The sequence below is a fragment of the Arachis stenosperma genome, chromosome 10 (genome assembly GCF_014773155.1).
Source record: "Arachis stenosperma cultivar V10309 chromosome 10, arast.V10309.gnm1.PFL2, whole genome shotgun sequence".
In the NCBI taxonomy this organism is placed as follows: domain Eukaryota; kingdom Viridiplantae; phylum Streptophyta; class Magnoliopsida; order Fabales; family Fabaceae; genus Arachis; species Arachis stenosperma.
Window position 1 is genome coordinate 23,666,825 of NC_080386.1, and position 144,179 is coordinate 23,811,003.

Here is a 144,179-nt window from a genome sequence, read left to right on the forward strand (position 1 = left end):
ACTTTTTCAAAAATCTTCATAAAATATTTTCAAATTCTTATTACTTTTTTTTATTTTAATTTTCTTATTTTATCTTATTTTTATTTTGGTTTTTATTTTATTTCGAGTTTTTTTTATTTATAAACTAAAAATTTAAATCCACATTACCCCTTTACTCCAACATGCACAACAACGGGAATGAACAGTCCAGGAGGACTCTGAGGTCATATGCTAACCCCACTACTGCTTCATATGGGAGTAGTATCTGTATACCCTCCATTGGAGTTAGTAGCTTTGATTGAATTCTCAGCTCATTATCATGGTGCAGCAAAACTGCCAGTATTCCGGTCATCCACAGGAAGAACCTACAGAGTTTCTGACACAATTTTTACAAATTGCTGACACAGTACATGATAAGGAAGTAGATCAGGATGTCTACAGATTATTACTGTTTCCGTTTGCTGTAAAAGATCAAGCTAAGAGATGGTTAAATAACCAGCCTAAGAACAGCATAAAAACATAGAAACAGCTGTCAGAAAAATTCCTGAATCACTATTTCCCTCCAAAACGGATGACACAGCTAAGGCTAAGCATCCAAGGCTTCAAACAAGGAGATAATGAATCCCTTTATGATGCCTGGGAGAGATACAGAGAGATGCTAAGAAAATGCCCCTCTGAAATGTTTTCAGAGTGGGTGCAATTAGACATCTTCTACTATGGGCTTACAGAAAAAGCTCAGATTTCTCTAGACCACTCAGCTGGTGGATCTATACATATGAGAAAAACAATTGAAGAAGCTCAAGTGCTTATTGATACAGTTGCCAGAAATCAGCATCTGTACCTAAGCAGTGAATCTTCCATGAAAGAAGAAGCTAAAACAGTAACTGCTGAACTCAGTCCTGTAGATCAGGCTAATGAATTCAATCAGCAATTAGACTTTCTAACTCAGCAGCTAGCCGAATTCAAGGAAATACTACAGGAAACAAGAATGGCTAACAGGAATATGGAAGTACAGTTAAAGCAAATAGAAAAGCAACTGTCAAAACAAATAACAGAAGAATGCCAAGCAGTTTAATTAAGAAGTGGGAAAACATTAAATACCTCACTTCAAAGCAGCAGGAAGCCAAGAAATGAACAAATGGCTACTCAAAATCCCTCTGCGGACAATCAGAGCCCAGAGAGGAATAGTGCTGGCGCTGAACGCCCAGCCCATGCTCATTCCTGGCGTTCAACGCCATAAACAAGCATGAATCCGGCATTGAACGCCCAAAAGGAGCACAGTTCTGGCGTTCAGACGCCAGTAACAAATAAGGAGTTGGCGTTTAATGCCACTCCAGCTTCCACCCCTGGCATTCAATTGCCAGTGGGGGATCAGTCATATACAAGTGCTGATAACAACCCTTCTAAAAAGGCTTCCCAACCCACTTCTGTAGGTAATAAACCTGCAGCAACTAAGGTTGAGGAATATAAAGCCAAAATGCCTTATCCTCAAAAACTCTGCCAAGCGGAACAGGATAAGCAATTTGCCCGCTTTGCAGACTATCTCAGGACTCTTGAAATAAAGATTTCGTTTGCAGAAGCACTTGAGCAAATACCTTCCTATGCCAAGTTCATGAAAGAGATCTTAAGTCATAAGAAGGATTGAAGGGAGATTGAAAAAGTTTACCTCACTGAAGAATGCAGTGCAGTCATTTTGAAAAGCTTACCTGAGAAGCTTAAAGATCCCGGGAGCTTTATGATACCATGCACATTAGAGGGTACTTGTACCAAGCAAGCTTTATGTGATCTTGGGGCAAGTATCAACCTAATACCTGCATCTACTATCAGAAAGCTTGGTTTGACTGAAGAAATCAAACCAACCAGGATATGTCTTCAACTTGCTGATGGCTCCATTAAATACCCATCTGGCGTGATTGAAGACATGATTGTCAAGGTTGGGCCATTTGCCTTTCCTACTGACTTTGTGGTGCTGGAAATGGAGGAGCACAAGAGTGCAACTCTCATTCTAGGAAGACCTTTCCTAGCAACTGGCCGAACCCTCATTGACGTCCAAAAAGGGGAAGTAACCTTGAGAGTCAATGAGGAGGAGTTCAAGTTGAATGTTGTCAAAGCCATGCAACATCCAGACACCCCAAATGACTGCATGAGTGTTGATATTATTGACTCTCTGTTAAGAGAGGTCAATATGGTTGAGAGTCTCGAATCAGAGCTAGAGGACATCTTTAAAGATGTTCAGCCTGACCTGGAGGAATCAGAGAGAATAGTAGAACCTCTGAAAATCCCTCAGGAAGAGGAGAAACCTCCTAAACCCGAGCTCAAACCATTACCACCATCCCTGAAATATGCATTTCTGGGAGAAGGTGATACCTTTCCTGTAATTATAAGCTCTACCTTAGAGCCACAGGAAGAGGAAGCACTAATTCAAGTGCTAAGGACACACAAGACAGCTCTTGGGTGGTCCATCAGTGATCTTAAGGGCATTAGTCCAGCCAGATGCATGCACAAGATCCTATTGGAGGGTGACGCCAAGCCTGTGGTCCAACCACAAAGGCGGCTGAATCCAGCCATGAAGGAAGTGGTGCAGAAGGAGGTTAGTAAATTACTAGAGGCTGGGATTATTTATCCTATTTCTGACAGCCCCTGGGTAAGCCCTGTCCAAGTCGTCCCTAAGAAGGGAGGCATGACAGTGGTTCACAATGAAAAAATGAACGGGTTCCTATAAGAACAGTTACAGGGTGGCGTATGTGTATTGATTATAGAAGGCTCAATACAGCCACTAGAAAGGATCATTTTCCTTTACCATTCATAGACCAAATGCTAGAAAGACTAGCAGGTCATGAATACTACTGCTTCCTAGATGGATATTCAGGTTATAATCAAATTGCAGTAGATCCCCAGGATCAGGAGAAAACGGCATTCACATGTCCATCTGGAGTATTTGCATACAGAAGGATGCCATTTGGCCTGTGCAATGCACCTGCAACCTTTCAGAGGTGCATGCTCTCAATTTTCTCTGATATGGTGGAAAAATTCCTGGAAGTCTTCATGGATGACTTTTCAGTATTTAGAGACTCATTCAGCTCCTGCCTTAACCATTTAGCACTTGTTCTGAAAAGATGCCAAGAGACTAACCTGGTTTTAAACTGGGAAAAATGTCACTTTATGGTGACTGAAGGAATTGTCCTTGGGCACAAAATCTCGAACAAGGGGATAGAGGTGGATCAAGCTAAGGTAGAGGTAATTGAAAAATTACCACCACCTGCCAATGTTAAGGCAATCAGAAGCTTTCTGGGGCATGCAGGATTCTATAGGAGGTTTATAAAGGATTTTTCAAAAATCGCCAAACCTCTGAGCAACCTACTAGCTGCTGACACGCCATTTATCTTTGATAAAGAGTGTCTGCAGGCATTTGAGACTCTGAAAGCTAAATTAGTTACAGCACCAATCATCTCTGCACCAGACTGGACATTACCATTTGAATTGATGTGTGATGCCAGTGACCATGCCATTGGTGCAGTGTTGGGACAAAGGCATGACAAGCTTCTGCACGTCATTTACTATGCCAGCCGTGTTCTAAATGACGCACAGAAGAATTACACAACCACAGAAAAAGAGCTACTTGCAGTGGTTTACGCCATTGACAAATTTAGATCTTATTTAGTAGGATCAAAAGTGATTGTGTATACTGATCATGCTGCTCTTAAATATCTACTCACAAAGCAGGATTCAAAACCCAGACTTATAAGATGGGTGTTGCTTCTGCAAGAGTTTGATATAGAAATAAGAGACAGAAAAGGGACAGAGAATCAAGTGGCAGATCACCTGTCCCGAATAGAACCAGTAGAAGGGGCGTCCCTCCCTCTCACTGAGATCTCCGAAACCTTTCCGGATGAGCAACTCTTTGCCATCCAGGAAGTGCCATGGTTTGCAGATATCGCAAACTACAAGGCAGTGAGATTCATACCCAAAGAGTACAGTAGGCTGCAATCAAAGAAATTGATCACAGATGCAAAGTACTATCTTTGGGATGAACCATATCTCTTCAAGAGATGTGCAGACGGAGTAATCCGTAGATGTGTGCCTAAGGAAGAAGCACAGAAGATTCTATGGCACTGCCATGGATCACAGTATGGAGGACATTTTGGAGGTGAGCGAACAGCCACAAGAGTCCTCTAATGTGGCTTCTACTGGCCTACTCTCTATAAAGATTCCCGAGCATTTGTACTTAATTGTGACAGTTGCCAAAGATCTGGCAATCTGCCTCACAGTTATGCCATGCCTCAACAAGGGATCTTGGAGATTGAGTTGTTTGATGTATGGGGTATTGACTTTATGGGACCCTTCCCACCATCATACTCAAACACTTATATTCTGGTGGCAGTGGATTATGTATCCAAATGGGTGGAAGCTATTGCAACACCCACCAATGGCACTAAAACAGTGTTAAAATTCCTCCAGAAACACATCTTCAGCAGATTTGGTACCCCTAGAGTATTAATCAGTGATGGGGGCAGTCATTTCTACAATAAACAGCTTTACTCTGCTTTGGTTTGTTATGGAGTTAGCCACAGGGTAGCTACTCCATATTACCCACAGACTAATGGGCAAGCTGAAGTCTCAAATAGAGAACTCAAAAGAATCCTGGAACGGACTGTAATTAACCGTAGAAGGGATTGGGCAAGGAGCTTGGATGATGCTCTGTGGGCATACAGAACATCATTCAAGACCCCTATAGGGACCTCTCCATACCAGCTTGTGTATGGAAAGGCATGTCACTTGCCAGTGGAACTGGATCACAAGGCCTACTGGGCAACCAGATTCCTAAACCTTGATGCCAAGTTAGCTGGAGAAAAACGATTGCTCCAGTTAAATGAGCTAGAGGAATTTAGACTCAATGCTTTCGAGAATGCAAAAATTTACAAAGAGAAAGCAAAAAGATGGCATGATAAGAAATTGTCATCCAGAGTCTTTGAGCCGGGGCAGAAAGTTCTGATATTTAATTCTAGGCTCAAATTATTCCCCGGGAAATTAAAATCCCGGTGGAGAGGTCCATATGTAATTACAAGCGTATCACCATATGGATACATAGAGCTTCAGGATAATGACTCTAACAAAAAGTTCATTGTTAATGGACAAAGAGTTAAACATTATCTTGAAGGCAATTTTGAGCAAGAATGCTCAAAACTGAGACTTAATTAAAGCTCAATAATAGTCTAGCTAACGACATTAAAGAAGTGTTTGCTGGGAGGCAACCCAGCCAATCACAAAATTTAATTTTATTTGTTTCTGTTGATTTTTACAGGTATAGGTCAAAATATCTTCAAGGTAAAAAAGCAATTGATTGAATTCACAGAGCTACAGGGGAATTTGGAAGTTCACTGGCGAAAAAAAACCAGTAAGAAACATTTTGGGCGTTGAACGCCCAAAAGAAGCACCCACTGGGCGTTCAACGCCAGTAAGGGTAGCCATCTGGGCGTTAAACGCTAGAAAGAAGCACCTTCTGGGCGTTTAACGCCAGATTGACAGCATCCTGGGCATTCAGAAAAACGCCCAGTGACAAAGGACTTCCTGGCGTTCAACGCCAGAAAGATGCATCAGCTGGGCGTTGAACGCCCAGGAGAAGCAACATTTAGGCGTTAAACGCCCAAAACATGCAGCGTTTGGGCGTTTAACGCCAGGATGGTGGGGAGGAGGTAAAATTCATTTTTCTTCAAAAATTTTCTGATTTTTATGTTTCAATTCATGATTTCTTGCATAAACATGTTTCAAATTATCATCCCTCAAATCAAATTAGTTTTCTAAAAACCCTAATTTCTAAAATCCCTTTTTCAAAAATATCAAATGTATCTTAATTCATAAACACAAATCTTTTTTCAATCCAATTCTTTTTCAAATCTTTTTAATTTCTTCTCATATCTTTTTCAACTCATCTTATCTTTTTTTTTCGAAACTGCCTCTCCTTCTATTCCCCTCCTTTCCTTTCTTTTGCTTGAGGACAAGCAAACCTCTAAGTTTGGTGTGATTTGCCATGATCACTGAGCTAAAACTCATTAAGATCATGGCACCTAAGGGAACAGGAAGAGCAAGGATGTGAACTTAAGGGAGCTGAAGCGTCAGAAATTAATTCTTGAAGGCACCCCACAGACTAGAGGAACATCTACTTCCCAAAATACAGGTTGTTAAGTTCTAATTCTAGCTTTAACTCTGTGATAGTATTATTATAGGATTTTACCTTAGAAGTTATATAAGAGTAGTAGTAATTAGCATATCTATTTTGATTTTATTTTCAATTAAGTTATAATTTATTTTTCTCATCATCATCAAACATGAATAAAATAGTAGATTTTTTAGAATAAAGAGGCAATTTAATTTTTTTCGAGTTCCTAATAAGGAAAATTCTAATTATTTATATGTGGTGGCAATACTTTTTGTCTTCTGAATGAATGCTTGAACAGTGCATATTTTTTATATTGAATTTTATGAATGTTAAAATTGTTGACTCCTGAAAGAATGATAAACAAGAGAAATGTTATTGATGATCTGAAAAATCATGAAATTGATTCTTGAAGCAAGAAAAAGCAGAAAAAAAAATTCTTGCGAAAAAAAAAATGCCAAAAAGAGAGAAAGAAAAAGCAAGCAGAAAAAGCCAATAGCCCTTAAAACCAAAAGGCAAGGGTAAAAAGGATCCAAGGCTTTGAGCATTAATGGATAAGAGGGCCCAAGGAAATAAATCCAGGCCTAAGCGGCTAAATCAAGCTGTCCCTAACCATGTGCTTGTGGCATGCAGGTCCAAGTGAAAAGCTTGAGACTGAGTGGTTAAAGTCGTGATCCAAAGCAAAAGAGTGTGCTTAAGAACTCTGGACACCTCTAATTGGGGACTCTAGCAAAGTTGAGTCACAATCTGAAAAGGTTCACCCAATTATGTGTCTGTGGCATTTATGTATCCGGTGGTAATACTGGAAAACAAAGTGCTTAGGGCCACGGCCAAGACTCATAAAGTAGCTGTGTTCAAGAATCAACATACTAAACTAGGAGAATCAATAATACTATCTGAATTCTGAGTTCCTATGGATGCCAACCATTCTGAATTTCAAAGGATAAAGTGAGATGCCAAAACTGTTCAGAAGCAAAAAGCTACTAGTCCCGCTCATCTAATTAGAATCTGAGCTTCACTTGAAACTCTGAGATATTATTGTTTCTTAATTTCTTTTCATCCTATTTTATTTATCTAGTTGCTTGAGGACAAGCAACAGTTTAAGTTTGGTGTTGTGATGAGCGGATATTTTATACGCTTTTGGGGGTAATTTCATGTAGATTTTAGCATGTTTTAATTAGTTTTTAGTTAAATATTATTAGTTTTTAGGCAAAAATTATATTTCTAGACTTTACAATGAGTTTGTGTGTTTTTCTATGATTTCGGGTATTTTCTGGCTGAAATTGAGGGAGCTGAGCAAAAATCTGAGTTAGGCTGAAAAAGGACTGCTGATGCTGTTGGATCCTGACCTCCCTGCACTCGAAATGGATTTTCTGGAGCTACAGGAGTCCAATTGGCGAGCTCTCAACGGCGTTGGAAAGTAGACATCCAGGGCTTTCCAGCAATATATAATAGTCCATACTTTGCGCGAAGATAGACGACGTAACTTGGCGTTGAACGCCAAGTACATGCTGCTGTCTGGAGTTAAACGCCAGAAACACGTCATGATCCGGAGTTGAACGCCCAAAATACGTTATAACTTGGAGTTCAACTCCAAGAAAAGCCTCAGCTCGTGGATAGCTTTAGTCTTAGCCCCAGCACACACCAAGTGGGCCCCAGAAGTGGATTTCTGCACCAATTATCTTAGTTTACTCATATTCTGTAAACCTAGGTTACTACTTTACTATTTAAACAACTTTTAGAGAATTATTTTGTACCTCATGACATTTTCAGATCTGAATTTTATACACTTTGACGGCATGAGTCTCTAAACTCCATTGTTGGGGGTGAGGAGCTCTGCAGCGTCTCGATGAATTAATGCAATTGTTTCTATTTCACTCAAACGTGTGTATGGTCCGATCTAAGATGTTTATTCGCGCTTAATCTTGAAGGAGGTGATGATTCGTGACATTCATCACCTCCCTCAATCCATGAACGTGTGCCTGACAAACACCTCCGTTCTACATCAGACTGAATGAGCTTCTCTTAGATTCTTTAATCAGAATCTCCGCGGTATAAGCTAGAATTGATGGCGGCCACTCTTGAGAATCCGGAAGGTCTAAACCTTGTCTGTGGTATTCCGAGTAGGATTCAAGGATTGAATGGCTGTGACGAGCTTCAAACTCGCGATTGCTGGGCGTGATGACAAACGCAAAAGGATCAATGGATCCTATTCCAACATGATCGAGAACCAACAGCTGATTAGCCGTGCTGTGACAGAGCATAGGAACGTTTTCACTGAGAGGATGGGAGGTAGCCACTGACAATGGTGACACCCTACATACAGCTTGCCGTAGACGTGCTTTACAAACAATTGAGTTGAATATTACATTGCAGAAATTCAGAGGACAAAGCATCTCCAAAACTCTAACATATTCTCCATTACTGCACAACAAGTAACGATTTTATTCTCTTTTATTTTTTCCAATCTAATAATTCCAACTGATAATTTTAATTAATATCCTGACTAAGAATAATAAAATAAACATAGCTTGCTTCAAACCAATAATCTCCGTGGGATCGACCCTTACTCACGTAAGGTATTACTTGGACGACCCAGTGCACTTGCTGGTTAGTTGTGCGGATTGCAAAAAGTGTGATTGCAATTTCGTGCACCAGTCTTATTGTAGAGAATTCAGATGAAGACGTAGACTGGCTACAAGTATTGGGCAACAAAAAAAACAACCAAGAATCTTATGATGCATATGATCCAATTCACGATGATTCTGATGGAAACGACTCTTGGAAATCTGAAGAATTAAAAATTCTCCCCAAACTCAGATGAGAAGTGGAGTGATGATGATGCTGATGATGTATTTTCAATCTTTTCTGAGGGTGGCCGATTTGGTGAACTAAAGCTTCAAGTTGGAATGAAATTCAATAACAAGAATGAATTTATGGATTTTGTGAGGGATTTCATTATTCAGAAGGTTATAGAGATTAAATTTAGAAGGAATAAGAGCTACAGAGTCAGAGCTATATGCTAGTGGACAACTAAAGAAGATGAGGATATGGTTAGATGTCCATGGGTTGCTTATGCATCCAGATATTCTAAGGAGACATACTGGCCTTTAATAATGAACACATATGATCTAGGATAAGCAAAAATAGAGCTGCCAACAGGAGATGGCTTACTGGCAAGTTGGTTAAGAAATTGAGGAGGTATCCGAGCTTAAACCACAGTGAGGCTAACAGATGCAAGAAATATTATTTATAGTGATGCAGCTACTCAGTATGGTTTGGTTAGAGACTATGCAGAGACTTTACTTAAGAGTAACCCAGATTCAACAGTAAAGATTGGTACATATCTTCAAGGGGAGGATCCTATCTTTGAAAAAATGTATGTATGCCTGGATGGATGTAAGAAGGGTTTCAAGACTGGCTGCCGCTCATTGATCGGACTCGATGGAGCCTTCTTGAAGATCAATTTGGGGGAAAAATACCTCCAGCAGTGGTTTAAGATGGTAACAAACATATAAATCCAATTGCGTGGGCAATTGTTGATGTCAAGACTAAAGACAACTGGAAGTGATTTTTTGACCTGCTGCTTGATGACTTGGGTGACTACATGGCTAACAAATGAGCTTTTATGTCAGACATGTAAAAGATAAATGAATAAATGTATTTATATATTTTATTGATGTTTGTTGCAATGACTGTTATTAGTATAGTTAAAATATTTGGGTGGTCGATTTGAGTTCAATTAAGTTAATTGTAGGGTCTGATTGAAGTCATTTAATATACTTGGGGAGTGTGTTTGAGGCACGATAATAGAATTTGCATGTGCTACTAGTTTAGGGTTTGGCTTCAGTAGTAAAGGAGCTCATGTCCAATGTACACCATAAATTCCGTGTCTGACATCTGTTCATACCCTGGGTCGAGTTGTTCGACCCGGGATGTTCGACAGACAAAGCAACCGACCTCTTCAGGTCAAGACAATCCGACCTCTCCTCAAAGAGCTCGGCCAAGTCAAAGAAAAACCCAAAGAAGGGCCCAAATAGAGGAGCACGCCCCAAATCCTAAGGCAGCCCAAGCCTACGGGGAGAAGGGCGGTTCCCTTGAAGATAAGCTGACCTCACCCAAAAGATAAGATAAGATAGGATAAGATAACTAACTTATCTTATCTAAGAAGGTCACTCTACACCATTATAAATACACTAGAGCACCCAGGTATAACTCATACTCTGATTCTACTCAAGACCTGCTTAATACCCTTGGTAACTTAAGCATCGGAGTCCCTTGCAGGTACCCCCCCACCCTTCGGTGATAAAGGATCAGCAGCACTCTCAGTTCCACAAGTCGAACACACCAGCTCCGGCTACTATACACCTGCCGGACACGTCGGCTTCGACCAACACAGAAGATCTCGACCGAGATCGACCTACAGTTTCAGGTAACCCTCGGAACAACATCTATAGAAGAATTTTAACAAACAGTGAAAAGAGTAGGAGTATAGAGGACTATTATAGGAGTGTTCTAGGAAAACAACTCGCTATGATTTTGATCAGAAGAAGGATAAGTTAACGAGATTTAACGAGCAAGCTTGGGCATACTTGGATAAGTAGCCTAGAGAAGCATGAACAATGGCATATTTCCGACATGTTAAAAAAATTGACAACATTTGTAACAATGCTTATGAGGTTTTTAACTGGAGGATCAAGGAATACAGAGCTAAGCAAATAATCACCCTGTTAGAGGAGGTTTAGATATTTACGATGCGGTCGATTGTAAAAAACAAGGTCAAGTTATCCCACCAAGTTAGTAAACTCCCACCAATACAACACAATAGATTGCAGAAAATTCGAAAAAAATCTCAAAAATAGACACCGGTTTGGAGTGGAGATGAAGAGTATCAAAGATTCAGGATTGGCCTACCAATATGGCCGTTGACTTAGGAAAGAGCATTTTCACTTGCAGGTTTTGGCAAATAATAGATAATAAAGTTGTTATTAACTAGTGGTTCCTATTTTTTTTATCATTTAATTAAACAGATTTTGAAATAGATAGTGACTGATTTGTATTTAATTAAGTCTTGTTATTTGTTTAACTAGTAATTGGTCTCTAGTTATTTATACCATTTGATTAAATAGATTTTTGAGTACTGTTTCATAATATTTGTTTTTGTAGGCATGTCGTGTGTCCATACATGTGCAGCCATCTCCAGAATTAATCAAAATCCTGAGATACCTACAGGCACTCTCTCAATCCAATACCATGGCGGGATCATTGGGAGAGAAGTCAGCACAACAGGCCTCATGCACCCAAAATGAGAAAAAAGCCAGGCCAATAACCAAAAAAAAAAAAGAAGGAAGGATGCCGATGAAGAGCCCTCTGGTGTTAAGAAGTCAAAAACTTCAATTAAGTTGAAAAGGCAATACAAGAAATTCACATATATTTATTGTAGTACGAGAGGGCACACAAAGAAGAGTTGTACTCACAAGAAGGCTAATGACCTTGCTAATGTCCTTGCTACTACAGCAGTAGCTATTGTTGTAATATCAAAAGGTTCTAAGGCTAAAAAGACTACAGACCCAGCAAATGCTGCTACTGCTGACACACAAGCTGGTGAGATTACTGTAAATGCTCTATTAGCACCACTTCAAGTTGTTGATGATACATTAGCTTTAGAGATTGAACTCACCTAACCAACTTACTCACAGCTAGAAAATCAAGAATAGGTAATGATTGGTTTCTAATATTTGATTAACTGTTAATTGGTTTATGTTAGTTTATAATGCACGATTAAATGTTAGTTAGATCCAATTGGTTGATACTATTTGATTATATATTGATTTTTTTTTATTGGGTTATGTTAATTTTCAATTACATTAAAAATTTTACTAGGTCCCTCCATCAGACCCATCTCCACCTCCACAACAGGTGACAAGGCTTGAAAAGCTACAATCTAAGAGAAAAACAACTTCCAAGGTGGACTCAATGCAATGAGCAAGTTTTGAGACAGCTGCATGCTTGGCAGAGAGTTTATGAAATTCGTCCCCACCCGCTCCACACCACCAACAACAAAATAGAATATTATTTACAATGTTGACTGGAAGAAATTGTGTAGGACATATTTTGTAGAGAGCCATTTTAAACTATGCTCTTTTGATATTTTGAGACTCTGTTATGTAGGATATTCTGTTTTGACTAGGATATTTTGAAACTGTGTTATGTGTGATATTGTGGTATGTTACAGATACTGCTAGTGCTAAGATTGCTTATCACTGATAACAATGATTAATCACTATGAATTACTATCTTTTGTTTTTTTATAACTTCTTTTGTAAAATTTTATACATCTTTCATATAATCTCAGTTTTAAACAACTTTCACTAGATATATCATTACCCAAGAGAACATAAAATCCCATTTCTATTTTGTCATCAACTTTCAGCTCTATAAAAAAAATCAAATACGTAACAATATTTCATTCACATAATTGATATCACATTTACATATATTTCATCCCATTTAATCCATATGCTACAATCACAAATCCAAAAAAAGACAAACACAGACAACATAATATTTCACATCCTTAAGATTCTAATTTCAGCTTCAACTGCACTAATTTTTTATCCCAAAGATATTTTTCAATGATATTCATTAATTGGAGTTTTATTTCTCCCAATTATGCCTTCTTCCTCTTCAACATCTTCCCATTTAAAAAAGTCGCATAATCTCTTATCGGTAGTCTACAATACCAAAATCCAAAAATAATTAAAAAGAAGAACAACTACAAAATCAAGAAGAATTTTAGAAATGAGACACAGAATCAAGTTACAACAATTCAACCAACTCACATTATAGTTAGGGCATCCATAAAATGGTCTCTCTAGATTTGAATCCGTCTCAGACCATTGAAAAATAGGTTGCAACCCACAACCGCACCAATGCGAAACCTTCCCACCTCTGTCATGGTGTGCGTTCTTTATCCAGCCACCATGCGAACGAGCTCTACTAGAACTACCTGAGTCTTGGCTGCTACTCCCCAACATCATTTCCAACTCTGGAAAAAACTACTACGATTTTAGAAAATTGGGACGGCTAGATTTTATGTTCAAATTGTGAGGGATTAAATTGATGTCTTGAAGAATTTGGTCATGTCATCTAACCATTACAGTGTCAGGTGTCAATTAAAATTGTCAGGTCAGATTTTCGGTAACGAAAAATGACTGAAGGGCCAAATTGAGGCACGTGTCAAAATTTTATGGTACAATTAGAGCCAATTGAAAATTCGATGACTAAATTGAGTCGGGGTCAAATTTCAGGGGCCATTTTGAGTATTAACTCAGATACTATTTATATGGGTATTATATCATTTTATGATATATTATTTCAGTAGAAGTATACATTTGAATGCTCACATTTAGATAAATTTATGAATATAGATATTTCTACAGAAATAAAGTATTCAATTTTGTTTTCACTTTGACTCATGATCTCATAAAATTGATTAAAGTAAACCAGTTGAAAATAGACATGCATGAGATCATTTTGCATGTAATTTCTAAATTTTTTCATCCAAATTTGATATATGTTATTAAGTATATTAGTATAGTGATCATTGTGGTTTTGTCGCGACACTAATGTGATAAGAGCTGCGATAATTTCATAATTGATATATAAGACGTACTAAATTATTAAAGTAATAAGAAAAATAGCATTCAGATGTACACATAAATTTTATAACATGTGATTATCTCAGGAAAACATATATGTATAGTTCAAGTGAGAGATTGTTAAAAATATATATAATAACAAATTAGTTTTTTTTTTCAAAAGTTAGGAGTGAGACTCGAACGCGAGATTTCTAGGTAAGGATGGAGAGACTATATATATCATTTGAGTTATAGTTCGTTGGCCACAAATTAGTTATTTTACATTATATGACTTATATAATAGTAATCTCGATTATTGTGATTAATTAAGTTATTATTATTTTTTATTTGAAATTAAATGAAAATAAAGTTAGAGATACTATTTTATTTGGATTTTAAATTTTAATAGATATTATATTCAAATATAAATAGCGACTTTAAGATTTTAATTTTTAACAGATAAAAGTCATTTCAGCAACATTTTTTCCATCAAAAGAATTACGATTCAACTTTGTCAAAGATATAAAAAGTTTTAGTTAAAAAAAATTAAATAATTAAATTCTCTTAATTATACTCATAAATTTAAGTATGTTTTTATGTTTTTAATTCTTTTTTTAATAATTTAATATAGATAGTTTTAGAATTGAGGAAACAAAAAATTTGTAACAAGTATACACAATGTAATTGTATATTTAAGCTTCTCGATATCGGATATAAACACTCTTTAAATTTAATTGTTCTACTATTAGCTTTTTTCACATGCTTAATGCTCTCCAAATAATCTTATCCAATGCATTATGGGCTACTTTGATTCTATCTTAAACAATAAGATTAAAATATGAACAAAATAACGTACATAAAAAAAGTTATTGTGACATATAGTAAATAAATCATGCACATCCAAAATATTTTTCAAATGATCAAAACAAGTGTCATTAGATGATACACGTGTTTAAAGTAACAAAAAATATCTTTTTATCAATTTTTTACTCATATAAAAGTACAAAAATTTTATAAGACAACTCAAATCTATTATAAAAAATATATATATATAACAAAAATTAAGAATTTTACTATGTAGCTTACAATTCTCATCAATAAAAATGTGTAATCAAGTATATATTTCTCATTGTTGATAAATGTCAAAAGATTATATGTTAAACAAACTAAATAAAAGTTAAAATTTTTCTTATCTCAATCTTTTTTCACTTAATATTATTTATAGATGGGAGAACTAAATATGGACTTATATATCTTATTAAATTCTTAGTTTTTTTTTATTATCAACCATATTAATAAAATATCATATTAATTATGTGAGCAGTCACAAAAAAAAATTAATTATGTAAGCAACAAACATTTATCGTGCAACCTTTAAATCTATTTTAATATAATAAAATATAGTATTTTTGCCTTATAATATATATATATATATATATATATATATATATATATATATATAATACTTTTAGTAAATCATGAAAACATATTTTAATTATTTATATTTAAACAAAAATTTATCTACAATTATTTTTATGTAAAATTGATAAGTAAAAATTATTTAATTATTTAATTATTTTTAATTATCAACTTCACATAAAAATAATTTTTTATATTTATATTTTTTTACTTTATGCGTATATTTATTATTTCTTATAAATATTATTTTATCACAATTTAATTATTTTAATTGAATTTTGATTAAATGATTAAACTTTCAAATCCATGGCTTAAACAATTTTATGTCCAATTTAAGTTTCACAACCTTACAAAAAAAAATCAGATAAAATTCCCAAAATCTTCTCGCACAAAAAATGCAGCAATCTCTACTGCGAAACGTGAACAAGCAAAGCAAGCAAAAATGAAGGATAAAATAAAATAACTTCATATTGTAGTGATATTTTAATAACGACGAAATGTCATCCTTCCTTTAATGACATAATTATTCCAAATATTACCTCCCATACACTTCTTTTTAATCCCCTCTGTCTTTTTCATTACATCACTAATCACACTCTACAGTACCCACTCCGTACGGCTCTCTCTCTCTCTCTCTTCAGTCACTATCACTAACAAACCTGAAAGCACCATGACCATATGGCCAACCACATGGCTGAAATCACACCGTAAAACCCGACCCGCAGATCTTATCCGATCCAAGTCCTCAGGCTTTTCTTGCTCTTCCCTCAAAGACATTGAAACCCTTCTCCAATCCGAACCCATACCCGAACCTGATTCTCCCAAATCACCCAAATCAATCTTCCGCCGCCTCCGCATAACCACCTCCCTCCTCCGCTCCTTCTCCTCACGCTCCACCGTCACCACCGTCCGCCGCACCTCTCCGCCACTCCCGCCGGACTCAGACGCCGGCTCCGTGGTCGTTTACTACACTAGCCTCCGCATCGTCCGCCGCACCTTCGATGACTGCCGTGCCGTCCGCTCCATCCTCCGCGGTTTCCGCGTCGCAGTCGACGAGCGCGACGTCTCAATCGACGATAGATTCCGCGACGAGCTCCATGCGCTCCTCGGCGGCGGCCGCCGGAGCAACATGCTCCTTCCGTGCGTGTTCGTCGGCGGCGTGTACGTTGGCGGCGCCGAGGACGTGCGGCGGTTATACGAGAGCGGAGAACTTCAGCGAATGATCGAACGGCTGCCGAGGTCGCAGCCGTACGCGTGCGAATTCTGTGGAGGGATGAGATTCGTGGTTTGCGACGAGTGTTTTGGGAGCCACAAGGTTTATTCAATGGAGAGTGGGATTAGAAACTGCAACTCTTGCAACATCAACGGCTTGATTAGGTGCCCTGCATGTTACTTCGTGCTCCCGCGACCCACCAAGTAAATTACCCCTTCCCACAATTACCAATTTAGACAAATATTTACATTAATTTCTAAAGATTTTAACAAGACAGTTTAATCTTCGATAATTTTAATCACTAAATCAATTTATACTCGCTTATTTTGTTATAACAATCTCACATCAAATTTTGATTAAAAAAATTAAACAAATTAATTTATGTCATTACTTAATAAAAGTATAATGCTTCTTAAAAAATTTTAACATTCTTTAATTAGCATATCTATATACTCGATAATTTGATATGAAAATTAATTTGTTTAATAAAATAAAAGTTTGAGACTGATTTAATAATTAAAATTTGTTAAGAACTAAAATGTTTCACTAAAAATTTTTTACAGACTAATTTAATGTATTACTTATCAATTTATGATATACATTAAAAATAAGTTTAAAATATGAATATATGAGTTATTGATAAAAAAAATTTACAGACTAATTTAATATATGACTTATCAATTTATGATATACATTAAAAATAAGTTTAAAATATGAATATGAGTGATTGATGAATTGATTTTTACAGATCGGAAATTCTATGCAATATGATCAGTTTGTTAAATATGGATTATAACAAATAACAAATTAGGAGACTGTTTAAGACTAAAATTACTTTTTGTCACCTATAATTTCGCACACTGATTTTCTTTTTCCCCACTATGAAGCAATTTTCTTGAAGATTATGTTATTTGTTTTTGTTTTAATTGATTGTTTGATTGACAAATGGTTAGTCGTGGAAGTCTAGATCACCGCAAGATGAGTTAGTAAACAATGGAGTTCATTTTCAAGACACTTCTCAGTTTGGTCAATTGACGATGTCAATAAAATTCACACAGCGCTCCAATCATTTCAGCTAACTTCTGTTGAGCGTTTTCTTTTGTTTGGTATTGTGATTTCTAATGTATTATATAAACTTTATTTAAAATTAAGATGCAGATTAGATAACGTGGTTATGGATGAGGGACTATATTATTCCCTTAAATTAAGTATTGGGAATTTATTTTTCCTTGTTTTAAATTCTAAATCTACTGGCACATCCATTGGTATAAACCAGCAAAAGATTATTTATGATTTTCAATAGTAGATCCTATGGTCGTGAGACAAAAACAAAAAATGTATTAAGAAATAGAAGATAAAAAAATATTTTGTTTTAATTTAGGAGAGTCTTCTATTCTTCTTAGAAATCATAAATAGAGGTGATTTTAGTCACCCAAAAAAAAATAGAGGTGATTCTTTTAAAAAAAGTAATTACTATATGTTAAGATTGTAAGATGTTACCTGTATATTGTATCTTTAAAAAGAATATTGCATATATCTCTTTTTTAATACTAAAAAAAACGAGTACATTTCGTAAATAAATAAATTCTGGCACAAAGCCACAAATTATAAGAATTTTGAAAAGTAGAACAGTAAAAAAATCTCTAAATAAAAAATAAAATGTGACAAAATTACCAAACCATCAATTCTCTTTTATTTGTTTAATAAAAAATATTGGACACAATCACATAAATACCGATATAGTAAATAGAATTTGCAAATTGAGGTAATTACTAATTAGGACTAATTAACTCCTAGATATTTTATCAACTATGTTTGAGTTTTTTCCTTTCTTTTTCAATCTTTGAAACTATATCTTCTTTTCAACACCATAATTTAGTCATAAAAGAACTGTAAAAGGTTTTATCTCCTCCTGTACTTGAGATTAACGTTTTTATGTCACATGGAATGATATGCAAACAGTAGATAGTGAGGACACAACTCCCCATGATGATTTTGTCATCGGTTTTGTAAAGTGAGGTCAGGTGCCAAATTTGTCTTTTTGTTTCGGGTACTTCGTTAAGATTTTAAAAAGTAGTAATAATTTTTTATTTAATTTTAAAAAGGAATAATAAATAAAAAATATTTATAATTTAATCGTTGATCTTAATTATATATTTTTTTTATAATTAAGATCAATATTAAAAATCACTAAAATACTAATATATCAATATATTTAAAAATTTTTATTAAAAGTTAAATAAATATGTTCTTAAAATACTAGATACAAAATCTGTTTTTAAGAAAATCATTTCGATAAATCAGGATCACCAAATTTTAATAATATTAATTAATAATATTTTATCAAATGAAGGGAAAAAGTTAATAGTAGATTATATATTTTACTCCTCAAAAAGTTCAATAACCAATAATAAATTTGGTGAAGATGCCAAATATTTCCTTCCAATGATCAATTGTATTGATTTATATTGTAGTTACAAAGGCATTTTAGTTTTGGTTATTAATTTTTATAATAAAGAGAAAGAAAATTAACCCACATGACATAGTCTAATAGTTAATTTACTAGTTTGATTAAATAAATGTTGAAAATTTAAATTCTATCGTGTATATGCAGTAATCTAGTGACCACCAACAAACTCTTAAATAAAACTCTAATTTAAAAAAAATTAGTTATTGACTATCCGAATTAAAAAATACCCTAAAAAAATTAAAATATATAATTTAGTGCACAAAAATATCTTGACTATGTTTTCAAGAGATATAACCCCTCTCCTTTTTTTTTTCTTTCTCCTTTTGAGGTATAATACATCTTCATTTCATTTGCTTTACTTTTCAACCAAATAAACTTAAAAGGATTTAAAGATCTAGCATAAATCCAACTTTTACTATTTAATATTTAATAAAACATCTAATATTTGATAAACCAATTTCAAATGTTAACTTTTAATTAAATTTTATCATGGTAATAATTACGATTATTAAATAAGTCAATTCAACGCATTAAATCGTGATCATTTAGACAAATAAAATAGACGAAAATGTATTTATTTTATTGACTTTTAAATAGGAAATTGCCAACCCATTTCAGATCAGTAATTAGCTTTAAATTGGTTTAATATTAAAAAAGTGACGTCATTTCTAAATTTGATATTGTTATTCTCATTTTATGTATTTTTTTAATTTATATCTTTTATTTTTATTATTTTATTTTCTCTTATGATAGGAAAAAAAATTCGTTAAAGATAATTTAGTATTTAAAAAGTCATATGTCATTTTCTTTTCAATTTGATACTCAAAGTTTTGACTTTATTTAGTCTCCCAATTTAGCAGTTGTGACTCATGTTAGTTTTTTATTCTATTTTTGTTACAAAATCGTTAATGACTTCGGGAGATAAATTGATGACCGTCTCGTTAGACTTTTTAATGGCTGACTACCTAACGTGATATTTAAAATGTTTTACCCATGGTTCTGAAAACCGAATCGGATCGGCCGGTTCAACCGGAATAACCGAAAATCGGTCACCTATCCAGTCCGGATAACATCGAAAATCGACTGGCAAAGAATCGGTGAAAAAATCGGTCGAACCGGCGGTTAACCGACGAACCGGGAGAATCGTCCGATTTTTTGGGAGTTTTATGGTTTGCAACTTGAGATGCCAAACGACGTCATTTTGGCTTTTTTTTAAAAAAAAGAGAAAGGCGTAACGCGTAACCCACTAACCCTAATCAGTTTTCCCTTTCCCCTTTCCAAGTGCATTCAGCCATTCACCCACCATTGCCACCAAGCTCCAAATTTCAGAAACCACCGAGCCACCCACAGCCATCCACAGCAGCCACGACCACCACCGCGTTATTCTTCTTGCTGAGCCCGCCTCCTCGTCGCCGAGCTCGCCGAGCCCGCCTCCTCGTCGCCGAGCTCGCCGAGCCCGCCTCCTATTTGCCACCTAGGCCATCCACAGCAGCCGCGACCACTACCGCGTTCTGCTTCTCGCTGAGCCCGCCTCCTCGTCGCCGAGCTCGCCGAACCCGCCTCCTCATTCGCCACCCACAGCCATCCACAGCAGCCGCGACCACTGTAACACCCCACCATACAGAGTCTTATGCTTAAGTCATAATTCAGAGATGGCAAGGTATTACGACCTCTACAATAAAAATTTAGTACGTATAGTAGTATGAATGATTGATTATAACTAGGAGCCTTTGTAGAAAAAGGGGTAAACAAAAACCGCAACTCAAAAGCGCAACACTCTGATCGTTAACGAAACGAACAGGGATAACCCAACGCGAGATTATATATATACAAAAGAGTGTCAAAAACAGGAATATCGAGACTCAAGATCCGGCTGCGAAGATAACCGGTCCGAGCATAGCAATATATACATATGATAAAATAATGAAAACCCCAAAGAAAACCCAAAGGGACACAAATACATAAAACCTATTCTCCAAAATCTCCCATAAGAGGAGTCATCACAGTTTGTATTATTTAATGGAGATAAAAGTATCTAAGCAAAACATATAAACCGAAACATAGTCCCGAGAACAAAGGATCTTCGCAAATCTAGAAGTCTCCAGCATGCCTCAGCGGGAAACCTCACGTCCTGCATCTGAAAACCACAAAATCCGCATGGGTGAGAACCAGAGGTCCCCAGCATGGTAACAGCTTCCACATATATAATACATAATAATAGAGAAAAGCCAAAGGCAATCCTAGAACTTCCTCCAGATAATTTCAAAGCTTATAAACAAGCTAAACCATATGAGGGCATCTGACTAAGATTCTTCTGTCTAACTAATACTTCCCTTTCCAATTCCTTCAAACCTCCCAACCACCAGCAGGAGTATATTATAGCAAACACAGTTATATCAGACAAAGAATATACAAATAGGAGCAGTTAAGACATTTAGACAATTAGCAAGTAATATGCAGTCAAATAGGCAATCTCAAACAATTCACTTAGTATGCATATGATGAATGCCTGTCCCTAGTGGCTGATGATATCATCTTGTCGGTTATAGAGCCAACCCGACAAGTCCTGGTCACTAACCATTGGACTGTCCCTCTGTCGCGCATCCCCACTCGAGTTATACTCGTTATAAACTTGATCATACACATGATCCATATCCATCACCCTCACTGGTGAATATTTCGGGGGCGAGCTTATCCGGGTCTTTCACAGTGCCCGGCCACACTTACGACATAGGGTCAACAGAGTCTCGAGCCTCCACCTGGAGCACGTGGTGGCTAGCCACTGCTTCCTCCCAGGGATCTCGCGCCTCTGATAGTGGAAGTGCAAATCTCAATTATCAATAATTCAGCATAAACATGCATAAATTCTCATCCATGGATCAACATCCATATCAGCCATCCGGCTCACGGTTCAGTCCAGAACCAGCCAATATTCATATCATACACAGCCTTTCCGGCTCACGGTTAAATCCATAACCAGCCGTTTCATTAACAATTATAGCCTTTCGGCCCATGGCATAACAAGCACTTCCACCACCATCCTCCGCATCTCACAAAATCATCTTGATCCTCATTGATCATTCATCTTTCCCTTGCTTCACTCGCAAGTTACCTCATTCACTAGCCCCTTTTTAATAGCTAGGCATGTCATAATGATTTAAGACATAAATGGTGAGATCGGAGGCTTAGAAGTATGAGATTTGGCTTTTAAAACTCAAAAATCAACTTTGGGATGAAAACAGAGCCACGCGTACGCGCACTCCACGCGCACGCGTGGATGGCCTCAAAAACTCATCGACGCGCAAGCGTCATGCACGCTAACGCGTGGATTACAAATTTGCCAATCGACGCGCACGCGTCAACCACGCGTACGCGCGGGTGTTCTCGTGCCCCAGGCACAACACTGGCACAATTCTGGCATAACTCTCTGGAAAATGGCTGGGCATTGGGTGCAGCACCATCGGCGCGCCCGCGCACACCACGCGCACGCGTGGATGGCGTTTTCTGGAAGATCGGCGCGTACGCGCCAAGTGCGCCCACGCGCAAGGGGTCATTCTGCTAAAAATTTTCTAAGTTAAAAACTGCAGAATTCACAGATTTAAACCCCGATCTTCCAACGGACATAACTTCCTCATTTTAAATCGTTTTTCACCCGTTCTTCGAACGGCATGGACATCCCGGATCCAATTTCATTTCTAAACAGATTTGGTACAAAACGGAGATCCGTAGTCCAAGTTATGTCCCGCCAAAGTGTGCCCAAAAACCATATTTTCATACAAAACCACAAAGTGCCATTTTCAAAACAAGCCATTTCCAACTCTTTTCAAAACCAATCAAAACATGCCAAGTTCATCCCTTTTCTTTGAAATCAATCAAAATATATCAAATTCAACATCAAGCCTCCTCAACTCACACATTGACACATTACCACAACTTACCAAAATCACTATCTCATCATGTTACCCCACTTCACCCAAGTGGCTCAAACTCAAACACATTGACATATCATATACTATTCCTCATGCCAATTCTCAACAACACCAATTCCAATAAATCATTATTGTACACAATCAACATCATACTCACCATCAACATGGTTCAATCCACAATTCAACCATAACCAATCATCAAGCATATATCACAACATGCATATTTCTCATACATCATACCACCAAGGCATCAATAATCATCATCACATATATGACCACATCATATATCTCAATCATTCAACAACATCAACAATTCAATGCCTATCTTAGGGCCTCTAGCCTAAATATTTCCTACCACATTACATATTAGATACGGGAAACCGAAACCATACCTTAGCCGAATTTCCCAAGCTCCACCGGAGCACTTCCAAATCACTTATCCACAAGCTCTCAAGGCCTCAACACCTCCAAGAATAGATTTTTCACCACCAAATCCCTTTTTCAAGCTTTTCAAAATCATCAATCAAGCTCCAAAATCCACTCATACACAACCTAAGCCACAACCATCATACCCATACACAACATCTCAAAACCCAAACATCATAGAACAACAAAATACACTAGGGTTGAGAAACTTACCACACCCAAGGTCCAAGGAGACAAGATTAACCTTCTCCTTCAAGAGAGTTGGGTCCTATAACATCAAAGAACCCAAAATCTCAACATTTTACCCATGAAACTCGAAAATAAGGGCTGGAATTTCAAACAGAAACACGTGGCTTACCTCAAGATTAGTTGTATGGGTTTTGTAGAGCTCTCCGCGGTGAACGCGTGGCCGCAAACGGAGTGGCAATCGGAGCTCTAGATCGAAAGATATGGTGATTTGAAGATCAACCAAGGGAGAGAACTTGAGAGAGTGTTCTTCCTCCCTTTCTCTCTAAGTTCAGCGTGTTTTTGAGTGTTGTGAGGAGAGAGAGTGCTGGAAACTAGGGTTTTGGTTTAGTTATGTTGGGCCAAGGGCCCACTTTGGGTCCGGTTGGCCCGGTTTGGCCCGTTCGGTCCAATCTTGGTCCGAATTCTATAAAATTGGTACCAAAATTCTCGTCTCAGTCTCCTCTATCACATTTAGCCATAAAAATCACATTTTAGGCTTTCTAAAATAAATTCTCATTTATGGGTTAATTAGCCGTTAATTAACCGGGTTTTACATTCTACCCACCTAATTGGGAATTTTGCCCACAAAATTCAAATGCAATTACCTGAGAATAAATGCGGATAATCCGTTCGCATCTCCGACTCAAGTTCCCAAGTGTGTTCCTCAACACTGCCTCGACTCCATGCCACTTTGACTAAGGAAACATCTTTTCCACGCAACCGTTTAATACTAGTATCATCAATTCTGACCGGAGCCACTGGAAGCGTTAAATCTTCCCTTAACTGAACCGACTCAGGTTCTAACACATGGCTAGCATCAGGAGTGTACTTCCGAAGCTGCGACACGTGAAACACGTCGTGCAGGTTCGAAAGATGTGGTGGTAGAGCCATCTGATACGCCACCGGTCCAATCCTCTCTAGGATCTGAAATGGACCAATGTATCGAGGATTCAACTTCTTTGCCTTAATCGCCCTACCTACTCCCGTAGTCGGAGTAACCTTAAGGAAAACATGGTCTCCTTCCTCAAATTCTAAGGGCTTTCGCCTTTGATCGGCGTAACTCTTTTGACGACTCTGCGCCGTAAGCATCCTATCTCGGATTTTCTTGACTTGCTCAGTAGTCTCAGCTATCATTTCTGGCCCCAACAAGCTTTTCTCTCCAGCTTCATACCAACATAGCGGAGATTGACATTTTCTCCCATACAAGGCCTCATACGGAGCCATTCCGATGCTCGCATGATAACTATTATTGTATGCAAACTCCACTAATGGCATATACCGATCCCAACTCGCCGGTTGGTCCAAAACACAAGCTCTCAACATATCCTCTAGTGTTTGGATCGTCCTCTCAGATTGACCATCTATTTGAGGATGGTAAGCCGTGCTCAAGCTTAATCGGGTTCCAAAAGCCTTCTGAAATGCACCCCAAAACCTTGAAGTGAAACGAGGATCTCTATCAGAGATTATAGTAGCAGGTACACCATGAAGTCTCACAATCTCCTTTATGTATAACCGTGCTAGCTCTTCAAGGGTGTAAGTCATACGAATGGGCAAAAAGTGAGCTGACTTTGTCAGTCGATCCACAATCACCCAAATAGCATCAAAACCAGCCCTAGTCCTTGGCAATCCTGACACAAAGTCCATTGCAATACTTTCCCACTTCCATTGTGGAATCTCTAAAGGTTGCAACATACCGGCAGGCTTTTGATGTTCAATCTTTACCTTTTGACAAGTTAAGCACTTTGAAACATATTCCGCCACATCCTTCTTCATACCCGGCCACCAAAACATCGCCTTCAAATCATGGTACATCTTAGTACTTCCCGGGTGAATGGAGAATCTGCTTTTGTGTGCCTCCTTTAAGATATCTTGCCTTAAAGTGCCAACATCCGGCATAATGATTCTACCCTTGAATTTCCATAACCCATCTTTTTCTTCCGACACTCTCCACTGTTTTCCTTGTTCAATAGCCGGTAACACCTTCCATAAGGCTTCATCATTCTGATGAGCCTTTAGGAGTTCGGACTTAAAGTCACTTGAGATTTCTAATCTGCTCAAACACAAGGTTCCGGATACTCTTTGAGCACCAATTTTCAGACTCTCGAATCCCTTGAGCAACTTCTCCTCTTGAAGCATCATCCAAGCCGCATATAATGACTTCCGACTTAACGCATCCGCCACTACATTCGCCTTTCCCGGATGGTAATGCAACTCAAAGTCGTAGTCCTTCAGCAATTCCATCCACCTTCTCTGTCTCATATTAAGCTCTTTCTGATCGAAGAGGTACTTCAAGCTCTTATGATCAGAGAAAACTTGGAACTTAACCCCATAGAGATAATGCCTCCACACCTTCAAGGCAAATACAACCGCAGCGAGTTCCAAATCGTGCGTAGGGTAACTAACTTCATGAGGTCTCAACTGTCGTGAGGCATACGCCACCACATTATGATGCTGCATCAGCACGCACCCTAGACCTTTCAATGAGGCATCACAATACACCTCAAATGGCTCATTCGGCTCGGGTAACACTAACACAGGTGCGGTGGTCAACTTTTTCTTCAATGTCTGAAAGCTCTCCTCGCATTCAGGAGTCCAAACAAACGGAGTGTCTTTGCGGGTTAACTTTGTCATTGGCAAAGCTATCTGTGAAAAGCCCTTGATAAACCTTCGGTAATAGCCAGCTAAACCCAGAAAACTCCTTATCTCTGTTACGGTGGTTGGTTATTTCCAATCCATCACAGCCTCCACCTTAGTTGGGTCTACGGCTATTCCCTTCTTACTCACCACGTGACCCAAAAACTTCACCTCACTCTTCCAAAACTCACACTTAGACAGTTTTGCATAGAGTTTCTTCTCCTTTAGAATCTGCAACACGGTCCTCAAGTGTTCCGCATGCTCTTCCTCGGTCTTGGAATAAATCAGTATGTCATCGATGAAGACAACAACGAATTTATCCAGAAATGGACGAAAAACTCTATTCATGTAATCCATGAATACCGCAGGAGCGTTCGTCAACCCAAAGGACATCACAGTGTACTCATAATGACCATAACGAGTTCTGAAAGCGGTCTTAGGGATATCCTCACCCCTCACCCTTATCTGGTGATAACCGGATCGCAAATCAATCTTGGAGAAAACTCCAGCTCCTTGTAACTGATCCATGAGATCATCAATTCTTGGCAGTGGGTACTTATTCTTTATTGTAACCTTGTTCAACTGCCTGTAATCCACACAGAGCCGCATACTCCCATCTTTCTTCTTTACTAGTAGCACTGGAGCACCCCACGGAGAGACACTTGGCCGTATAAAATTCTTTCCCAACAAATCCTCTAACTGAGACTTTAGCTCGTTCATCTCTAACGGTGACATCCTATAAGGAGCACTTGAGATTGGTCCCACCCCGGGCACCAATTCAATAGCAAACTCAACCTCTCGGTTAGGTGGAAACTCATCAATATCATCGGGAAATACTTCCGGAAACTCACACACAACTGGAATCTGTTCCAACCTTTGATCATCACCCGAAACGCCCGCAGTTACCAACATGATACCCTGACATTCGGTTCCGGAACAGTTCACCATCATCGAATTCAAGTAATAATTATTCACCACGACCGGCCCTTCTGTATCTTCCGGCATAAAGTACACCGACTTTGTAGAACAATCAAGCAGGACATGGTTCTTAGATAACCAGTCCAATCCCAAGATAAGATCAAGACCAATCATCGGCAAGCAGACTAAATTATGAACAAAATCACGCTGCTTGAACTTAAAGGAAACTTCCGGGCATCCTAGCCTAGTTACCATGGCTTCATGGGTAGCATTGTACACTCTTAGATCATAACCTAAAGTTACAATCTTCAGTCCTAACTCATGGGCTTTCTCAAATGCAATGAATAAATGTGATGCTCCCGAATCAAATAAAGCATTTAAAGTTTAACCAGCCATTTCACAGTTACCTCGAATAAGTGTCTCGGATCCCTCAGCTCCTACAGCTGAAGTGGTGAACACCCGACCAGTCTGTTGTGCCTTCCCAGCACCTTGTTTCTGCCTCTCCAGACAACTGGCGGCTTTATTGCCTGCTTTTCCACAATTGTAGCACAAACCCCATCCGGCCTTGCATGGTGCTCCCGGATGGTGACTCCCACACCTAGCGCAAGCTTGATCATTCTGAGGCTGCTTCCCAAACTTCTTTCCTTGGGAGTTGTTGTTGTTGGGCCTCCTGAAAGAGCCTCCCCTCTTGAAAGACGGACCTCTAGGTGCAAAGCTCTTCCCTCGGTTCTGTGGGAATGAACCTTTGTGAATCCCTTTCTCGGCGGTTGCCCTCTTCACACACTCTTCAGCAACTCTACACTTGTTCACCAATTCGGAGAAAGTCCTAATCTCCATTGGTCCCACTGAACTGAAGATATCACTCCGGAGTCCTCCTTCATACTTAACACACTTCCATTCCTCATATTCCACCGGAGTCCCTTGGCACATACGAGAGAACCTGAACAGCTCCTCAAACTTGTCAGTATACTCTGATATGGACATAGTACCCTGCTTCAGCTGTAACAATTCAAGTTCCTTAGCCGTCCTAGCAGAAGTCGGAAAGGACTTCTTATAGAACTCTTCTTGAAAAACATTCCAGGTGATATAGTCATCACCCTGCTGCAGAAGACGTCGGATACCTTGCCACCAATGGGACGCTTCACCTGTGAGCATATAGGTAGCAAACTCGACACGCTGCCCTTCAGGTACCACTTGTGCTTGCAGTGCTCGCTCTATAGCCTGAAACCATGTATCAGCCTCAGTCGGGCTAGTAGTTCCCCTGAACTTAGGCGGATTAACCTTCAAAAAGTTTGCCAAGGTCATCGGGCCCTGAACTCCACCTCCATCATTACCATGGTTGTTCATCTGTTGGCCAAGAGCCTCAGCAGTGGCTTGCATAGCAGCAGCCATGTTCTCCAACGCAGCCATAAAGTTCACCGGGTCATTAGAGTTATTCTCCGGTGCACGATCATTCGCACGACCTCTCGCACTACCTCTACCGCGTCCAGGAGGCGCCATCTGGTCCCTATACACACCCAACAATCGATATTAAGTTGATCAGTCTCAATATCGAAAGTCTAGTGCTTCAAAGTCCCAAATGCATGCTCATGAACGTTTATGCCAATTATATCAAGCAGATATACTAATAGCACATAACACACACATAGAGAATGCACAGAAGCATAGTCAGTCCATCCCTCAGGCTCTATAGGAACGAACTGCTCTGATACCATAATGTAACACCCCACCATACAGAGTCTTATGCTTAAGTCATAATTCAGAGATGGCAAGGTATTACGACCTCTACAATAAAAATTTAGTACGTATAGTAGTATGAATGATTGATTATAACTAGGAGCCTTTGTAGAAAAAGGGGTAAACAAAAACCGCAACTCAAAAGCGCAACACTCCGATCGTTAACGAAACGAACAGGGATAACCCAACGCGAGATTATATATATACAAAAGAGTGTCAAAAACAGGAATATCGAGACTCAAGATCCGGCTGCGAAGATAACCGGTCCGAGCATAGCAATATATACATATGATAAAATAATGAAAACCCCAAAGGAAACCCAAAGGGACACAAATACATAAAACCTATTCTCCAAAATCTCCCATAAGAGGAGTCATCACAGTTTGTATTATTTAATGGAGATAAAAGTATCTAAGCAAAACATATAAACCGAAACATAGTCCCGAGAACAAAGGATCTTCGCAAATCTAGAAGTCTCCAGCATGCCACAGCGGGAAACCTCATGTCCTGCATCTGAAAATCACAAAATCCGCATGGGTGAGAACCAGAGGTCCCCAGCATGGTAACAGCTTCCACATATATAATACATAATAATAGAGGAAAGCCAAAGGCAATCCTAGAACTTCCTCCAGATAATTTCAAAGCTTATAAACAAGCTAAACCATATGAGGGCATCTGACTAAGATTCTTCTGTCTAACTAATACTTCCCTTTCCAATTCCTTCAAACCTCCCAACCACCAGCAGGAGTATATTATAGCAAACACAGTTATATCAGACAAAGAATATCCAAATAGGAGCAGTTAAGACATTTAGACAATTAGCAAGTAATATGCAGTCAAATAGGCAATCTCAAACAATTCACTTAGTATGCATATGATGAATGCCTGTCCCTAGTGGCTGATGATATCATCTTGTCGGTTATAGAGCCAACCCGACAAGTCCTGGTCGCTAACCATTGGACTGTCCCTCTGTCGCGCATCCCCACTCGAGTTATACTCGTTATAAACTTGATCATACACATGATCCATATCCATCACCCTCACTGGTGAATATTTCGGGGGCGAGCTCATCCGGGTCTTTCACAGTGCCCGGCCACACTTACGACATAGGGTCAACAGAGTCTCGAGCCTCCATTTGGAGCACGTGGTGGCTAGCCACTGCTTCCTCTCAGGGATCTCGTGCCTCTGATAGTGGAAGTGCAAATCTCAATTATCAATAATTCAGCATAAACATGCATGAATTCTCATCCATGGATCAACATCCATATCAGCCATCCGGCTCACGGTTCAGTCCAAAACTAGCCAATATTCATATTATACACAGCCTTTCCGGCTCACGGTTAAATCCATAACCAGCTATCCGGCTCACGGTTAAATCCATAACCAGCCGTTTCATTAACAATTATAGCCTTTCGGCCCATGGCATAACAAGCACTTCCACCACCATCCTCCGCATCTCACAAAATCATCTTGATCCTCATTGATCATTCATCTTTCCCTTGCTTCACTCGCAAGTTACCTCATTCACTAGCCCCTTTTTAATAGCTAGGCATGTCATAATGATTTAAGACATAAATGGTGAGATCGGAGGCTTAGAAGTATGAGATTTGGCTTTTAAAACTCAAAAATCAACTTTGGGATGAAAACAGGGCCACGCGTACGCGCACTCCACGCGCACGCGTGGATGGCCTCAAAAACTCATCGACGCGCAAGCGTCATGCACGCTAACGCGTGGATTACAAATTTGCCAATCGACGCGCACGCGTCAACCACGCGTACGCGCGGGTGTTCTCGTGCCCCAGGCACAACACTGGCACAATTCTGGCATAACTCTCTGGAAAATGGCTGGGCATTGGGTGCAGCACCATCGGCGCGCCCGCGCACACCACGCGCACGCGTGGATGGCGTTTTCTGGAAGATCGGCGCGTACGCGCCAAGTGCGCCCACGCGCAAGGGGTCATTCTGCTAAAAATTTTCTAAGTTAAAAACTGCAGAATTCACAGATTTAAACCCCAATCTTCCAACGGACATAACTTCCTCATTTTAAATCGTTTTTCACCCGTTCTTCGAACGGCATGGACATCCCGGATCCAATTTCATTTCTAAACAGATTTGGTACAAAACGAAGATCCGTAGTCCAAGTTATGTCCCGCCAAAGTGTGCCCAAAAACCATATTTTCATACAAAACCACAAAGTGCCATTTTCAAAACAAGCCATTTCCAACTCTTTTCAAAACCAATCAAAACATGCCAAGTTCATCCCTTTTCTTTGAAATCAATCAAAATATATCAAATTCAACATCAAGTCTCCTCAACTCACACATTGACACATTACCACAACTTACCAAAATCACTATCTCATCATGTTACCCCACTTCACCCAAGTGGCTCAAACTCAAACACATTGACATATCATATACTATTCCTCATGCCAATTCTCAACAACACCAATTCCAATAAATCATTATTGTACACAATCAACATCATACTCACCATCAACATGGTTCAATCCACAATTCAACCATAACCAATCATCAAGCATATATCACAACATGCATATTTCTCATACATCATACCACCAAGGCATCAATAATCATCATCACATATATGACCACATGATATATCTCAATCATTCAACAACATCAACAATTCAATGCCTATCTTAGGGCCTCTAGCCTAAGTATTTCCTACCACATTACATATTAGATACGGGAAACCGAAACCATACCTTAGCCGAATTTCCCAAGCTCCACCGGAGCACTTCCAAATCACTTATCCACAAGCTCTCAAGGCCTCAACACCTCCAAGAACAGATTTTTCACCACCAAATCTCTTTTTCAAGCTTTTCAAAATCACCAATCAAGCTCCAAAATCCACTCATACACAACCTAAGCCACAACCATCATACCCATACACAACATCTCAAAACTCAAACATCATAGAACAACAAAATACACTAGGGTTGAGAAACTTACCACACCCAAGATCCAAGGAGACAAGATTAACCTTCTCCTTCAAGAGAGTTGGGTCCTATAACATCACAGAACCCAAAATCTCAACATTTTACCCATGAAACTCGAAAATAAGGGCTGGAATTTCGAACAGAAACACGTGGCTTACCTCAAGATTAGTTGTATGGGTTTTGTAGAGCTCTCCGCGGTGAACGCGTGGCCGCAAACGGAGCGGCAATCGGAGCTCTAGATCGAAAGATATGGTGATTTGAAGATCAACCAAGGGAGAGAACTTGAGAGAGTGTTCTTCCTCCCTTTCTCTCTAAGTTCAGCGTGTTTTGAGTGTTGTGAGGAGAGAGAGTGCTGGAAACTAGGGTTTTGGTTTAGTTATGTTGGGCCAAGGGCCCACTTTGGGTCCGGTTGGCCCGGTTTGGCCCGTTCGGTCCAATCTTGGTCCGAATTCTATAAAATTGGTACCAAAATTCTCGTCTCAGTCTCCTCTATCACATTTAGCCATAAAAATCACATTTTAGGCTTTCTAGAATAAATTCTCATTTATGGGTTAATTAGCCGTTAATTAACCGGGTTTTACAACCACCACTGCGTTCTGCTTCTTGCTGAGCCCGCCTCCTTATCGCCGAACGTCGCCGAGCCTTGCCGAGCCCGCCTCCTCATTCGCCGGTAAGACTCTGTTCTTGTCTTCTTGATTTTTTTGCTGCCTTCTGGGCTTCTGGGTTCTGATTATGATTTATGATTTATTTGCTGCCTTCTCGCCTTCTGGGTTCTCTCTCCCCTCTCTCTGTCCGATTAGAGCGTCATTCGTCGAGCTCTCTCTCGCTCTCTCTTTACGAGAAGAACTTCCCTTCCTCCGTCACCGTCACTTCCTTCCCTCCCTCGCCGCCGATAAGTATTGCTGCCACAATTTATTTTTGCTTATGTGGTTAATAATGCCGATTCTAAGTTACTGGGTTTAGGGTTTGTCATTCTGAGTTATTGATTTGGTTAATTTTTGCTTGTTTTGTGAAATTTTCTAGAAAGAATTTGTTATTGCTGAGTTGCTGATGTTCATAAAACTGAGTTGCTGAGTTGATTGTTTTGCTTATTCTGGTAATCTGGTGTTGAAGAGTTGGAGATGTGGTGATGAATACTGAAATGTTCGAGAAGAATAATATCTCGAACAATGCTGCTAAGTGCTTAATGTACACTTTATTGGCTTGTTTAATTTAACATGCTTTTTATCTTCACCTTTCTTCCATAGAAAACGACTAACATAATTTTGGGGTGAACCTAAAGCACGGTCCCATTTATCTATGAAGTGCTCAATGAATCCGTTTTTACTTGTTTTGTTTATTTGTTATGCTTGTTCCTTTATTTCAATTTGAAACTTATGGTAGTATCCAGAAAAAGCTAACCATATAGGAAAAAAGATCATGCTTTAAATTCACACTGTATAATATACTTTGTCCAAAGTGCAACATGGAGGAATCCTTTGAAACTAGGTCTATTTATTTTGGAGAGTTTAGATTGATCAAGATTTTTTAATTATCAATTTTGATGATTGAAGTTATTTGTGAACTTCTAATATTAAATTATGGATAATTTATTATGTGAATTGTGAAATTTTGAATTTTATTTAGTTAGAAATGATTGAATTTATATATTTAAAATTATATATAGATTTTTTAATAATTTTATTTAATATTTAATGAAACCGGTTGAACTCCGATCGAACCAATAAACCTATGAACCAATGACTTTATCGGTTTATTAACCAATCTGGTTCTCGCAACTTTGGTTTTACCTCAATTTGCTCCACAAAAAACCCTTAAAACCTTTAAATAAGATTAAGATTAGGATTCTAAATACAAATATAGAGCAAACTAAAGTTAAAAGAAAAAAATTCAATTGCCACTTCAAATATAGAAAGTCTAGTGAGATAGCCGTTAATCCACCTCAACATGCCGTTAACAATTTTATGACAAAAATAGATTTAGAGAATAACGTGAGTCACCAAAGTTAAGTTAGATAACCAAATTAATTAAGTAAACCAAAACTTTAAATATTAGAATGAGATGTGAGTGTAATTTCAAGCACTAATTTAAGTATTAACTTTTTTTATTTGAAAATCTCAGTGAGTTTTTTTTTCTGGCTTGGACAAAGAGAACGAAGGAGATCAGGTTGGTTCACACTTGAAAATATGAGAACTTTAGTGGGTTACAATTACATTGTTGTAAAAGTAAATAATTTGGACATAATCAACTTACACATTTTTTTGCACTCTTTTTTATGGTATTTATTAATTTTACAAGTCAAAAAATAATTCATCATGAATCTAAACTCCATTAAAAAAATTTATCGTTAGCTAATGAATTATTATATACATAAAAAAATATTTAAATTCTTAATCCTTACTTAAATAAACAAGTGATTTTTTTCTGTACATTATTAGGAAAAAATACAAAGTGTCTTCAATAGCGAAAAAAGGATAAAATTTCGTAAGATATTATGCTGCGTTTGTTTGATGAGACACAGACACTAATACATAGACACGGTGGTACACGTCCATCGTTTGTTTGTTAAGACACAGATTTTCGAAGGACACGGTGACACACAAACATACATAAAATACATGTATTTGGTATCCTTCAAAAAAGATGAGACACGGAGACACAAATATTTACTCTTTTATCCTTAGTAATTTACTCTTATCCTTATTCCATTGGTGATAATATAAGGGTAAAATTGATATTTTGTTTATATTGTGTGTCTTGTCCAATATCACTAAATACAATAAAAAATTTGTGTATCTTTGTGTATATGTCTCTTTGTGTATTTGTGTCTGTGTCCATGTATTTGAAAGACAATAAACAAACGCAGCCTAATTTTAAGAAAACAATTTCAATGAACTAAAAGTTTTTCCTAAAATGAGGATGACCAAATTTTAATAATATTAATCGAGAACATTCTAGCAAACGAAGGAAAAAAAATAATATCTAATGTAATATCCTACGACTGAGAAAGTTCAACAACTAATAGTAAACTTGGTGTAAGATGCCAAATATTTTTTTTTCAATAATTAATTGCATTGATCTATATTGTAGTTGCAATTGTATTTTGGTTTTGGTTATTATAATTTATTTAAGTAAATGTCAAAAATTTAAATTACATTTTATACATCCAATAATCTATCAGCAATTAGTAAATTTTTAAATAAAATTCCGATTCACAAAAGATTAATCGTTGGTCTGTCAAATTAAAAAATAATCTAAAAAATAAAAAAAAAGAAAATTAGAATATATAATTTAGTGCACAAAAATACCTTGATTATATTTTTTAAGATATAACTCCTCTCTTTTTTTTTCTTTTCTCATTTTGAGGTGTAATACATTTTCACTTCCTTTGCTTTACCTTTCAACCAAATATACTTAAAAGGATTTAAGGATCTAATATAAATTCAACTTTTTTATTTAATATTTAATAAAATATCTAATATTTGATAAACCAATTTCAAAGGTGAAACTTTAATTGAAATTTCATCATGGAAATAATTACGATTATTATGTAAGTCAATTCGACGTATTAAACCGTGATTATTTAGACAAATAAAATAGACAGAAATGTTTTGATTATGTTAACTTTTAAATAGAAAGTCGCTAACCTATTTCAAGTCAATAATTGACTTTAAATTGGTTTAATATTAGAAAAGTGATATCATTTCTAAATTTTATATTGTCATTCTCATTTTATGTATTTTTTCAATTTATATCCTTCACTTTCATCATTTTATTTTCACAGATGATAGGAAAAAAAATTTCATTATGGATAATTTTGGAATTTAAAAAATGACATGTCATTTTTTTTAAATTTATATATAAATAATTTTTTGATATTGTTTTTAGTTAATATATTTTTTTAGAATTAATATACAAATTAGTCATAAAGTTACACTTTTACTTTAATTTGATCTTCAAAGTTTCAACTTACTTAATTTAATCTCCCAACTTATATAACATCTGTGACTAAGGTTAGTTCTTTTTTTTTTTTTTAACAGAATCATTAACTATGTGGTAGATAAACTGAAGATTGTCACATTGAATTTTTTAATAGCTAGTTATCTAACATGACATTTGAAACGTTTTACCTCAATTTTCTCCGTAAGAAACCATTAAAACCTTTAAGTAAAAATTACGATTAGGATTCTAAACGCAAATATCGAACAAACTAAAGTAAAAAATAAATTTTTAATTGCAACTTCAGATATAAAAAGTCTAGTAAAATAGTCGTTAGTCCATCTCAACATGCCGTTAAAGGTTCTATAACAAAAACAAACTTAAACATTAACGTGAGTCACGAATGTTAAGTTGGATGACCAAATTAAATAAATCGAAACTTTAAAAACTAGATTGAAATGTGAGTGTAATTTCAAGCACTAATTTAAGTATTAACTCTTCTTTTAATTTAAAAGTTTCTGTCAAATTTTTTCCGGCTTAGACAAAGAAACGGGAGAGATTGGATTGGTTCACACTTGAAATGTGAGAAATTTAGTGGGTTACAATTGCGTTGTTGCAAAAGTAAATAATTTGAACTTAATCAATTAACATATTTTTTTTTATTTTTCATGGTATCTTTTAATTTTACAAATTAAAAATTAATTCGACGTAAATCTGAATTATATATTAAAAGGTTTGTTGTTAATTAACGAATTATTACATCTATTAAAAAAATTCAAATTTTCAATTCTTACTTAAATAGATAAGTGATTTTTTTGTATGTTATTAAAACAAAATACAAAGTGTCTTTAATGGAGGAAAACAGGATTAAATTTCTTAAGATACTAGAAATGAAACCTGTTTTTATGGCAACAATTTCGGTGAAATAAAAACTTCCCCTAAAATCAGAATGACCAAATTTTAATAATATTAATCGAGAATATTCTAGCAAATGAAAGGAAAAAATTAATATCTAATTTAATATCCTACGACTCAGAAAGTTCAACAACCAACAGTAAACTTGGTGTAAGATGTGTAATATTTCAACTTTTTAAATCATATTCATTATTCAATAATTAATTAATTAAAATTGTAATAATTTAAAATTTAAATTTATAATAAAAAATAAAAAATAATATATTTAAAAAACTAACATATTTAATTTAAAATTTGAAAATATAAAAATATTAGTTCTAATAAATTTTTAACCGACAATAAATAATTTTTTAAAATATAGTCATAATTAATTCTATATTTATTAAATTTGAATGATCTTAAGTTATATAAAAATATAACAAAACTAGTTTTATTTTTTAAGTTCAGTATAAAATTAAATTCAAATTAAATTAGGTAGATAAACTTATTACAAGTTCACAGTAAAAAATTACGTTCTAACCAACCAACCTGATATACTAATAGTATTTCATAAATATCTCAATTTTTGGTTATCCGATTGACTTCGTTCAAAGCTTATTTTAAAGCTACAAAAGACTATTGAATAACATGATATAAATTCATATTAAGGATGAGGGATTTTAAAGCTAAAAAGACTACTGAATAACGTGGTACAAATTCATATTAAGGATGAGGGATGGGAGATTGTTTCATCAATAGTTATGCAAAATGAGAGAATTAGAATATCCTGTCTGTCTTATTTAATCTTTACTTAGTGATTACAACTGTGGTTATGATGTTTATTTTTATTTATTATATGATCATTTGATATGAGTAATGTCTGTCATTGTTTTTGTTTTTATAATTTAGTACGCCCACTTTCTATCTTAGTGTCACTAGGTCCACTTATACTTTTTAACTAGTAACGATTCTTGTGATCAAAGTTTTCACTATTTTCAAATAACTTTAAAAAATAAAAACTAGTTATTCACTATTTTTTATGATATATTTTATATTAATTTTTTTTAAATTTTGTAAAATTTGAGTATCAACAACCAATATAATCCAAATAAGGTTTAAGGCTAGTTTGAAAATATTAGAGTGTTACATTTTTGGTATTAGAATAATTTGATCCATTAAGACTATATTCTATGCTTGTAAGATTAATTCATTATCATTTAGTTATAATTAATGTCATGCAACAAAGGCTTTTTTTATATGATGAAATTGGATTATAAATATGTGATCATCTAATAGTAAAAGTTATTGTGCTCCTACATATTTTGTTTGAAGCTTATCATTATATTTATTTGGTCAAAATATGTATGTGTCAATGTCAAAACAAAGATCATTTAAAAGCACTCTACTCATACTTAAAGATATAGCCAAATGCACATGAGACATTCTCAAAAAAATAAAGAAAAAAAAGTTAGAAATATTATTCACATGTTCATATAGAATAATGAGTGACAAGTTATATAAAAATAATTTTGAAAATAGAAAACCAAACAACTCACAATTTGCATCATAAACTAATAAGATTAACTTGTCTGATTGCTGTTAGGTGATTGCATATGATTGATTTAGTGATATACGGCTAGTCGACTAATTATGCCTTTACACATGTGATTTGTATGAGATGTGTATTTGAGTTTGATGTGCTTAAACATTTTTTTATGTTGATAATCTTTATTGCTTGTTAGAGATTATGCTGTAGATTTGGATTCTTGCTTAGGGTAATCTAGAAATAGTAAGTTGTATAGCCAATTTCTCAGTTTACGTACCACTTTTCAAGTGGGATAAAATTTTGGTGAAAACCTAATAAATCTAGTTTGATGTCACCGAAATTTAGGACTATCCAAAATCTTTAGAGAGATTTATGATTTTTGAAAGTAAGATCGCCTAAAAGCTTTTAAAATAAGAAGATTTCAAAACAGAGCAGTAAATTTTAAAATCAAATAACTTAATTAACAAGTAGTACCAAAGTCGTCTATTTTATTTATTTAAAAGTTATATATATATATATATATATATATATATATATATATATATTGTTAAGAGAATAATTAGAATCGAATCAGATCAATGAGTATCATTTGTATTTATATAGCGTATCTGTATATTAATTGTAGGATTCTATACCTTTATTACTTTGATTCCTCTAGTAGCTATATATACCCCTTGTACATTGGATTTTTCTTCAAACTGAATAATACACAAAACACTTTCTTTAGTTTGGTCTCTTGTTTCTAACATGGTATCAAGAGCTTAGGTTTCTTTTTCCCATGAAAATTCATTCATAGCCCCGTTGTTTTCTTTTTCGGCAAGTGTTCTTTGGCCCTCATTTTTCGTTCACTTTTTGACTCTTTGGTTCGTCACATCTGTTACCACCATGTTCTTCTTGTCGCCGAGATTCCAACGTAACCAAAATCGCCGCCATCCGCCGCCGGATGCGCCTCCACGCGCCGCCTCAAGACGCTGCCGCCACCAGGTTCATCTCCTCTCCAGATTTATCTTGAGCCGTCAAATTGGGCCTTCAATCAAACAGCCCACAGCCATCCACGTGTCGACCTGCAGCCCTTCCACGCCAACCCGACGACCTACGCATAGACCCGACCCGGTCCGATTGGCTGACCCGTGAGCTTCCTTCCTCCATCCATATGCTGTCATGTGTCCATCTTGGCTGACGTGGCATCTGACATGGCCGCTGACATGACAAACAGTGGGACCCTTCCTAAGGTTCTTTTGTGAGCTCTTTCTGATTCTGCATTTTGATTTCTCATTTTCTGCTCCAAAATTGTCGTTTTTTCTCCTCTCTTTGATCTTTGTGACTACTATCATGAAAAAGCCAAATGTTTTTGCTGCCACAGACAGAAAAGGTAAATTCTGTCGAAATTGTAACCGTTCTGGGAACCTCTTCTCTGACTGTCCTTCTATTGAATGTCGCACATGCTACCATCAAGGTCCTATTAGCTACCATTGTTCACAGCTATTCTGCCGTTACTGCAAGCTCTCGGGACATTTAATTACTGCCTGTCCTACTCGCCCACCACATCCTGATCCACTCAAGTATCAGCCTCGTCCCACTTTTTCCACGATTGTGCCTGCTTCTGCTGTTGCTGCTACTACTGAATCTACCACCTCTACACCTTTCAGTTCGTCTCTTGTCTCTCTATCTGATATTGTGTCTCTTCTTCAGTATCTTCTCTCCCTTTTTTGTAATACCCCTGCTGCTTTTTTGACCCCTCCAAGTAATTCTAAATGGTATTTTGACTCGGGTTGCTTTAATCACATGTCTCTATTGCGTAATATTTTCTCGTCTCTGTCTACTACTACAAATGGACCTTCTATCAATACTGCAAATGACCCCCTCTTGCACGCAACACACAAGGGCTCTATATCTCAGTCAACTCTTAATCTTCCTAATACTTATTATATTCCTAAATTAAACTTTAATATTATTTCTGTTGGTCAACTTGTTGATTTGGGTTTTGATATCACTTTTTTCGCTTCTGGTTGTCGTGTACAGGATCCTCGAATGGCACAAATCATCGGGACTGGACTTAAGGTCGAAAGATTGTTTGAACTCGAGAATCTTCATATTCCTCATGTACCAAATCTCTGTGCTGCTTCTTCTCCTTCTACCCTTCACTTATGGCATCAACATCTTGCCCACACCTCCTTAGGAAAACTGCGTCCTCTTGTGTCTCAGGGTGTTTTGGGTCAGGTTCCAAATGAATCTTTTGATTGCATTTCTTGTCAAACTGCCAAACAACATGCTTTATCTTTTCACAATAATTCCTCTCTTGCTTGCTCTCCTTTTGATCTCATTCACTCTGATGTTTGGGGCCCCGCTCCCACTGCTTCTATGGGCGGAGCTCGATACTTTGTCATTTCATTTGGGTTTATTTGATGACTAATCACCATGAGTTATCTCAGATCTATATCAACTTTGCTACTATGATTAAAACTCAGTTTTCCAAGGTCATTAAGGTTTTTCGACGTGATAATGCTATGGAATACCGTGATTCCAAACTCTTAAGCTTTCTTGCAGAACAGGGTACTTTGTCTGAGTTTTCTTGTCCTGGTACGTCTCAACAAAATGGCAGAGCTGAATGCAAACACCGTCACATTCTTGACTCCGTCCGTGCAATGCTTCTTTCTTCTTTGTGTCCTGAGCGTACTTGGGGTGAAGCTGTTCTTACTGCTGTTTATGTTATCAATAGACTCCCTTCTTCTGTTCTTGGTAATGTTACTCCCTTTGAGCATCTTTACCATACCTCCCCAGATTATAGTTCTCTTTGGTAGCGTTTGTTTTCAGGTACTGAGACAGAGACTGAGAGACTGAGACTCAGTATTGTGTTTGTTAGTTCAGAGACTGGTACTAAAATTTCTGTCTCTGTCTCCAAAATTTCAGTATTTCAGTACCTCCAAAAAGTAGGGACACAGGGGACTGAAATTTTTAGAGATGGAGACTGAAACTTTAATAACATTTTATACCTAAAATACTTTCATTTCAATTAATTAATTCCAATTTTACCCTTTGTGCAAATTAAATTAGAGTTTCATTCTTATTTCAATTCCTGTCTCTCATTTTGCACCAAACAGAATACTGAGATTTGTTTCAATCCCTATCTCTTAGTCTCTGTCTCTCAGTCTCAGTCTTTCTGTCTCTGTCTCTCCACCAAACGCTACCTTCGAGTTTACGGTTGTGTATGTCTTGTTCTTCTTCAGCCTCATGAACATAGTAAACTTGAACCTCGGGCTCGTATGGGTTATTTTCTTGGTTATGGCACTGAACACAAGGGTTATTGTTGTTGGGATCCTCTCTCTAAACGTATTCGTATATCTTGTCATGTTGTCTTCTGGAATTATCATATGTTTTCTTGGTTTTCATGCTTTGAGTCCATTCCTCCTACTCAGTCACCTTTTTTCACTAACCCCAATGTTGATAATTTTCCTAGTGATGATTCTATAGGTTCTATCTCGAGTGACCCTCCACAGCCTTTTGTTCTTCCGCCTTCTCCATCTCTCGGTGATTCCAGACCGGATGATGATCTTGCTCCTACCGCCATGCGTCCTCCTCCCACTCATTCTTCTAGGGTAAGAAATGCACCTTATGATCTTCTTGATTATCACTATTTTTCTACTATCCTTCATCAACATGAACCTAAGTCATTCAGAGAAGCCTCCACAAACTCATATCGGCAACAAGCAATGCAGAAAGAAATACAGACACTTGAAAAAGCACACACTTGGGATTTGGTTGATCCTCCTTCTAATCAAGGAGTTGTGGGAAGCAAATAGGTATACAAGATCAAGACTCACTCTGATGGTTCTATTGACCGTTATAAGGTACGATTGGTTGCTCAGGGTTGTACACAAGAATATAGTATTGACTACGAAGAGACTTTTGCTCCTGTTGCTCGGCTCACATCTGTTCGAGCTCTTCTTGCTATTGCTGCAGTAAAAAAATGGTCTCTCAATTAGATAGACGTGAAGAATACATTTCTTAATGGAGATTTGAAAAAGACGGTCTATATGAAACCCCCTCCGGGTTATCCTTGTCCTTCTAACAAAGCTTTTCTCCTTCGCAAGACACTGTATGGACTTAAGCAAACTCCTCGTGAATGGTTTGACAAGTTCAGCACTACTATATGCAATCTTGGTTTTACTTGCAGCCCTCATGAGAATACTCCCTTCATTCATAAAAGCAAACGTGGAATTGTTCTTCTACTTCTTTATGTTGATGACATGATCATTACTGGAGATGATGTTGATGGTATCTCTGATCTCAAGAGATTCCTTCAGCGTACTTTTGAGATGAAAGATCTTGGTTCTCTTAGCTACTTTCTTGGTCTAGAAGTCATATCCACCGATGATGACATCTATCTCTCTCATGCTAAATATGCTTCAGATCTCCTTGCTCGAGCCGGAATTACAGATAGTCACACTGAATCTACTCCTCTTGAGCCTAATGTTCGATTTACTCATATGGATGGCGTTGTTCTGGATAATCCCACTTTTTATCGATAGCTAGTTGGCAGACTCGTCTACTTAACTGTCACCCGACCAGACATCGCTTATCCAGTTCATGTTCCTAGCCAGTTCTTGTCATCTCTTCGTACTACTCATTATGCGGCAGTTCTTTGCATTCTTCGATACATCAAAGGCACCCAATTCCATGGCCTTTATTTTTCTGCCCATTCCTCTTTATCCCTTTAGGCGTACTCAGATGCTGATTGGGCTGGTGATCCTACTGATCGTCGTTCCACCACTAGTTATTGTTTGTTTCTTGGTAACTCTCTCATTTTCTGGCGAGCTAAGAAGCAAACATTCACTGCTCGATCAAGCACCGAAGCTGAATACTGTGCCCTTGTTGACACCATTGCTAAAGTTATCTCGATTCGTCGACTTCTCGCAGACTTTGGTGTTTCTCAATCATCCCCAACTGATATTTTTTGTGACAACCGCAGTGCTATTCAGATTGCCCATAATGATGTGTTTCATGAACGCACCAAACACATTGAGATTGATTATCACTTTGTTTGGCAACGTATCCTTATTGATGCTGTTCGTCTCATCGTTGTTGGAATACTGGATCAGACTGCTGATATCTTCACAAAGGCTCATGATCTGACTCGTTTCCAGACTCTGTTATCCAAACTCAAGATGGTGGTATCCTTAACTCCCACTTGAGTTTGAGGGGGAATGTTAAGAGAATAATTATAATCGAATCAGATCAATATTAGTATCATTTGTATTTATATAGTGTATCTGTATATTAATTATAGGATTCTATGCCTTTATTACTTTGATTCCTCTAGAAGCTATATATACCCCTTGTACATTGTATTTTTCTTTAAACTGAATAATACACAAAACACTTTCTTTAGTTGGGTCTCTTGTTTCTAACACACACACACATACATATATATATATATATATATATATATATATATATATATATTATTATTATTATTATTAAGTAGAGAATGATATCTCATTTAGAATATTATTGCTATATCAGCTTTTTCTTCAAATTATAATTTTTTTTATAGATTTTTGAATTTTTTTTATTATCTTCGTATAATAATTTCTACTAACACCGTCTCCTGATTAATAATAAATTCAATATCATTATTAAGCTAAATTTTTAAAAAAATATTATTTATTTTTTATTAGCTCTATTTAATATCATTAGTTCTATATTATTCTATTATTAGATCAAATAATCTATATATCATATTTTGATAGATTTTAAAATTTTTGAGATAGAGTTATAAGTTGTGTAGTCAATTGATATTCCACGATATTAATATAAATTATTACGAAAAATATTTAAATTTATTCTTTATAAATTTATTCTCTTTAAATTATTTAAATAATTATAGAATTTTATTCGACAATAATAAATATTTTCAGAAAAGTAAGAATTATGAATCAATATTTGTTTGAATGTTAATAAATAATCACTCTTTTTATTTTCTTATCAATAATTAGTTTAAATATAACTAATTTAAAACAAAAAAATTGACTCTTTCTTTTATGCCTTTTCAAAAAAAAAAAAAAACAATTTACTTATTTAAATACTTTAATACACATAAAGATAAATTAACAAAATTAGTTTTATTATATTATACTATAGAAATTATTATGATAAAATTTCTTTTCTTAGTATTGTATAGATATTTTATAACAAATTATAAAACTAATTTTTTTTATTATTAATTATCTAAACGACTATATACCAAACATTTTCATGCATTATGCAGGTTTTAATCTGGTTAAACTTAATAAGAAAAAAAAATCATTAGTCTATAGTTTATTTTAAAAAATTTCAGCTCAATTATTAGGCCAATAGAATTTATATTTAATTTTTAAATGATTGAAAATGATCTTTTTAAAAATATTATAAACATGCGACTAACTTCTAAATTTATAATTAATTTTATAGTATTCAAAATGATATATGACAAAAATCAAAATGAAGTTAAGTGTCTCTAGAATATTTCTATCAAAGAAATAAGTTAGTGTAGAGTCGCAAAAAAAGAGGATGTGGGGTTGTTGTAAGAACAGTGCCCCTCGATTTTTCTTTATTTCGTGGAGTAGATATACTTAGAAAACTATGATTTACAAAAATCTCATTTTGAGACGGTAACCATGTGGGTACAAAGTTTACACGAATTTGAGGTTATTAAGAGAAAGAATTCAAAATATTTAAATTGTCTAGTGATAGATTTAGAAAGGTGGGTTGAAATGTAAACTAAAATTATTTTTAGACATAAAAAACAGGATCTAAAAGATATATTTGGATAAAATTAAGCTAATATTAAAATTTAATATTTGTAAACCACTACAAGAAAATAAGCTTTCTGCCACGCTTTTAAAGCGTGCCGAAAAGTGCTAAAAAGCGTGCCGATAGCTTTTTGGCACGCTTTTTGAGCTATCGGCACGCTTTTGAAAGGGTCACATCTGCCAGCGTGCCGGTTGCTCTATCGCCACGCTTTTGTAGATCTATCGGCACGCTTTCTTTTTGGCCACGCTTTCAACTCTTGCCACGCTTAAAAGCGTGGCCATAGGTGTTAATCTATTGGTACACTTAAAAAACGTACCGAAAAGTTTACATATCGCCACGCTTTTGAAGCGTGCCAAGAAAGTTGATTTTGGCTACACTTTGAAAGCGTGCCGATAGAGCACATACAGCCACGCTTTTAAAAGCGTGGCTTTCCCATTAAAGCCTTTTGCCACGCTTTCAAAGCGTGGCCTATTCCTTTGTCAAATTAAAAAAAAAGGAAAAAATTAGAATGCATAATAATAATTGAAAAATTACAATTCTATAATAATAATTAAAAAGAGAAAATTAAAAGGCATAAGAATTGATTTTTTATTGATTTACATGAATTATTTACATGCTATAATAATAATTTAAATTAAAACTATAATGTTCCCAAAGATATGAAGGATGGAAAACCAAAAAGTGATATACAGCAGAACTATGATTAACAAAAAGTTGATGTGGGAAGAACTCCTGCTACTATTTGCTTTAAAACTCCTCGTCTTTACTGGCCGCAGCTTCTTCCTTATCATATTTTTCATCAGCCCTCTTCATGCTCTCCTTCTCCTTCTCCATTTTCTCCTCCTATTTCAGCAGCATTATAACTTTCCATATCCTTCTCATATTCTGCTTTAAGCTTAGCAACTTTATCGGAATAAGGCTTCTTCTCCTGAACCACACATCAAGACACTTGAATCAACATCACATGACAAACACATCATAAGAGGTCCAATCACCATTGCTGGGTTAATTGTTTTTTTTTTTTTTGCAAATTTCCAAGCAGCATCTTCAGCCAATGTCTTTGAAAGCACATACCAGTACCATGACTGACAAAAAAAGGAAAATGGCAAACAGAATTGGTGGTACCAAAGTCTCAAATTTACAAGGGATTGAGCTTATTCATATGAATCAAAATTAAATCAGCAACATATAAAGCTAATTCCACTCCTACTAATTTGGCCTAATTAGGCGAATATGATAACAATTGTAGGGACATGGCACATGCCTTCGACTCCTTACAAAGTTCATGATCGAAAAACCAGGTGTCATCAACTACTGCTTTAGGAGTCAGAAGCCTTCCATTAAATGTAACAGCAGCAATTGAAGAAGTTAAAATAACATGCTTCACCGACTGCGATTTCACAAACACTACAAAAATGAATCAAATAGAACATGTTCACAAAACATAGCATCTTCGCTCGCCAACAAAAAAGCTGATTAAACAACTTTGCAACGCAATATCCAAAATTTGACCTTCCACTCATTAAGAAATTATATATACTTTGCATCTTAAAACTTAAGATTCCTACGGAAAACCAAATCCCCCCAAAAAATAATACTAATAAATCATTCATCATGCTGGCCACTCCCAGAAAGGAAATAATCAAGCCAACAAAGGCAAGAAAATCCCTAAAAGTCGGGCAAAAAATAGTTACTATTCAGAATCCCAAACCTAACATGCAAAAAACCAAACTGCAAAGCTCTGTCTCAAATAAAAAAGGTGCTATCTCCACTAATCAAACCAAGAGGAATGCTCCAATTAATCAAAAAGGAAAACAACAAGCAACTTTAGCTAAGCCTAACTCTCATGAAACAAAAACAGCAGCAGAATAGGTTCTTAATAAAAGCAGGGATAAATAGGGAAACCATCAGGAATATTGGAAAAGCTTTAGCTATATGCTGAATGATCATTATAAGGTGTACAAAGAGGGAGGTTATGTGCCCCTAGCAGGTGAGCATAAAAATCTTACCATTAGTGACATGATGAGTTCCCATGGGGATGCATCTTTGTTCAAAGGTGGTTCAGCAGCATCCTTCAAACACCTCATTTTTCATAAGTTAGATTATGCTTGCTACTTAGGTGGAGTAACAAATTGAATGAGAGATTAAAATAATGAAAGACTAGAGAAAATTCTGAAATAGAGTAATGCCAAACAGAATAGAGCATTAATGAGATCGAAGCTTTCAAGGTTTATCATTCAGTTTCCTTTGTATCAAACTATTCATCTAATTTCCATAATTTGGTAAAAAAAATGAAAATCAAATTCAGAGAAAACTAATGCTCAAATATCTTTAAAAAAATATCAGACTCACACCAGATATTTTTTTTCCTTAAAAAAAAGCAGTTCAGGAATCAACACAGATACTAAAACGGTATCTTGTGAATGTTTTGTGGTTACCTTCACCTCCCATGATTATTAATCCAATTAGTATAAGAACAGGATAGATCTGTATCAAAAAGTAGTAAGTAGAAGTAGAAGTAAAAGTATCGATATGAGGTGCTCCATTAAATGATTCACATCTCACCATGTAAACTTTTATATACATCAACGAGTTAATTGCCTTCTGGTTTTACCAACTTAAATATTGGATTATACAAGGCAATGGATTTGTATGTATTAGCCAACCAGCTGTTGCAAGATAAAATAAGGAGCATGATTATGAATTAAGTAGACATATAGACCAAACACAAGATTTAATTCTTGCAAGAAAGAGGATTTTATAATTTCAGAAATCATTGCATCTCCATTATCACATTTGCAGTTTTATTTACCTCTTTTTACTGTATAAGATGAAGAATGAGTTTTACTAAAACCCATGCACCCCTTCAGCAAACTAAAGCATGCATAACAAGCATTTATAGAAACATTTTCACAAGTATAGTAACCATCAATTAAGACATTTGTTTCATGTTTAGAAAATCTTAATATCAAGGTAATATTAATTAAGAAGTAATGGTAAGTCCAATTGTTTTGACAGTTAAGTACCATTTTTCTTGCCAGAACATGCAATACGACCCCCAATTGGGTGCTTCTCACAGACAAAGCAAGCTGTTCTTTGAAGTTCTCCGGCAACATTTCCTTGTTCTTTGGGTTCCGGAAAACATTAATCAGCGTTATGGTGAGGGTTGAAATAGAGAAATTGGTGGAGGGTTGAAATAGAGAAACAAAAAGGGATTAAATCTGTACCTTCTTGTGTTACCATGAGGGTTGAGCGCCGATTGAGGGAGGAACGACGATTGAGTATTGTCATTAATAGGTTCTCAGTAACTTACTCTGCCAGTTCTAAGAGGATCGTACAGGAGAACACTGGATCTCTTGCTCAATCCAGATGCAAAAAGATCTTTATGCAGTAGGGGCAACTAAAAATATGAAATTCAGAACAATTAGATATTCTGAAACTACAAACATAAATAGTATATCTGAGCTTGCTTATTATTTAACAAGATAAATACAACAATATATAAGAAACAAGCTTGAAAATGTTCTTAAACAAAAAAAAATTCTTGAAGGAGAAGCATATTATTTTCCATCAAATAGAAAAAGCTAAGATATACTAAATAAACTGAGATGATAGAAAAGCTAAGATATACTAAATAAAGCATATTATTTTCCATCAGTATATATAAGCAATGGTGCTCTCATTTGTAATGGTGATATATAAGCATATTATTATCTGATGAAGAAAGATGTCACATATAATAAAGATTATCAAATTCAGCTACCACAGTTTTGATGGTGAAGAAGTTAATGAACCTAAAATTCTCAGCGGTCCAAAATAGAGGAACAGAGAGACAGAGAATCAGAGGGAAGAATGACTTACCTGTGTTTATGAGGGATTGCGAGAGACAGAGACCGCTGCGCTGAGGGAGTAGGAGGGCCATCGAGGGTTGAGTTGATGGAAAGACAGAGACAGAGGGCCAACGAGGGTTGCATTGATGGGTGAGGGTTGAAAAACAACAATAGGGTTCGACGGTCGGGTGCGAGGGTTAGACGAACGGCATGGGTGCGACGGTCATTGGCTTAGACAGATGGGGATGAAGGCGATGAAGGTGATGAACGGTCATGGGTGCGATGAAGATGAAGGCCGACGATGAACGATTTTCGGTCATAGAGATGAAGGCGATGAAGGACGGCGCGGGTAACTAAGGCAGGGGTGCGAAGGTCATTGGCTTAGACAGATGAGGATGAAGGAGATGAACTTTCATGGGTGCGATGAAGATGAAGGCGATGAATGATGAACGGACATGGAGGTGTTGTTTGAGGATGATGACGGCGCGGGTTACTTAGCTTTTAGGGTTTTTTTTTGTGACTGGGTCACTTTTGATTGAGGTTAAACTAATGTGATGTTGTTTCAAGGTAAGCTACCGAAAAAAAAGCTAAGTGTGGAAAAAAATTGGGTGGAAAACTAAATTTTGGGGGAGGGAATTCTATTGGTACGTTTTTTTTGTAGGGTGCCCATAGAACATTGAAACACAAACTAGCCACGCTTTTTAAGCGTGCCGGTTTCCTGATATGGCCACGCTTTTTAAGCGTGACAAAAAAGGCGTGCCGATTTCCCTCTATTGCCACGCTTTTCAAGCGTGCCAGTAAAAAAGTGTGGCCAAATTTCAAGTAATTGGGCACCCTCGTAAAAGCGTGCCGATTTTCCTCTATGGGCACGCTTTTCAAGTGTGCCAAAAAAAAGCGTGGCCAAATCACAAATCAGTGGCCACCCTCACAAAAGCGTGCCCATAGACCACTTTTGGGTACGCTTTAAAAGCGTGGCAAGAAAAAAGGGTGCCGACAGGCCTTTTTTCTTGTAGTGAACCCATGTTTAATGGTCAACTTCGAATAGTTAGACGAAATGCACACTGTAGATTAATGGAGAAGTTAGAATTGCATGACATGTAAGACATAGACCAGGGGCATGAAACTATGAGACATTGAGAAGTAAAAGTTTAAATATGACAAGCTATAAGATGTTCTTTAAGCGTCTTGTTATGTTTTGCTGGTTGTTTGAATTATTATGTTATATTGTGTGGTTTATATATGATACACGGAGACTAATAACTCAAGACAAAAGAAATTAATGATATTATCTGTTGTATAAATCTATTTTACATAATTATATTAGACTTGAATGTCTAAGTCACAATGTACTTAGTTAGCTCATGATGGGAATAGAACTATTTTGTTTGAATGTCTAACTTTGTTTATTTTGTTTGAATGTGTAAAATGATTGAACTTATTCATGATAGGATTATCATAAATCTCTATAGAAAAAAATGTAGACAGAACCTACATGGATAAGATGAAGTTGAATTAGTATCTTCTTAAAAGATACGAATTTTGAGGACAATTTTTTTTTAAGGGAATAAGAATGTAACATTCTAATTTTTTGAATTATATTCATTATTCAATAATTAATTAATTAAAATTGTAATGATTTTAAATTTAAATTCATAATAAAAAATAGAAAATAATGCATTTGAAAAACTAATATATCTAATTTAAAATTTGAAAATATGAAAATACTAGTTTTAGTGAATTTCTAACCGACAATAAACAATCTTTTAAGATATAGTCATAATTAATTCTATATTTATTGGATTTGAATGATCTTTAATTACATAAAAAGATAAAAAAAACTAGTTTCATTCTTTAAGTTTAGTGCAAAATCAAAAGCAAATTAAATTAGGTAGATAAATCTGTTACAAGTTCATAGTGAAAAATCACGCTCTAACCAACCAACCTGATATACTAATAGTATTTAGTAAATATTTGAATATGTGATTATTCGATTGACTTCGTTCAAAACTCATTTTAAAGCTAACTCAATTTTCTGTAAATTTGTCTCTAATAGATATTTTCAAATTTTAAATGTACAAAACGTTATAGGACTCGTAAAATAACGATTCAGATTGAAGATTTTACCTAAACGCAAGTTAGATTTTCCTAACATAATCTACACATACCTAAGCACTACAAAGGAAACGGGAAATTGCGGCGCTTTTTGGAGTGATTTGTAGCGGTTTTAAGCCGCCGCGAAACAGAATTCCAGCGGTTCGTTAAGCGTCACCTATTAGGAGGTGGTTATATGATTTAGCGGCGGTTCTAAGAAACCGCTGGCACAACCGCTGCAAATTAGATAATTGATTTTGCAGCGGTTTTAAAACCGCCGCTATTTGGTCAGTGGATTTAAAAAAAATTGTGGCGGTTTTAAAACCGCCGCAAAACTGTGAGGTTTTTAAAAAAAAATTGCACAGTTTTAAACCGCCTTGACCAATTTTGTTAGCCAAATTGAAGTTACTTGTGGCATGGGCCAGTTCTTCATATGAAAACTCTACTGATTTTTCTATACTTGTGTTTACAAAGCTATCAGAGGCTTTATCTGAAAGAGGGATGATAAGTAAGAGTCACTCGACTGTTCATGTTCACCATTCTTGCTTTATACACAACACAAATTGTACTGAAGCCATCAAGAAACTGGAAAGGAAACTATCTCTAAGTAAAAGAGTTGTCAAACCATTCTTCAACTGAGCAGCCCTACGAATCCCTAGTCTTAATTCTCCATCATCACCCCTAAGGAATAACACAGCATCTCCAGACACAAGCTTCTTCTTGTTCACAAATACACTCCATCCAGTTGTGAGCAAATGTCTTCGTGGCTGCCCTGCTCATAAAAAGACAAGAAATGATTACTCCGCGCATGTAGACACATAAGAATGGTAATGAATGAGATACCTCTGTATATATGTCTAAACCTCCATTCAAGGACATGCAAATCCTTCGCCACAAGCTCTTGTGAAGGCCTCTGTTGACTGTAATCCTAAAGTGAGCAATAAAACATAATTTCAAATTGTTATAAAGATAATGAAAGAACAAAAGTCTTAGATCTGCTAACTTCACCATATCAACAGAACATTTAGAGGATCAGACTTAACTGCAGCATATAAAATTAGGATACATTATTTGAACAGTTTTCTTTGACAAGGAGAAAGGAGTGCCTCAAAGTTCATAATTTACCATAGGAGGAAAGCAATCTTCAGCTGCTCAACGAGGCACAGAAAATCCACCATGAGTGCTAGTGTAAGAAGCAGTAAGAGTCTTGCAAAACATATGGGGTGTTGTTGACTTCACCACAGCTTCAGTATCATCTTCTTCACCATCAGCATCAACTAATAGAGGCGCTTCATTTAATAGTAAACACATATCTTTCCTTTCTTTTTCACTCTTCTAACAAGAAACTTTGTACTTCTCTTTTACCAGTTAGAAAGTAAAGTTGAAGAGCTAGGTAACATAGACAAATACACAGGTACCGTTGTGTACTTTTTGTGTTATTTGGTTTTCCAGAAACATGACACGCAGCTAAATTAAGCAAAGCTTAGTCAATCTTACTTTTAATTGACCCCTAAGGTCTAGGCACTAAGTAGTACTAAAATGTTGAGAGAATTTGAAGTATGTTTCTCAATTTCTTCTTCAAATCTAAACTAAAACAAATTAAGATCATAAATATCCTAAATTCATAATTCAGAATTCATAGTCGTGTATAAATCTCACCTCACTTTCAGGAACCAACAAGACCTGGCAATAGACTTCATCACTGCCTTCCTCTGCCTGCTCAGAAAAAGAACAAACATTTCATGAAATTTTCAACAGAAGCCAAACTAAAACTTCGAAAGAGAAAGAATCACACAACTGCTTATTAAATCCATGAAAATAAAAGGTTGAACTCCTCCACTTTTCACTGAGGAAAACTAGCAAGGAATAGGTCCAACACCTAGAGAGTAACTAATCACCATAGTCTACAAAGAAATGATTCATCAAGCCGGTAAAAAATGAAATACATTATGTGAAATCAAAATAAATTTAAATATTCAATGTAGCCCACAAAACATGCTTTGCCTTCTCTAAACTAAACACAATTCAACATGGTTGTCTTTATAAAATAAGTAATTTGTGATCATATATAGGTCCAACCTTTCTGGTTGAATGAAAACATCAGTAGGGTATCTCAAAATAAATAAATGTATTGCATATATATATATATATATATATATATATATATATATATATATATATATATATATAGAGCCCCATAGAGTATAATTGCAATTTTCGCAAGTGGGCACATGCCTAAATTAAGGGGTCAGTGACCCTATATTGCATGTAAGTGACTCCATAGTCCATATCATTGAAGCAAAATGTGAGGTCTTTTTTGCTCTAATTGATTTCATTGTGTCTTAGATCTGTGCACCACTGCTCTTAAGTCACTTCAAATATATAATAAAGTAGAACTGGATCTGGCTAGCTTCAATCTTAGATGCTTATTAAGGCTTCTAGCTACCACTAGGCACTACACACTGGATTGTGCTTTGTAATTAGTAATCATGCATGATCACTTTCAATAATATAGGAAATTTATATAGGTTTGGTCTCAGATTTACTATTGAACCAAAAAGGGTTAATTTACTTACTGACTAATATTACAATATAATGTATGAGTTAGCGAACTAAACAATATAAAACTAGAAATAAGTGAATCAAAGGGATAAAATAGATAACATGGAGGATAGTTTTATACTTGGAAACACCAAAAAAGAAAGTATCAAAATTTATTGAAATGCTAACTACTTAATTTAGTTATCAAAATTTGCTGGTATAGTTCTTCAAACATTCAATGTAAATGTAATTAGCAAAACAGAACTGAAAGCCATCTTTGTTTTCAAGACAAGAATAATTATTTGCAATTTATATACCTCCAGGACCAGATAGCAAAATAGCTCTGCTTGCTAGAGAAAGCTTCTTGGTGTGCTTGGATAAATTAAGATGCTTCAAATAAACATGTGCAGCATTTGTCAACAACACTCGAGTTTTTTGCTGTCATTATCAACATTATATAGAAACATGAGTGTTATTTATTCATCATAACTCATCTATGAATCAAAAAATAGTTATCAATAAAAAATTGTGGCACAATTAGACCAAACAGTAGATAATTGAACCATATTTTAGGAAAAAATGCTCTTTCAAAGTATGTTTATAACTTGATAACTATTTGGAACATGATGATTGAGTTTAACTAGATTCTGATTAATGATGAGTATAAATTAAAAAGAAAAAGAAGCAAGAAGCTGTAGTTCAAGTTCAAGTTCAAGTTCAATTGCCCTTTTTATTGAGTATGGAATAAATAAGATTGACTTATTATTTTATACATCTTGTGAGGGTGTAATTATTTTCACCTAACTTCTAAGCTATTAATACATCTACCAGTGTCCAAAACCCAACAATGATGAGAATCTTATGCAATTGGCAACCTTCTCATCAAGGAATGGTTATCAGAGAACTAACATGATCTATAACAAAACTACATAAATAGTATTGGAGATCCAAATAAGCTATCATTTCATCACTCTTCTCTTGTAGCTTTGCAGTTCTTGATCCAAAAGATGCTCTCTCAATTCACTCCTAAACAGCCAAAAGAATTAAGCCAATATATAACCATAGAATTTTCAAAATTCACAAAGAAGCACAAGGGAACTCAACAACAATAACAAAATCTGAGATAGTTACACTGAAAGACCAAGATGCATATCTTAAATTAGGACTAGGGTTCGAACCAAAATAGCAACTGAATTGGGAACAACCAATTAAACTAAATTAGTGCAAAGAGATTCGATCAACAATTAAAATGATTCAATTCAAACAAAGGTACGAGGACAAAAGATGAAATTGAAAGATAAAGAAAAGGGGGAGAAAGCAAACCAGGAAGCGGGAAGAGGGTATGTTCGAGCGGCGCACAGCAGGGCAAGGGGGAAGGTTGAGGACGACGACATCGGGGCGGTTGGGAAGCCACGCGGCGACACCGGGATGTGCACGGCAGAGGGACGAATAGCGGACGTGCCTCTCCACCTTCCATTCGCGCGCGGGAGCTATGCAGCAGCTTGAGCAGATCCATGACGAGGAATGATGTAGCGGCTGCAGCTGATGGTGATTGGCGCTTTGCCCCCTTTTAGGTTTGCCCCCTTTCCTCTAATTTCGATTATGAAAACAATTTTTGAGTAGTATGTAATTGGCAGCGTTTGACACACAGAACCGTAGCTATCCTGACCGATCTTTCACGGAGATAAACCCGCTACAAGAACCGCAGTCACTCAATCAATTTGTGGCGATTTGGCAAAAACGCAGGCAATTTTCCGCTGCTAAGTTCCGCTTTTCTTGTAGTGAAGAGTCATTTAAACCATTTCTTTCTCATTCAATTCTCTATATATATATATATATATATATATATATATATATATATATATTCTAGGTAACCTATTTTTTCTATCTTCTATTATTGTCATTCATATACTTTTTCTACTCTATTATAAGAAAAATCTTTATCATTTCATACTTTCTTATTGTCACTCTAAGTCTTTTGCTAAATTATTCACAAATTCTATTCATATATTGTTCAAGAAGATATCCTCTCTGAATTATGCATACTACGGAATATGAAGATTTTCTTTCTATCTAATCAAAGATTCATACCTATTTCAAAATATATACAAAGTCTAGTAATAGAACAAGTCTCTCTTTGCTAATGAATCATGTCTATTTGCATTGGAATATATATAGGAACTTTACTAGAGGTATGGGTTTAATAATATTTTTATGTGTCATCTTTTAAATTATTTTTTAACATAGATGCTAGCATTTGCATGCCATGATATAATGTATCTTTATTACATACACATTAAGCATTATAATAATCATCTTATGTGCATTAAAGAACTGAGAAAATAATCCTTTGGTAAAGGAATGTGACCCCTAAAGACAAGATAATCGAAATTATCTTTCGTTAAGGGAAGGTGATCGAATCAAGATGATCTTTTGGTAAGGTAAGGTGATCGGCAAATTTTTAGGATAAGAACTTTCGATAAGGGAAGGAGACTTTCAAAGACAAAATCTCAAAATGATTTTTGGTAAGGGAAGGTGATCGACAAAATTTTGTCCCTTTTTTTTTAAACATAAATCCCTTTTTGTCTATGTCTAAATAACCTTGATTGTAAATTGAATTGAGGGAATGATCCTTCGGTAAGGGAATGTGACCCCCAAAGATAAGATATCGATATGATCCTTCGGTAATGGAAGGTGATCAATCGAGATAATCATTCGGTAAGAGAAGGTGATGATCGCCAAAACTTTTGGGATAAGAAAATTTAGTAAGGGAAAGGAACTCCCACCTTTTTATACCGATTTGTGTTCAATACCTTCCATAAAAATTACAAGAAAAAGTAATGAAAAGTACAAAGAAAAGTGTGATTATGATTGTTCTTCTTTTATCATTTCTTATGAAGCACGGACACTTCGCTGAGTTGCCGTGTCTGCGTGTCGGACACATTTCGAACACGACACTCACCGACACTCGTTCGACACGCATGTCTGCTTTGTCCAATAGTGTCTTAATAAAAAAAATAAAAAATTCTTCTCCGGACACGTCTGGACACACCTAAATACCATCACGTGTCAGCGTGTCCATTCTTATTCTTAACATATATTCTTAAAATAAATTTAGACATAGTATATATTATTATTTATTAAAATAAAAATATTTTAAATATTTGATATAATTAAAATAAGACATTAAAAATAATTAAAAAATTTAATTTATATTTTAATATCAATAAAATATCAAAATATCATTACGATTTATCTAAAAAATACTTTATATTTTATATGTATGTGTGTCCCCGTATCATGTAAGATTTTAAAATTCGCGTATCGGCGTGTCTCGTGTCGTGTCCCGTGTCCGTGTCAGTGTCCGTGCATCATAAATCATTTCTTTTATTTATGATTATGTTTATTATTCTAATTTTTGTGATTATGACTGTTCTTCTTTTGTTCTTTGTGTTTGATTTATGATTATGTTTATTATTCTTATTTTATTCAAAAAAATTTTTATTCAAAGATCCTTTCTATTTGATTTATTATTATGTTTATTATTCTTGTTTCATTCAAATATCCTTATTTTATTCAAAGATTCCTTCTCTTTGATTTATCTATGCCAATGTTACTATTTTTCTCTTATTTATTTTGTCTTGCATTATAGCCTACGAGAACATCAAATCAAGATTTATGAGTTTGCATTCTATATGTTGTAACGTTATAGGCATTTTGTTATGTGTTACATGTGTCATAACATAAGTAAATGAGAAGCATCTAACACTAAAAGTCACACCACTTCGACTAACAAAGCCTTTTGAAAATAATAATTGAACAACATTATATTATCATTGTTTTTATTTTAAAATTCGGAGTGGTTAAGGATGGATACAATGACACCATATAGATAAACTATTGAGAAAGTTTTATTTTTCACCCCTTTCTCCGTACCATCTTAAAAAACGTGGTGTAAAGCAATATGCTACTTGATCGAGCTAAAAAGACTACTACATTATAAGATGGTTAGGAGCCGGATATCAAGGACATAGATACGAAACATTAAGCACTTACCCAAATTCATATTAAGGATGGGGGATAGGCGATTGTTCCAGCCATAGTTATGCAAAGTGAGAGAATTAGGATACGCTGTGTATTTTATTTATTTTTTATTGAGTGACTACAATTGTGGTTATGATTTTTGTTTTTATTTATTATATGATCATTTAATATGAGTAAAGCTTGTTATTATTTTTGCCTTTATAATTTAGTACGTCGACTTTCTATTTTATTATCACTAGGTCACTTATACTTTTCAACTAGTAAAGTTTTTTGTGATCAAGGTTTTCACTATTTTCAAATAACTTTCAAAAAAAATAAAAATTAGTTATCCATTATTATTTTATGAAATGTTTTATATAAAGATTTTATTTTTTTAAATTTTGTAAAATTTGAGTATCAACAACCAATATAATCCAAATAAAGTTTAAGGCTAGTTTAAAAATATTAAGGTGTTATAAGATGCCAAATATTTTCTGCATTAATCTATATTGTAGTTGCAAAAGCATTTTGGTTTTGATTACTATTTTCTGTAATAAAGAGAAAGAAAATTAATCCACATGACTTTGTTTAGCGGTTAGTTCACTAGTTTGTTTAAGCAAGTGTCGTAAATTCAAATTTCATCTCGTATATCCAACAATTTATTGACCATCAGCAAACTTTTAAATAAAACTCTGATCCACATAAAATTAATCATTAACCTGTCAGACTAAAAAATATCCTGAAAAATAAAAAAGAAAGAAAGGAAGGAAATTAGAATATATAATTTGGTGTACAAAAATACCGTGACTATATTTTTTGAGATATAACCCCTCTTTCCTTTCTTTTTTTTTTCCTTTCTCATTTTGAGGTGTAATACATTTTCATTTGCTTTACCTTTTAACCAAATATACTTGAAAGAATTTAAGGGTCTAATATAAATCCAACTTTTCCTATTTAATATTTAATCAAATATCTAATATTTGATAAACCAATTTTAAATGTGAATTTTTAATTGAAATTCCATCATGGTAATAATTACGATTGTTATATAAGTCAATTCAATTCATTAAATCGTGATTATTTAGACAAATAAAATAGAAAAAAATGTATTTATTATGTTGACTTTTAAATAAAAAGTCGCCAACCTATTTCAAGTCAATAATTGACTTTAAATTGCTTTAATATTAGAAAAATGACATCATTTCTAAATTTGATATTGTCATTCTCATTTTATGTATTTTTCAATTTATATCCTTCAGTTTCAGTCTTTTGTTTTCACTGATGATAGAAAAAAATAATTTCATTAAGGATAATTTTGAAATTTAAAAAGTGACATATCATTTTATTTTCAAATTTATATATAGTTAATTTTTTGATATTGTTTTAAGTTAATATATTTTTTTAGAATTAATACACAAATTAATACTAAAGTTACACTTGTACCTTAATTTGGTTCTCAAAATTTTAACTTACTCAATTTAGTCTCCCCAACTTAGCATTTGTGACTCATGTTAGTTCTTGATTCTATTTTTGTTATAAAATCATTAATGATATGGGAGATAAACTGATAACGATCATGTTGGACTTTTTAATGGTAGTTACTGAGGCCACTGAACCGAAAAATATTCACTTGGTGAATTAAAATTATAAGAGCCACCGAACCAAAAATTGTTTATGTGGTAAATAAATGGTGATCAAATTTCAATCAACAAGAATAGTATTTCTGCATGAAAAAGAACTATTGAACAGAGTAACAACCAACTTCAAAGCTCTAGTTACAATATCAACTTAACTGAATGAAATAAGAAAAGAAAGAAGTTTATTAATTTAGAAAGTACTTACTTGTGTCCAAACTTTATATTTATATCTCTTCCCGCTTTTTATTTTTTGTGGATCTATTGTTTCAAGCTATTTCATCACGTATATTCCATAATCATAGCTAAGCAAGAATTGAGTATAATACGATCAATAGTATATAAAATAAAACACATTAAAAATAGCACTATAGAAGAGAAAGATTCTTACTTTGTACGTTGACCATTCAATTGGATATACTCTGTTTTCTCTCCCAGTCCATCCTCTATTAAGGGTTCCACCCCAGCATACACCCTCATATGGAAAATTATTAAACCCTGAAAGAGACAAAAAAATAAATAGAACCAACAACAGTGAACCAAACTCTTCTCATGTACAGAATAATTTGAATAATTTACAAGAAAATAACTTACAACAAATTTGTTCAGTTGCTTTCTCGAATCAGGTACATTTTCTGGCTCCTTGTTGATAGGGTCAAGGACATAGAATTTTTTTTGTTTACATCAGCAATCCACAACCACCAATGCCCTCCATTGCAAAAATTGGGACAAATAGCTGAAGTTTCAGAAAATTATAGAATATTTCAGTCAAAACAATAGTGATGAGCGGATATTTTATACGCTTTTTGGGGGTAATTTCATGTAGATTTTAGTATGTTTTAGTTAGTTTTTAGTAGATTTTTATTAGTTTTTAGGCAAAAATCATATTTCTGGATTTTACTATGAGTTTGTGTATTTTTCTGTGATTTCAGGTATTTTTTGGCTGAAATTGAGGGAGCTGAGCAAAAATCTGATTTAGGCTGAAAAAGGACTGCTGATGCTGTTGGATTCTGACCTCCCTGCACTCGGAATAGATTTTTTGGAGCTACAGAAGTTCAATTGGCGCGCTCTCAATTTGGTTGGAAAGTAGACATCCAGGGCTTTCCAGCAATATATAATAGTTCATACTTTGCGCTAAGATAGACGACGTAAACTGGCGTTCAACGGCAGTTCCATGTTGTAGTCTGGCGTTCAGCGCCAGAAACAGGTTGCAAGTTGGAGTTCAATGCCAGAAATAGGTTACAACCTGGCGTTCAACTCCAGAAACAGCCCAGACACGTGAGAAGCTTAAGTCTCAGTCCCAGCACACACCAAGTGGGTCCCAGAAGTGGATTTCTGCACTATTCATCTTAGTTTACTCATTTTTTGTAAACCTAGGCTACTAGTTTAGTATTTAAACAACTTTTAGAGACTTATTTTGTATCTCATGACATTTTTAGATCTGAATTTTATACTCTTTGAAGGCATGAATCTCTAAACTCCATTGTTGGGGGTGAGGAGCTCTGCAGCGTCTCGATGAATTAATGCAATTATTTCTGTTTTCCATTCAAACATGCTTGTTCCTATCTAAGATGTTTATTCGTGCTTCACTATGAAGAAGGTGATGATCCGTGACACTCATCACCTTCTTCAATCCATGAACGTGTGCCTGACAACCACCTCCGTTCTACATTAGATTGAATGAGTATCTCTTAGATTCCTTAATCAGAATCTTTGTGGTATAAGCTAGAATTGTTGGCGGCATTCATGAGGATCCGGAAAGTCTAAACCTTGTCTGTGGTATTTCGAGTAGGATTCTGGGATTGGATGACAGTGATGAACTTCAAACTCATGAGTGTTGGGCGTAGTGACAGACTCAAAAGGATCAATGGATCTTATTCTGATATGATCGAGAACCAACAGATGATTAGTCGTGCTGTGACAGAGCATTTGGACCATTTTCACTGAGAGGATGGGAAGTAGCCATTGACAACGGTGACACCCTACATATAGCATGCCATGGAAGGAGCCTTGCATTTATGAAAGTGAGGAAGCATTATGTTACAGAAATTCAGAAGACAAAGGATTTCCAAAACTCCAACATATTCTCCATTATTAAGTAACAATTATTTATTTTATGCCCCTTCACTTTTTACAATTGAACTTGAAAATCATTGTTGTTGGTATCCTGACGAAGAATAATAAGATAACCATAACTTGCTTCAAACCAACAATCTCCGTGGGATTCGACCCTTACTCACGTAAGGTATTACTTGGACGACCCAGTGCACTTGCTGGTTAGTTGTGCGGATTGCAAAAGTGTGATTGCAATTTTCGTGCACCAAGTTTTTGGCGCCGTTGCCGGGGATTGTTTGAGTTTGAACAACTGACGGTGAATCTTGTTGCTTAGATTAGGAAAAATTTATCTTTTTTTTTCACTAGAATTGCATCTTTTATTATCCCTTTTAAAAACTTTTTCAAAAATATTATTTTTCTTTATTAATTTTTAGTTTTTCTATGAAGTTTAGTGTCATGTTTTAAGTTTGGTGTCAATTGCATGCTTTTCTTTGTCTTTCAATTTTCGAATTGCATGTTCTTTATTTTTCCTTGATCTTCAAATTGTTCTTGTCAATTTTTCTTATTTGATCTTTGGTTTTTCTTGTTCTGTGTGTTTTCGTGTTTTCCTTGTACTTTTTCAAAATATTAGTTTTCAAAAATACTTTTTTTTTATACAATATTAAAACACGTTACATTTATAGCTCAATTGGCTAGAGTGTTGGCTTATGTTCTTGGCAATTGGGTATCTTCTTTTTAAAACTTTTTCAAAAATAATTTTTTTTCTTTGATTGAATCTTGTGCCAAACTTTAAGTTTGGTGTTCTCTTGTTAATTTTCTTTAATTTTCGAAAATTTAATTTGGTTTTCAAAAAAAAAAAATTTAAGTTCAATGTTCTTTCTTTTGTTCTTGTTGTTCTTATGAATCTTCAAAATGTTCTTAAGTCTTCTTTGTGTTTTGATCTTAAAATTTTTAAGTTTGGTGTTCCTTGGTGTTTTTCCTCCAAAATTTTTGAAAGCAAGGAACATTAGATCTAAAAATTTTAAGTCTTATGTCTTTTGTGTGTTTTTCTCTTTCATCATAAAATTAAAAAAAAAAAATATCTTTTCTAACTATTTTCAAGCAAATTTTTCGATTTTTTTTTATAAAAATTCAGATTTCAATTTCAAAATTTTTCAAATCTTATCCTTTTAAGATTTAAAAAAAAATTATATTTTTTTCGAAAATATCCTAACCACTTTCTCTCTCCTCACTTTTTCGAAAATCTTCATAAAATATTTTTAAATTCTTTTTTTTTTTTATTTTATTTTTATTTTTATTTATTTTTATTTTTATTGTCGTCTTTATTTTATTTTATTTTGTTATTATTATTTTGAAATTTTATATATAATAAAATAAATAAAATAAATCCACATCATCTCCCTTTCTCCATCATGGACTTAAGTGGAAATGAACAGTTCAGAAGGACTCTGGGGTCATATGCTAACCCCACTACTGCTTCATATGGGAGTAGTATATGTATCCCCTCCACTGGAGTTAGTAGTTTTGAGTTGAATCCTCAGCTCATTATCATGGTGCATCAAAGTTGCCAGTATTCCGGTCTTCCACAGGAAGAACCTATAGAGTTTCTGGCACAATTTTTACAAATTGCTGATACAGTACATGATAAAAAAGTAGATCAGGATGTCTACAAATTATTACTATTTCCATTTGCTGTAAAAGACCAAGCTAAAAGGTGGTTAAATAACCAACCTAAAGCTAGCATAAAGACATGGAAACAGCTGTCAGAAAAATTCCTGAATCAATACTTCCCTCCAAAATGGATGACACAGCTAAGGCTAAGCATCCAAGGCTTTAAACAAGGAGATAATGAATCCCTTTATGATGCCTGGGAGAGATACAGAGAGATGCTAAGAAAATGCCCCCTCTGAAATATTTTCAGAGTGGGTGCAGTTAGACATCTTCTATTATGGGCTTACAGAGAGAGCTTAGATTTCTTTAGACCACTCAGCTGGTGGATCTATACACATGAGAAAGACAATAGAAGAAGCTCAAGAGCTTATTGATACAGTTGCCAGAAATCAGCATCTGTACCTAAGCAGTGAACCTTCCATCAACGAAGAGGCTAAAACAGTAACTGCTGAACTCAGTCCTACAGAACAAGTTACTGAATTCAATCAGCAACTGGATTTTCTAACAAAATAGCTAGCCAAATTCAAGGAGATACTACAAGAAACAAGAATGGCTAATATGAATATGGAAGAACAGTTGAAGCAAACAGAACAGCAGTTATCAAAACAAATAACAGAAGAATGCCAAGCAGTTCAATTAAGAAGTGGGAAAATATTAAATACCTCACTTCAAGGTAGTAGAAAGCCAAGAAATGAGCAAACTACCCAAAATCCATATAAGGACAGTAAGAGCCCAGAGAGGAATAATTCTGGCACTCAAACGCCAGAAAATGGGTGGAAAGCTGGCGTTGAATGCCCAAACCATGCTCAGTCCTGGCGTTCAATGCCAGAAACAAGCAAGGAATTGGCGTTGAACGCCCAAAGGAAGCACAGTTCTGGTGTTCAGACGCCAGAAACAGGTGAGGAGTTGGCGTCTAACGCCACTCCAACTTCCACCCTTAGCATTCAAACGCCAGTGTGGGATCAGACACATAGAAGTGCTGATAGCAACTCCTCTAAAAAGGCTTCTCAACCCACGACTGTAGGCAATAAACCTGTAGCAACTAAAGTTGAGGATACAAAGTCAAAATGCCTTATCCTCAGAAACTCCACCAAGCAGAACAGGATAAGCAATTTGCCCGCTTTGCAGACTATCTCAGGACTCTTGAGATAAAGATTTCGTTTGCAGAGGCACTTGAGCAAATACCCTCTTATGCTAAGTTCATGAAAGAGATCTTAAGTCATAAGAAGGATTGGAGGGAAACTGAGAAAGTTTACCTCACTGAAGAATGCAGTGCAGTCATTCTGAAAAGCTTACCTGAGAAGCTTAAAGATCCGAGAAGCTTTATGATACCATGCACATTAGAAGGTACTTGTACCAAGCAAGCTCTATGTGATCTTGGGGCAAGTATTAACCTAATACCTGTAGCTACTATCAAAAAGCTTGGGTTGACTGATGAAGTTAAACTAACCCGGATATGTCTCCAACTTGCTGATGGCTCCATTAAATACCCATCAGGCGTAATTGAAGCCGGATATGGGCCATTTGCCTTTCCCACTGACTTTGTGGTGCTAAAAATGGAGGAGCACAAGAGTGCAACTCTCATTCTAGGAAGACCTTTCCTAGCAACTAGACGAACCCTCATTGACGTCCAAAAAGGGGAAGTGACCCTGAGAGTCAATGAGGATGAGTTTAAGTTGAATGTTATCAAAGCTATGCAGCATCCAGACACCCAAAATGACTGCATGAGCATTGATATTATTGACTCTCTGGTAAAAGAGGTCAATATGACTGAGAGTCTCGAATCAGAACTAGAGGATATCTTTAAATATGTTCAGCTTGATCTGGAGGAACTAGAGAGAATAATAGAACCTCTGAAAATCCCTCAGAAAGAGGAGAAACCTTCCAAATCCGAGCTCAAACTATTACCACCATCCCTGAAATATGCATTTCTGGGAGAAGGTGATACCTTTCCTGTAATCATAAGCTCTACCTTAGAGCCACAGGAAGAGGAAACACTAATTCAAGTGTTAAGGACACACAAGACAGCTCTTGAGTGGTCCATCAGTGATCTTAAGGGCATTAGCCCAGCAAGATGCATGCACAAGATCCTATTGGAGGGTGACGCTAAACCAGTAGTTCAACCACAGAGGCGGCTGAATCCAGCCATGAAGGAGGTGGTTGATGAGCGGATAATTTATACGCTTTTTGGCATTGTTTTTAGGTAGTTTTTAGTAAGTTCAAGCTACTTTTAGGGATGTTTTCATTAGTTTTTATGTTAAATTCACATTTCTGGACTTTACTATGAGTTTGTGTGTTTTTCTGTGATTTCAGGTAAATTCTGACTGAAATTGAGGGATTTGAGCAAAACTCTGAAAAAGGCTGACAAAAGGACTGCTGATGCTGTTGGATTCTGACCTCCCTGCACTCGAAATGGATTTTCTGGAGCTACAGAACTCCAAATGGCGCGCTCTCAACGGCGTTGGAAAGTAGACATCCAGGGCTTTCCAGCAATATATAATAGTCCATACTTTATTCGAAAAATGACGACGTAACATGGCGTTGAACGCCAAGTACATGCTGCTGTCTGGAGTTAAACGCCAGAAAAACGTCATGATCCGGAGTTGAACGCCCAAAACACGTCATAACTCGAAGTTCAACTCCAAGAGAAGCCTCAGCTCGTGGATTGATCAAGCTCAGCCCAAACACACACCAAGTGGGCCCCGGAAGTGGATTTATGCATCAATTACTTACTCATGTAAACCCTAGTAGCTAGTCTAGTATATATAGGACATTTATCTATTGTATTAGACATCTTTTGACCACTTTAAGTCATTATTCATTCGGTCACTTGATCATGGAGAGGGCTGGCCATTCGGCCATGCCTGAACCTCTTTTGCTTATGTATTTTCAACGGTGGAGTTTCTGCACACCATAGATTAAGGGTGTGGAGCTCTGCTGTACCTCAAGTATTAATGAAGTTCTACTTTCTTTTATTCAATTCCTCTTTTATTCTTATTCCAAGATATTCATTCGTACCCAAGAACATGATGAATGTGATGAGTTAGATAACCCTCATTATCATTCTCACTTATGAACGCGCGTGATTGACAACCACTTACGTTCTACATGCAACAGAGCTTGAATGTGTATCTCTTAGATTCCCCAACAGAATCTTCGTGGTATAAGCTAGATAGATGGCGGCATTTATGAGGATCCAGAAAGTCTCACCTTGTCTGTGGTATTCCGAGTAGGATCCTGGGAATCCGGAAAGTCTAACCTTGTCTGTGGTATTCCGAGTAGGATTCCGGTAATGAATGACTGTGACGTGCTTCAAACTTGCAAGTGCTGGGCGTTAGTGACAGACGCAAAAGAATCAAGGGATTCTATTCCAGTAGACGCGGGAACCAACCAGTGATTAGCCGTACTGTGACAGAGTGCGTGAGCATTAGTTTTCACTGCGAGGATGGGATGTAGCCATCAACCATGGGTGATGCCTCCAGATGATTAGCTGTGCGAGTGACAGCCGCATAGGATATTTTCCCGAGAGGATTGAAAGTAGCCACCGCTGATGGTGAACCCCTATACACAGCTTGCCATGGAAAGGAGTAAGAAAGGATTGAGTAGAAGCAGTAGGAGAGCAGGCGTCCTTGAGCTCTACAGCATCTCCATCCGCTTATCTGAAATTCCCACCAATGAATCTGCATAAGTATTTTATCCCTTTTATTATTCCTTTTATTTATTATTTATTCCAATAATCACAATTACCCTTTAATCTATCTAACTGAGATTTACAAGGTGACCATAGCTTGCTTCATACCAACAATCTCTGTGGATTCGACCCTTACTCACGTAAGGTATTACTTGGACGACCCAGTACACTTGCTGGTTAGTTGAACGGAGTTGTGAATTCAGCTGGTGCCCCTTAGAAGCTTTCATCTCAAAATAATTAGAACATGGATCACAATTTCGTCCACCAAGTTTTTGGCGCCGTTTGCCGGGGATTGTTCGAGTATGGACAACTGACGGTTCATCTTGTTGCTCAGATTAGGTAATTTTCTTTTCAAAAATCTTTTTCAAAATTTTTCTTTTATTTTTCGTTTTTCCTAAACATTTTTTTCGAAAAAATTTATAAAAATACAAAAAAAATCATAAAATCATAAAAATCAAAAATATTGTGTTTCTTGTTTGAGTCTTGAGTCAATTTTTAAGTTTGGTGTCAATTGCATGCTTTTAAAAATTTTTCCTGCATTTTTTGAAAATCCCATGCATTCATAGTGTTCTTCATGATCTTCAAGTTGTTCTTGACAAGTCCTCTTGTTTGATCTTGATGATTTCTTGTTTTATGTCTTTTCTTGTTTTTCATGTGCATTTTTTGTTTGTTAGAGTACATGCATCAAAGATTTCTAAGTTTGGTGTCTTGCATGTTTTCTTTGCATAAAATTTTTTTTTCAAAATTATGTTCTTGATGTTCATCATGATCTTCAAAGTGTTCTTGGTGTTCATCTTGACATTCATAGCATTCTTGCATGCATTCATTGTTTTGATCTAAAAATTTCATGCATTGAGTAATTTTGTTGTTTTTCTCTCTCATAATTAAAAATTCAAAAATAAAAAAAGAATATCTTTTCCTTATTTCCCTCCAAATTTTCGAAATTTTGGGTTGACTTGGTCAAAAATTTTTAAAATTAGTTGTTTCTTACAAGTCAAGTCAAAATTTCAATTTTAAAATCTTATCTTTTCAAAATCTTTTTCAAAAATCATATCCTCTTCATTTTTTTTCTATTTTTCGAAAATTTCAAAAATATTTTTCAAATTATTTTCAAAATCTTTTTCTTATCTTTTATATCTAATTTTCGAAAATTAGCTAACAATTAATGTAATTGGTTCAAAAATTTGAAGTTTGTTACTTTCTTGTTAAGAAAGGTTCAATCTTTAAATTCTAGAATCTTATCTTGTAGTTTCTTGTTGGTTAAGTCATTTTAAAAATTAAATCTTTTTCAAAATATCTTTTTCCTAAAACTTTTATCTTATCTTTTATCTTATCCTGTTTAAAATTTTATATTTTTCAAAATTTGATTTCAAAATATCTTATCTAACTTCTTATCCTCTTATCTTTTTCAAATTTGATTTTCAAATCTTTTTCAATCAACTAACTAACTTGTTGTTTGTTTCTTATCTTTTTTTTAAAACCAAATAACTACTTTTCTCTCTCCTATTTTCGAAAATATCTCACTCTTTTCAAAATTCTTTTTAATTAACTAATTGTTTCAAATTTTAATTTTAATTACATTTATCTTTAATTTTCGAAAATCACTAACTCTTTTTCAAAATTATTTTTCGAATTCTCCCTCCTCTTTTCTTATTCTATTTAATTATTTAATTACTAACACTTCTCTTCACCTCTCCTCATCCAAAAATCCGAACCCTCTTCTTCATTCTTCTACCCCCTTTTTTTCTACTAACATAAAGGAATCTCTATACTGTGACATAGAGGATTCCTCTTTCTTTCTTGTTTTCTTCTCTTTCATATGAGCAGGAACAGGGAAAAAGACACTCTTGTTGAAATTGATCCAGAACCTGAAAGGACTCTGAAGAGAAAATTAAGAGAAGCTAAATTACAACAATCCAGAAGAGACCTTCTAAAAATTTTCGAACAAGAGAAAGAGATGGCAGCTGAAAATAATAATAATAATGCAAGGAGAATGCTTGGTGACTTCACAAAGCCAACGTCCAAATTTGATGGAAGAAGCATCTCCATTCCTGCCATTGGAGCCAATAACTTTGAGCTTAAGCCTCAACTAGTTGCTTTAATGCAACAAAACTGCAAGTTTTATGGACTTCTATCTGAAGATCCTTACCAGTTTTTAACTGAATTCTTGCAGATCTGTGAGACTGTAAAGACGAATGGAGTTGATCCTGAGGTCTACAGACTCATGCTTTTCCCTTTTGCTATAAGAGACAAAGCTAGAGTATGGTTGGATTCACAACCCAAGGATAGCCTGGACTCATGGGATAAGCTAGTCACTGCCTTCTTGGATAAATTCTTTCCTCCTCAAAAGTTGAGCAAGCTGAGAGTGGATGTTCAAACCTTCAAACAAAAAGATGGTGAATCCCTCTATGAAGCTTGGGAAAGATACAAGCAGTTGACCAAGAGATGTCCATCTGACATGTTTTCAGAATGGACCATATTAGATATATTCTATTATGGTCTCTCTGAATTTTCGAAAATGTCATTGGACCATTCTGCAGGTGGATCTATCCACCTGAAGAAAACGCCTGAAGAGGCTCAAGAGCTCATTGACATGGTTGCAAACAACCAGTTCATGTACACCTCTGAGAGGAATTCCGTGAATAATGGGGTACCTCAGAAGAAAGGAGTTCTTGAAATTGATGCTCTGAATGCCATATTGGCTCAGAACAAAATGTTGACTCAACAGGTCAACATGATCTCTCAAAATCTGAATGGATTGCAACATGCATCCAACAGTACTAGAGAGGCAGCGTCTGAAGAAGCTTATGATCCTGAGAACCCTGCCATGGCAGAGGTTAATTACATGGGTGAACCTTATGGAAACACCTATAACTCATCATGGAGAAATCATCCAAATTTCTCCTGGAAGGATCAGCAAAAGCCTCAACAAGGCTTTAACAATGGTGGACGCAATAGGCTGAACAATAGTAAGCCATATCCATCATCTTCTCAGCAACAGACAGAGAGCTCCGAACAAAACAATTCTAATTTAGCCAATATAGTCTCTGATCTGTCAAAGGCCACTTTTAGCTTCATGAATGAAACAAGATCCTCCATTAGAAATCTGGAGGCACAAGTAGGCCAGCTGAGTAAGAAAGTTATTGAAACTCCTCCCAGTATTCTCCCAAGCAATACAGAAGAAAATCCAAAAGGAGAGTGCAAGGCCATTGACATAGTCAATATGGCCGAATACACAAGGGAGGAGGAGGACGAAAATCCTAGTGAGGAAGACCTCCTGGGACGTTCCTCAAGCAAGAAGGAGTTTCCTATTAAGGATCCTGAGGAATCTGAGGCTCATCTAGAGACCATAGAGATTCCTTTAAATCTCCTTCTCCCATTCATGAGCTCTGAAGAATATTCATCCTCTGAAGAGAATGAAGATGTGACTGGAGAGCAAGTTGCTCAATACTTAGGAGCTATCATGAAACTGAACGCCAAGCTGTTTGGTAATGAGACTTGGGAAAGTGAACCTCCCTTGCTCATTAGTGAACTAGATACTTGGATTCAGAGAACTCTACCTCAAAAGAAACAAGATCCTGGCAAGTTCTTAATACCTTGCACCATTGGCACCATGAGCTTTGAAAAAGCTCTATGTGATCTTGGGTCAGGGATAAATCTTATGCCACTCTCTGTAATGGAGAAGCTGAGAATCATTGAGGTACAACCTGCCTTGTTCTCATTACAATTGGCAGATAAGTCCATAAGACAAGCCTATGGAATAGTAGAGGACGTGCTAGTAAGGGTTGAAGGCCTTTACATCCCTGCTGATTTCATAATCCTAGACACTAGGAAGGAAGATGATGAATGCATCATCCTAGGAAGACCTTTCCTAGCCACAGCAGAAGCTATGATAGATGTCAACAGAGGAGAGTTAGTCCTTCAATTGAATGGGGACTACCTTGTGTTTCAGGCACATAGCCATCCCTCTGTGACAAAAGAGAGTAAGCATGAAGAGCTTCTCTCAGTTCAGAGTCAAGAAGAGCCCACACAGTCAAACTCTAAGTTTGGTGTTCAAACCCCATATCCAAACTCTAAGTTTGGTGTTGGGACCACACTAAATTGACCTGATCACCATGTGGCTCCATGAGAGCCACTGTCAAGCTACTGACATTAAAGAAGCGCTTGTTGGGAGGCAACCCAATTTTATTTATCTAATTTTATTTTATTTTGTTTCTTGTTTATTTTTGTGTTTTACTAGGTACATGATCATGAGGAGTCACGAAAAAAATCAAAAAAATTAAAAACAGAGTCAAAAACAGAAGAAAAAAAATTTTCACCCTGGAGGCAGCGCAGACTGGCGTTCAACGCCAGAACAAAGCACCATTCTGGCGCTGAACGCCCAAAACAAGCAACAACCTGGCGTTAAACGCCAGGATGGTGCACAGAGAGGACAAGCTGGCGCTGAACGCCAGGAACAAGCATGAAACTGGCGTTCAACGCCAGATACATGCATTACATGGGCGTTGAACGCCCAGAACATGCATCAATGGGCGTTTGAACGCCAGAATGATGCATGGAGGCATTTTACATGCCTATATGGTGAAGGAATGGTATTTGTTTTCACCTCAGGATCTGTGGACCCCACAAGATCCTCACCTCAGGATCTGTGGACCCCACAGGATCCCCACCTACCATATTCCCACCTTACCTTTTAATCCTAATCACACTCTTCTAATCCAAATCTCATTTCACTCTTCCCCATATCACACTTCCCAAAAACCTTCACCAATCACCTCAAATCCTCTTCCCAATTACCCCATTCACCATTCACATCAACCTCCTCTTCCCTATAAACCCCACCTACCCTCATAAAATTCAAATTCAATTCCCCACCCATTCCCACCCAAATGACCGAACTCCCACCCTCCCTCTCCCTATAAATAGCCTTCCATATAGCCGAACCTACTTCTCTCCCTCTCTCCTATATTCTCTTCTTCTTCTTCTACTATTCTTTTCTTTCTTGCTCGAGGACGAGCAAATTTTAAGTTTGGTGTGGTAAAAGCATAAGCTTTTTTTTTGTTTTTCCATTACCAATGGCACCTAAGGCCGGAGTTTCCTCAAGAAAAGGGAAAGGGAAAGCAAAAGCTTCCACCTCTGAGTCATGGGAGATGGAAAGATTCATCTCCAAGAGCCATCAAGACCACTTCTATGATGTTGTAGCAAAGAAGAAGGTGATCCCTGAGGTCCCTTTCAAGCTCAAAAAGAATGAGTATCCGGAAATCCGACATGAAGTTCAAAGAAGAGGTTGGGAAGTCTTAACCAACCCCATGCAACAAGTTGGAATATTAATGGTTCAAGAGTTCTATGCTAATGCATGGATCACTAGGAACCATGATCAAAGTATGAACCCGAATCCAAAGAATTATCTCACAATGGTTAGGGGGAAATACTTGGATTTCAGTCCAGAAAATGTGAGGTTGGCGTTTCACTTACCCATGATGCAAGGTGATGAACGTCCCTACACAAGAAGGGTCAACTTTAATCAAAGGTTGGACCAAGTCCTAATGGACATTTGTGTGGAAGGCGCCCAATGGAGAATAGACTCCAAAGGCAAGCCAGTCCAACTAAGAAGACTGGACCTCAAGCCTGTAGCTAGAGGATGGTTGGAGTTCATCCAAAGATCCATCCTTCCCACAAGCAATCGATCTGAAGTTACTGTGGATCGGGCCATCATGATTCATAGCATCATGATTGGAGAGGAAGTGGAAGTTCATGAAGTCATCTCCAATGAACTCTACAAAATAGCTGAGAAGCCTTCACACATGGCACGGCTAGCCTTCCCCCACCTTATATGCCATCTATGTTACTCAGCTGGAGTCATCATAGATGGAGATGTCTCCATTGAAGAAGACAAGCCCATCACCAAGAAAAGGATGGAGCAAACAAGAGAAGTTCCTCACGGCCCTCAAGAAGAACATGAGGAAATTCATCATCAACAAATGCCTCAAGGAATGCACTTTCCTCCCAACAACTATTGGGAGCAACTCAACACCTCCTTAGAAGATTTGAGCCATAATGTTGAACAACTAAGGGTGGAACATCATGAACACTCCATCATTCTCCAAGAAATAAGAGAAGATCAAAGAGCAATGAGGGAGGAGCAACAAAGGCAAGGAAGGGACATAGAAGAGCTTAAGAACAGCATTGGTCCTTCAAGAAGAAGACGCCACTAAAGGTGGATTCATTCCTTGTTCTTATTTTCTTTCTGTTTTCGGTTTTTAATTATTGTGTTTATCTATGTTTTGTGTCTTTATTTCATGATCATTAGTATGTAACCATGCCTTAAAGCTATGAATAAAATCCATGAATCCTTCACCTCTCTTAAATGAAAAATGTTTTAATTCAAAAGAACAAGAAGTACATGAATTTCGAATTTATCCTTGAATTTAATTTAATTATATTGATGTGGTGACAATACTTTTTGTTTTCTGAATGAATGCTTGAACAGTGCATATGTCTTTTGATCTTGTAGTTTATGAATGTTAAAATTGTTGGCTCTTGAAAGAATGATGAACAAAGAGAAATGTTATTGAGGATCTAAAAAATCATGAAATTGATTCTTGAAGCAAGAAAAAGCAGTGAAAAAGAAAGCTTGCGAAAAAAAAAAGAAGAAAAAAAATGGCGGAAAAAAAAATAGAAAAAAAAAAGAAGGAGCAGTAGAAAAAGCCAATAGCCCTTAAAACCAAAAGGCAAGGGTAAAAAGGATCCAAGGCTTTGAGCATCAATGGATAGGAGGGCCTAAGGAAATTAAATCCAGGCCTAAGCGGCTAAATCAAGCTGTCCCTAACCATGTGCTTGTGTCATGAAGGTCCAAGTAAAAAGCTTGAGACTGAGTGGTTAAAGTCGTGATCCAAAGCAAAAGAGTGTGCTTAAGAGCTCTGGACACCACTAACTGGGGACTTTAGCAAAGCTGAGTCACAATCTGAAAAGGTTCACCCAGTTATGTGTCTGTGGCATTTATGTATCTGGTGGTAATATTGGAAAACAAAATGCTTAGGGCCACAGCCAAGACTCATAAGTAGCTGTGTTCAAGAATCAACAGGCTTAACTAGGAAAGTCAATAACACCATCCGAAATTCTAAGTTCCTAGAGAAGCCAATCATTCTAAACTTCAAAGGAAAAAGTGAGATGCCAAAACTGTTCAGAAGCAAAAAGCTACAAGTCCCGCTCATCTAATTATAATTAATATTCATTGATATTTTGGAATTTATAGTATATTCTCTTCTTTTTATCCTATTTGATTTTCAGTTGCTTGGGGACAAGCAACAATTTAAGTTTGGTGTTGTGATGAGCGGATAATTTATACGCTTTTTGGCATTGTTTTTAGGTAGTTTTTAGTAAGTTCAAGCTACTTTTAGGGATGTTTTCATTAGTTTTTATGTTAAATTCACATTTCTGGACTTTACTATGAGTTTGTGTGTTTTTCTGTGATTTCAGGTAAATTCTGACTGAAATTGAGGGATTTGAGCAAAACTCTGAAAAAGGCTGACAAAAGGACTGCTGATGCTGTTGGATTCTGACCTCCCTGCACTCGAAATGGATTTTCTGGAGCTACAGAACTCCAAATGGCGCGCTCTCAGCGGCGTTGAAAAGTAGACATCCAGGGCTTTCCAGCAATATATAATAGTCCATACTTTATTCGAAGAATGACGACGTAACTTGGCGTTGAACGCCAAGTACATGCTGCTGTCTGGAGTTAAACGCCAGAAAAACGTCATGATCCGGAGTTGAACGCCCAAAACACGTCATAACTCGAAGTTCAACTCCAAGAGAAGCCTCAGCTCGTGGATTGATCAAGCTCAGCCCAAACACACACCAAGTGGGCCCCGGAAGTGGATTTATGCATCAATTACTTACTCATGTAAACCCTAGTAGCTAGTCTAGTATATATAGGACATTTATCTATTGTATTAGACATCTTTTGACCACTTTAAGTCATTATTCATTCGGTCACTTGATCATGGAGAGGGCTGGCCATTCGGCCATGCCTGAACCTCTTTTGCTTATGTATTTTCAACGGTGGAGTTTCTGCACACCATAGATTAAGGGTGTGGAGCTCTGCTGTACCTCAAGTATTAATGAAGTTCTACTTTCTTTTATTCAATTCCTCTTTTATTCTTATTCCAAGATATTCATTCGTACCCAAGAACATGATGAATGTGATGAGTTAGATAACCCTCATTATCATTCTCACTTATGAACGCGCGTGATTGACAACCACTTACGTTCTACATGCAACAGAGCTTGAATGTGTATCTCTTAGATTCCCCAACAGAATCTTCGTGGTATAAGCTAGATAGATGGTGGCATTTATGAGGATCCGGAAAGTCTCACCTTGTCTGTGGTATTCCGAGTAGGATCCTGGGAATCCGGAAAGTCTAACCTTGTCTGTGGTATTCCGAGTAGGATTCCGGTAATGAATGACTGTGACGTGCTTCAAACTTGCAAGTGCTGGGCGTTAGTGACAGACGCAAAAGAATCAAGGGATTCTATTCCAGTAGACGTGGGAACCAACCAGTGATTAGCCGTACTGTGACAGAGTGCGTGAGCATTAGTTTTCACTGCGAGGATGGGATGTAGCCATCAACCATGGGTGATGCCTCCAGATGATTAGCTGTGCGAGTGACAGCCGCATAGGATATTTTCCCGAGAGGATTGAAAGTAGCCACCGCTGATGGTGAACCCCTATACACAGCTTGCCATGGAAAGGAGTAAGAAAGGATTGAGTAGAAGCAGTAGGAGAGCAGGCGTCCTTGAGCTCTACAGCATCTCCATCCGCTTATCTGAAATTCCCACCAATGAATCTGCATAAGTATTTTATCCCTTTTATTATTCCTTTTTATTTATTATTTATTCCAATAATCACAATTACCCTTTAATCTATCTAACTGAGATTTACAAGGTGACCATAGCTTGCTTCATACCAACAATCTCTGTGGATTCGACCCTTACTCACGTAAGGTATTACTTGGACGACCCAGTACACTTGCTGGTTAGTTGAACGGAGTTGTGAATTCAGCTGGTGCCCCTTAGAAGCCTTCATCTCAAAATAATTAGAACATGGATCACAATTTCGTCCACCAAGTTTTTGGCGCCGTTGCCGGGGATTGTTCGAGTATGGACAACTGACGGTTCATCTTGTTGCTCAGATTAGGTAATTTTCTTTTTAAAAATCTTTTTCAAAATTTTTCTTTTATTTTTCGTTTTTCTAAACTTTATTTTCGAAAAAATTTTATAAAAATACAAAAAAATCATAAAATCACAAAAATCAAAAATATTTTGTGTTTCTTGTTTGAGTCTTGAGTCAATTTTTAAGTTTGGTGTCAATTGCATGCTTTTAAAAATTTTTCTTGCATTTTTTTCGAAATTCCCATGCATTCATAGTGTTCTTCATGATCTTCAAGTTGTTCTTGATAAGTCCTCTTGTTTGATCTTGATGATTTCTTGTTTTATGTCTTTTCTTGTTTTTCATGTGCATTTTTTGTTTGTTAGAGTACATGCATCAAAGATTTCTAAGTTTGGTGTCTTGCATGTTTTCTTTGCATAAAAATTTTTTTTCAAAATTATGTTCTTGATGTTCATCATGATCTTCAAAGTGTTCTTGGTGTTCATCTTGACATTCATAGCATTCTTGCATGCATTCATTGTTTTGATCTAAAAATTTCATGCATTGAGTAATTTTGTTGTTTTTCTCTCTCATAATTAAAAATTCAAAAGGAAAAACTACCATTTGTACCCATGAATTTTGTGAACGCTGACAAAAGTACTCATCAAACAAAAAAACTAACGTTTTATCCATGAAAGATGGGTTTCGTGTGACAATAGTACCCAAACCGTGAATTTTTGTTGACTTTTTAATAAAATTCCCAAATTATCCCTTCTATCTTCTTTCCCAAATTCCAAATTTCACAACCATCATCCTTCGTCTTCCTACTCTACTATTGCCAGCCACCAGGTATGAGCTAACTAATTTTGCCTTCATCCAGAGCCATCTTGTGCTCCGTGACTTTCAACCATATGCAAACCCCAGTGAAACTGAGGACGAGGCTGGTAAGGCCACTCCCGAGCCCGATTCCAACAATGGCCAAAACAGTAGGCCCCTGGTCTTGATGGGCGGAAGAGGGTAGCCGTAGAGATCCTTGTTTCCCAAGAAGGAGGTAGCGTTGAAGCGGGATAGAGTGCCGGTCCGGTTGGACAAAGAAGGCGATATGGGCCCGGAAAGCCTGTTATTAGAGACATCGAAGGTGGAGAACCTGACGAGGAGGCCCAATTGCTGGAAAATGGGACCAGTGAGGAGGTTATCATGGAGGTCAAGGACGTTGAGGTAGGCGCACATTGTGAGCTGTGGCGAGATCTGGCCCTGGAGTTGGTTAGAAGAGAGGTTGAGGACAGCGAGGTTGACGAGGGACTGGATTCGGGAGGGATGGGTCCGGTGAGGGCGTTGGAGGAGAGGTCGAGTGATTGGAGGTAGGTACAGTTGGAGAGGAAGGGAGAGATGGTTCATCTGAGAGAGAGGTTGTTAAGGCAGAGCCTCAAGATGCGGCCATTGTTGCAGGTTGCCCCTTTCAGGTTGGATAGTAGTCGTTCCACAAGGTGGCTCGCAGCAGCAGAGGAGGAAGACGAAGGATGAGAGTTGTGAAATTTGGAATTTGGGGAAGAAGATAGAAGGGGTAATTTGGGAATTTTATTAAAAAATTAACAAAAAATCACGGTTTGGGTACTATTGTCACACGAAACCCATCTTTCATGGGTACAACGTTAGTTTTCTTGTTTGATGGATACTTTTGTCAGCGTTCGCAAAATTCATGGGTACAAATGGTAGTTTTTCCAATTCAAAAATCAAAAAAGAATATCTTTTCCTTATTTCCCTCCAAATTTTCGAAATTTTGGGTTGACTTGGTCAAAAATTTTTAAAATTAGTTGTTTCTTACAAGTCAAGTCAAAATTTCAATTTTAAAATCTTATCTTTTCAAAATCTTTTTCAAAAATCATATCCTCTTCATTTTTTTTCTATTTTTCGAAAATTTCAAAAATATTTTTCAAATTATTTTCAAAATCTTTTTCTTATCTTTTATATCTAATTTTCGAAAATTAGCTAACAATTAATGTAATTGGTTCAAAAATTTGAAGTTTGTTACTTTCTTGTTAAGAAAGGTTCAATCTTTAAATTCTAGAATCTTATCTTGTAGTTTCTTGTTGGTTAAGTCATTTTAAAAAATTAAATCTTTTTCAAAATATCTTTTTCCTAAAACTTTTATCTTATCTTTTTATCTTATCCTGTTTAAAATTTTATATTTTTCAAAATTTGATTTCAAAATATCTTATCTAACTTCTTATCCTCTTATCTTTTTCAAATTTGATTTTCAAATCTTTTTCAATCAACTAACTAACTTGTTGTTTGTTTCTTATCTTTTTTTTTTAAAACCAAATAACTACTTTTCTCTCTCCTATTTTCGAAAATATCTCACTCTTTTTCAAAAATTCTTTTTAATTAACTAATTGTTTCAAATTTTAATTTTAATTACATTTATCTTTAATTTTCGAAAATCACTAACTCTTTTTCAAAATTATTTTTCGAATTCTCCCTCCTCTTTTCTTATTCTATTTAATTATTTAATTACTAACACTTCTCTTCACCTCTCCTCATCCAAAAATCCGAACCCTCTTCTTCATTCTTCTACCCCCTTTCTTTTTCTACTAACATAAAGGAATCTCTATACTGTGACATAGAGGATTCCTCTTTCTTTTCTTGTTTTCTTCTCTTTCATATGAGCAGGAACAGGGAAAAAGACACTCTTGTTGAAATTGATCCAGAACCTGAAAGGACTCTGAAGAGAAAATTAAGAGAAGCTAAATTACAACAATCCAGAAGAGACCTTCTAGAAATTTTCGAACAAGAGAAAGAGATGGCAGCTGAAAATAATAATAATAATGCAAGGAGAATGCTTGGTGACTTCACAAAGCCAACGTCCAAATTTGATGGAAGAAGCATCTCCATTCCTGCCATTGGAGCCAATAACTTTGAGCTTAAGCCTCAACTAGTTGCTTTAATGCAACAAAACTGCAAGTTTTATGGACTTCCATCTGAAGATCCTTACCAGTTTTTAACTGAATTCTTGCAGATCTGTGAGACTGTAAAGACGAATGGAGTTGATCCTGAGGTCTACAGACTCATGCTTTTCCCTTTTGCTATAAGAGACAGAGCTAGAGTATGGTTGGATTCACAACCCAAGGATAGCCTGGACTCATGGGATAAGCTAGTCACTGCCTTCTTGGATAAATTCTTTCCTCCTCAAAAGTTGAGCAAGCTGAGAGTGGATGTTCAAACCTTCAAACAAAAAGATGGTGAATCCCTCTATGAAGCTTGGGAAAGATACAAGCAGTTGACCAAGAGATGTCCATCTGACATGTTTTCAGAATGGACCATATTAGATATATTCTATTATGGTCTCTCTGAATTTTCGAAAATGTCATTGGACCATTCTGCAGGTGGATCTATCCACCTGAAGAAAACGCCTGAAGAGGCTCAAGAGCTCATTGACATGGTTGCAAACAACCAGTTCATGTACACCTCTGAGAGGAATTCCGTGAATAATGGGGTACCTCAGAAGAAAGGAGTTCTTGAAATTGATGCTCTGAATGCCATATTGGCTCAGAACAAAATGTTGACTCAACAGGTCAACATGATCTCTCAAAATCTGAATGGATTGCAACATGCATCCAACAGTACTAGAGAGGCAGCGTCTGAAGAAGCTTATGATCCTGAGAACCCTGCCATGGCAGAGGTTAATTACATGGGTGAACCTTATGGAAACACCTATAACTCATCATGGAGAAATCATCCAAATTTCTCCTGGAAGGATCAGCAAAAGCCTCAACAAGGCTTTAACAATGGTGGACGCAATAGGCTGAACAATAGTAAGCCATATCCATCATCTTCTCAACAACAGACAGAGAGCTCCGAACAAAACAATTCTAATTTAGCCAATATAGTCTCTGATCTGTCAAAGGCCACTTTTAGCTTCATGAATGAAACAAGATCCTCCATTAGAAATCTGGAGGCACAAGTAGGCCAGCTGAGTAAGAAAGTTATTGAAACTCCTCCCAGTATTCTCCCAAGCAATACAGAAGAAAATCCAAAAGGAGAGTGCAAGGCCATTGACATAGTCAATATGGCCGAATACACAAGGGAGGAGGAGGACGAAAATCCTAGTGAGGAAGACCTCCTGGGACGTTCCTCAAGCAAGAAGGAGTTTCCTATTAAGGATCCTGAGGAATCTGAGGCTCATCTAGAGACCATAGAGATTCCTTTAAATCTCCTTCTCCCATTCATGAGCTCTGAAGAATATTCATCCTCTGAAGAGAATGAAGATGTGACTGGAGAGCAAGTTGCTCAATACTTAGGAGCTATCATGAAACTGAACGCCAAGCTGTTTGGTAATGAGACTTGGGAAAGTGAACCTCCCTTGCTCATTAGTGAACTAGATACTTGGATTCAGAGAACTCTACCTCAAAAGAAACAAGATCTTGGCAAGTTCTTAATACCTTGCACCATTGGCACCATGAGCTTTGAAAAAGCTCTATGTGATCTTGGGTCAGGGATAAATCTTATGCCACTCTCTGTAATGGAGAAGCTGGGAATCATTGAGGTACAACCTGCCTTGTTCTCATTACAATTGGCAGATAAGTCCATAAGACAAGCCTATGGAATAGTAGAGGACGTGCTAGTAAGGGTTGAAGGCATTTACATCCCTGCTGATTTCATAATCCTAGACACTAGGAAGGAAGATGATGAATGCATCATCCTAGGAAGACCTTTCCTAGCCACAGCAGAAGCTATGATAGATGTCAACAGAGGAGAGTTAGTCCTTCAATTGAATGGGGACTACCTTGTGTTTCAGGCACATAGCCATCCCTCTGTGACAAAAGAGAGTAAGCATGAAGAGCTTCTCTCAGTTCAGAGTCAAGAAGAGCCCACACAGTCAAACTCTAAGTTTGGTGTTGTGAGGCCACAACCAAACTCTAAGTTTGGTGTTCAAACCCCATATCCAAACTCTAAGTTTGGTGTTGGGACCACACTAAATTGACCTGATCACCATGTGGCTCCATGAGAGCCACTGTCAAGCTACTGACATTAAAGAAGCGCTTGTTGGGAGGCAACCCAATTTTATTTATCTAATTTTATTTTATTTTGTTTCTTGTTTATTTTTGTGTTTTACTAGGTACATGATCATGAGGAGTCACGAAAAAAATCAAAAAAATTAAAAACAGAGTCAAAAACAGAAGAAAAAAAATTTTCACCCTGGAGGCAGCGCAGACTGGCGTTCAACGCCAGTAAGGTGCATCTGGCCGGCGTTCAACGCCAGAACAAAGCACCATTCTGGCGCTGAACGCCCAAAACAAGCAACAACCTGGCGTTAAACGCCAGGATGGTGCACAGAGGGGACAAACTGGCGCTGAACGCCAGGAACAAGCATGAAACTGGCGTTCAACGCCAGAAACATGCATTACATGGGCGTTGAACGCCCAGAACATGCATCAATGGGCGTTTGAACGCCAGAATGATGCATGGAGGCATTTTACATGCCTATATGGTGAAGGAATGGTATTTGTTTTCACCTCAGGATCTGTGGACCCCACATGATCCTCACCTTAGGATCTGTGGACCCCACAGGATCCCCACCTACCATATTCCCACCTTACCTTTTAATCCTAATCACACTCTTCTAATCCAAATCTCATTTCACTCTTCCCCATATCACACTTCCCAAAAACCTTCACCAATCACCTCAAATCCTCTTCCCAATTACCCCATTCACCATTCACATCAACCTCCTCTTCCCCATAAATCCCACCTACCCTCATAAAATTCAAATTCAATTCCCCACCCATTCCCACCCAAATGACCGAACTCCCACCCTCCCTCTCCCTATAAATAGCCTTCCATTCTTCTTCATTTTCACACAACACAACCCCCTTTCTTCTCCTATATAGCCGAACCTACTTCTCTCCCTCTCTCCCATATTCTCTTCTTCTTCTTCTACTATTCTTTTCTTTCTTGCTCGAGGACGAGCAAATTTTAAGTTTGGTGTGGTAAAAGCATAAGCTTTTTTTTTTGTTTTTCCATTACCAATGGCACCTAAGGCCGGAGTTTCCTCAAGAAAAGGAAAAGGGAAAGCAAAAGCTTCCACCTCCGAGTCATGGGAGATGGAAAGATTCATCTCCAAGAGCCATCAAGACCACTTCTATGATGTTGTGGCAAAGAAGAAGGTGATCCCTGAGGTCCCTTTCAAGCTCAAAAAGAATGAGTATCCGGAAATCCGACATGAAGTTCAAAGAAGAGGTTGGGAAGTCTTAACCAACCCCATGCAACAAGTTGGAATATTAATGGTTCAAGAGTTCTATGCTAATGCATGGATCACTAGGAACCATGATCAAAGTATGAACCCGAATCCAAAGAATTATCTCACAATGGTTAGGGGGAAATACTTGGATTTCAGTCCAGAAAATGTGAGGTTGGCGTTTCACTTACCCATGATGCAAGGTGATGAACGTCCCTACACAAGAAGGGTCAACTTTAATCAAAGGTTGGACCAAGTCCTAATGGACATTTGTGTGGAAGGCGCCCAATGGAGAATAGACTCCAAAGGCAAGCCAGTCCAACTAAGAAGACTGGACCTCAAGCCTGTAGCTAGAGGATGGTTGGAGTTCATCCAAAGATCCATCCTTCCCACAAGCAATCGATCTGAAGTTACTGTGGATCGGGCCATCATGATTCATAGCATCATGATTGGAGAGGAAGTGGAAGTTCATGAAGTCATCTCCAATGAACTCTACAAAATAGCTGACAAGCCTTCACACATGGCACGGCTAGCCTTCCCCCACCTTATATGCCATCTATGTTACTCAGCTGGAGTCATCATAGATGGAGATGTCTCCATTGAAGAAGACAAGCCCATCACCAAGAAAAGGATGGAGCAAACAAGAGAAGTTCCTCACGGCCCTCAAGAAGAACATGATGAAATTCATCATCAACAAATGCCTCAAGGAATGCACTTTCCTCCCAACAACTATTGGGAGCAACTCAACACCTCCTTAGAAGATTTGAGCCATAATGTTGAACAACTAAGGGTGGAACATCATGAACACTCCATCATTCTCCAATAAATAAGAGAAGATCAAAGAGCAATGAGGGAGGAGCAACAAAGGCAAGGAAGGGACATAGAAGAGCTTAAGAACATCATTGGTCCTTCAAGAAGAAGACGCCACTAAAGGTGGATTCATTCCTTGTTCTTTATTTTCTTTCTGTTTTCGGTTTTTAATTATTGTGTTTATCTATGTTTTGTGTCTTTATTTCATGATCATTAGTATGTAACCATGCCTTAAAGCTATGAATAAAATCCATGAATCCTTCACCTCTCTTAAATGAAAAATGTTTTAATTCAAAAGAACAAGAAGTACATGAATTTCGAATTTATCCTTGAATTTAATTTAATTATATTGATGTGGTGACAATACTTTTTGTTTTCTGAATGAATGCTTGAACAGTGCATATGTCTTTTGATCTTGTAGTTTATGAATGTTAAAATTGTTGGCTCTTGAAAGAATGATGAACAAAGAGAAATGTTATTGAGGATCTGAAAAATCATGAAATTGATTCTTGAAGCAAGAAAAAGCAGTGAAAAAGAAAGCTTGCGAAAAAAAAAAAGAAAAAAAAAATGGCGGAAAAAAAAATAGAAAAAAAAAAGAAGGAGCAGTAGAAAAAGCCAATAGCCCTTAAAACCAAAAGGCAAGGGTAAAAAGGATCCAAGGCTTTGAGCATCAATGGATAGGAGGGCCTAAGGAAATTAAATCCAGGCCTAAGCGGCTAAATCAAGCTGTCCCTAACCATGTGCTTGTGTCATGAAGGTCCAAGTAAAAAGCTTGAGATTGAGTGGTTAAAGTCGTGATCCAAAGCAAAAGAGTGTGCTTAAGAGCTCTGGACACCACTAACTGGGGACTTTAGCAAAGCTGAGTCACAATCTGAAAAGGTTCACCCAGTTATGTGTCTGTGGCATTTATGTATCTGGTGGTAATACTGGAAAACAAAATGCTTAGGGCCACAGCCAAGACTCATAAGTAGCTGTGTTCAAGAATCAACATGCTTAACTAGGAAAGTCAATAACACCATCCGAAATTCTAAGTACCTAGAGAAGCCAATCATTCTAAACTTCAAAGGAAAAAGTGAGATGCCAAAACTGTTCAGAAGCAAAAGCTACAAGTCCGCTCATCTAATTATAATTAATATTCATTGATATTTTGGAATTTATAGTATATTCTCTTCTTTTTATCCTATTTGATTTTCAGTTGCTTGGGGACAAGCAACAATTTAAGTTTGGTGTTGTGATGAGCGGATAATTTATACGCTTTTTGGCATTGTTTTTAGGTAGTTTTTAGTAAGTTCAAGCTACTTTTAGGGATGTTTTCATTAGTTTTTATGTTAAATTCACATTTCTGGACTTTACTATGAGTTTGTGTGTTTTTCTGTGATTTCAGGTAAATTCTGACTGAAATTGAGGGATTTGAGCAAAACTCTGAAAAAGGCTCACAAAAGGACTGCTGATGCTGTTGGATTCTGACCTCCCTGCACTCGAAATGGATTTTCTGGAGCTACAGAACTCCAAATGGCGCGCTCTCAACGGCGTTGAAAAGTAGACATCCAGGGCTTTCCAGCAATATATAATAGTTCATACTTTATTCGAAGAATGACGACGTAACTTGGCGTTGAACGCCAAGTACATGCTGCTGTCTGGAGTTAAACGCCAGAAAAACGTCATGATCCGGAGTTGAACGCCCAAAACACGTCATAACTCGAAGTTCAACTCCAAGAGAAGCCTCAGCTCGTGGATTGATCAAGCTCAGCCCAAACACACCAAGTGGGCCCCGGAAGTGGATTTATGCATCAATTACTTACTCATGTAAACCCTAGTAGCTAGTCTAGTATATATAGGACATTTATCTATTGTATTAGACATCTTTTGACCACTTTAAGTCATTATTCATTCGGTCACTTGATCATGGAGAGGGCTGGCCATTCGGCCATGCCTGAACCTCTTTTGCTTATGTATTTTCAACGGTGGAGTTTCTGCACACAATAGATTAAGGGTGTGGAGCTCTGCTGTACCTCAAGTATTAATGAAGTTCTACTTTCTTTTATTCAATTCCTCTTTTATTCTTATTCCAAGATATTCATTTGTACCCAAGAACATGATGAATGTGATGAGTTAGATAACCCTCATTATCATTCTCACTTATGAACGCGCGTGATTGACAACCACTTACGTTCTACATGCAACAGAGCTTGAATGTGTATCTCTTAGATTCCCCAATAGAATCTTCGTGGTATAAGCTAGATAGATGGCGGCATTTATGAGGATCCGGAAAGTCTCACCTTGTCTGTGGTATTCCGAGTAGGATCCTGGGAATCCGGAAAGTCTAACCTTGTCTGTGGTATTCCGAGTAGGATTCCGGTAATGAATGACTGTGACGTGCTTCAAACTTGCAAGTGCTGGGCGTTAGTGACAGACGCAAAAGAATCAAGGGATTCTATTCCAGTAGACGCGGGAACCAACCAGTGATTAGCCGTACTGTGACAGAGTGCGTGAGCATTAGTTTTCACTGCGAGGATGGGATGTAGCCATCAACCATGGGTGATGCCTCCAGATGATTAGCTGTGCGAGTGACAGCCGCATAGGATATTTTCCCGAGAGGATTGAAAGTAGCCACCGCTGATGGTGAACCCCTATACACAGCTTGCCATGGAAAGGAGTAAGAAAGGATTGAGTAGAAGCAGTAGGAGAGCAGGCGTCCTTGAGCTCTACAGCATCTCCATCCGCTTATCTGAAATTCCCACCAATGAATCTGCATAAGTATTTTATCCCTTTTATTATTTCTTTTTATTTATTATTTATTCCAATAATCACAATTACCCTTTAATCTATCTAACTGAGATTTACAAGGTGACCATAGCTTGCTTCATACCAACAATCTCTGTGGATTCGACCCTTACTCACGTAAGGTATTACTTGGACGACCCAGTACACTTGCTGGTTAGTTGAACGGAGTTGTGAATTCAGCTGGTGCCCCTTAGAAGCCTTCATCTCAAAATAATTAGAACATGGATCACAATTTCGTCCACCAAGTTTTTGGCGCCGTTGCCGGGGATTGTTCGAGTATGGACAACTGACGGTTCATCTTGTTGCTCAGATTAGGTAATTTTCTTTTTAAAAATCTTTTTCAAAATTTTTCTTTTATTTTTCGTTTTTCTAAACTTTATTTTCGAAAAAATTTTATAAAAATACAAAAAAATCATAAAATCACAAAAATCAAAAATATTTTGTGTTTCTTGTTTGAGTCTTGAGTCAATTTTTAAGTTTGGTGTCAATTGCATGCTTTTAAAAAATTTTCTTGCATTTTTTTCGAAATTCCCATGCATTCATAGTGTTCTTCATGATCTTCAAGTTGTTCTTGATAAGTCCTCTTGTTTGATCTTGATGATTTCTTGTTTTATGTCTTTTCTTGTTTTTCATGTGCATTTTTTGTTTGTTAGAGTACATGCATCAAAGATTTCTAAGTTTGGTGTCTTGCATGTTTTCTTTGCATAAAAATTTTTTTTCAAAATTATGTTCTTGATGTTCATCATGATCTTCAAAGTGTTCTTGGTGTTCATCTTGACATTCATAGCATTCTTGCATGCATTCATTGTTTTGATCTAAAAATTTCATGCATTGAGTAATTTTGTTGTTTTTCTCTCTCATAATTAAAAATTCAAAAATAAAAAAGAATATCTTTTCCTTATTTCCCTCCAAATTTTCGAAATTTTGGGTTGACTTGGTCAAAAATTTTTAAAATTAGTTGTTTCTTACAAGTCAAGTCAAAATTTCAATTTTAAAATCTTATCTTTTCAAAATCTTTTTCAAAAATCATATCCTCTTCATTTTTTTTCTATTTTTCGAAAATTTCAAAAATATTTTTCAAATTATTTTCAAAATCTTTTTCTTATCTTTTATATCTAATTTTCGAAAATTAGCTAACAATTAATGTAATTGGTTCAAAATTTGAAGTTTGTTACTTTCTTGTTAAGAAGGTTCAATCTTTAAATTCTAGAATCTTATCTTGTAGTTTCTTGTTGGTTAAGTCATTTTAAAAACTTAAATCTTTTTCAAAATATCTTTTTCTTAAAACTTTTATCTTATCTTTTATCTTATCCTGTTTAAAATTTTATATTTTCAAAATTTGATTTCAAAATATCTTATCTAACTTCTTATCCTCTTATCTTTTTCAAATTTGATTTCAAATCTTTTTCAATCAACTAACTAACTTGTTGTTTGTTTCTTATCTTTTTTTTAAAACCAAATAACTACTTTTCTCTCTCCTATTTTCGAAAATATCTCACTCTTTTTCAAAAATTCTTTTTAATTAACTAATTGTTTCAAATTTTAATTTTAATTACATTTATCTTTAATTTTCGAAAATCACTAACTCTTTTTCAAAATTATTTTTCGAATTCTCCCTCCTCTTTTCTTATTCTATTTAATTATTTAATTACTAACACTTCTCTTCACCTCTCCTCATCCAAAAATCCGAACCCTCTTCTTCATTCTTCTACCCCCTTTCTTTTTCTACTAACATAAAGGAATCTCTATACTGTGACATAGAGGATTCCTCTTTCTTTTCTTGTTTTCTTCTCTTTCATATGAGCAGGAACAGGGAAAAAGACACTCTTGTTGAAATTGATCCAGAACCTGAAAGGACTCTGAAGAGAAAATTAAGAGAAGCTAAATTACAACAATCCAGAAGAGACCTTCTAGAAATTTTCGAACAAGAGAAAGAGATGGCAGCTGAAAATAATAATAATAATGCAAGGAGAATGCTTGGTGACTTCACAAAGCCAACGTCCAAATTTGATGGAAGAAGCATCTCCATTCCTGCCATTGGAGCCAATAACTTTGAGCTTAAGCCTCAACTAGTTGCTTTAATGCAACAAAACTGCAAGTTTTATGGACTTCCATCTGAAGATCCTTACCAGTTTTTAACTGAATTCTTGCAGATCTGTGAGACTGTAAAGACGAATGGAGTTGATCCTGAGGTCTACAGACTCATGCTTTTCCCTTTTGCTATAAGAGACAGAGCTAGAGTATGGTTGGATTCACAACCCAAGGATAGCCTGGACTCATGGGATAAGCTAGTCACTGCCTTCTTGGATAAATTCTTTCCTCCTCAAAAGTTGAGCAAGCTGAGAGTGGATGTTCAAACCTTCAAACAAAAAGATGGTGAATCCCTCTATGAAGCTTGGGAAAGATACAAGCAGTTGACCAAGAGATGTCCATCTGACATATTTTCAGAATGGACCATATTAGATATATTCTATTATGGTCTCTCTGAATTTTCGAAAATGTCATTGGACCATTCTGCAGGTGGATCTATCCACCTGAAGAAAACGCCTGAAGAGGCTCAAGAGCTCATTGACATGGTTGCAAACAACCAGTTCATGTACACCTCTGAGAGGAATTCCGTGAATAATGGGTACCTCAGAAGAAAGGAGTTCTTGAAATTGATGCTCTGAATGCCATATTGCTCAGAACAAAATGTTGACTCAACAGGTCAACATGATCTCTCAAAATCTGAATGGATTGCAACATGCATCCAACAGTACTAGAGGCAGCGTCTAAAGAAGCTTATGATCCTGAGAACCCTGCCATGGCAGAGGTTAATTACATGGGTGAACCTTATGGAAACACCTATAACTCATCATGGAGAAATCATCCAAATTTCTCCTGGAAGGATCAGCAAAAGCCTCAACAAGGCTTTAACAATGGTGGACGCAATAGGCTGAACAATAGTAAGCCATATCCATCATCTTCTCAGCAACAGACAGAGAGCTCCGAACAAAACAATTCTAATTTAGCCAATATAGTCTTTGATCTGTCAAAGGCCACTTTTAGCTTCATGAATGAAGCAAGATCCTCCATTAGAAATCTGGAGGCACAAGTAGGCCAGCTGAGTAAGAAAGTTATTGAAACTCCTCCCAGTATTCTCCCAAGCAATACAGAAGAAAATCCAAAAGGAGAGTGCAAGGCCATTGACATAGTCAATATGGCCGAATACACAAGGGAGGAGGAGGACGAAAATCCTAGTGAGGAAGACCTCCTGGGACGTTCATCAAGCAAGAAGGAGTTTTCTATTAAGGATCCTGAGGAATCTGAGGCTCATCTAGAGACCATAGAGATTCCTTTAAATCTCCTTCTCCCATTCATGAGCTCTGAAGAATATTCATCCTCTGAAGAGAATGAAGATGTGACTGGAGAGCAAGTTGCTCAATACTTAGGAGCTATCATGAAACTGAACGCCAAGCTGTTTGGTAATGAGACTTGGGAAAGTGAACCTCCCTTGCTCATTAGTGAACTAGATACTTGGATTCAGAGAACTCTACCTCAAAAGAAACAAGATCCTGGCAAGTTCTTAATACCTTGCACCATTGGCACCATGAGCTTTGAAAAAGCTCTATGTGATCTTGGGTCAGGGATAAATCTTATGCCACTCTCTGTAATGGAGAAGCTGGGAATCATTGAGGTACAACCTGCCTTGTTCTCATTACAATTGGCAGATAAGTCCATAAGACAAGCCTATGGAATAGTAGAGGACGTGCTAGTAAGGGTTGAAGGCCTTTACATCCCTGCTGATTTCATATCCTAGACACTAGGAAGGAAGATGATGAATGCATCATCCTAGGAAGACCTTTCCTAGCCACAGCAGAAGCTATGATAGATGTCAACAGAGGAGAGTTAGTCCTTCAATTGAATGGGGACTACCTTGTGTTTCAGGCACATAGCCATCCCTCTGTGACAAAAGAGAGTAAGCATGAAGAGCTTCTCTCAGTTCAGAGTCAAGAAGAGCCCACACAGTCAAACTCTAAGTTTGGTGTTGTGAGGCCACAACCAAACTCTAAGTTTGGTGTTCAAACCCCATATCCAAACTCTAAGTTTGGTGTTGGGACCACACTAAATTGACCTGATCACCATGTGGCTCCATGAGAGCCACTGTCAAGCTACTGACATTAAAGAAGCGCTTGTTGGGAGGCAACCCAATTTTATTTATCTAATTTTATTTTATTTTGTTTCTTGTTTATTTTTGTGTTTTACTAGGTACATGATCATGAGGAGTCACGAAAAAAATCAAAAAAATTAAAAACAGAGTCAAAAACAGAAGAAAAAAAATTTTCACCCTGGAGGCAGCGCAGACTGGCGTTCAACGCCAGTAAGGTGCATCTGGCCGGCGTTCAACGCCAGAACAAAGCACCATTCTGGCGCTGAACGCCCAAAACAAGCAACAACCTGGCGTTAAACGCCAGGATGGTGCACAGAGAGGACAAACTGGCGCTGAACGCCAGGAACAAGCATGAAACTGGCGTTCAACGCCAGAAACATGCATTACATGGGCGTTGAACGCCTAGAACATGCATCAATGGGCGTTTGAACGCCAGAATGATGCATGGAGGCATTTTACATGCCTATATGGTGAAGGAATGGTATTTGTTTTCACCTCAGGATCTGTGGACCCCACAGGATCCTCACCTCAGGATCTGTGGACCCCACAGGATCCCCACCTACCATATTCCCACCTTACCTTTTAATCCTAATCACACTCTTCTAATCCAAATCTCATTTCACTCTTCCCCATATCACACTTCCCAAAAACCTTCACCAATCACCTCAAATCCTCTTCCCAATTACCCCATTCACCATTCACATCAACCTCCTCTTCCCCATAAACCCCACCTACCCTCATAAAATTCAAATTCAATTCCCCACCCATTCCCACCCAAATGACCGAACTCCCACCCTCCCTCTCCCTATAAATAGCCTTCCATTCTTCTTTATTTTCACACAACACAACCCCCTTTCTTCTCCTATATAGCCGAACCTACTTCTCTCCCTCTCTCCCATATTCTCTTCTTCTTCTTCTACTATTCTTTTCTTTCTTGCTCGAGGACGAGCAAATTTTAAGTTTGGTGTGGTAAAAGCATAAGCTTTTTTTTTGTTTTTCCATTACCAATGGCACCTAAGGCCGGAGTTTCCTCAAGAAAAGGGAAAGGGAAAGCAAAAGCTTCCACCTCCGAGTCATGGGAGATGGAAAGATTCATCTCCAAGAGCCATCAAGACCACTTCTATGATGTTGTGGCAAAGAAGAAGGTGATCCCTGAGGTCCCTTTCAAGCTCAAAAAGAATGAGTATCCGAAAATCCGACATGAAGTTCAAAGAAGAGGTTGGGAAGTCTTAACCAACCCCATGCAACAAGTTGGAATATTAATGGTTCAAGAGTTCTATGCTAATGCATGGATCACTAGGAACCATGATCAAAGTATGAACCCGAATCCAAAGAATTATCTCACAATGGTTAGGGGGAAATACTTGGATTTCAGTCCAGAAAATGTGAGGTTGGCATTTCACTTACCCATGATGCAAGGTGATGAACGTCCCTACACAAGAAGGGTCAACTTTAATCAAAGGTTGGACCAAGTCCTAATGGACATTTGTGTGGAAGGCGCCCAATGGAGAATAGACTCCAAAGGCAAGCCAGTCCAACTAAGAAGACTGGACCTCAAGCCTGTAGCTAGAGGATGGTTAGAGTTCATCCAAAGATCCATCCTTCCCACAAGCAATCGATCTGAAGTTACTGTGGATCGGGCCATCATGATTCATAGCATCATGATTGGAGAGGAAGTGGAAGTTCATGAAGTCATCTCCAATGAACTCTACAAAATAGCTGACAAGCCTTCACACATGGCACGACTAGCCTTCCCCCACCTTATATGCCATCTATGTTACTCAGCTGGAGTCATCATAGATGGAGATGTCTCCATTGAAGAAGACAAGCCCATCACCAAGAAAAGGATGGAGCAAACAAGAGAAGTTCCTCACGGCCCTCAAGAAGAACATGAGGAAATTCATCATCAACAAATGCCTCAAGGAATGCACTTTCCTCCCAACAACTATTGGGAGCAACTCAACACCTCCTTAGAAGATTTGAGCCATAATGTTGAACAACTAAGGGTGGAACATCATGAACACTCCATCATTCTCCAAGAAATAAGAGAAGATCAAAGAGCAATGAGGGAGGAGCAACAAAGGCAAGGAAGGGACATAGAAGAGCTTAAGAACATCATTGGTCCTTCAAGAAGAAGACGCCACTAAAGGTGGATTCATTCCTTGTCTTTATTTCTTTCTGTTTTCGGTTTTTAATTATTGTGTTTATCTATGTTTTGTGTCTTTATTCATGATCATTAGTATGTAACCATGCCTTAAAGCTATGAATAAAATCCATGAATCCTTCACCTCTCTTAAATGAAAAATGTTTTAATTCAAAAGAACAAGAAGTACATGAATTTCGAATTTATCCTTGAATTTAATTTAATTATATTGATGTGGTGACAATACTTTTTATTTTCTGAATGAATGCTTGAACAGTGCATATGTCTTTTGATCTTGTAGTTTATGAATGTTAAAATTGTTGGCTCTTGAAAGAATGATGAACAAAGAGAAATGTTATTGAGGATCTGAAAAATCATGAAATTGATTCTTGAAGCAAGAAAAAGCAGTGAAAAAGAAAGCTTGCGAAAAAAAAAAGAAGAAAAAAAAATGGCGGAAAAAAAAATAGAAAAAAAAAAGAAGGAGCAGTAGAAAAAGCCAATAGCCCTTAAAACCAAAAGGCAAGGGTAAAAAGGATCCAAGGCTTTGAGCATCAATGGATAGGAGGGCCTAAGGAAATTAAATCCAGGCCTAAGCGGCTAAATCAAGCTGTCCCTAACCATGTGCTTGTGTCATGAAGGTCCAAGAAAAAAGCTTGAGACTGAGTGGTTAAAGTCGTGATCCAAAGCAAAAGAGTGTGCTTAAGAGCTCTGGACACCACTAACTGGGGACTTTAGCAAAGCTGAGTCACAATCTGAAAAGGTTCACCCAGTTATGTGTCTGTGGCATTTATGTATCTGGTGGTAATACTGGAAAACAAAATGCTTAGGGCCACAGCCAAGACTCATAAGTAGCTGTGTTCAAGAATCAACATGCTTAACTAGGAAAGTCAATAACACCATCCGAAATTCTAAGTTCCTAGAGAAGCCAATCATTCTAAACTTCAAAGGAAAAAGTGAGATGCCAAAACTGTTCAGAAGCAAAAAGCTACAAGTCCCGCTCATCTAATTATAATTAATATTCATTGATATTTTGGAATTTATAGTATATTCTCTTCTTTTTATCCTATTTGATTTTCAGTTGCTTGGGGACAAGCAACAATTTAAGTTTGGTGTTGTGATGAGCGGATAATTTATACGCTTTTTGGCATTGTTTTTAGGTAGTTTTTAGTAAGTTCAAGCTACTTTTAGGGATGTTTTCATTAGTTTTTATGTTAAATTCACATTTCTAGACTTTACTATGAGTTTGTGTGTTTTTCTGTGATTTCAGGTAAATTCTGACTGAAATTGAGGGATTTGAGCAAAACTCTGAAAAAGGCTGACAAAAGGACTGCTGATGCTGTTGGATTCTGACCTCCCTGCACTCGAAATGGATTTTCTGGAGCTACAGAACTCCAAATGGCGCGCTCTCAGCGGCGTTGAAAAGTAGACATCCAGGGCTTTCCAGCAATATATAATAGTCCATACTTTATTCGAAGAATGACGACGTAACTTGGCGTTGAACGCCAAGTACATGCTGCTGTCTGGAGTTAAACGCCAGAAAAACGTCATGATCCGGAGTTGAACGCCCAAAACACGTCATAACTCGAAGTTCAACTCCAAGAGAAGCCTCAGCTCGTGGATTGATCAAGCTCAGCCCAAACACACACCAAGTGGGCCCCGGAAGTGGATTTATGCATCAATTACTTACTCATGTAAACCCTAGTAGCTAGTCTAGTATATATAGGACATTTATCTATTGTATTAGACATCTTTTGACCACTTTAAGTCATTATTCATTCGGTCACTTGATCATGGAGAGGGCTGGCCATTCGGCCATGCCTGAACCTCTTTTGCTTATGTATTTTCAACGGTGGAGTTTCTGCACACCATAGATTAAGGGTGTGGAGCTCTGCTGTACCTCAAGTATTAATGAAGTTCTACTTTCTTTTATTCAATTCCTCTTTTATTCTTATTCCAAGATATTCATTCGTACCCAAGAACATGATGAATGTGATGAGTTAGATAACCCTCATTATCATTCTCACTTATGAACGCGCGTGATTGACAACCACTTACGTTCTACATGCAACAGAGCTTGAATGTGTATCTCTTAGATTCCCCAACAGAATCTTCGTGGTATAAGCTAGATAGATGGCGGCATTTATGAGGATCCAGAAAGTCTCACCTTATCTGTGGTATTCCGAGTAGGATCCTGGGAATCCGGAAAGTCTAACCTTGTCTGTGGTATTCCGAGTAGGATTCCGGTAATGAATGACTGTGACGTGCTTCAAACTTGCAAGTGCTGGGCGTTAGTGACAGACGCAAAAGAATCAAGGGATTCTATTCCAGTAGACGCGGGAACCAACCAGTGATTAGCCGTACTGTGACAGAGTGCGTGAGCATTAGTTTTCACTGCGAGGATGGGATGTAGCCATCAACCATGGGTGATGCCTCCAGATGATTAGCTGTGCGAGTGACAGCCGCATAGGATATTTTCCCGAGAGGATTGAAAGTAGCCACCGCTGATGGTGAACCCCTATACACAGCTTGCCATGGAAAGGAGTAAGAAAGGATTGAGTAGAAGCAGTAGGAGAGCAGGCGTCCTTGAGCTCTACAGCATCTCCATCCGCTTATCTGAAATTCCCACCAATGAATCTGCATAAGTATTTTATCCCTTTTATTATTTCTTTTTATTATTATTTATTCCAATAATCACAATTACCCTTTAATCTATCTAACTGAGATTTACAAGGTGACCATAGCTTGCTTCATACCAACAATCTCTGTGGATTCGACCCTTACTCACGTAAGGTATTACTTGGACGACCCAGTACACTTGCTGGTTAGTTGAACGGAGTTGTGAATTCAGCTGGTGCCCCTTAGAAGCCTTCATCTCAAAATAATTAGAACATGGATCACAATTTCGTCCACCAAGTTTTTGGCGCCGTTGCCGGGGATTGTTCGAGTATGGACACTGACGGTTCATCTTGTTGCTCAGATTAGGTAATTTTCTTTTTAAAATCTTTTTCAAAATTTTTCTTTTATTTTTCGTTTTTCTAAACTTTATTTTCGAAAAAATTTTATAAAAATACAAAAAAATCATAAAATCACAAAAATCAAAAATATTTTGTGTTTCTTGTTTGAGTCTTGAGTCAATTTTTAAGTTTGGTGTCAATTGCATGCTTTTAAAAATTTTTCTTGCATTTTTTTCGAAATTCCCATGCATTCATAGTGTTCTTCATGATCTTCAAGTTGTTCTTGATAAGTCCTCTTGTTTGATCTTGATGATTTCTTGTTTTATGTCTTTTCTTGTTTTTCATGTGCATTTTTTGTTTGTTAGAGTACATGCATCAAAGATTTCTAAGTTTGGTGTCTTGCATGTTTTCTTTGCATAAAATTTTTTTTTCAAAATTATGTTCTTGATGTTCATCATGATCTTCAAAGTGTTCTTGGTGTTCATCTTGACATTCATAGCATTCTTGCATGCATTCATTGTTTTGATCTAAAAATTTCATGCATTGAGTAATTTTGTTGTTTTTCTCTCTCATAATTAAAAATTCAAAAATAAAAAAAGAATATCTTTTCCTTATTTCCCTCCAAATTTTCGAAATTTTGGGTTGACTTGGTCAAAAATTTTTAAAATTAGTTGTTTCTTACAAGTCAAGTCAAAATTTCAATTTTAAAATCTTATCTTTTCAAAAGCTTTTTCAAAATCATATCCTCTTCATTTTTTCTATTTTCGAAAATTTCAAAAATATTTTTCAAATTATTTTCAAAATCTTTTTCTTATCTTTTATATCTAATTTTCGAAAATTAGCTAACAATTAATGTAATTGGTTCAAAAATTTGAAGTTTGTTACTTTCTTGTTAAGAAAGGTTCAATCTTTAAATTCTAGAATCTTATCTTGTAGTTTCTTGTTGGTTAAGTCATTTTAAAAAATTAAATCTTTTTCAAAATATCTTTTTCTTAAAACTTTTATCTTATCTTTTTATCTTATCCTGTTTAAAATTTTATATTTTTCAAAATTTGATTTCAAAATATCTTATCTAACTTCTTATCCTCTTATCTTTTTCAAATTTGATTTTCAAATCTTTTTCAATCAACTAACTAACTTGTTGTTTGTTTCTTATCTTTTTTTTAAAACCAAATAACTACTTTTCTCTCTCCTATTTTCGAAAATATCTCACTCTTTTTCAAAAATTCTTTTTAATTAACTAATTGTTTCAAATTTTAATTTTAATTACATTTATCTTTAATTTTCGAAAATCACTAACTCTTTTTCAAAATTATTTTTCGAATTCTCCCTCCTCTTTTCTTATTCTATTTAATTATTTAATTACTAACACTTCTCTTCACCTCTCCTCATCCAAAAATCCGAACCCTCTTCTTCATTCTTCTACCCCCTTTCTTTTTCTACTAACATAAAGGAATCTCTATACTGTGACATAGAGGATTCCTCTTTCTTTTCTTGTTTTCTTCTCTTTCATATGAGCAGGAACAGGGAAAAAGACACTCTTGTTGAAATTGATCCAGAACCTGAAAGGACTCTGAAGAGAAAATTAAGAGAAGCTAAATTACAACAATCCAGAAGAGACCTTCTAGAAATTTTCGAACAAGAGAAAGAGATGGCAGCTGAAAATAATAATAATAATGCAAGGAGAATGCTTGGTGACTTCACAAAGCCAACGTCCAAATTTGATGGAAGAAGCATCTCCATTCCTGCCATTGGAGCCAATAACTTTGAGCTTAAGCCTCAACTAGTTGCTTTAATGCAACAAAACTGCAAGTTTTATGAACTTCCATCTGAAGATCCTTACCAGTTTTTAACTGAATTCTTGCAGATCTGTGAGACTGTAAAGACGAATGGAGTTGATCCTGAGGTCTACAGACTCATGCTTTTCCCTTTTGCTATAAGAGACAGAGCTAGAGTATGGTTGGATTCACAACCCAAGGATAGCCTGGACTCATGGGATAAGCTAGTCACTGCCTTCTTGGATAAATTCTTTCCTCCTCAAAAGTTGAGCAAGCTGAGAGTGGATGTTCAAACCTTCAAACAAAAAGATGGTGAATCCCTCTATGAAGCTTGGGAAAGATACAAGCAGTTGACCAAGAGATGTCCATCTAACATGTTTTCAGAATGGACCATATTAGATATATTCTATTATGGTCTCTCTGAATTTTCGAAAATGTCATTGGACCATTCTGCAGGTGGATCTATCCACCTGAAGAAAACGCCTGAAGAGGCTCAAGAGCTCATTGACATGGTTGCAAACAACCAGTTCATGTACACCTCTGAGAGGAATTCCGTGAATAATGGGGTACCTCAGAAGAAAGGAGTTCTTGAAATTGATGCTCTGAATGCCATATTGGCTCAGAACAAAATGTTGACTCAACAGGTCAACATGATCTCTCAAAATCTGAATGGATTGTAACATGCATCCAACAGTACTAGAGAGGCAGCGTCTGAAGAAGCTTATGATCCTGAGAACCCTGCCATGGCAGAGGTTAATTACATGGGTGAACCTTATGGAAACACCTATAACTCATCATGGAGAAATCATCCAAATTTCTCCTGGAAGGATCAGCAAAAGCCTCAACAAGGCTTTAACAATGGTGGATGCAATAGGCTGAACAATAGTAAGCCATATCCATCATCTTCTCAGCAACAGACAGAGAGCTCCGAACAAAACAATTCTAATTTAGCCAATATAGTCTCTGATCTGTCAAAGGCCACTTTTAGCTTCATGAATGAAACAAGATCCTCCATTAGAAATCTGGAGGCACAAGTAGGCCAGCTGAGTAAGAAAGTTATTGAAACTCCTCCCAGTATTCTCCCAAGCAATACAGAAGAAAATCCAAAAGGAGAGTGCAAGGCCATTGACATAGTCAATATGCCCGAATACACAAGGGAGGAGGAGGACGAAAATCCTAGTGAGGAAGACCTCCTGGGACGTTCCTCAAGCAAGAAGGAGTTTCCTATTAAGGATCCTGAGGAATCTGAGGCTCATCTAGAGACCATAGAGATTCCTTTAAATCTCCTTCTCCCATTCATGAGCTCTGAAGAATATTCATCCTCTGAAGAGAATGAAGATGTGACTGGAGAGCAAGTTGCTCAATACTTAGGAGCTATCATGAAACTGAACGCCAAGCTGTTTGGTAATGAGACTTGGGAAAGTGAACCTCCCTTGCTCATTAGTGAACTAGATACTTGGATTCAGAGAACTCTACCTCAAAAGAAATAAGATCCTGGCAAGTTCTTAATACCTTGCACCATTGGCACCATGAGCTTTGAAAAAGCTCTATGTGATCTTGGGTCAGGGATAAATCTTATGCCACTCTCTGTAATGGAGAAGCTGGGAATCATTGAGGTACAACCTGCCTTGTTCTCATTACAATTGGCAGATAAGTCCATAAGACAAGCCTATGGAATAGTAGAGGACGTGCTAGTAAGGGTTGAAGGCCTTTACATCCCTGCTGATTTCATAATCCTAGACACTAGGAAGGAAGATGATGAATGCATCATCCTAGGAAGACCTTTCCTAGCCACAGCAGAAGCTATGATAGATGTCAACAGAGGAGAGTTAGTCCTTCAATTGAATGGGGACTACCTTGTGTTTCAGGCACATAGCCATCCCTCTGTGACAAAAGAGAGTAAGCATGAAGAGCTTCTCTCAGTTCAGAGTCAAGAAGAGCCCACACAGTCAAACTCTAAGTTTGGTGTTGTGAGGCCACAACCAAACTCTAAGTTTGGTGTTCAAACCCCATATCCAAACTCTAAGTTTGGTGTTGGGACCACACTAAATTGACCTGATCACCATGTGGCTCCATGAGAGCCACTGTCAAGCTACTGACATTAAAGAAGCGCTTGTTGGGAGGCAACCCAATTTTATTTATCTAATTTTATTTTATTTTGTTTCTTGTTTATTTTTGTGTTTTACTAGGTACATGATCATGAGGAGTCACGAAAAAAATCAAAAAAATTAAAAACAGAGTCAAAAACAGAAGAAAAAAATTTTTCACCCTGGAGGCAGCGCAGACTGGCGTTCAACGCCAGTAAGGTGCATCTGGCCGGCGTTCAACGCCAGAACAAAGCACCATTCTGGCGCTGAACGCCCAAAACAAGCAACAACCTGGCGTTAAACGCCAGGATGGTGCACAGAGAGGACAAACTGGCGCTGAACGCCAGGAACAAGCATGAAACTGGCGTTCAACGCCAGAAACATGCATTACATGGGCGTTGAACGCCCAGAACATGCATCAATGGGCGTTTGAATGCCAGAATGATGCATGGAGGCATTTTACATGCCTATATGGTGAAGGAATGGTATTTGTTTTCACCTCAGGATCTGTGGACCCCACAGGATCCTCACCTCAGGATCTGTGGACCCCACAGGATCCCCACCTACCATATTCCCACCTTACCTTTTAATCCTAATCACACTCTTCTAATCCAAATCTCATTTCACTCTTCCCCATATCACACTTCCCAAAAACCTTCACCAATCACCTCAAATCCTCTTCCCAATTACCCCATTCACCATTCACATCAACCTCCTCTTCCCCATAAACCCCACCTACCCTCATAAAATTCAAATTCAATTCCCCACCCATTCCCACCCAAATGACCGAACTCCCACCCTCCCTCTCCTTATAAATAGCCTTCCATTCTTCTTCATTTTCACACAACACAACCCCCTTTCTTCTCCTATATAGCCGAACCTACTTCTCTCCCTCTCTCCCATATTCTCTTCTTCTTCTTCTACTATTCTTTTCTTTCTTGCTCGAGGACGAGCAAATTTTAAGTTTGGTGTGGTAAAAGCATAAGCTTTTTTTTTTGTTTTTCCATTACCAATGGCACCTAAGGCCGGAGTTTCCTCAAGAAAAGGGAAAGGGAAAGCAAAAGCTTCCACCTCCGAGTCATGGGAGATGGAAAGATTCATCTCCAAAAGCCATCAAGACCACTTCTATGATGTTGTGGCAAAGAAGAAGGTGATCCTTGAGGTCCCTTTCAAGCTCAAAAAGAATGAGTATCCGGAAATCCGACATGAAGTTCAAAGAAGAGGTTGAGAAGTCTTAACCAACCCCATGCAACAAGTTGGAATATTAATGGTTCAAGAGTTCTATGCTAATGCATGGATCACTAGGAACCATGATCAAAGTATGAACCCGAATCCAAAGAATTATCTCACAATGGTTAGAGGGAAATACTTGGATTTCAGTCCAGAAAATGTGAGGTTGGCGTTTCACTTACCCATGATGCAAGGTGATGAACGTCCCTACACAAGAAGGGTCAACTTTAATCAAAGGTTGGACCAAGTCCTAATGGACATTTGTGTGGAAGGCGCCCAATGGAGAATAGACTCCAAAGGCAAGCTAGTCCAACTAAGAAGACTGGACCTCAAGCCTGTAGCTAGAGGATGGTTGGAGTTCATCCAAAGATCCATCCTTCCCACAAGCAATCGATCTGAAGTTACTGTGGATCGGGCCATCATGATTCATAGCATCATGATTGGAGAGGAAGTGGAAGTTCATGAAGTCATCTCCAATGAACTCTACAAAATAGCTGACAAGCCTTCACACATGGCACGGCTAGCCTTCCCCCACCTTATATGCCATCTATGTTACTCAGCTGGAGTCATCATAGATGGAGATGTCTCCATTGAAGAAGACAAGCCCATCACCAAGAAAAGGATGGAGCAAACAAGAGAAGTTCCTCACGGCCCTCAAGAAGAACATGAGGAAATTCATCATCAACAAATGCCTCAAGGAATGCACTTTCCTCCCAACAACTATTGGGAGCAACTCAACACCTCCTTAGAAGATTTGAGCCATAATGTTGAACAACTAAGGGTGGAACATCATGAACACTCCATCATTCTCCAAGAAATAAGAGAAGATCAAAGAGCAATGAGGGAGGAGCAACAAAGGCAAGGAAGGGACATAGAAGAGCTTAAGAACATCATTGGTCCTTCAAGAAGAAGACGCCACTAAAGGTGGATTCATTCCTTGTTCTTTATTTTCTTTCTGTTTTCGGTTTTTAATTATTGTGTTTATCTATGTTTTGTGTCTTTATTTCATGATCATTAGTATGTAACCATGCCTTAAAGCTATGAATAAAATCCATGAATCCTTCACCTCTCTTAAATGAAAAATATTTTAATTCAAAAGAACAAGAAGTACATGAATTTCGAATTTATCCTTGAATTTAATTTAATTATATTGATGTGGTGACAATACTTTTTGTTTTCTGAATGAATGCTTGAACAGTGCATATGTCTTTTGATCTTGTAGTTTATGAATGTTAAAATTGTTGGCTCTTGAAAGAATGATGAACAAAAAGAAATGTTATTGAGGATCTGAAAAATCATGAAATTGATTCTTGAAGCAAGAAAAAGCAGTGAAAAAGAAAGCTTGCGAAAAAAAAAAAGAAGAAAAAAAAATGGCGGAAAAAAAAAATAGAAAAAAAAAGAAAAAGAAGGAGTAGTAGAAAAAGCCAATAGCCCTTAAAACCAAAAGGCAAGGGTAAAAAGGATCCAAGGCTTTGAGCATCAATGGATAGGAGGGCCTAAGGAAATTAAATCCAGGCCTAAGCGGCTAAATCAAGCTGTCCCTAACCATGTGCTTGTGTCATGAAGGTCCAAGTAAAAAGCTTGAGACTGAGTGGTTAAAGTCGTGATCCAAAGCAAAAGAGTGTGCTTAAGAGCTCTGGACACCACTAACTGGGGACTTTAGCAAAGCTGAGTCACAATCTGAAAAGGTTCACCCAGTTATGTGTCTGTGGCATTTATGTATCTGGTGGTAATACTGGAAAACAAAATGCTTAGGGCCACAGCCAAGACTCATAAGCAGCTGTGTTCAAGAATCAACATGCTTAACTAGGAAAGTCAATAACACCATCCGAAATTCTAAGTTCCTAGAGAAGCCAATCATTCTAAACTTCAAAGGAAAAAGTGAGATGCCAAAACTGTTCAGAAGCAAAAAGCTACAAGTCCCGCTCATCTAATTATAATTAATATTCATTGATATTTTGGAATTTATAGTATATTCTCTTCTTTTTGTCCTATTTGATTTTCAGTTGCTTGGGGACAAGCAACAATTTAAGTTTGGTGTTGTGATGAGCGGATAATTTATACGCTTTTTGGCATTGTTTTTAGGTAGTTTTTAGTAAGTTCAAGCTACTTTTAGGGATGTTTTCATTAGTTTTTATGTTAAATTCACATTTCTGGACTTTACTATGAGTTTGTGTGTTTTTCTGTGATTTCAGGTAAATTCTGACTGAAATTGAGGGATTTGAGCAAAACTCTGAAAAAGGCTGACAAAAGGACTGCTGATGCTGTTGGATTCTGACCTCCCTGCACTCGAAATAGATATTTTGGAGCTACAAGAGTCCAATTGGCACGCTCTTAATTGGGTTGGAAAGTAGACATCCAGGGCTTTCCAGAAATATATAATAGTCCATACTTTTCGCGAAGATAGATGATGTAAACGGGCGTTCAACGCCAGTTCCATGTTGCAGTCTGGCGTTCAGCGCCAGAAACAGGTTGCAAGTTGGAGTTCAATGCCAGAAACAGGTTACAACCTAGCGTTTGACTCCAGAAACAGCCCAGGCTCGTGAAAAGCTTAAGTCTCAGCCCCAGCACACACCAAGTGGGCCCCAGAAGTTTAGTATTTAAACAGCTTTTAGAGACTTATTTTGTGTCTCATGACATTTTTAGATCTGAATTTTATACTCTTTGAAGGCATGAGTCTCTAAACTCCATTGTTGGGGGTGAAGAGCTCTGCAGCGTCTCGATGAATTAATGCAATTATTTCTGTTTTCCATTCAAACATGTTTGTTCCTATCTAAGATGTTCATTCGCGCTTCACTATGAAGAAGGTGATGATCCGTGACACTCATCACCTTCCTCAATCCATGAACGTGTGCCTGACAACCACCTCCGTTCTACATTAGATTGAATGAGTATCTCTTAGATTCCTTAATCAGAATCTTTGTGGTATAAGCTAGAATTGTTGGCGGCATTTATGAGGATCCGAAAAGTCTAAACCTTGTCTGTGGTATTCCGAGTAGGATTCTGGGATTGGATGACTGTGATGAACTTTAAGCTCGCGAGTGTTGGGCGTAGTGACAGACGCAAAAGGATCAATGGATCTTATTCCGACATGATCGCGAACCAACAAATGATTAGTCGTGCTGTGACAGAGCATTTGGACTATTTTCACTAAGAGGATGGGAAGTAGCCATTGACAACGGTGACACCCTACATACAGCTTGCCATGGAAGGAGCCTTGCATTTATGAAAGTGAGGAAGTATTATGTTACAGAAATTCAGAAGACAAAGCATCTCCAAAACTCCAACATACTCTCCATTATTAAGTAACAATTATTTATTTTATGCCCTTTCACTTTTTACAATTGAACTTGAAAAACACTGTTGTTGGTATCCTGACTAAGAATAATAAGATAACCATAGCTTGCTTTAAACCAACAATCTCCGTGAGATTTGACCCTTACTCACGTACGGTATTACTTGAACGACCCAGTACACTTGCTGGTTAGTTGTGCAGATTGCAAAAGTGTGATTGCAATTTTCGTGCACCAAATAGCAAACAAGAGAATTATCAAAGAATTTTTAGATATTACAACTTACAAATGGATGCGATGCAAGTTTCCTTTTGTCAAGAAACTGGCAGTGGTGGGCATACTGCTCAATATCAAACCTGTAGGCTTTGTTTGTCCTCTTATCAATGTACTTCACGCCATGTGTTCCCAACATAAAATTTGTAAAATGAACATCAGTTAAATCATATTTTCACCGAATCGAAAACAAATCATATACTGAATAAAACGTGAAAAACATTCAATCATCAAGAGAAAAGTTTTCTTAATACAAAAGAACTCAACAGAAGACATAAGAATCAAGTGAACCAATGTTAACATTCTGACCGAACCGAAAAATAATCAGTAGTGAATAAGAAATTTAGCTTACCATAATATCCAACGACACAATGTATATTTGTTCCTGATACCGCTTAGTTTTTATTTCGTTGAGATTCATGTTGTGTATACTAACCACCTACAGGATAAAAATTTATGAGATAGACTATATAAGAGTGTTTAAAAAAATCATTAATGTTAACGCAATTGGCAAAGGATTTACCACGGCATGCACTTGTTCTTCGGGCATTAGAGACATTAAATATTCTCTTAATCACTCATAGAGTGCCTCATATTTCAAGACAAATACTGGTTCATATTCATTGCTACCATCTTTTTTCTGTTTCACATGTGTCATCCAATGGTAACACTTTTCAATTAGCTCGTTCGTGATTTTTGTCTTTTTCTGCGGGGTTTTGTAAACTTGAGCCGCTGGTAAGGTTGGTTATGAAGATGTTCCTTCAGCAAATTTTAATGCTGCTGTCACTCCAGATGCTGACTTGGTTGAGATGCTGGTGGACTTATCCCAAGGCTAAAGGAAGGCCTTTCATCTTCCCTTTTCCTAGGTTAAGTAGCACTGCAGGATGATAGATATTTAACAATGCTATTAAACAAAATTCATATTAATCATTATAGTGAACCAAAATCTAAACAAATAATGAACCTAAATCCAAACTTACTATGAATCAAAATGATATTAAACAAAAATGATATTAAAGAAAAGCAAGTAACATACCTATCAAATGATGACAAGATTAGAGTTTCTTTTTCTGATTGTAGTGCCACCAAAAGTTCTTGGGATTGTTCTTCATTAGAAACTTGATAGACATCGGCATCCTTAAAAAACTCTTCAATAACAGAACTTGTAAGAGACCCCGTATCACCCTGCTTTTTGGGTTCTGGAGGGCAGCTATAAGAAACAGAAGAGAGTCCAAAGACAACAACACATTGAATTCATTTCTGGTTTCAACTGAACCATAATTAAACCATGTATAAGCAATAAACATTATCGGTATTTATATAAGCAGTAAAACTTACACATCAACATGTGCTTCTTGTTTGGATTGTTGCGCTGTTGGTTCTTTGCAGGGTTGTTGTTGCTGTTTTAGAGGTCTGCTGCATTAAACAGTAAACATTTCTATAATTATCCTAAACTATTATCATATTTAACAATGATATTTAACAGAAATTACATTAATCATTATAGTGAACCAAAATCCAAACTTATAGTGAACCTAAATCCAAACTTATAGTGAACCAAAATTATATTTAAACAAAAGTGATATTAAAGAATTTTATGCTTACACATTAACAGGTGCTTCTTGTTCTGATTACTGTTGCACCAGTAGTTCTTGGTCTTCTGCTGTTGTTCTTTGGCAGGGCTGTTGCATTAAATAGAAAAAAGTTCAATAAAAACCATTAAAATTAATAAAAAGAATTTTTATGTGAAAATCACTCTTCATTAGAAACTTCATACACATAGTTATCTTTGAATAAATCATCAATTACAAAACTGTAAGAGACACTGTAATACCATGCTTTTCAGCTTCTTGAGGGTAGCTGTAATAAACAGAAAAGAGTCCAAAGACAAGAACACATTGAATTCATTTCTGGTTTTAACTGAACCATAATTAAACCATGTATAAGCAGTAAACATTGAACAAGATTCATGTGGTGAATAAATATTTATTAACTTACTCACTATTAGAAGTTTGTTGTGTTTCCTTTTGTGGAGGGACATAGATGAAGTCATCCTTCATCAACTCTTCTTGAACTGAACTTAGGAGAGACAATGCAAGAGGAGGTCTAAGGAATGTAAACAAAAATAAATTTAATGTTGAATAATTAGAATTTGTTTTGAAAAATAGGAATTTGCACATTGAAAAACTCACACTTCCAAAGTTTGAGAATGAGTTTGTTCTTGAAACTCAATGATTTGTAAGTTAGAATCAGGTGTAGCTCTAGTGATATTTAAATACAATTTCCTTGTGATTAATTAAACAAAAATTATTAACTAAATCTTGTAAGACCCAGTTAATTAATAGCTAATTAACCCATAAATGAGAATTTATTCTAGAAAGCCAAAAATGTGATTTTTATGGCTTAATATGATAGAGGAGATTGAGACGAGAATTTCGGTACCAATTTTATAGAAATCGGACCAAGATTGGACCGAACGGGCCAAACTGGGCCAACCGGACCCAAAGTGGGCCCTTGGCCCAACTAAACTAAACCAAAACCCTAGTTTTCAGCACTTTCTCTCCTCATTTGACACACACACACACACTGCAATGGTGGAGGGGAAGGGAAGAACACACTCTCAAGTTCTCTCCCTTGGTTGATCTTCAAACCACTATAACGTTTGATCTAGAGCTCCGATTGCTGCACCGTTTACGGCCACACGTTCATCGTGGAGAGCTCTACAAAACCCATACAACCAATCTTGAGGTAAGCCATGTTTTGCTCTTCGAATTTCCAGCCTTGTTTTCGAGTTTCATGAGCAAAAATATTGAGATTTTGGGCTCTTTGATGTTGTAGGACCCAACTCTCTTGAAGGAGAAGATTAATCTTGTCTCCTTAGACCTTGGGTGTGGTAAGATTCTCAACCCTAGTATAATTTATTGTTCTATGATGTTTGGGTATTGAGATGTTGTTTATGGGTATGATGATTGTGGCTTAGGTTCTGTATATGTGAATATTGGGGCTTGATTGAGACCTTGGAAAGTTTGAAAAGAGATTTTTGGTGGTAAAAAAATCTATTCTTGGAGGTGTTGAGACCTAGAGGGCTTGTGGACAAGTGGTTTGGAAGTGCTCCGGTTGAGCTTGGGAAATTGGCTAAGGTATGGTCTCGGTTTTTCGTATCTAATATGTAATGTGGTAGGAAATACTTAGACTAGAGGCCCTAAGATAGACATTGAATTGTTGATGTTGTTGAATGGTTGAGATATATGATGTGGTCATATATATGATGATGATTATTGATGCCTTGATGGTATGATGTATGAGAAATATGCATGTTGTGATATATGCTTGATGAGTAATTGAGGTTGAATTGTGGATGACACCATGTTGATGGTGAGTATGATATTGAGTATGTGTAATGATGGTTAATTGAAAGTGGTATCATTGAAAATTGGGATGAAAAAGTATGTATGACATGTTTATGTGTTGTCTCTTAGCTATTTGATTGAGATGTGTTAAATTAGTGGGATGATGTTTTATGAATTGTGGTGAAGTGTTGATGTGTGAGTTGAGGAGGCTTGATGTTGATTTTGGTACATTTTGATTGATTTCAAAAAAGGTTGAAATTGGCATGTTTTGGTTGATTTTGAAAAGAGTTGAAAATGACTTGTTTTGAAAATGGCACATTGTGGTTTTGTATGAAAACATGGTTCTTGGACATACTTTGACAGGACATAACTTGGACTACGGATACCCGTTTTGTACCAAAATCATTTAGAAATGAAATTGGATCCGGGATGTCCATGCCGTTGGAAGAACGGATGGAAAACAATTTAAAATGAGAAAGTTATGTCCGTCGGAAGATTGGGGTTGAATCTGTAAATTCTGCAGCTTTTAACTTAGAAATTTTTTTAGCAGTGCGCCTACGCGTCATTCTTCAAAGAGGCACCATCCACGCATGCGCGTGGTGTGCGTGCGCGTGGTGTGCGTGGGCGCGTCGATGTGCTGCACCAAATGCCCAGCCATTTTCCCGAGAGTTGTGCCAGAGTTGTGCCAGTTTTGTGCCTGGGGCATAAATGCACCCACGCGTATGCGTGGCTGACGCGTACGCGTCGTTTGGCTATTTTTCAATCCACGCGTCCGTGTGTATGACGATTGCGCGTCGATGAGCTATGTGGCCATCCACGCGTGTGCGTGGAGTACGCGTACGCGTGGCCCTGTTTTCATCCCAAAGCTGATTTTTGAGTTTTAAAAGCCAAATTTCATACTTCTAAGCCTCCGATCTCACCACTTCTGTCTTAAATCATTATGATATTCCTAGCAATGAGGAAAGGAACTAGTGAATGTGGTAACTTGCGAGTGAAGCAAGGGAAAAATGAATGATCAATGAGGATCAAAGATGATTATGTGAGATGTAGAGGATGGCGGTGGAAGTGCTTGTTATGCCATGGGCTGAAGGGCCGTAATTGTTAATGAATTGGCTGGTTATTGATTTAATCGTGAGCCAGATGGTTGGATTATTGCCGTGTTACGGTGGAGCCATGATTATGGCTAAGTATAAATGCATATATGCTGTTGAATGAATTGTGAATATTTGCATTTCCACTATCGGAGATGAGAGTTTTCCTGGGAGGAAGCAGTGGCTAGCCACCACGTGCTCCAGGTTGAGACTCGAAACTTTTTTGACCCTATGTCGTCAGGGTGGCCGGGCACTGTAAAAGCCCCGAATGAGCTCACCTCCATAAAAATTCACCAGTGAGGGTGATGGATATGGATCATGATTATGATCAAGCTTATATTGAGTATAACTCGAGTTGGGGAGACACGACAGAGGGACAGTCCAATGGTTAGCTACCAGGACTTATCGGGTCGGCTCTATAACCGACAGATGATATCATCAGCCATTAGAGACAGGCATTCATCATATGCATACTATGTGAATTGTTTGAGACTGCCTACTTGACTGAATACTACTTACTATCTATCTAAATGCCTTATCTGTTCCTACTTGTATATCTCTTGTCTGAAATAACTGTGTTTGCCATTTTATACTCCTCCTGGTGGTTGGGAGGTCTGAAGAAATTGAAAAGGGAAGTATTAGTTAGACTGAAGGATCTTTAGTTAGATGCCGTTTATGGTTTAGCTTGTTTATATGCTTTGATTTTATCTGGAGAAAGTTCTTGGATTGCCTTCGGCTTTCCTCTATTATTATATGTTATATATGTGGAAGCTGTTACCATGCTGGGAACCTCTGGTTCTCACCCATGCAGATTTTGTGATTTTCAGATGCTGGACGTGAGGCTTCTCCATGAAGCATGCTGGAGACTTCTGGATTAGCGAAGATCCTTTGTTCTCGAGACTCTATTTTGATTTTATGATTTCTCTTAGATACTTTTATCTCCATTGAATAATACAAACTGTGATGTCTCCTCTTATAGGAGATTTTGGAGAATAGGTTCTCAGTTTTTGTGTCCCTTTGGGTTTTCCTTGGGGTTTCCTATTTTATTTACTTGTATATATATGTTACTATGTTCGGACCGGTTACCTTCGCAACTGTATTTTGAGTTTTGATATTCCCGTTTTTGACACTCTTTTGTATATATATAATCTCACGTTAGTTTATTCTTGTTCGCTACGTTATCGATCGGAGTGTTGCACTTTTCGAGTTACGATTTTTGTTGTACCCCTTTTTTCTTCAAAGGCTCCTAGTTATAATTATTATTCACATTACTATATGTACTAAATTTTTATTTTAGAGGTCGTAATACCTTGCCATCTCTGAATTATGACTTAAGCATAAGACTCTGTATGGTAGGGTGTTACATTATGGTATCAGAGCAATTCGTTCCTGTAGAGCCTGAGGGACGGACTGACTATGCTTTTGTGCATTCTCTGTATGTGTGTTATGTGCTATTAGTATATCTGCTTGATATAATTGGCATAAATATTCATGAGCATGCATTTGGGACTTTGAAGCACTAAACTCCCGATATTGAGACTGATCAACTTAATATCGATTGTTTGGTGTTCATAGGAACCAGATGGCGCCTCTTGGATGCGGTAGAGGCCGTGGGAGAGGTCATATGAATGCTCGTGTGTCGGAGATTAACCCTAATAATCCGGTGAACTTTATGACTGCATTGGAGAATATGGCTGCTGCTATGCAAGCCACTGCTGAGACTCTTGGCCAACAGATGAACAACCATGGTAATAACGGAGGTAGAGTTCAGGGCCCGATGACACTGGCAAACTTCTTGAAGGTTAATTCACCTAAGTTCAGGGGAACTACTAGCCCGACTGAAGCCGATACATGGTTTTAGGCTATGGAACTAGCACTACAAGCGCAGGTGGTGCCTGAAGGATAGTGTGTTGAGTTTACTACCTATTTGCTCACTGGTGAAGCGTCGCATTGGTGGCAAGGTATCTGACGTCTTTTACAGCAGGGTGATGACTATATCACCTGGATGTCTTCCGCATTACAAGAAAAATACCTATTCAGCCACACTTTTTTTAAGCTACATTTGAAAAGCGTAGCCTATTCTATGAATAGGCTACGTTTTTCTCCGTGTTGCCTTTTTATAAGAGAAAAGGATACACAAATGCGGCATCGTTTAAAAAGCGTAGCCTTAAGTATTATAGAAATCACTTATAAAGCGTAGCCGTAGGTTGATATCTATAGGTTCACTTTTCGTATCAAAGGAGACGCTTTTAAAGAGTAGCCTATTTATTAAGTTTTGGGTGTATTTTAAAAATGATGCCTAATGTATCTAGAGCAAAAAACTTAACACTTAGTAAATTTTTTTTCCTCTTTTTCCTGAAAGCAAATTGATGACACTTAGTAAAATTTTTGTCCATTCCCTCCAAATCTCACTCACCTCCAAAGCACCTTCATCCACTTTCGTAAACCCTCGTCGCCCCCCATTCCCTCCAAAGTCACCATTGCGAAGTAGAAATCCTGCCTGCCTCCAAAGCTCACCTTCGCCACGCACCTTTTCACACACACACACACCCAGATTCAGAATGAGGGAACCAGAGGGAGGAGAGGAGGAAGACAGAGATGAGAGCGCGAGCGAGAGACCAGAGAGTGAGAGGGGGTCACCGCCGCAACACTGCTGCAGCCGCCGCCATCACTGTCGTGGAGGAGGGAGTCCGGAGGAGAGAGAGAAAGATGATTCGCAGATGAGATGGAGAGAGAGGACGAAGATGCGACGCGAGAGAGGAGGTTGTTCCGCCGTGCACTGTCGTCGCTCCTGGGGTCAATTGAAGCCGCCGCCGCTGCTAGGGCTTGCCGTGCTCCTATCCTCACTTTCGACTTCTACGATTACTTCCTATTCGTACTCCCAACCCCTCTCTCTCTCCAACTTTCATTTCATTCTCATTTCAATTTCAATTTCAAAGTCTCTGCAGGCGTTTCATTGGTGCCATTTTCGACGCCAAGGGTGCGGATGCAATTCTCTCTTTTGAAAAGTTCTGCTGCAATCTCCTCTGACCTCTTCTTCAGGTTCCGGTTTCTATTTGGATTATTTTTCTCAATTTGATTTTGATCCATCTGCTAATTAATTGGGTTGATTAATACCAGATCATATATCTCGCCATAATCAGTTCAACATATTATTTCATTGTAAAATCGTGTTTAACAGATCATATATGATTAATGTGAATGAAGAACACTAGGTTGAGTTGAATTGAATTGAATCATGGATAAGAGCATGTTAGCTGGTTTGGAATCATTTGCTTTTGCTAACTTTGCCAATCCACTATGCTTTCTTTACTCTCTTGATTTATTACACTGATCTAATGTTCTCAATGTTCTGTAGATTCTATGAAATTTAGCATGAGTAGTTTTTGTGATTTATCCGAAATAGTAAAGTTGAGTAAAGAGTGAAAATTATAACTCTTACCATTGGTATCCACGATTCCATCATCAATGAGCTCTTGCATATTTTCTTGCAAGATAACTTTGCAGCCATGTTGTGCTAATTTATGAGACAAGTGCATTAGAGGGTTCACATGCCCTTGTGCTGGAATGGAATAACTGGAACATGTTTGAGCTTCATCTTTTCTGGTGTTTTTGATTCTGAGGTTTAGCATTACTCTTTCTTTTAGTTGCATTGTAGCTACTGATTTAAGCTATGTACCTACCTTATTTTAATTTAAATTTTTTGCACAAGACAGCTATAAAAAATGCTTGATTACAAGTAAATCAAGTTGATTCCTTAGTGCCAAACAGAGTTGGAGTTTTGGTTCCAATTTTAGAGTTGTCTTCAGGGATTATTGAATAACTTTTTAACTTTGAATTTGCTAGTATATTTCTTATAGGAAGAGCGTCTTTGGGAATTGGGAAGGGTATATTAAATTGTGACTAAAAGGAAACCTTTTTACTAGTATACTTTGTGGCAGGATTTATTGTAATTTTGAATCTCTCAATGATTTTTATTATTGCTTTATGATGTGGAGGCTGCTGTGAGTTAAGAGATTGGAGTCATTCTCAGGTTTGATTTGCATTTATTTAATTTTTTATAGCAAATGTGATTTCATTTCAAGTAGATGCTTCTCTATGTGGATGAGAAGAAAATAACAACTTGTTTTTCCAATGATTGTTATGGTATTTAATTAAATTGATATAATCTGCAATGCAGTTTTTTGTACCTTTGACTATTGTATCAACATGTAGATAACCTCTCTACTGAATCTATTGCTCAGATATTCAAAAAAAAAAGAAGCCCAAGAAGTAAAACTCAAACTTGTTTACAATTTCATAATTACTAAGGGAGGAATCTGTTGCTCAGATAACCTCTCTACTGAATCTGTTGCTCAGATAACCTCTCTTTATGAAGTTTCAAGCATTGGAGGAGTCATTGCATTTTTTCCTTCTTTTCTGCAACTTTTCTAATAAAACATCATGTGACATTTTCATGAAAATGAGATATAAATTCAAAATATGTATGATGAAGTTCTATGAAGGGTTAATGCAGATAATTAACTGAAGTGCTGAAGCCAATTTATATCCTGGTGCAATAACTTCGACAGTTAAGTGCTAAAGATTGGGTAGATATATTCTAATATTTTCTTTGATTAGTTTCTTTGCTTCTCACTAAGGACATTATTTTGTGTTATCAGCTTCAAATTACAGAGGCAGTTGGATACTTACTTTCTCCTTGCTCACATGTGCTCTGTCAAGCTTAAAGAATGGATGCTTGTTCAGTACTCTGCTTCAATTTCTGTCGTGCTGTCTGACTCAACTAGCGCAAGCTGAATGGATCTTGTGTTTGTCGGTCTTCTTCCTTCTCTATTTTCTTTTTTTTTGTCCTTTTCATTTTCTCGTTGAGGAAGAACTTGATTTTCCAAAGAGTGAAGGATCTTTAGCTGGTAGCATTAACATTCTTTCCCCTGCTAGTTGCTGCATTGGATTGCTATTCTTTTTGCTTTTCCTCCAAATCTGACCCCGATTTGTTCTAAACCTATGCTCTGTATTTATTTCTGTTACATGTATTGTTAAATTGCCTTGTTTAAACAACCATTAGAGTTCCTCAAGTTGAATCCTCTTGCTTTAATTCCTATTCTGGTGGATGGAGATTTTGTTCTTGCTGAATCCTTAGCCATTATTATGGTTGGTCCTCCAACTCATGATTTTAATTTCCCCGTTTCTCTTATATATTCTTATTTATATTCAATTATTCATGTTCTCTATGTATGCAGTATTTGGACGATAAGTATCCTCAATACCCTTTGCTGCCTCATGACGTTCCCAAAAGAGCACTCAATTTTCAGGTACACTTACTCGGCTTTCTAATCATCTTATCCACTCTCCACAGGTTGCACATATTGTTTTGCAGAATAACGTCATTGAGAAAAAAGGTTGGCCCTCATGAAAAATTTCCTTGGGCACAAAGTGTCATTTGAAAGGGCTTCACAGGTGACACTTCACTGAATACCATTAAGATATATTCTGGTTTGTTACTTCCAAACCAATTATTCATTTGAGTGGTTTTTTTTTCTTGCCTTAATTAAATGTTGCATATTTTTCATTATTTTCAGCACTTGAAAAGCTACTGAAAGATCATGCAGGGAGATATGTCACTGGAGATAAAATTTTTCTGGTACTTGCAATTCATATGACAATGCTCAGTTACTATTATTATACCATGTGTGTTTGTATGCGTATTTTTATACTTAAATTTAGCTGCAGCACTTTATGCATCTTTGGGGGACTAGGCATATGACTGGTTATGGGAATCAATTCCTTTTTGTGATAATAACAACTATTATTATAATATTTTTGTACTTAAATTTATGCAGCACTTAAATTTTTATACAAGCATGTTTACTCATCTTAATTGGATGTGGCAACCCTTTTTAATGAACAACTATTATTATAATATTAGTATTCCTTTAAAAGCATGTCTTTGGAATGTGAACTTGGATTTTTACCTTAGCAACTTGTAAGGGATCTTTCTAAGTATAATAATTGGATGATCAATTCTTCCTCACCATGTTTGTCCATGTATTTTGCGATCTTGTTCTGTTTGATTGGCCTTTATGGTTAACAAAACCGAACCAATTACCGAACCTACGGTTACTAGGATCAATATGGTTGAGCTGGCATAAACACCCCTTTTGACTAGGTAGTATTGACCATTCAACCAACCTATCATATAAGGCTGCCTCTTACTCATGCTTGTGGCAGTTATCAATAAGATCATTGCAATCCCAAAGCTAAGCCTGCCAACTATCACATTCATTCAAATTTTATTACTGCATTAGGGGCAAGGCTTTTTTGTTCTTCTATTGTGTACAATTGAATTTGTGCTATAGAGTTCCTATTCTTATTATGTAATTTGTATTAATGGAATTCAAAACAGTGCAGGGGCATTTGAGTTTTGAAATACCTTTAATTCTTATTATTAGTCTTCAATATGTAGTGCAAGATCACTTGGAGGATTTTAATTGGTGTTGCTGTGGAAAATGTAATCCGACAGCCCATTCCAGAGGTAAGCAGCGCTGTATTTCTCAAAATTTGGAGGTGAAAAAGTTTCTGATTAATGCACTAGTTTATGAAGTTTTATTCATTAATTTGTCTTCAATTTTTTAAGCCTTTTGCTTCAATTTACTTGTGTAACTTGATGTATTCTTGAATTGTGTTTTGGGTTCTGATTCGCCATAAATAGATTAAGCGAGGGGATTCATGTTTGGTCCGTCAATTGCATTGGGGATATTGGTACAAAATTGATATATCTGCCTCAATTCATTTTTAATTTTACAATTTAGGTTGATAATTCTCACTTTACTCTTTGAAGCAACGCCGTTTTTCCCACTTGAAATTAAGTTGATTGGCATGATTTTAAGAATTTTGCATTCAGCTTTAATGAGAATAATAAAAAACTAACAAGCTGAGAAGAGAAAAAGTAAGCGATCAATCAAATAGATACTATGGTATTGTATCTTATTTATTTGAAATATCAAATCTGCTAAATCAAAGTGCTTACTACTTTTGATAGGTAATGAGCTATTAGAATGCTTTTAGTTTTGTTCAAGGTGAGTAACTGTTATAGTTGTTTGGTAAATAATGCTGGGATTGGTTTGGGTGATAAATATCCTATTGGCAGTAAAGTTCAAGCTGTTTGGAGTGAAGATAGGTAATGGTATATTCAGCAATTAATTTCTTTTTCTTTGTCCATTTATTCAGCAATTAGTATGATGATCATATATATTTTAGTATTTCAACTCAGTTTGTGATCTTACTATTTTGATTTAGTTAATTTCTATTTACACTTCTTTTGTGCACCTTTAGAAGAATTTTGTTGTTTAAACTTCTTAGAAGTGCAAGTATTTTTGCAGCAGCCCCGCTAGGAATGAACAAGGAAATGAACACTGATACAATTGTTAAGGCCAAGAGTTTTCTTGATGGTGACGATGATCAGCATGAAAAAGATGTGTTTGAGAAGAATCTGAAAGCGCTTCAGAAGATTTTTTAGTCATTATGCCAAGATTAGAAGATTTGCGATTTTCTGTTTGTTAAGCTCTTGTCGGATATAGAGTGTAAACTTTTCATTTTAATTGATGTGATACAAGTTTTATGTGACTTAAATTATCTTAAGTTATATTTTGATTGTTAATTGCTTCTTAAGATTATATCTTTGAATTATGTAAGGATAATTTTTATTGTTTAAAGAAATTATTTAGTATAATTATGTGTTTAATTTTATTTTATAATATTTAACTCATTTAATTAAAAATGTAGAATTATATATGTAATAATATTATTAAATATTATGTTGTATAAAAAATTATTAGAATATTATATACATACAAAAAATAAAAAAAATAAAAAAAACAATGAGGGACCTAAGGCTACACTTTTATAGAGTAGCTATGGTTATATAGAAAATTAAAAAAATAATAAGGGACTTAAGGCTACGCTTATAAAAAGTAGCTATGGTATACAATGTGGCTACGCTTTACAAGTGATGCAGTAGCGTTGAAAAGCGTAGCCTATTCTGGAAAAATGAAAGCTGAAAAGCGTAGCCTTTGGTCCTAGATAGCATCACTTAAAAAGCGTAGCCTATTCCCAAACGCCAAAAGTGTAGCCCTTGGTGCAGAAAAGCGTAGCCTTTGAGAATAGGCAATGGCCGAATAGGAATCACCCCAAAAAGCATAGCCGTAGCCTAATGCATCATTTTTTTTCACTTTTGGCTACACTTTTCAAGTGTACTTGAATGGGTGTTTTTGTTGTAGTGCCGAGAGGAGTTCTATAAGAAGTACTTTCCGACTTCTGCTAAGACGGCTAAGGAACTTGAGTTACTATAGCTGAAGCAGGGTACTATATACGTATCTGAGTATACTGACAAGTTTGAGGAGTTGTTCAGGTTCTCCGGTATGTGCCAGGGGACTCCGGGAGATTATAAGGAGTGGAAGTGCATTAAGTATGAAGGAGGACTCCAAAGTGATATCTTCAGCTCAGTGGGACCAATGGAGATCAGAACTTTCTCCGAGTTGGTGAACAAGTGTAGAGTTGCTGAAGAGTGCGTGAAGAAGGCAGCTGCTGAGAGAGGGAGACACAAAGGATCATTCCCACAGAACCGAGGGAAGAGCTTTGCACCTAGAGGTTTGCCTTTCAAGAGGGGAGGTTCTTTTAGGAGGCCCAATAACAACAACTCAAAAGGGAAAAGGTTTGGGAAGCAGCCTCAGAATGATCAAGCTTGTACTAGGTGTGGAAGTCACCATCCGGGAGCACCATGCAAGGCTGGATGGGGTTTGTGCTACAATTATGGAAAGGCAGGGCATAAAGCCGCAAATTGTCTGGAGAAGCAGAAACAAGGTGCTGGGAAAGCACAACAGACTGGTCGGATGTTCACCACCTCAACTATAGGTGCCGAGGGATCCGAGACACTCATTCGAGGTAACTGTGAAATGGCTGGTCAAACTTTAAATGCTTTATTTGATTCGGGAGCATCGCATTCATTCATTGCATTTGAGAAAGCCCATGAGTTAGGATTGAAGATCGTAACCTTAGGTTATGACCTAAAAGTGTATAATGCTACCCATGAAGCCATGGTAACTAGGCTAGGATGCTCAAAAGTTTCGTTTAGGTTCAAGCAGCGTGATTTTGTCCATAATTTAATCTGCTTGCTGATGATCGGTCTTGATCTTATCTTGGGATTGGACTGGTTATCTGAGAACCATGTCCTGCTTGATTGTTCTACAAAGTCGGTGTACTTTATGCCGGAAGATACAGAAGGGCCGGTCATGGTGAATAATTATTACTTGAATTCGATGCTGGTGAACTGTTTCGGAATTGAATGTCAGGGTATCCTGTTGTTAACCACGGGTGTTTCGGGTGATGATCAAAGGTTGGAACAAATTCTAGTAGTGTGTGAGTTTCCAGAGGTGTTTTTCGATGACATTGATGAATTTTCACCTAACCGAGAGGTCGAGTTTGCTATTGAATTGGTGCCTGGGGTGGGACCAATCCCAAGTGCTCCTTATAGAATGTCACCGTTAGAGATGGCCGAGCTAAAGTCTCAGTTAGAGGATTTGTTGGTAAGAACTTTATCCGACCGAGTGTTTCCCCGTGGGGTGCTCCAGTGTTACTGGTAAAGAAGAAAGATGGGAATATGCGGCTCTGTATGGATTACAGGTAGCTGAACAAGGTCACAATAAAGAATAAGTACCCATTGTCAAGGATTGATGATCTCATGGATCAGTTACAAGGAGCTGGAGTTTTCTCCAAGATTGATTTGCAATCCGGTTATCACCAGATAAGGGTGAGGGGTGAGGATATCCCTAAGACCGCTTTTAGGACTCGTTATGGTCATTACGAGTACACTGTAATGTCTTTTGGGTTGACGAACGCTCCTGCAGTATTCATGGATTATATGAACAGAGTGTTCCGTCCGTTTCTGGATAAATTCGTTGTTGTCTTCATTGACGACATATTGATTTACTCCAAGACTGAAGAAGAGCATGCGGAACACTTGAGGACCGTGTTACAGATTCTAAAGGAGAAGAAACTCTATGCGAAACTATCTAAGTGTGAGTTTTGGAAGAGTGAAGTGAAGTTTTTGGGTCATGTGGTGAGTAAGAAGGGAATAGTCGTAGATCCAACTAAGGTGGAGGCTGTGATGGATTGGAAGCAACAAACCACCGTAACAGAGATAAGGAGTTTTCTGGGCTTAGCTGGCTATTATCGAAGGTTCATCAAAGGCTTTTCACAATTAGATTTGCCGTTGACAAAGTTAACCCGCAAAGACACTCCGTTTGTTTGGACTCCCGAGTGCGAGGAGAGCTTTCAGTCATTCAAGAAAAAGTTGACCACTGCACCTGTGTTAGTGTTACCTAAGCTGAACGAGCCTTTTAAGGTGTGCTGTGATGCCTCATTAAAGGGTCTAGGGTGCGTGCTGATGCAGCATCATAATGTGGTGGCATATGCCTCACGCCAGTTGAGACCTCATGAAGTTAGTTACCCTACACAAGATTTGAAACTCGCTGCGGTTGTGTTTGCCTTGAAGGTGTGGAGGCATTATCTCTATGGGGTTAAGTTCCAAGTCTTCTCCAATCACAAGAGCTTGAAATATCTCTTTGATCAGAAAGAGCTTAATATGAGGCAGAGGAGGTGGATGGAATTATTGAAGGACTACGACTTTGAGTTGAATTACCATCCGGGAAAGGCGAATGTAGTGGTGGATGCATTAAGTCGGAGGTCGTTATATGCAGCTTGGATGATGCTTCAAGAGGAGAAGTTGCTCAAGGGATTCGAGAGTCTGAAAATTGGTGCTCGAGAATTATCTGAAACTTTGTGTTTGAGCCGATTAGAAATCTCAAGTGACTTTAAGTCCGAACTCCTAAAGGCTCATGAAAATGATGAAGCGTTATGGAAGGTGTTACCGGCTATTGAGCAAGGGAAACAGTGGAGAGTGTCGGAAGAAAAAGATGGGTTATGGAGATTTAAGGGTAGGATCATTGCGCCAGATATTGGCACTTTGAGGCAAGATATCTTAAAAGTGGCACATAAAAGCGGATTCTCCATTCACCAAGGAAGTACTAAGATGTACCATGATTTAAAAGCAATGTTTTGGTGGCCGGGTATGAAGAATGATGTGGTGGAATATGTTTCAAAGTGCTTAACTTGTCAAAAGGTGAAGATTGAACATCAAAGACCTTCCGGGATATAGCAACCTTTAGAGGTTCCGCAATGGAAGTGGGAAAATATTGCAGTGGACTTTGTGTCGGGATTGCCAAGGACTAGGACTGGTTTTGATGCTATCTGGGTGATTGTGGACCGACTGACGAAGTCAGCTCACTTTTTATCCATTCGGATGACTTACACCCTTGAGGAACTAGCACGGTTATACATAAAGGAAATTGTGAGACTTCATGGTGTACCTGGTACTATAATCTCTGATAGAGATCCTTGTTTCACTTCGAGGTTCTGAGGTGCATTTCAGAAAGCTTTTGGAACCCGATTAAGCTTGAGTACAGCTTACCATTCTCAAACAGATGGTCAATCCGAGAGGACAATCCAAACACTAAAGGATATGTTAAGAGCTTGTGTTTTGGACCAACCGGCGAGTTGGGATCGGTATATGCCATTAGTGGAGTTTGCATACAATAATAGTTACCATGCGAGCATTGGAATGGCTCCGTATGAGGCCTTGTATAGGAGGAAATGTCAATCTCCGCTATGTTGGTATGAAGCTAGAGAGAAAGGCTTGTTGGGGTCGGAGATGATAGCTGAGACCACTGAATAAGTCAAGAAAATCCGAGATAGGATGCTTACGGCGCAGAGTCGTCAGAAGAGTTATGCTGATCAGAGGCGGAAACCCTTGGAATTTGAGTAAGGAGACCATGTTTTCCTTAAAGTTACTCCAACTACAGGAGTAGGTAGGGCGATTAAGGCAAAAAAGTTGAATCCTCGGTACATTGGTCCGTTTCAGATCCTGGAGAGGATTGGACCGGTGGCATATCGGATGGCTCTACCACCTCATCTTTCAAACCTGCACGACGTATTTCACGTGTCACAGTTTCGGAAGTACACTCCTAATGCTAGCCATGTGTTGGACCCTGAATCGGTTCAATTAAGAGAAGATTTGACGCTTCCAGTTGCTCCAGTTAGAATTGATGTTACTAGTATCAAACAGTTACGTGGAAAAGAGGTTTCATTAGTCAAAGTGGCTTAAAGTCGAGGCGGTGTTGACGAACACACTTGGGAACTTGAGTTGGAGATGCAAACAGATTATCCGCACTTATTCTCAGGTAATTGAATTTGAATTTTGTGGGCAAAATTTCCAATTAGGTGGGTAGAATGTAAGACCCGGTTAATTAATGGCTAATTAACCCATAAATGAGAATTTATTCTAGAAAGCCAAAAATGTGATTTTTATGGCTTAATATGATAGAGGAGATTGAGACGAGAATTTCGGTACCAATTTTATAGAAATCGGACCAAGATTGGACCGAACGGGCCAAACCGGGCCAACTAGACCCAAAGTGGGCACTTGGCCCAACTAAACTAAACCAACACCCTAGTTTTCAGCACTCTCTCTCCTCATTTGACACACACACACGCTGAAATGGTGGAGGGGAAGGGAAGAACACATTCTCAAGTTCTCTCCCTTTGTTGATCTTCAAACCACCATAACTTTTGATCTAGAGCTCCGATTGCCGCACCGTTTATGGCCACGCGTTTACTGCGAAGAGCTCTACAAAACACATACAACCAATATTGAGGTAAGTAACGTTTTGCTCTTCGAATTTCCAGCCTTGATTTCGAGTTTTATGAGCAAAAATATTGAGATTTTGGGCTCTTTGATGTTATAGGACCCAACTCTCTTGAAGGAGAAGATTAATCTTGTCTTCTTGGACCTTGGGTGTGGTAAGATTCTCAACCCTAGTGTAATTTGTTGTTCTATGATGTTTGGGTATTGAGATGTTGTGTATGGGTATGATGATTGTGGCTTAGGTTGTGTATATGTGAATATTGGGGCTTGATTGAGACCTTGGAAAGTTTGAAAAAAGATATTTGGTGGTAAAAAATCTGTTCTTGGAGGTGTTGAGACCTAGAGGGCTTATGGACAAGTGGTTTGGAAGTGCTCCGGTTGAGCGTGGGAAATCGGCTAAGGTATGGTCTCGGTTTTTCATATCTAATATGTAATGTGGTAGGAAATACTTAGGCTAGAGGCCCTAAGATAGGTATTGAATTGTTGATGTTGTTGAATGGTTGAGATATATGATGTGGTCATATATGTGATGATGATTATTGATGCCTTGATGGTATGATGTATGAGAAATATACATGTTGTGATATATGCTTGATGAGTAATTGAGGTTGAATTGTGGGTGCCACCATGTTGATGGTGAGTATGATATTGAGTATGTGTAATGATGGTTAATTGGAAGTGGTATCATTGAAAATTGGGATGAGAAAGTATGTATGACATGTTTATGTGTTGTCTCTTAGCCATTTAATTGAGAAGTGTTAAATTAGTGGGATGATGTTTTGCGAATTGTGGTGAAGTGTTGATGTGTGAGTTGAGGAGTCTTGATGTTGATTTTGGTACATTTTGATTGATTTTAAAAAGGGTTGAAATTGGCATGTTTTGGTTGATTTTGAAAAGAGTTGAAAATGACTTGTTTTGAAAATGGCACATTGTGGTTTTGTATGAAAACATGTTTTTTGGACATACTTTTATGGGACATAACTTGGACTACGGATCCCCATTTTGTACCAATCTTATTTAGAAATGAAATGGATCCGGGATGTCCATGCCGTTGGAAGAACGGGCGAAAAACGATTTAAAATGAGAAAGTTATGTCCGTCGGAAGATTGGGGGTTGAATCTGTAAATTATGCAGCTTTTAACTTAGAAATTTTATTAGCAGAATGACCCTCCTCGCGTAGGCGCACTTGGCGCGTACGCGTCGTTCTTCAAAGAGGCACCATCCACGCGTGCGCGGGCGCGTCGATGCGCTGCACCAAATTCCCAGCCATTTTCCCGAGAGTTGTGCCAGAGTTGTACTGGTTTTGTGCCTGGGGCACAAATGCACCCACGTGTATGCGTGGCTGACGCGTGCGCGTCATTTGGCTATTTTTCAATTCATGCGTCTGCGTGTATGACGCTTGCGCGTCGATGAGCTTTGTGGCCATCCACGCGTGCGCGTGGAGTACGCATACGCGTGGCCCTGTTTTCATCCCAAAGTTGATTTTTGAGTTTTAAAAGCCAAATTTCATACTTCTAAGCCTCCGATCTCACCACTTGTGTCTTAAATCATTATGATTTGCCTAGCAATGAGAAAAGGAGCTAGTGAATGTGGTAACTTGCGAGTGAAGCAAAGGAAAAATGAATGATCAATGAGGATCAAAGATGATTTTGTGAGATGCGAAGGATGGTAGTGGAAGTGCTTGTTATGCCATGGGCTGAAGGGCCGTAATTGTTAATGAATTGGCTGGTTATGGATTTAACCATGAGCCGGATGGCTGGATTATTGCCGTGTTACGGCGGAGCAATGATTATGGCTAAGTATAAATGCATATATACTGTTGAATGAATTGTGAATGTTTGCACATCCACTATCGGAGATGATAGTTTCCCTGGGAGGAAGCAGTGGCTAGCTACCACGTACTCCAGGTTGAGACTCGAAGCTCTTTTGACCCTATGTCGTCAGGGTGGCCGGGCACTGTGAAAGCCCCGGATGAGCTCACCCCCATAAATATTCATCAGTGAGGGTGATGGATGTGGATCATGATTATGATCAAGCTTATATTGAGTATAACTCGAGTTGGGGAGACACGACAGAGGGACAGTCCAATGGTTAGCTACCATGACTTGTCGGGTTGGCTCTATAATCGACAGATGATATCATCAGCCATTAGGGACATGAATTCATCATATGCATACTATGTGAATTGTTTGAGATTGCCAACTTGACTGAATATTACTTGCTATCTGTCTAAATGCCTTATCTGTTCCTACTTGTATATCTCTTGTCTGAAATAACTGTGTTTGCCATTTTATACTCCTGCTGGTGGTTAGGAGGTCTGAAGGAATTGGAAAGGGAAGTATTAGTTAGACTGAAGGATCTTTAGTCAGATGCCCTTTATTGTTTAGCCTGTTTATAAGCTTTGATTTTATCTGGAGGGAGTTCTAGGATTGCCTTCGGATTTCTTCTATTATTATATGTTATATATGTGGAAGTTGTTACCATGCTGGGAATCTCTGGTTCTCACCCATGCAGATTTTGTGGTTTTCAGATGCTGGACGTGAGTCTTCTCACTAAAGCATGCTGGAGACTTCTGGATTAGTGAAGATCCTTTGTTCTCGGGACTCTGTTTTGATTTTATGATTTCTCTTAGATACTTTTATCTCCATTGAATAATACAAACTGTGATGACTCCTCTTATAGGAGATTTTGGAAAATAGGTTCTCAGTTTTTGTGTCCCTTTGGATTTTTGTTGGGGTTTCCTATTTTATTTACTTGTATATATAGATGTTGCTATGCTCAGATCGGTTACCTTCACAACCAGATTTTGAGTTTTGATATTCCCGTTTTTGACACTCTTTTGTATATATATAATCTCACGTTAGTTTATTCTTGTTCGCTACGTTATTGATCAGAGTGTTGCACTTTTCGAGTTACGATTTTTGTTTACCCCTTTTTTCTTCAAAGGCTCCTAGTTATAATTATTATTCACATTACTATATGTACTAAATTTTTATTTTAGAGGTCGTAATACCTTCCCATCTTTGAATTATAACTTAAGCATAAGACTCTGCATGGTAGGGTGTTACAAATCTAAAAGAGTAACATAAATATTTTTAACTTACACTGTTGGTGTTTAGGAGTCTTTCTTGGGAAGATTTTCTTTTTTCTAAAATATTTGACTGTGCTATCCGGGGTATTTTTCCTAAAAAAAGATAACAAATTAAAATTAGGAACCAAGATTAAAAGCAGAGGTTTAGAAACACATTAAATTCGTTTTTGGGTAACCATCGAACCAAAAATACAATATGCAGTGAACCAATTTACCTCGTATTGCTCGCAGCATTTGCAGAAGGTGTAGAGCTTCCTTGAGTCTATAAGAGTTGCTCACTATCCATATTTATAGTCGGCTCTCTAAGCAAGATAAATAAATGTTAGTAATTGAATCTAGAGGAATTACAAAAGGTTATAGCAAAAGTAAGCAAAGTAAGAAAAAGAATTCGGGAATAATAAACTGAATCTTACGTCTAAGAGAATTCATTTTGTGCCAGTGGAAAGTCAAACTGATCCGAAGCAATGTTTGCTGACTGAGCTTCATTATTTCTTTTCTTTGATCTTTTTTCTCTTATCATTTCCAATGCTTGCTTTCTTCTTTCCACAGTATTGTCTTTTGCTTGTTCAGTTCTAAAAGTTCACAAAATAAGTATCAAAGAATCTAGAACGTAAGTATCAATAAAAAAATATGATTTAAGAAACTTACTCCTTGTGAGGTTGGGCTGGTGTTTTGCCACCCTTTTCGGTTGTTTTCTTTTTATTATAGGTGTTTTCTCAATTTTATTTTCTCTGTAAAACAGATAAACACATTGTAACACCCTACCATACGGAGTCTTATGCTTAAGTCATAATTCAGGGATGGCAAGGTATTACGACCTCTAAAATAAAAATTTAGTACGTATAGTAGTATGAATGATTGATTATAACTAGGAGCCTTTGTAGAAAAAGGGGTAAACAAAAATTGCAACTCGAAAGTGCAGCACTTAGATCGATAACGTAACAAACAAAGGATAAGTCAACGTGAGAATATATATATATATATATATATACAAAGGAGTGTCAAAAACAGGAATATCAAGACTTAAAATCTAGTTGCGAAGATAACTGGTCCGAGCATAGCAATATATACATATGATAAAATAAGGAAACCCCAAAGGAAACTCAAAGGGACACAAATATAGAAAACCTATTCTCCAAAATCTCCTATAAGAGGAGTCATCACAGTTTGTATTATTTAATGGAGATAAAAGTATCTAAGCGAAAAATATAAACCAAAAAAAGAGTCCTGAGAACAAAAGATCTTTGCTAATCCAGAAGTCTCTAGCATGCCTCAGCGAGAAACCTCACGTCCTGCATCTGAAAACCACAAAATCCGCATGGGTGAGAACCGGAGGTCCCCAGCATGGTAACAGCTTCCACATATATAATACATAATAATAGAGGAAAGCCGAAGGCAATCCTAGAACTTCCTCCAAATAATTCAAAGCTTATAAACAAGCTAAACCATAAGTGGTGACTGACTAAAGATCCTTCAGTCTAACTAACACTTTTCTTTCCAATTTCTTCAGACCTCCCAACCACCAGCAGGAGTATAATATAGCAAACACAATTATACCAAGCAAGAGATATACAAATAAGAACAGATAAGGCATTTAGACAAGTAGCAAGTAATATGCAGTCAAATAGGCAATCTCAAACAATTCATATAGTATGCATATGATGAATGCCTGTCCCTAGTAGCTGATGATATCATCTGTTGGTTATAGAGCCAACCCAACAAGTCCTGGTAGCTAACCATTGGATTGTCCCTCTGTCGTGTCTCCCCAACTCGAGTTATACTCAATATAAACTTGATCATAATCATGATCCATATCCATCACCCTCACTGGTGAATATTTATGGGAGTGAGCTCATTCGGGGCTTTCACAGTGCCCGGACATCTGACGACATAGGGTCAAAAGAGCTTCGAGTCTCAACTTGGAGCACGTGGTGGCTAGCCACTGCTTACTCCCAGGGAAACTCTCATCTCCAACAGTGGAAGTGCAACATTCACAATTCATTCAACAGCATATATACATTTATACATAGCCATAATCATGGCTCCGCCGTATCACGGCAATAATCTAGCCATCCGGCTCACGGTTAAATCTATAACCAGCCAATTCATTAACAATTACGGCCCTTTGGCCCATGGCGTAACAAGCACTTCCACCACCATCCTCTGCATCTCACATAATCTTCTTTGATCTTCATTGATCATTCATTTTTTCCTTGCTTCGCTCGCAAGTTACCACATTCTCTAGCCCCTTTTCTCATTGCTAGGCATAACATAATGATTTAAGATATAAGTGGTGAGATCGGAGGCTTAGAAGTATGAAATTTGGCTTTTAAAACTCAAAAATAAACTTTGGGATGAAAATAGATCCACGCGCACGTGTACTCCACGTGCACGCGTGGATGGCTACAAAACTCATTGGCACGTACGCATCATTCACGCAGACGCGCGGATTGAAAAATAGCCAACGACGCGTACACGTCAGCCACGTGTACGCGTGGGTGCATTTGCGCCCCAGGCACAAAGTTGGCACAACTCTGGCACAACTCTCGGGAAAATAGCTGGGCAATTGGTGTAGCGCATCTGGCACTTTCGAGAAGAACGTGCGTACGCGCCAAGTGCGCCTACGCGCGGGGGGGGGGGGGGGGGAGGTCATTATGCTAAAATTTTTCTAAGTTAAAAGCTGCAGAATTCATAGATTCAACCCCCGATCTTCCGACGGACATAACTTTCTCATTTAAAATCGTTTTTCACCCGTTCTTCGAACGGCATGGACATCCCGGATCCGATTTCATTTCTAAATAAATTTGGCACAAAATGGAGATCCGTAGTCCAAATTTTGTCCCGTCAAAGTATGCCCAAAAATCATGTTTTCATACAAAACCACAAAGTGCCATTTTCAAAACAAGTCATTTTCAACTATTTTCAAAATCAATCAAAACGTGCCAATTTCATCCCTTTTCTTTGAAATCAATCAAAATATATCAAATTCAATATCAAGCCTCCTCAACTCACACATTGAGCATATATCACAATTCAACCATAATCACTCATTAAGCATATATCACGACATGCATATTTCTCATACATCATACCATCAAGGCATCAATAATCATCATCACATATATGATCACATCATATATTTCAACCTTTCAACAACATCAACAATTCAATGCCTATCTTAGGGCCTCTCGCCTAAGTATTTCCTACCACATTACATATTAGATACGATAAACCGATACCATACCTTAGTCGATTTCCCAAGCTCAACCGGAGCACTTCCAAATCACTTATCCACAAGCTCTCAAGGTCTCAACACCTCCAAGAACAGATTTTTCACCACCAAATCCCTTTTCAAGCTTTTCAATATCACCAATCAAGCTTCAATATTCACACATACACAACCTAAGCCAAAATCATCATACCCATACACAACATCTCAATACCCAAACATCATAGAACAAACAATTACACTAGGGTTGAGAATCTCATCACACCCAACGTCCAAGGAGACAAGATTAATCTTCTCCTTCAAGAGAGTTGGGTCCTAAAACATCAAAGAGCCCAAAATCTCAACATTTTTGCTCATGAAACTCGAAATCAAAGCTGGAAATTTGAAGAGCAAAACGTGGTTTACCTCAAGATTAGTTGTATGGGTTTTGCAGAACTCTCCGCGGTGAATGCGTGGCCACAAACGGTGCGGCAATCGGAACTCTAGATCAAAAGTTATGGTGGTTTGAAGATCAAGTGAGAGATAGAAGTTGAGAGAGTGTTCTTCCCTCCATGGCCTCCATTTCAACGTGTTTAGTGTCTCAAATAAGGAGAGAGAGTGCTGAAAACTAGGGTTTTGGTTTGGTTTAGTTGGGCCAAGGGCCCACTTTAGGTCTGGTTGGCCTGGTTTGGCCTGTTCGGTCCAATCTTGGTCCGATTTCTATAAAATTGGTACCGAAATTCTCGTCTCAATCTCCTCTATCACATTAAGCCATAAAAATCACATTTTTGGCTTTCTAGAATAAATTCTCATTTATGGGTTAATTAGCCATTAATTAATAGGGTTTTACATTCTACCCACCTAATTCGGAATTTTGCCTACAAAATTCAAATGTAATTACCTGAGAATAAGTGCGGATAATCTGTTTGCATCTCTGACTCAAGTTCCCAAGTGTGTTCCTCAACACCGCGTCGACTCCATGCCACTTTGACTAATGAAACCTCTTTTCCACGCAACAGTTTGATACTATTATCATCAATTCTGACTAGAGTCACTGGAAGCGTCAAATCTTCCCTTAACTGGACCGATTTAGGTTCCAACACATGGCTAGCATCAGGAGTGTACTTTCGAAGCTGTGACATGTGAAACACGTCGTGCAGGTTCGAACGATGAGGTGGTAGAGCCATCCGATATGCCAATGGTCCAACCCTCTCCAAGATTTGAAATGGACCAATGTATTGAGGATTCAACTTATTTGCTTTAATCGCCCTACCTACTCCCGTGGTTGGAGTAACCATAAGGAAAACATGGTCTCCTTCCTCAAATTCTAAGGGCTTTCGCCTCTGATCGGCGTAACTCTTATGGGGACTTTGCGCTGTAAGCATCCTATCTCGGATTTTCTTGACTTGTTCAGTGGTCTCAGCTATCATTTCCGGTCCCAACAAGCCTTTCTCCCCAGCTTCATACCAACATAGTAGAGATTGACATTTCCTCCCATACAAGGCCTCATACGGAGCCATTCCGATGCTCGCATGATAACTATTATTGTATGCAAACTCTACTAACGACATATACCGACCCCAACTCACCGGTTGGTCCAAAACACAAGCTCTCAACATATCCAGTAGTGTTTGGATTGTCCTCTCGAATTGACCATATGTTTGAAGATGGTAAGCCGTGCTCAAGCTTAGTCGGTTCCAAAAGCTTTCTGAAATGCACCCCAAAACTTTGAAGTGAAACGAGAATCTCTATCAGAGATTATAGTGGCAGGTACACCATAAAGTCTCACAATCTCCTTTATGTATAACAGTGCTAGCTCCTCAAGGGTGTAAGTCATCCGAATGGGTAAAAAGTGAGCTGACTTCGTCAGTCGGTCCACAATCACCCAGATAGCATCAAAACCAGCCCTAGTCCTTGGCAATCCTGACACAAAGTTGGTGGACGAAATTGTGATCACATCAATGTAGTATTCTTTGTTGTTGTATGGAATCATTATTATGGCTCTTTGCTATGTGTGGACACAACTCCGTTCAACTAACCAGCAAGTGTACTGGGTCGTCCAAGTAATACCTTACGTGAGTAAGGGTCGATCCCACAGAGATTGTTGGTATGAAGCAAGCTATGGTCACCTTGTAAATCTCAGTCAGGTGGATTATTGGGTTAAATATGATTAATGGAATAAATAGAAAATAAAGATAAATAAACTAAGATAGAAATACTTATGTAAATTAATGGTGGGAATTTCAGATAGGTGTATGGAGATGCTGTGCTCCTTTTGAATCTCTGCTTTCTTACTGCTTTCATCCAATCCTTCTTACTCCTTTCCATGGCAAGCTGTATGTAGGGCATCACCGTTGTCAATGGCTACATCCCATCCTCTCAGTGAAAATGGTCCAAATGCTCTATCACAGCACGGCTAATCATCTGTCGGTTCTCAATCAGGTTGGAATAGAATCTTTTGATTCTTTTGCGTCTGTCACTAACGCCCAGCCTTCAAGAGTTTGAAGCTCGTCACAGTCATTCAATCCCGGAATCCTACTCGGAATACCACAGACAAGGTTAGACTTTCCGGATTCCCATGAATGCCGCCATCAATTCTAGCTTATACCACGAAGATTATGTTTAAGAAATCTAAGAGATATGCGCCCAGCCTAAGGTAGAACAGAAGTGGTTGTCAGTCACGCGCGTTCATAGGTGAGAATTATGATGAGTGTCACGGATCATCACATTCATCAAGTTGAAGTGCAACGAATATCTTGGAACAGGAATAAAGAGAATTGAATAGAAAATAATAGTAATTGTATTGAAACTTGAGGTACAGCAGAGCTCCACACCCTTAATCTATGGTGTGTAGAAACTCCATCGTTGAAAATACATAAGTGAAAGGTTCAGGCATGGCCGAATGGCCAGCCCCTAAAACGTGATCAATGGCCTCCTAAGATGAAGAATAAAACCAAACTGAGACCAAAGATGTCTAATACAATAGTAAATTATCCTATTTATACTAGACTAGCTACTAGGGTTTACATGAGTAAGTAATTGATGCATAAATCCACTTCCGGGGCCCACTTGGTGTGTGCTTGGGCTGAGCTTGATCTATCTACGAGCTGAGGCTTCTTTTGGAGTTGAACGCCAAGTTGTAACGTGTTTTGGGCGTTCAACTCCGGGTCGTGACGTGTTTCTGGCGTTTTACTCCAGACAGCAACATGAAATTGGCGTTGAGCGCCAATTTACGTCGTTAATTCCCGAATAAAGTATGGACTATTATATATTGCTGGAAAGCTCTGGATGTCTACTTTCCAACGCCGTTAAGAGCGCGCCATTTGAAGTTTTGTAGCTCCAGAAAAGCTATTTCGAGTGCAGGAAGGTCAGATTCCAACAGCATCAGCAGTCCTTTGTCAGCCTCCTATCAGAGTTTTGCTCAAGTCCCTCAATTTTAGCCAGAAATTACCTGAAATCACAGAAAAACACACAAACTCATAGTGAAGTCCAGAAATGTGAATTTAACATAAAAACTAATGAAAACATCCCTAAAAGTAGCTTGAACTTACTAAAAACTACCTAAAAACAATGCCAAAAAGCGTATAAATTATCCGCTCATCACAACACCAAACATAAATTGTTGCTTGTCCCCAAGCAACTGAAAATCAATTAGGATAAAAAGAAGAGAATATACTATAAATTCCAAAATATCAATGAATATTAATTTCAATTAGATGAGCGGGACTTGTAGCTTTTTTGCTTCTGAACAGTTTTGGCATCTCACTTTTTCCTTTGAAGTTCAAAATGATTGGCTTCTCTAGGAACTTAGAATTTCGGATAGTGTTATTGACTTTCCTAGTTAAGTATGTTGATTCTTGAACACAGCTACTTATGAGTCTTGGCCGTGGCCCTAAGCACTTTGTTTTCCAGTATTACCACCAGATACATAAATGCCACAGACACATGACTGGGTGAACCTTTTCAGATTGTGACTCAGCTTTGCTAGAGTCCCCAGTTAGAGGTGTCCAGAGCTCTTAAGCACACTCTTTTGCTTTGGATCACGACTTTAATCACTCGGTCTCAAGCTTTTCACTTGGACCTTCATGACACAAGCACATGGTTAGGGACAGCTTGGTTTAGCCGCTTAGGCCTGGATTTTATTTCCTTGGGCCCTCCTATCCATTGATGCTCAAAGCTTTGGATCCTTTTTACCCTTGCCTTTTGGTTTTAAGGGCTATTGGCTTTTTCTGCTTGCTTTTTCTTTTTCTTTCTATTTTTTTCGCCATTTCTTTTTCTTTTTTTCGCAAGCTTTTGTTTTTCACTGCTTTTTCTTGCTTCAAGAGTCAATTCCATGATTTTTCAGATTATCAATAACATTTCTCTTTGTTCATCATTCTTTCAAGAGCCAATAGTTTTAACATTCATAAACAACAAGATCAAAAATATGCACTGTTTAAGCATTCATTCAGAAAACAAAAAGTATTGTCACCACATCAATATAATTAAACTAAATTCAAGGATAAATTCGAAATTCATGTACTTCTTGTTCTTTTGAATTAAAACATTTTTCTTTTAAGAGAGGTGAAGGATTAATGGAATTATTCATAACTTTAAGACATAGTTACTAAACACTAATGATCATGAAGTAGAGACACAAAACATAAATGAACACAACATAAAAACCGAAAAGCAGAGAAATAAGAACAAGGAATGAGTCCACCTTAGTGAGGGTGGCGCCTTCTTGAAGAACCAATGGTGCTCTTTGAGCTCCTTTATGTCTCTTCCTTGCTTCTGTTGGATGATCCCTAGTAATTTTGGTGCTCCTATCCTTAGTTGCTCCCAATAATTGTGTGGAGGACAATTTATCCCTTGAGGTATCTTAGGGATCTCTTGATTTGCAGTCAAATGTTCTACCACTGAGCTATAAACCCTTTAGATGAGTCTTTCCATCTCCCATGATTCAGAGATGGAAGCTTTTGTCTTTCCTTTTCTCTCTCTTTTTTTTTGAGGTTTCTCTGGCCTTAGGTGCCATCAATGGTTATGGAAAAACAAAAGGCTATGCTTTTACCACACCAAACTTAGAAAATTGCTCGCCCTCGAGCAAGAGAAGAAAGAAAAGATGAAGAATAAGAAGAAGATATGGAGGAGATGGAGGGATGTGTGTAGTCGGCTATATGGGTGGGATTGGGTGGGAAAGAGATTTTGAATTTTGAAGGTAGGTGGGGTGTATGGGGAAGAGTGGATGGATGTGAGTGGTGAATGGAAAACAGAAGGGATGACCATGAATGGAGAGAGAGAGGGCGAGGTAGGTGGGGATCCTGTGAGGTCCACAGATCCTGAGGTGATCCTGTGGGGTCTACAGATCCTAAGGTGTCAAGGATTTACATCCCTGCACCAATTAGGTATTTAAAATGCCTTTGCATCCAATTCTGGCGTTTAAACACCGAAGTGATGCTCATTCTGGGCGTTCAACGCCCATGTGTTGCATGTTTCTGGCGTTGAACGCCAGTTCCATGCTTGTTATTGGCGTTCAGCGCCAGCTTTCCTCAGGGTACATTCCTGGCGTTCAAACGCCAGGATGTTGCTTGTTTCTAGCATTCAGCGCCAGATTCATGCTCTGTTCTGGCGTTGAACGCCAGCCAGATGCTTCTTACTGGTGTTGAACGCCAGTCTGTCCTCTCTCCAGGGTGTGATTTTTCTTCTGCTGTTTTTGATTCTGTTTTTAAGTTTTATATTTTTTCGTGACTCCACATGATCATGTACCTAATAAAACACAAAATAATCAATAAAATAAAATTAAAATTAGATAAATAAAAATTGGGTTGCCTCCCAACAAGCGCTCTTTTAATGTCATTAGCTTGACAGTGGGCTCTCATGGAGCCACAAAGGTGATCAGGTCAATGTTGTAAAACTCCCAATACCAAACTTAGAGTTTAGATATGGGGTCTTAACACCAAACTTAGAGTTTGGTTGTGGCCTCCCAACACCAAACTTAGAGTTTGACTGTGAGGGCTCTGTTTGACTCTGTACTGAGAGAAGCTCTTCATGCTTACTCTCCTTTGTCACAAAGGGATGGCCATGTGCCTTAAACACAAGGTAGTCCCCATTCAATTGAAGGACCAATTCACCTCTGTTGACATCTATCACAGCTCCTGCTGTGGCTAGGAAAGGTCTTCCAAGGATGATGCATTCATCCTCTTCCTTCCTAGTGTCTAAGATTATGAAATCAGCAGGGATGTAAAGGCCTTCAACCTTTACTAACACGTCCTCTACTATTCCATAAGCTTGTCTTAATGACTTGTCAGCCAATGATCCCCAGCTTCTCCATTACAGAGAGTGGCATAAGATTTATCCCTGACCTCAGATCACACAGAGCTTTTTCAAAGGTCATGGTGCCTATGGTACAGGGTATTAAGAACTTGCCAGGATCTTGTCTCTTTTGAGGTAAAATTTGCTGAATCCAGGTATCTAGTTCACTAATGAGCAAGGAAGGTTCACTTTCCCAAGTCTCATTACCAAACAACTTGGCATTCAGCTTCATGATAGCTCCTAAATATTGAGCAACTTGCTCTCCAGTTGTATCTTCATCCTCTTCTGAGGAAGAATAGTCTTCAGAGCTCATGAATGGCAGAAGGAGATTTAGTGGAATCTCTATGGTCTCTATATGAGCCTCAGATTCCTTTGGATCATTAATAGGAAACTCCTTCTTTCTTGAGAGACGTCCCAGGAGGTCTTCCTCACTAGGATTTTCGTCCTTCTCCTCCCTTGTGCATTCGGCCATATTGATTACATCAATGGCCTTGCACTCTCCTTTTGGATTCTCTTCTGTATTGCTTGGGAGAATACTGGGAGGAGTTTCAATGACTTTCTTACTCAGCTGGCCCACTTGTGCCTCCAGATTTCTGATAGAGGATCTTGTTTCGCTCATAAAACTGAAAGTGGCTTTTGACAGGTCAGAGACTAAGTTTGCTAAATTAGAGGGGCTTTGTTCAAAATTCTCTATCTGTTGCTGAGAAGATGATGGAAAAGGCTTGCTATTGCTCAGCCTATTGCGTCCACCATTATTAAAGCCTTGTTGAGGCTTTTGTTGATCCTTCCATGAGAAATTTGGGTGATTTCTCCATGATGAGTTATAGGTGTTTCCATAAGGTTCACTCATGTAATTTACCTCTGCTATTGCAGGGTTCTCAGGATCATAAGCTTCTTCAGAAGCTGCCTCTTTAGTATTGTTGGATGCATTTTGCCATCCATTCAGACTTTGAGAGATCATGTTGACTTGTTGAGTCAACACTTTGTTCTGAGCCAATATGGCATTCAGAGCATCAATTTCAAGAACTCTCTTCCTCTGAGGCGTCCCATTATTCACGGAATTCCTCTCAGAAGTGTACATGAATTGGTTATTTGCAACCATGTCAACGAGTTCTTGAGCTTCTGCAGGCGTTTTCTTTAGGTGAATGGATCCACCTGCAGAATGGTCCGGTGACATTTTTGAAAACTCAGATAAACCATAATAGAATATATCTAATATGGTCAATTCTGAAAACATGTCAGAAGGACACTTTTTGGTCATCTACTTGTATCTTTCCCAAGCTTCATAGAGGGATTCACCATCTTTTTGTTTGAAGGTCTGAACATCCACTCTAAGCTTGCTCAGCTTTTGAGGAGGAAAGAATTTATCCAAGAAAGCAGTGACCAGCTTATCCCAGGAGTCCAGGCTATCTTTAGGTTGTGAGTCCAACCATATTCTAGCCCTGTCTCTTACAGCAAAAGGGAAAAGCATGAGTCTGTAGACTTCATGATCCACTCCATTCGTCTTGACAGTCTCACAAATCTGCAAGAACTCAGTTAAAAACTGGTAAGGATCTTCAGATGGAAGTCCATAAAACTTGCAGTTCTGTTGCATTAGAGCAACTAGTTGAGGCTTAAGCTCAAAATTGTTGGCTCCAATGGCAGGAATGGAGATGCTTCTTCCATCAAATTTGGACGTTGGTTTTGTGAAGTCACCAAGCATTCTCCTTGCATTATTGTTGTTGGGTTCGGCTGCCATCTCCTTCTCTTGTTCGAAAATTTCTGAAAGATTACCTTTAGATTGTTGTAATTTAGCTTCTCTTAGTTTCCTCTTCAGAGTCCTTTCAGGTTCAGGATCAATTTCAACAAGAGTGCCTTTTTCCTTGTTCCTACTCATATGAAAGAGAAGAAAACAAGAAAAGAAGAGGAATCCTCTATGTCACAGTATAGAGATTCCTTTATGTTAGTAGAAAAAGAAAGGGGAGAAGAGTGAAGAAGAATAGGTTCGGATTTTTAGATGAAGAGAGGTGAAGAGAAGTGTTAGTAAATAAATAATTAAATAGAATAAGAAAAGAGAGGGAGAATTCGAAAATTAATTTTTGAAAAGGAGTTAGTAATTTTGAAAATTAAAGATAAGATATGATTAAAATTAAAATTTAAAACAATTAAAAAGAATTTTTGAAAAAGAGAGAGGTATTTTCGAAAATTAGAGAAAGAAAAGTAGTTAGGTGGTTTTGAAAAAGATAAGAAACAAACAAAAAGTCAAATAGTTAGTTGAAAAAGATATTAAAATCAAATTTGAAAAGATTAGAAGATAAGAAGTTAGATAAGATATTTTGAAATCAAATTTTGAAAAAGATAAAATTTTGAAAAAGATATGATAAAAAGATAAGATAAAAAGATAGGATAGATAAGATATGGTTGAAAAAGATTTAAAATTAAAATTAAAATTAATTACTTAACTAACAAGAAACTTAAAAAGATAAGATTCTAGATTTTAAAGATTGAACCTTTCATAACAAGAAAGTAACAAACTTCAAATTTTTGAATCAATCACATTAATTGTTAGTGAGTTTTCGAAAATTTGATATAAAGATAAGAAAAAGATTTTAAAAATAATTTGAAAAAGAATTTAAAAAGATAAGATTTTTTTAAAATTGAAATTTTGACTTGACTTGTAAGAAACAACTAATTTTAAAATTTTTTGACCAAGTCAACCCAAAATTTCGAAAATTTGGAGAGAGAAAAAAGGATAAAATATATTTTTTATTTTTGAATTTTTAATTATGAGAGAGAAAAACACAAACATGACCCAAAACATGCAAATTTTGGATCAAAACACAAGATGCATGCAAGAACACTATGAATGTCAAGATGAACACCAAGAACACTTTGAAGATCATGATGAACATCAAGAACATAATTTTTGAAAAATTTTTGATGCAAAGAAAACATGCAAGACACCAAACTTAGAAATCTTTAATGCATGGACTCTAACAAACAAAAAATGCCTATGGAAAACAATAAACAACACAAAACAAGAAAACATCAAGATCAAACAAGAAGACTTGTCAAGAACAACTTGAAGATCATGAAGAACACCATGAATGCATGAATTTTCGAAAAATGCAAGAAAAAATTTTAAAAGCATGCAATTGACACCAAACTTAAAATTGACTCAAGACTCAAACAAGAAACACAACATATTTTTGATTTTTATGATTTTATGAAAAAACAAATTTTATTTTTATTAACTTTTTTTCGAAAATATTTTTGGAAAAACGAAAAAGAAAAGAAAATTTTGAAAAAGATTTTAGAAAAATTTTGAAAAGAAAATTACCTAATCTGAGCAACAAGATGAACCGTCAGTTGTCCATACTCGAACAATCCCCGGCAACGGCGCCAAAAACTTGGTGGACAAAATTGTGATCACATCAATGTAGTATTCTTTGTTGTTGTATGGAATCATTATTATGGCTCTTTGCTATGTGTGGACACAACTCCGTTCAACTAACCAGCAAGTGTACTGGGTCGTCCAAGTAATACCTTACGTGAGTAAGGGTCGATCCCACAGAGATTGTTGGTATGGAGCAAGCTATGGTCACCTTGTAAATCTCAGTCAGGCGGATTATTGGGTTAAATATGATTAATGGAATAAATAGAAAATAAAGATAAATAAACTAAGATAGAAACACTTATGTAAATTAATGGTGGAAATTTCAGATAGGTGTATGGAGATGCTGTGCTCCTTTTGAATCTCTGCTTTCCTACTGCTTTCATCCAATCCTTCTTACTCCTTTCCATGGCAAGCTGTATGTAGGGCATCACCGTTGTCAATGGCTACATCCCATCCTCTCAGTGAAAATGGTCCAAATGCTCTGTCACAGCACGGCTAATCATCTGTCGGTTCTCAATCAGGTTGGAATAGAATCCCTTGATTCTTTTGCGTCTGTCACTAACGCCCAGCCTTCAGGAGTTTGAAGCTCGTCACAATCATTCAATCCCGGAATCCTACTCGGAATACCACAGACAAGGTTAGACTTTCCGGATTCCCATGAATGCCGCCATCAATTCGAGCTTATACCACGAAGATTCTGTTTAAGAAATCTAAGAGATATGCGCCCGGCCTAAGGTAGAACGGAAGTGGTTGTCAGTCACGCGCGTTCATAGGTGAGAATGATGATGAGTGTCACCGATCATCACATTCATCAAGTTGAAGTGCAACGAATATCTTGGAACAGGAATAAAGAGAATTGAATAGAAAATAATAGTAATTGTATTGAAACTTGAGGTACAGCAGAGCTCCACACCCTTAATCTATGGTGTGTAGAAACTCCACCATTGAAAATACATAAGTGAAAGGTTCAGGCATGGCCAAATGGCCAGCCCCCAAAACGTGATCAATGGCCTCCTAAGATGAAGAATAAAACCAAACTGAGACCAAAGATGTCTAATACAATAGTAAATTATCCTATTTATACTAGACTAGCTACTAGGGTTTACATGAGTAAGTAATTGATGCATAAATCCACTTCCGGGGCCCACTTGGTGTGTGCTTGGGCTGAGCTTGATCTATCTACGAGCTGAGGCTTCTTTTGGAGTTGAACGCCAAGTTGTAACGTGTTTTGGGCGTTCAACTCCGGGTCGTGACGTGTTTCTGGCGTTTTACTCCAGACAGCAACATGAAATTGGCGTTGAGCGCCAATTTACGTCGTTAATTCCCGAATAAAGTATGGACTATTATATATTGCTGGACTCTGGATGTCTACTTTCCAACGCCGTTGAGAGCGCGCCATTTGGAGTTCTGTAGCTCCAGAAAATCTATTTCGAGTGCAGGAAGGTCAAATTCCAACAACATCAGCAGTTCTTTGTCAGCCTCCTATCAGAGTTTTGCTCAAGTCCCTCAATTTCAGCCAGAAATTACCTGAAATCACAGAAAAACACACAAACTCATAGTGAAGTCCAGAAATGTGAATTTAACATAAAAACTAATGAAAACATCGCTAAAAGTAGCTTGAACTTACTAAAAACTACCTAAAAACAATGCCAAAAAGCGTATAAATTATCTGCTCATCAAAAGTCCATTGCAATACTTTCTTACTTCCATTGTGGAATCTCTAAAGGTTGCAACATCCCGACAGGTCTTTGATGTTCAATCTTTACCTTTTGACAAGTTAAGCACTTTGAAATATATTCCGCCACATCATTTTTCATACCCGGCCACCAAAACATCACCTTTAAATCATGGTACATCTTAGTACTTCCCGGGTGAATGGAGAATCCACTTTTGTGTGCCTCTTTTAAGATATCCTGCCTCAAAGTGCCAACATCCGGCACAATGATCCTACCCTTGAATCTCCATAACCCATCTTTTTCTTCTGATACTCTCCACTGTTTCCCTTGCTCAATGGCCGGTAACACCTTTGATAACGCGTCATCATTCTCATGAGCCTTCAGGAGTTCGGACTTAAAGTCACTCGAGATCTGTAATCGACTCAAACTCAGAGTCCCAGACACTTCTTGAACACCAATTTTTAGACTCTCGAACTCCTTGAGCAACTTCTTTTTTTGAAGCATCATCCAAGCAGCATACAGCGACTTCCGCCTCAACGCATCCGCTACTATATTTGCCTTTCCCGGATGGTAATTCAACTCAAAGTCGTAGTCCTTCAATAATTTCATCCACCTCCTCTGCCTCATGTTAAGCTCTTTCTGATCAAAGAGGTACTTCAAGCTCTTATGATCAGAGAAAACTTGGAACTTAACCCCATAGAGGTAATGCCTCCACACCTTTAGCGCAAACACGACCGCAGCAAGCTCCAAATCGTGCGTAGGATAATTAACTTCATGCTGTCTCAACTGTCGTGAGACATACGCCACCACATTATGATGCTGCATCATCACGCACCCTAGACCTTTTAATGAGGCATCACAGTACACCTCAAATGGCTCATTCGGCTCAGGTAATACTAACACAGGTGCAGTGGTCAACTTTTTCTTCAATGCCTGAAAGCTCTACTCGCACTCAGGAGTCCAAACAAACGGAGCGTCTTTGCGGGTTAAATTTGTCATTGGCAAAGCTATCTGTGAAAAGCCCTTGATAAACCTTCGGTAATAGCCAGCTAAGCCCAGAAAACTCCTTATCTCCGTTTCGGTGGTTGGTTACTTCCAATCCATCATAGCCTCCACCTTAATTGGATCTACGGCTATTCTCTTTTTACTCACCACGTGGCCCAAAAACTTCACCTCACTCTTCCAAAACTCACACTTAGACAGTTTTGCATAGAGTTTCTTCTCCTTTAGAATCTACAACACGGTCCTCAAGTGTTCCGCATGCTCTTCTTCAGTCTTGGAGTAAATTAGTATGTCGTCAATGAAGACAACAACGAATTTATCCAGAAACGGATGGAACACTCTGTTCATATAATCCATGAACACTGCTGGAGCGTTTGTCAACCCAAAAGACATTACAGTGTACTCGTAATGACCATAACGAGTCCTAAAAGCAGTCTTAGGGATATCCTCACCCCTCACCCTTATCTGGTGATAACTGGATTGCAAATCGATCTTGGAGAAAACCCCAGCTCCTTGTAACTGATCCATGAGATCATCAATTCTCGGCAATGGGTACTTATTCTTTATTCTGACCTTATTCAGCTGCCTGTAATCCACACAGAGCTGCATATTCCCATCTTTCTTCTTTACCAGTAGCACTGGCGCACCCCACGGAGAGACACTTAGTCGTATAAAATTCTTACCCAATAAATCCTCTAACTGAGACTTTAGCTCGTCCATCTCTAACGGTGACATCCTATAATGAGCACTTGAGATTGGTCCCACCCCAGGCACCAATTCAATAGCAAACTCAACTTCTCGGTTAGGTGGAAACTCATTAATATCATCGAGAAACACTTCCGGAAACTCACACACAACCGGGACCTGTTCCAACCTTTGATCATCACCCAAAACACCCGCGGTTAACAATAGGATACCCTGACATTCGGTTCCGGAATAGTTCACCATCATCGAATTCAAGTAATAATTATTCACCACGACCGACCCTTCTGTATCCTCCGGCATAAAGTACACCGACTTTGTAGAACAATCAAGCAGGACATGGTTCTCAGATAACCAGTCCAATCCCAAGATAAGATCAAGACCGATCATCGGCAAGCAGACTAAATTATGAACAAAATCACGCTGCTTGAACCTAAAGAAAACTTTCGGGCATCCTAGTCTAGTTACCATGGCTTAATGGGTAGCATTATACACTTTTAGGTCATAACCTAAGGTTACAATCTTCAATCCTAACTCGTGGGCTTTCTCAAATGCAATGAATGAATGCGATGCTCCCGAATCAAATAAAGCATTTAAAGTTTGACCAGCCATTTCATAGTTACCTCGGATGAGTGTCTCGGATCCCTCGGCACCTATAGCTGAGGTGGTGAACACCCGACCAGTCTGTTGTGCTTTCCCAGCACCTTGTTTCTGCTTTTCCGGATAGTTGGCGGCTTTATGCCCCGCCTTTCCTCAATTGTAGCACAAGTCCCATCTGGCCTTGCATGGGGTTCCCGGATGGTGACTCCCACACCTAGTACAAGCTTGCTCATTCTGAGGCTGCTTCCCATACCTTTTTCCTTGGGAGTTGTTGTTGTTGGGTCTCTTAAAAGAGCCTCCCCTCTTGAAAGGCGAACCTCTAGGTGCAAAGCTCTTCCCTCGGTTCTGTGGGAATGAACCTTTGTGACTCCATCTCTCAATAGCTGCCTTCTTCACACACTCTTCTGCAACTCTACACTTGTTCACCAATTTGGAGAAAGTTCTATTCTCCATTGGTCCCACTGAACTGAAGATATCACTCTGGAGTCCTCCTTCATACTTAACACACTTCCATTCCTCATATTCCACTGGAGTCCCTTGACACATACGAGAAAACCTGAACAGCTCTTCAAACTTGTCAGTATACTCAGATACGGACATGATACCCTGCTTCAACTGTAGTAACTCAAGTTCCTTAGCCGTCTTAGCAGATGTTGGAAAGTACTTCTTATAGAACTATTCTCGAAAGACATTCCAGGTGATATAGTCATCACCCTGCTGCAGAAGACATCGGATACCTTGCCACCAATGTGACGCTTCACCAGTGAGTAAATAGGTAGCAAACTCAACACGCTGTTCTTCAAGTACCACCTGCGCTTGTAGTGCTCGCTCCATAGCCTGAAACCATGTATCGGCTTCAGTCGGGCTAGTAGTTCCCTTGAACTTGGGTGGATTAACCTTCAAGAAGTTTGCCAGTGTCATCGGGCCCTGAGCTCCACCTCCGTCATTGCCATGGTTGTTCATTTGTTGCCCAAGAGACTCAGCAGTGGCTCGCATAGCAGCAGCCATGTTCTCCAATGCCGTCATAAAGTTCACCGGGTCGTTAGAGTTAATCTCCAGCACACGAACATTAGTACAACCTCTACCACGGCCTCTACCACATCCACGAGGCGCCATCTGGTTGTTATACACACCAATTAACCGATATTAAGTTGATCAGTCTCAATATCAGAAGTCTAGTGCTTCAAAGTCCCAAATGTATGCTCATTAATGTTTATGCCAATTATATCAAGCAGATATACTAATAGCACATAACACACACACACAGAGAATGCACAGAAGCATACTCAGTCCGTCCCTCAGGCTCTACAGGAACGAACTGCTCTGATACCATAATGTAACACCCTACCATACAGAGTCTTATGCTTAAGGCATAATTCAGAGATGGCAAGGTATTATGACCTCTAAAATAAAAATTTAGTACGTATAGTAGTATGAATGATTGATTATAACTAGGAGCCTTTGTAGAAAAAAGGGTAAACAAAAATCGCAACTCAAAAGCGCAGCACTCCTATCGATAACGTAACGAACAAAGGATAAGTCAACGCGAGAATATATATATACAAAGGAGCGTCAAAAACAGGAATATCAAGACTCAAAATCCAGTTACGAAGATAACCGGTCCGAGCATAGCAATATATACATATGATAAAATAAGGAAACCCCAAAGGAAACCCAAGGGACATAAATACAGAAAAACTATTCTCCAAAATCTCCTATAAGGGGAGTCATCACAGTTTGTATTATTTAATGGAGATAAAAGTATCTAAACGAAACATATAAACCAAAAAAAAGTCCCGAGAACAAAGGATCTTCGCTAATCCAGAAGTCTCCAGCATGTCTCAGCGAGAAACCTCACGTCCTACATCTGAAAACCACAAAATCTGCATGGGTGAGAACCGGAGGTCCCCAGCATGGTAACAGCTTCCACATATATAATACATAATAATAGAGGAAAGCCGAAGGCAATCCTAGAACTTCCTCCAGATAATTCAAAGCTTATAAACAAGCTAAACCATAAGTGGCGATTGTCTAAAGATCCTTCAGTCTAACTAACACTTCCCTTTCCAATTCCTTCAGACCTCCCAACCACCAGCAGGAGTATGATATAGCAAACACAATTATACCAAGCAAGAGATATACAAATAAGAACAGATAAGGCATTTAGACAAGTATCAAGTAATATGCACTCAAATAGGAAATCTCAAACAATTCATATAGTATGCATATGATGAATGCCTATCCCTAGTGACTGATGATATCATCTGTCAGTTATAGAGCCAACCCGACAAGTCCTGGTAGCTAACCATTGGACTGTCCCTCTGCCGTGTCTCCCCAACTCGAGTTATACTCAATATAAACTTGATCATAATCATGATCCATATCCATCACTCACACTGGCGAATATTTATGGAGGTAAGCTCATCTGGGGCTTTCACAGTGCCCGGCCACCTTGACGACATAGGGTCAAAAGAGCTTCGAGTCTCAACCTGGAGCATGTGGTGGCTAGCCACTACTTACTCCCAGAAAAACTCTCATCTCAAACAGTGAAAGTGCAACATTCACAATTCATTCAACAGCATATATGCATTTATACTTAGCCATAATCATGGCTCTGCCGTAACACGGCAATAATATAGCCATCCGGCTCACGAATAAATCCATAACCAGCCAATTCATTAACAATTACAGCCCTTCGGCCCATGGCATAACAAGCACTTCCACCACCATCCTCCGCATCTCACATAATCATCTTTGATCCTCATTGATCATTCATTTTTCCCTTACTTCGCTCACAAGTTACCACATTCTCTAGCCCCTTTTCTCATTGCTAGGCATAACATAATGATTTAAGACATAAGTGGTGAGATCGGAGGCTTAGAAGTATGAAATTTGGCTTTTAAAACTCAAAAATCAACTTTGGGATGAAAACAGATCCACGCACACGCGTACTACATGCGCACGCGTGGATGGCCACAAAACTCATCGGCGCATACGCGTCATTCATGCGGACGCGGGGATTGAAAAATAGCCAACGACGCGTGCACGTCAGCCACGCGTAAGCGTGGGTGCATTTGCGCCCCAGGCACAACTCTGGCACAACTCTCGGGAAAATAGCTGGGCAATTGGTGCAGCGCATCGGCGCGCCCGCGCACACCACGCGCACGCATGGATGGCGCTTTCGAGAAGAACAGCGCGTACGCGCCAAGTGCGCCTAAGCGCGGGGGGTCATTCTGCTAAAATTTTTCTAAGTTAAAAGCTACAGAATTCACAAATTCAACCCCCAGTCTTCCGACAGCCATAACTTTCTCATTTTAAATCGTTTTTCACTCGTTCTTCGAACGGCATGGACATCCCGGATCCAATTTCATTTATAAATAAATTTGGCACAAAACAGAGATCCGTAGTCCAAGTTATATCCCGTCAAAATATGCCCAAAAACTATGTTTTCATACAAAACCACAAAGTGCCATTTTCAAAACAAGCCATTTTCAATTATTTTTAAAATCAATCAAAACGTGCCATCCCTTTTCTTTGAAATCAATCAAAATATATCAAATTCAACATCAAGCCTCCTCAACTCACACATTAACACTTTCCCATAATTCACAAAATCACCATCCCATCATTTTAACCCACTTCACCCAAGTGGCTCAAACTCAAACACATTGACATTTCATATACTCTTCCTCATGTCAATTTTCAACAACACCAATTCCAATTAACCATCATTG

General features: G+C 37.5%; 2 protein-coding genes, 5 non-coding genes and 2 pseudogenes across 7 annotated transcripts; 2 read left to right on the plus strand and 7 right to left on the minus strand.

The window, feature by feature from the left end:
• Positions 1 to 15,737: 15,737 nt before the first annotated feature.
• LOC130956441 (uncharacterized protein At5g39865-like) lies at positions 15,738 to 17,700 on the plus strand. The gene is made up of 2 exons (XM_057883485.1): positions 15,738 to 16,608; positions 17,359 to 17,700. Exons 1-2 carry the CDS (start codon positions 15,863 to 15,865, stop codon positions 17,390 to 17,392), a joined length of 780 nt encoding a protein of 259 aa, XP_057739468.1. The 5' UTR covers positions 15,738 to 15,862; the 3' UTR covers positions 17,393 to 17,700.
• Positions 17,701 to 45,679: 27,979 nt separating this feature from the next.
• LOC130956876 (phenylacetaldehyde reductase-like) lies at positions 45,680 to 48,802 on the minus strand. The gene is made up of 4 exons (XM_057883827.1): positions 48,742 to 48,802; positions 46,145 to 46,287; positions 45,876 to 45,965; positions 45,680 to 45,808 (listed from the first exon to the last, which is right to left on the minus strand). Exons 1-4 carry the CDS (start codon positions 48,800 to 48,802, stop codon positions 45,680 to 45,682), a joined length of 423 nt encoding a protein of 140 aa, XP_057739810.1.
• A 2,532-nt stretch (positions 48,803 to 51,334) lies between these two features.
• LOC130956877 (auxin response factor 3-like) lies at positions 51,335 to 52,112 on the minus strand (annotated as a pseudogene).
• A 16,660-nt stretch (positions 52,113 to 68,772) lies between these two features.
• On the minus strand, positions 68,773 to 68,876 carry LOC130958887 (small nucleolar RNA R71). Its single transcript, XR_009077990.1, has one exon. It is a non-coding gene; the product is annotated as a small nucleolar RNA R71 (small nucleolar RNA).
• Positions 68,877 to 76,420: 7,544 nt separating this feature from the next.
• LOC130956878 (receptor-like protein 44) lies at positions 76,421 to 77,206 on the minus strand (annotated as a pseudogene).
• Positions 77,207 to 78,763: 1,557 nt separating this feature from the next.
• Positions 78,764 to 78,867, minus strand: LOC130958888 (small nucleolar RNA R71). The gene has a single exon (XR_009077991.1). It is a non-coding gene; the product is annotated as a small nucleolar RNA R71 (small nucleolar RNA).
• Positions 78,868 to 87,729: 8,862 nt separating this feature from the next.
• LOC130958886 (small nucleolar RNA R71) lies at positions 87,730 to 87,833 on the minus strand. Its single transcript, XR_009077989.1, has one exon. It is a non-coding gene; the product is annotated as a small nucleolar RNA R71 (small nucleolar RNA).
• An 8,857-nt stretch (positions 87,834 to 96,690) lies between these two features.
• Positions 96,691 to 96,794, minus strand: LOC130959262 (small nucleolar RNA R71). Its single transcript, XR_009078355.1, has one exon. It is a non-coding gene; the product is annotated as a small nucleolar RNA R71 (small nucleolar RNA).
• A 37,530-nt stretch (positions 96,795 to 134,324) lies between these two features.
• Positions 134,325 to 134,428, plus strand: LOC130959760 (small nucleolar RNA R71). The gene has a single exon (XR_009078827.1). It is a non-coding gene; the product is annotated as a small nucleolar RNA R71 (small nucleolar RNA).
• Positions 134,429 to 144,179: the final 9,751 nt, after the last annotated feature.

What these genes read in the sequence shown, in the direction of transcription:
- LOC130956441 (XM_057883485.1), top strand. Translation starts at nt 15,863, where the DNA reads ATGACCATATGGCCAACCACATGGCTGAAATCACACCGTAAAACCCGA. An exon ending in GTGCTCCCGCGACCCACCAA is followed by an intron (nt 16,609 to 17,358) that starts GTAAATTACCCC and finishes ACAAATGGTTAG; the next exon opens with TCGTGGAAGTCTAGATCACC.
- LOC130956876 (XM_057883827.1), bottom strand. Translation starts at nt 48,802, where the DNA reads ATGGCCCTCCTACTCCCTCAGCGCAGCGGTCTCTGTCTCTCGCAATCC. An exon ending in GCAATCCCTCATAAACACAG is followed by an intron (nt 46,288 to 48,741) that starts GTAAGTCATTCT and finishes TCATTTTTGTAG; the next exon opens with TGTTTGTGAAATCGCAGTCG. An exon ending in AAACAATTAACCCAGCAATG is followed by an intron (nt 45,809 to 45,875) that starts GTGATTGGACCT and finishes TGTGTGGTTCAG; the next exon opens with GAGAAGAAGCCTTATTCCGA.